This window comes from Cornus florida, unplaced genomic scaffold (genome assembly GCF_030987335.1).
Source record: "Cornus florida cultivar Cherokee Brave unplaced genomic scaffold, ASM3098733v1 CherokeeBrave_3.0.0_Hap2_Chr03, whole genome shotgun sequence".
Taxonomy (NCBI): Eukaryota; Viridiplantae; Streptophyta; class Magnoliopsida; order Cornales; family Cornaceae; genus Cornus; species Cornus florida.
This window is the reverse complement of record NW_026775573.1, coordinates 22,412,557-22,555,522: the sequence shown is the minus strand read 5'-3', so window position 1 is coordinate 22,555,522 and position 142,966 is coordinate 22,412,557. Positions and strand designations below refer to the sequence as shown.

The window sequence follows — 142,966 nt, the reverse complement described above, 5'->3', positions numbered from 1 at the left end:
TCTTCCCAACGAACTGGGTTGCATGGAATGTAAGAGGGTTGAACTCTCCCCTTAAATAAGTAGAGGTTAAGAATCTTATCAAGGATTTGAATTTGTGTCTTATTGCCTTACTTGAAACCAAAGTCAGTTCTGACAATGCTGAAGTAGTGCATATTTTATTGCTCCCAACTGGAGTTTTGCTTGTAACTATACCAACTCAGTCCTAGGTAGAGTTTGGCTGCTCTGGAATCCACAAAAACTGAAAGCCTCTATCTTAAGCATTACAAGCCAGGTCATTAATTGCTCTATATTTCTTATAGATTTGAAGGTTAGATGCTTAGCATCTTTTGTATATGCAGCAAACACAACTCTGGAAAGGAAAAGTTTGTGGAGATGTCTTAACCTTCATAGTCAAACTAATGTGCCTTGGGTCCTCTTGGGTGACTTCAATGTCTTATTATATGTAAATGATTCCTTTGGGGGTGCTCTCAGGTGGACTTCTAGTATGGAAGACTTTAAGTCTTGTTTGAATAAGAATGAGCTTGAAGACTTGAGATTCCAGGGTATTTTTCACTCTTGGACAAATAAAAACTTTGGATAAGCTACTTTCATGAAAGTTGGATAGAGTTCTTGCAAATCAAGCTTGGATGGCAAAGTTCCCTCAATCTGAATGTTGTTTTAAGCCATGGGGAGTCTTTAACCATGCCCCAATGATTTTGTGTATTGGTGAAGTTAATGTGAGAAAGAATTTTCCTTTTAGGTTTTTCAACTTCTGGACTCTTCACAGGGATTTTCTCACAATTGTATCACAAGGGTGGCAACTGGAAGTACAAGGCACTAAAATATTTAGAGTTGTGAAGAAACTTAGAACTCTGATGGGGCCACTTAAATAGCTAAATAAGAAGGAGTTTAGTAATATTTCTTCCAGAGTTCAGGCTTGTAGAGAGGACCTCTATGCATATCAATCTAACCTGGACCTTAATCCCTTCGATGACCAACTGAGAGGCAAAGGAAAAATTTTGGTTGACAAGTTCTCTAAGCTATGTTTGGCTAAGGAATTATTCTTTAAGTAGAAGGCATAGATCCATTGGTTAAAAGAAGGTGATCAAAACACTTATTACTTCATGAAAAATTTCTCTACAAAGTGCAACAGAAGGAAAGTGGATTATATTTCAAGCACTGATGGAGTTCAGCTTCATGGAAAAGACCTGCAATAGGAATTTCTTAATCATTTTCAGTGTTCAATTGGACAACCTTATCAGCAGTATACAGGTATGCCTTCCTTTTCTCACCTCATGACCAAAACTGTCCCAACCAATCTCATCCCCTCATTATCAACAATCCCCTCTAATAGTGAAATTAGACAATGCATGTTATCCTTTCACCCCTTTAAAAGTCCAGGTCCAAATGGCTATAACTCAAGCTTTTTCATCCACTCTTGGCCCATCATAGGACAAGAAGTCATTGCTGCCATTAGAGACTTCTTTATTTCTGGAAAATTACTCACTGAAATAATTAATTGCTCATACATTGCTTTAGTGCCCAAAACTCCTAATCCTACAACTGTTCAAAACTTTAGACCTATTTCCTATTGCAATTTGATTTATAAGGTTATTTCTGAACTAATTGCTTTGAAGATTAACTCAACCCTGCCGATCTTAATTAGCCCTTCTCATAATGCTTTTGTGAAAGGCAAACATATCTCTGAAAATGTGATCTTGGCTCATGAGTTTTTCAATGGTTATCATAAGTCCTCCCACCCCCTTAACTATGCTCTGAAGGTGGATTTTAAGAAAGCTTTTGAAATTATTCATTGGCAGTTCATTATTGATACCCTAAACCTTATGGGTTTCTCTACATGCCTTATCCAATGGATTTCTTAATGTATCACTATACCATCCTATTCCATATCCCTTAATGGTGAACTATTTGGGTTCTTTAAAGGTCAAAGAGGGATTAGGCAGAGAGACCTTATCCCTCATTTATTGTTTGTCATAGTAATGGATGTTCTCACCCTTTCCATGAATAATGCAATTCAGAACAATCCCAACTTTAAATACCACTGGAGGTGCAGCAAACTGGCTTTATCCTACTTATCATTTGCAGATGATATATTGTTGTTCTCCCATGGGAGTTTGGCCTCAGTTCAAACATTATTTCAGGCACTAAAACAATTTCTTAAATTATCTAGTTTAAGCATAAACCTATCTAAAAGTCTTGTCTTTTTCTCTAGGGTTGATTGTTAAAGTAAAACTGATATCTTAGGCCTTCTCCAGTTTTGTTCTGGCTCATTACCTGTTACTTACCTGGGATTACCATTCACATCGAAAGCCCTTAGCTCAACAGACTGCACTACCCTTGTGGAAAGAATTACAGCAATAGTGAAAAGATGGACTTCAAGATTCTTTTCCTCTGCTGGAAGAGCTGTCCTTGTCAAATCCATTGAGGAAACTTTTGTTTTGCCAAAGAAGGTTATTGAGGAAATTAACAAGATCTTAAAGAGATTTCTTTGGTCAGGTCTAGAACTGAAGGCGTCATGTGCTAAAGTTGCATGGGAAGTGGTGTGTAGGCCAAAGATCAATGGAGGTTTGGGCTTTCCAAACCTTGAACTAACAAACTCAATTGCAAATTTAAAGCACATTTGGAAATTGTTTGCTAAAAGGAAGGAAAGCCTCTGGGTTGCTTAGACACACAAATATTTGATTAAAAACAAGAGCTTCTGGTCTATTAAGCCTACAACTTTAAGCTCTGGATTTTGGAAAAGGTTACTAAAATTAAGGGATATGGCAGGGGGCTTGTTGAGGCACAAGGTAGGGAAGGGTACTGACACTATGATGTGGTTAGATTTTTGGTTGCCAAATAGGCCTATTCTGAACCAACTCAACCTTAATGATGGGGAATTTCTTCAACTGGACTTGAGAGTCAAAGTTGATAGCCTAATTTCCTTGAATCATTGGGTTGACCCTAACTCACTTGCTCAAATTCCTTTCTTTCAATCACAGAAATTAGATTTAGTTTTATGGTTACCCTCACCAATTTGTAATTTCTCCTTTGCTCATACAATCAACTACTTCCTCCTTCCACATTTATTTTTCCATGGCATAAGATTATTTGGTTTAAGCATCATATCCCTAAACACAGCTTTATAGCTTGGCTGGCTACAAAAGGTTGACTGTATACACTTGATAGGAAACCAATGAGGCACAAACATCACATCAATGTTTGTTACCTTTGCCTTGCTAACAATGAATCATTGGATCATTTATTCTTCTAGTGTGTGTTCTCAAAGGAGATTTAGTCATTCATTTAGCACACTACTGGGCTATACATTCAACCATTTTCTTGGAAAAATTTGATCTTGTGATGTTCTACACAATGGAACTCTAAGGGATACTTGGTTCATAAACTTTTGCTCTCTGCTGTTGTTTATTTCCTTTGGATAGAGAGAAATAATAGGCCTTCAAGAACTCATCCTCATCCCCATCCACAATCATTTGTCAGATCAAGAAATGTATCAGAGGGAGACTGGCATCAATCAAATTGAAGAGGGTATCAGATTTGAGAAATGTTAACAGGCTAGCTTAAAAACCTACAGAAACTTTTCATGGATGGTTGTAGTTTTGTCAATGCTCAGGCTCTTACTTCTACTTAAATTTGTATTGCCTTGAGTTGGAGTGTCTCCTGTTGCATCTTACTTTTGGTTTGCTGTGTATGGTGTAGTTTGTTACTAGATTGTTTGCGAGTTTGGCACCTTGCCTTTGTATTAGGCTTGGGTTTTGTTGTTGCTCTGTGCAGTTTTGTTCTTCCTATTTTAGGACTACCTTGTACATTCTTTGTTTCCATATTAATACAAGTTTACCTTTAACTATAAAAAAAATAAAAAAAAGTTCTACAAATGCTTCTAATGATAGAAAGTTGAACATATCCATCTACGTTAACTTAAGTGAGGATGATTGCTACATTAAAAAGTTGGACGTGACCGACTCTTGGTCTACTTATCATTTCTAATTGAAATTTAAAATTGAGCTCTAAGATTCAGAAATACCAAAATGTTAATAGAATTCAAATTCAAGAAAAAAAATCCCCCATACTTACCAAATTCTTCGAATATAAGATCAAAATGAATTATATTACACTAACACTTGATTAGAGTCAAACTTAATCTTGGGTTAAAATTTTAAAAACCACAGATGGTTTCATCCTACCCCTCATGTTCAATCGATTGATAGGATTGTTGAACATTTACTCTTGATTGAAGCTTAGTGTGAATGACATAGAATGATAAATGATCTGATGAAAATCTTTGTTCAAGTTGGATTTTTTGAACAAGTAGTCGATATCAGATTTCTTGAGACAAATACCATTAAACCAAGAACACAATAAATAAATAAATAACGACACACGTACTAATAAACTATTTATCGTATAATAGTCAAAGATTTACATAATTTGACATATATTCTACATCCACGGTGAGGAACAAAGTGATTTTACTATGCAAAGAAATAGAAGATTACAAGTTGTTTTGTTTTGTTTTGTGTTTCTAACTTCGATTACAAGTTATTAAGCCCGCAACTTTTTCTCTCTAACTTTCTATATCAATTTTTAGCTTTCTCTCGTACTTATGCCACAAACCCTATCACCCTTAGAGTTCAAAAGATACTTAAAACCTAGTTCACAGCCCGCAAGATAAAAAATATATATATCGTAGACCAAAACCAGCAAAATTCGGGCCACAACTTCACAAGAATCATGCAATCAATGGGCTTGTGAGTATATAAAAGGAGAGTTTGTGTCTCTTGTCATGAGAGGAATCTCATAATAACATTCCGTTACAGAAAAACATATAAATAAATAAAAAACACCAACATTTTCTCTGCACTAATGTCTGATCCATGATAAACAATAAGAAAAATGGTTATGAACTTGAAAGATGAGAAAAAAAATTCAACCACCTTCATGGAATTAAAATTTTTATTAGATCTTACACAGGAAAGGTCAAATGTTACAAATCCCCTAGTTTGATGCTGAAAATCATACAATGATGATACTCACCACCGACTGCAGTATATACAATTCCAGTGGAATATTAAAGAAGTAGAATATAATATAGAATTATATATATACACCATTTTATTTTATTATGATTACAGCTTAAATATGGTGACATGGAGTTGGCTCCATCATACAATAAATATAAAATTAAGGTGAAAAAAAATGATAGTCTCATAGTCATGGACTTGCTCAGTCATAAGGAACATTGAACCTTATATTAATATTATTGCACATTAAATTAACAAGTTTGAATTCAACTAGTGTCTCTCATCTGAGACTTTTAGGATCAAATTCACTTTCATCAAAATTAGACTAGTCTACGTCGATAAAAATAATTATTATCTTAATTTTTTCAACCAACCTTAACCTTTAATAAAAAATAACTAAAATTGTCGTTCTCATTATCATCGTTCTTACTTTAATTTCATAAAAATGTATTCTGCCGCATGAGGTTTTGTGATTCCTTCTCAAATGTATATTGAGTCTAAAATGTCTTTTTCTTATCATTTTCGTTGATCATATTATGAAAAGAGACTATAACTTTTGAGACTATAAGAATGGGACATTTTTTTGTTTTTTGAAAGTTCAGGCAATTAAATGCATGCACGCTTATTATATTTTGTCCTTATCGGATTCAAACACTAATCCTCTCCTTTAAAAGAGAGATCATATTATTAGAAGTAATGGTCGATGGAATAGAATTGAATCGGTCTTTAATGCTATGTTTGGTTAGAGAGAAGGATTGATCGAGGAGGGATGAATAAGAGAGGGGATAAACTAACTTTTTTGTGTTTAATTAGTTGGAGAGAGAGGAAAAGAGGGAGGAAGCAAGGAGGGATGCTTCATCCCTCATTTCTTTATATTTTTCTATCCGCTCAAAATTAGGATGAAAATGAGAGAGAGACAAATATAACTAACACAAATATGAAATTTTCATTTCTAACCTTCCTAAAAATTGGAATAGATATAGAAATTTTAAATTTTTAAATAATGAGGACATATTAGTAAAAAGAATATAAAAACCCTCTTTCCCTTCATTTCAACAAAACAAAAAAAATGTGTCATCAGATCCATCATTTCTAATATTCATTCCATTCAACCAAACAAAAAATGAGAGTGACACATTTTCTTCCCTAAGATGGGCCTCATCCATCCCTTCCATCTATTTTTCCATCCCTCTAATCGAACGGAGCATAAAATCGAAAATTATAATAATAGTGTGTGTGTGTATATTATCCCAATGTACAGTATTGTAATTATACCTCTTCAGCCAACTCATTCGGCCTTCCAAGTCAGATTCACAAAAAAAAAAAAAAAAAAAAAAGAGACAGCTTGTAAAACAACAACATGCACATGTTCTTGTTCCCCAATAACCAGCTTCAAGGATTCTATTCATTGCCTCCTTTTAGCAAATCAGACGAGATATAATTACATAAACATATTTTATTAAATATTCAATAATGATATATATGCATAGTGCGGAGAATCTGACGAAGGAAACAAAAAGTCAAATTCATTCATATACGGAGGGGATGAAAACTACAGATACAAGTTTAATACCACTAGAACATCGAGGGTGTAACCAAACAACCCCATTACAAAGTAAACAAGTGAAACATGAAAACAAGGTTTATCAACAATACACTTATTGCCTCTTTCGTAGTCCCTAACAGATTTGCATGTCTTTCTTTTTCTCATATATATAATATATATATATATATATCAAACCGCTATATGGTACACATCCAAACTTCTTGCTCAATTCAACTCAAGTTGGTCTTCTTGGTTGATCATAGACAAACAACTTGTGGATGACTTGATTAGCTTCTGTTCTTGCACTTTTCCACTGCTCTTGGTGCTGCATTCATCACATGAAACATGTTATAAGAGGAAAATCAAGACTTGATATATATAAATATATATATATATATATATATAATAATGTACGTTTATATATAAAAAAGACTAGTATAGTGCACGGGTTTTTCACTATTGCTGAATCATATGTAAATCTTTTTGTTATAATTCATAGAGAGAGTTGATCGATTCGAAATAAGGAAACAACCCCTAAAGCTGTGTACATCTAACCCTCTCAAGACCTTGCAATAATAAGAGCCTCATGTGCTGAGTTTGTCCCTTTTATATAGTTAATATATATGAGGTATACTAACCAAGTCCAATTGCTTCTGAGCCTTTCATGATCCGCAAGCGTTTGCATGAATCAACAAACATTCTGATTGAAATGAAAGAAAGAAGAATTAGCCATGGAAACACATAATGAATGAACCACATTATATATGTATGTGTGTGTGTGTGTGCGCGTGTGTATATAACATATGAAAACTTACTCCCATGGAACATCACCAACAAGCATCCAATCTCCATCCTTGTCTTCATAAGTGGTCACATAATCAGAACCAGTCAAAAGATCTATCAATTTGCTCTCGTTCATGAAGTCCTTCGTTCCTTGTGAGCCACAGTTATCTTAAATCAACAAGAACATAGACAATTGTTAATATCAAATACAATTTTATTTTTTTTCAAAGAAAACACAGTATGAAAAATGTGTTCTATGTGTGTGTGTGTGTGTGTGTATATATATATACACAAATCAAAATGGAAATGTTATATATATAATTACCTATAGTGAAGGAACTGAACATTTTGCCCAAGGCATCGGAAAGTTCTGGGTAACTCTTGTACATCTTTAAGTCCACCTTACGTAGGTATGGTGCACCATCCATGCTAACTTTTACATATGCTACACTGCTACCGGCCTTCTCACCATTGTCGGCGCCATTGCCGTTCTTTTGGACGGCCAAGATGTTCTTTCGGAATGATCGGACGGGTGGCCAACCTACAACTTGTGCCCTGAAATTCAAAAAATATATATATCTAGCTGTTAATATTCACTCATCAATTTTTAACCTTAAATACTATTTCTATTCACCCTCAAATGACACATTTAAACATCCCCTTAGGAGATTAAACAAGTAGGGTGTAATTCAAAACATACAAATAAAGTTATCAAAGCAATATTAATTATTATTATTATTATTTTTAAAACAACAGGATACTCTCTGTCATCAACCAATGAAAAATTGGATTTAAAAGTAAAATATAGATTTAATCCCTTTCTAGTAATTACTCAAAAAAATAAAAAAATTCAAAGCAATTAAAGATATATATGCTATAAACATGAGAAAGTCATTTTAAAAAATAATCAATATCAAAGATTTAGGTCTATATATCCCTTATGAAGGGCTAGTTCAGTGCTATTGCAAAGTATGAAGAGAATTAGATATACGCATCCCTATCTTCACATGCGGAGATACTCATTCTCGTTTTAAACCCGTAACCTTCATATTAAAACCAAGCAACCTTATCGTTTATAGTATGGTAGGAGTACTACTTTTTATTTTAATTTTTTTTTCTTCCTTTTGGTGTGTGGGGGGGAAAGAATCTTAGTGGTACCATTTTCACCAAACGGACCAGAAGTTCCATGTGATCTGTTACTAGCTAACACTATATATGATATAACATTTTTGTTTACATGTAGATTTTTTGAGACCATATGGTTGTTTTTTAAAAAGTAGAGATTCCAAATGTTTTGTTCTTTTCCTTATCTTCCCCGACAAAGAATCACAGCCAAGCAAATTATTATTGAATCAAAAATTTTATAGTGGCCAGGTTGTAATGTTGGCAAATCACTATGAGATGCTTTCATCAACACCACTAAAATTCCAAAAATTAAATTTGAAGATTGCAATTTAAAGGAAAATTTAATTTCAAGCATTAAAATTCTTTATTCCATTAATTTTCTTATTTTATTTCTCTATGGTTCTAAAGCTACCCAATTTCCATTTGAAGCTCTAGTGGAGTCCTCTTTTTTTTGTTCACTTCCCTTTTATCACCATGTTCAATAGTTGGTATTAATTTGAATTTTAAAGAAGATAATTGAAATAATTGATACTAACAAAGAGGTTTAAAACCATAAATAATGAAATAAATTATTGTAAGAGAAGGAAAGTAAAAAATAAAAAAGTACTGAACCTAGAATGCTATCCTTGAAATGATGAATTCAAAGCCAAACCCTTCTTTTCCATAGATCTCTCTAATTTTCTAAAGCTAAATCTTACAATCTAAACCCTCAAAACAATACATATATTCCTATTTAAAAATACAATTACTAACTTGAATTTTTTTTCATTTTATAATTATTATATAAGCATTTATCAGTTGACACACATAAACAAATAACATGCATAACTTCAAATAAAAACTTAAATTATATGCATAAAAATAAAAATAAAAAATTTAAACATATATGTGTACATAACCCTTTATAATTCTTCTCAATATAGTGTGTGTATATATATGTGTGTGCGTGTGTGTATATGTATACACACAAAGAACTTACTTGGCTGGAGGTTTTGTGGGATCATTAGGGCGAGGAGTGACATTCTTTTCCTTCATCTTCTCTTTTTGCTCCATCTCCGAATCCTTGGACGAAAGATTAAGCTTCAAATCGACAGTCTCCGAAAACCCTCTCTTCCCACCATTCTTTGCCGCCTCGCCGTCGTTCCCGCCTCCACCGGGCAACCCAAGTCTGAGCTCCGTCGCCTCAAAGTTGATCAGACGGTGCTCGTCCCTCTCTGCAGTACCCATCAACGTGGTCATTTCCACCACCACAGTATCAAAATCTCAGCTCAAGCCTATCTTAATTTTATCTCTCTACTTTCTCTCTCTAGTTTCTCTCTCTTGTTCTTGGTGTTTGGTTGCTTCTATTGGATGGGAGGGACAATGAGGACGTGAGGGTGAAGATTGTAAAAAGGAGGAGGAGAAGAAGGCGGGTTAGGCTTGAGTGTGTCGCAATATATGGGAGTGGGAATGTTGGGTGGGGATGGGTTGGACGGTGGAGATGGCGCCACGTGGGGAGGAGTGATTGGTCTATATTTCGCAGCTTGTCGGGAGGATGACTCAATGGATGACGTCATCGGGTTGCATTATTTAAAAAAAGAAGCTAGTGGACATACCAGTTGGTTTTGTTTGCCCTTTTCTTTAATAGATGGGTTCCACTAAAAGCCCAAGGTATTTCACCCAATTAATAATTGTACTTGGGTGAAAAAAAAAAAATTTGAAAGCTGTGTTTTTTTTTTTTTAAATAAAATTTTCTTGAATTAATTATTAAAAATGGTAATGGGTATTAGTTTAGAGGTATAATTTTTTGTTTCTTCAAAGAGAGTTTTAGTATTCAGATCCTACGAAAAATAATGTTGTATAATTTAAGTGTTCTCGTCTTATTAAGAATAATATTGAGTGTGCGTTCGTATCTGTTTAAAATTTTGAAAAAATAAAACAAACAAACAGTAGGAGATAGATATTATTCGAACCCGCTTTTTTTGGCATTTCAATTTTGAACTAGAATGACATTATTGTTTTTGATTCACGTAACTTAAAACCAGTTTGAGAGACATTTTTATCTTTTACTTCTACGAAAAAACACAAAAAGTGAAATGGATTTATAAAAATTTGGAGTACGAATATCTATCTCTTTTAACATTTCAATCCCTTGACTCACTTGCATCACATTTGGGGTTTAGTTGTCAATTTTTCACTTCGTTTGTTATGCTCAAACCTATTTTTTTTTTAAATTGTGAATTTGAATTTGAAAAACATATAATCTTCTTTCTTTTCTTTTTTTTTTTCCTTTTTTTTTTTCTTATTTGTTCATACGTAAGTTTATGTTTGAATTAGTGCTTTCATATCTTAACATTAAAGCACATTTTCAAAATAAAAATTAAGGGCTTTCTTAGTTTTCACTAAGAATTAGTTCTCAATAAATCAGAAAATATATATATATATATATATATATATATATATATATTAACAGAGTTTTCAGATATTATCAATCAAACAATTTTTTGTACAATTTTGTGATTTTAAGTTCCGACAAGCCCAAAAATGTACTAAGGTCTATGACTTAGTTATACCCTCTCGGATCAAGTTCGAATCTTTTCAAGAGTATGTGAGAACTCTTTGTCAGGAATATATATGTGTGCGCCCGCGTGTGTTAATTTTGATATCAATCACTTTGATGCAAATACTACCAAGTATTATTGTCTATACCTAATCCAATCCTAAAAGGCCCATTAACACTCCTAATTTGGATCAATCCATTGTATCTATCCAATAATGTAGTGCTTTGGATTTATTTATTTATTTATTATTTTTTAAAAAAAAATTAAATAAAGCCCTACTTTGGTGAAATTTCTATTTGTATGAAAAAGAATACTTAGAAACATGTCCAATGAGTCACTTACAAAAAGGTAATGTGAGTCATTAAAAAGTAATGATAAAATTCGAAATTTTGAGACCAAAAAGGACACAATTAAAAGTGGATTCCCATGGGACAATAATTGATGTAAGACTAAAAGGACACAATTGAAAGTGGATTCCTATAGGACAATTGATGATAGAATTGGGCACCTAAAGTTTGTTTCATGAATTAAGTGTACATCTAAACTCTGACATGACAATAACCATTATAAAGTTGTACCCACAGCTACAAATGTTTTGATACAATAAGCACTAAGAATAAAAACCTCATACCCCTCTCTCTCTCTCTCCACACACACACACACACACACACACACTCCTAAACATAAATTAATTTTGTTGGGTAATTCCTAATTTACATAAATTATTGCTGGAATGTTTGTACTACAACTTTTCTAATGCATCAATGGGCTCTAGCCTCCATTCTATAGTATAGAAGCTCTCCTCTAAAGGGCAGATTGACGGTTGGAATTGCTCCGGGGCACAATATAGGGTGTCCATAAGTTCGCTCAAACTTTTAAATAAAAGGTATAAAAATTTTATATGGGATAATTAAAAAAAAACATTCACAAAAATTAAGGGATTATTATATATAAATGGGCTAATGATCTATATTTATCATTTAATGGAGTCAAAATTTCATAATTTCGAAAAAAATGAAGACATGAAAAAATACTGTTTACCTTCGCTGAGGTACCATTTTTTATGCATGCAGGTATCACTTTTTATCATTAGGTACTATTTTTTGTATTGCACAAAAAAATGATACCTCTATGCCCAAAAATAAAAATGGTACCTCTATGCCCAAAATAAAAGTAGTACTTGATGCCAAAAAAAGTAATACCTTGTGCACAAAAGTGATATCTCAGTAACAGTAAATAGTATTTTTTTATGTCCACTTCAACATTTTGGTCCACTTCATTTTTTCGAAATTATAAAATTTTGACTCCATTAAATAGTAAATATGAATTATTAGTACCATTTATACATAATGATATCAAAATGTAATACTCTTTCCGTCCCATAATAGATGTTTCTTATGGAGAGTAGAACTTTTTAAGAATATGCATATAATTATTATATTGTCATATTTGAAAATTACAAAGTTACCCTTCCAAGTTTAAATATACAATATATATATATATATATATATATAATCAAATTTAAAATTTTTTAAAATTTTAAGAGTAATTTATGAAAATATGCTAAATATGTTTAAATTTGATAAGTGGATAAATATTTTGGAATAATTAAAAATAAATAAAAATAAAAATAACTATTATAAAAGGGAGAGAGTATATTCATGTCAGACATGATTACGATGGACCGTGATAGATCGAGATTACATGATCCATGTAATAATGTCTAATGGATTAAGATTAATGTTGCTGTTAAAGTGTCTAGTCTTGAACAAACATTGGTTTAGTTAAAAATCTTGGAAATCTACAAATCTGTGAAAGAAAAACCTTTTACCTAAAACGTGTCACATATTGATTGGTCACATAAAGCATGTAATGGCCCTAACTTGCCTGCAAATTCAGCTATTGCCACTTGCGTGTGTGTGTGTGTGTGTTTTTTTTTTTTTTTTGTAAGAAAGAGTGGAAGAGAGATGATAAGTGGTGGACACCACAAAAAAAAAAAATGCCTAGGAAAAGTCAACCGAGAGGAAAGCATGTGCTTAGCTTTATTGGTGCACAGAGTACGGCCAATTGGGCCCCACATGGCCCACCGCCACCAGTTTTATACTGCGACATGTTTGGGGCAGCCACCTTGAGTCCAGCCCACGCCCATGTGCACAGTTTCAATGCGATTCCCTTAATTAGTTATTGGAAGTGGAGAGAGAGAGGGAAAGGAAATACATCATCTTCCTCTCCTAGCCAAACCCCTAATTTATAGCATCCAAACAGAATGTTTTAATTTTAGGAACAATGTAAAATTAAAGGAAATTGGTGTGAATTTTTGCTAGTAAAAATTGGAAAAGACCTAAATCACACAAGTGGGAGCAGAGCACAAAACTTACAATCTTTAAATCTCATATAACATAAGTGAGAATAAAAACGTCCGTTGAGTGTGAGAATTGTTCAAAAAAAATTGCGCATGACTTTGGCATTATTTTTAAATTTTTGCTAGATTTATTGTTATGAACATGACAATTTGCATTAATAATGAAAATGGTATTTATGAATTAAGATAAATATATATATATATACTCTTGCGTACGAAGTAGTTTACGATTGTTGTTATTCGGTATATTCGGTAGTGATCGTAATGTCTCGTCAAATTAATGACATAATGATTACGATTGTTTAAAATTGTCAATGAGAAGAGACATGAGAATAAAAGCTGAATACAGTTGACACATTTAAGTGCATGATCTCTCTTGATTGACCATGTCTATTTATTTTCGGACCAACTTAATATTTTTTCATTTTGTACATGAAAGATTCCTGATTCATAAATCAGATTGTTATTAGCAATTTAATACTTTATTAGTAATTCAAAAAACGTAAATTTGAAAGTAATTTGGTGAAATCTTATTGTTTTGAAAGCTATCTTCCCTTTGTATTGACGGTCATTTTGCTACGGAGCAAATTAGGGCGTCAGATTTATCAATATATAATGAGATGTCTCATTTTATTTTTTACTCATTAGCTATTTTTATTATCTTACAATTCCTTTTAATTTATCAATATATTTTTTTATTTTATGTATTTAGATTTTATTAAGTAAAAATACTCATCATATCACTAGTACCATCACAAATGTCTAACATAAAACTTGAATTCTCTTCTTTTCTTTGGAGAAAGAGAAATTATATCACCTAAACTAATAGTCGGTTAGTCAACCTCTAATGTCAATTTTAATTAATGACTTTGATATATATTTATCTATATATGTGTGTTTGTGTGTATATATGAATATATTTTTCCCAGTTGAAGTCAAGGAATGAATCTTAAGTTTTCAACAAACATAACAGCTTAGCCGTCCTTTTGAATTTCGGGCAAAAAAACAAAAAAAAAAAAAAGTAGCTTTCTTTTTTAACATTAATCACTTTTGTTTATCCTTTGTATTTCGGGATTAATGCTCTCTTAAAAGCATATTATATTTTATATTTATGTCCCCCTTTATCCTACCTTCTCGAGCTACACAATATTAAAAGTAAAGTGAAGTGACTTTCAATTATTTAAAGGAAAAAATTATATCATTAGAATTCTTTCACGTGAACTCGCATTTTTCTGTCCCCTTAAAAGTGCTATTAACTCTTCATCTTTTGACTGATGAAGTTGATTTATAGTAAAATAATCTAATCAAAACAGTGTTATTAGCAGGCACGAACCTAGTTGACGACATTTGCTCCCACTAGATTTTTTTTTTTAATTTACATTATTACTTCTAATTTTAATTAAAAATTCAAAAACGCCCCCCTCAATTTTTTAAAATGCACCCCTTCACATTTTTACCTCACTGATTTCTCTACTGAATTTTTTCTAATTTATATTATTACCTAAAGTTTAGTTAAACTTTCAAAAATGCCCCCACTCAATTTTTAAAATGGCCCACTTCACAAAAAAAAAAAAAAAAAAAAAAAAAAAAAAGTTCAAATTTGTCTACATTTTTTTTTTATTATTCTTTGACAATGCCCCCTCCTCAAAAAAATTCCTGGGTTGTTACTGCTTATTTGTGTAGTGCTCTAAGAAGATCGACACTTTTTTATTTTTTATTTATTATATTTTTGTGTACGATGGTGGTGTGGGACCTCTTACAACATTCCTATAATTCACCGCCGGTCGCATGCTGTCTTTCTATTTCACATTTATGAATAATTACTGAAAAAAATTATTTGAAAGTGACCTTAAAATTACCAAAACTCTTAAACTCTAAGATATGAGATGAGAGTTTTATTATTAGCTTATCCTCCTGAGGTTCTTTAAAAATCCTCTCTAAGTTGGTAAAGAATTCTACAATTATATATATATATATATATATATATATATATATATATTTTGCTAAGTTCAATTTAAAATTAGCAGCATTTTTTTTCAAATTAGGTATTTTCCGGAAAACAGTTAAATTTAGATACCATTTGAAGGTTTTCTAAATTCCTTTTAATAAGTCAAAAGCAATTTCTACTCTCTTGTGCTGACTTTCTAGCTTTTTACCTAAAATCAAAAGTAAGAAAGAAACGTATGGTTGGTCCATGATAATTTTCAAAAAAGTTATTTCAATCTTAAATTTAGTTTTTATTACCTTATAAAATTATAAGGAATCCAAGATTAAAAAAAAAATAAACGAATGGATGTTTAGATGTATGTCGTCAATTATTATTTTTGGAAATTATATGTTTAGATATATATGGTCAATGATTATTTTCAAAAAAAAAAAATTATTTTTATAAAATTAATAAGAATCCAAGATTAAAAGAATAAAATTTGAATGGATGTTGATATATGTCATGTGTAGTATATGTTTAGATGAATTTGTGTTATATAGGTTAGGGACGGCTCAAACCTTAAGCGAGTTAGGTGGCTGCCTAAGGCCCAGCCAATAAAAAAGGCCTCAAAATATTATAGTTGCCTAGTATATGATATATTGTAATTGTTTTGTTATTGAACACTAATTCTAAATTATTTATCTCCAAGTTCATATATTTTTTTTTTTGTCATCATTCATGCCTTTCATTAAACTTTAACCAAGAGAGAAATTATTTATTACCTAAAATATCTCATTTTTTATTTTATTTATCTCCTAAAATGTCTTATTAATATTTTATTTCTTTGCCTATTTTATACATGTTTTTTTTTTTACACCAGCATTATATTATTTAATATTTTTTTGATAAATTGCATCACAATAAATATTTAGCCATTGTATGGAGAAGTAAAGAAACTTTTCATATTCTCTTTTTTTAGATTTTTATTTTATTTATTTAATAATTAATATACTACCTATTATGATATGAAAAGATCCTCAAAAAATAAGAAGGATGATTTTTAATTAATTATTATTTAATAATCAATATATTGTATATAATGATATGAAAACGTCACTTTTACTTTTCGCCCTAAGGGCCCGATTTACAACGAGCGGCCGCTGATATAGGTGAATGTATATAAATATACTACAAGAACATATAGCTATATGGGTCCACAAGGCCCACCACATGAGCATTGGGTCAGGAATGGTTTTGGACTTTGGACTCTGGTTAATATCGAAAGCCATCTCATTCTAAACCGAGTACGTAGTAAATACAAAATAGTAGTAACAAATTTACTATACTTAATGGTAACAAGTGTATTAATAGTTTTTCTTATTCTCAACTTTGAATTTTTTTCATTCTTTGAAATGATAATTTAAATTTTAATAATAAATTTTAAAATTTTGTGATTGTTAAGTTTTTTTGTTCTAAAAATAAAAAATCATCTTAACTTTGCTCAAAATTGATTTATTTATTCTTTTCTTTTTTTCCGCTAAGTATGATTTTTTTTTTTTAATTCATTTATTTTTGTTAAAAGATCATAAAAAGTAGGGCAAGAAGACCATGACATGACTTTAAGTACCACGGATGTGGGATATGAATGGCTTGTTCAAAATTCACTTCATTAGCATTCATATATATACTGTACAGTATATATATGTGTGCGTGTGTTTAAATATGTCTATGAAGGTGCATTTATCAGCAGGTAAAGGAGAAAATAAAGGTACAAAAATTAATTCCTAGACCATCTTCAATGATTTTTTTAATGGTTGCACGATACATGTGAAATGTGAAGACATTACATAATTTAATATAAAATTATGGTGTGTTTTAAGAGATCTAACATTATTACAGTCAATACATATATACATATATATATATATAAACATATAGATTTACTTGTACACACAGCACAAAGCATCCAAAAAGAGATAATATTCTAAAACAGTTGTAAGCTAATCAATTATGCACCTTTAAGCGTATCAATTATGTCAATATCATCATGATTTAAGGTTCTATAACATTTATAAAAATAGTGAGAATAATGATTAACAATAAAAAAAAAGAAAGAAAAAGATACCAACTACACAAATTATTGAATGAAGACAACTATTTGAATAGATAGTATCCAACAAAAACTCTTAAATTAAGTCTTTCAATTTCAATAATTGATCCCATCTAACGTCGGTAACGAAGACTGATCATTCTATCATTTTGATTCCTTGAAAGAAGATTCGTGACGTCAGTCAAATTCAATTTGTTAACTTATTCGATCGCAGTTATTGTTGACAAAAGATGCAAAAATGTGCATGCACGGTGGTCATGGCATGACCAACAAGAAGATTAAATGGAATATATTTCACAAATAATGTGACAAAACACTGAAAGCAAAGAAGGAAAGGGACACTGCATGCCCTCTATACAAACAAGGCATGGGCCAATGCCCTAAGCTCCAAAAACCCTAATCTGGTACGGCCTCCCACAGCTCACACTGTCACACTCCTTGACCCGCACGTGTGTGCATTAATGGTATGATACCTAGCTCATTTCCCTATCGTGTCTTTGACAACACACGTGTGCATTAAATACTATGATATTGATACCCTAGTCAAACTTTGTCAAGTCTTTATCTACCAATTATTTTATTTTATTTTAGAGTTATTCTAGTTCACACCGACACGTAAAATTGAGATTCAACAAAGTTATTTTGAACCTCAAAATGATATTTGTGAATAGAGTACCGGCAATTAAACCTAACAATCTAACCGAGAGACTAGTAAATTGATTTCTATACTTGGATGCAGAATAGCGTAAGATAGACGCAAACAATACCTTAGATCGAGATTCAACAAAAGTTATTTTGATCCTCAAAATAATATTATGGATATAGTATTGACAATTAGACCTAACAATCTAATTGAGAGACTAGTAAATTGATTTCTATACTTGTATGCATTAGATTACGTTATAGTTTTTCTTTCAGAATTGCATTGCCCCTCCAAATAGTGGTATTGGCAACACACAATTACTTTGAAGTTGAAGATAATTCTGGTTAACAGAGATGATATTCGGTTTGCCGTCTGGCTAATGAAAATACATCATTCTATAAAATTGGTACAAATGAACTGATATGCCTGACACACGGAATGTATACTCGTGTTTACAGTAAAAAAAAACATACAATATGGGATTTGAATCCTTTCTCTCTCGTGGTGGGTGAAATTTGGATGGATTGAGGGTTTAACGTGTGGTCATACAATTTCATGTCTAAATCAAAATCCAACTGTTCAATCAGATCTTTAAACTTGTGTTGTTATAATCTGTATAACTGTTGAATATGACATGTCCTTGTATGCTAGTTGTGTGAGTTGAATAATCAAACCATGTAATGTTCAGATCGTTTTGTGAAGTGGATTGACTGGAAAGAGGTAGGTGTTGTTAGGTTTGAATGTTGCACACATTTTACTTAGACTCAACTCGAGTTATAGCTGATTGAAAATTTTTCAATTTGACAAAAACAACCATAAGAAAATAATTGAAGAGACTTGAATTAGATTCAATTGAAAAGGTATTAATATGCTTGCGTGTAACAATTGCCGGATTGAAAATCTGAATTGGCGAGTTTGCGATTTGTCAATTCGCGCAAAAAACGGGAAAGCAACTACCCTTTTATCGAATTATGTAACTCGGTAATTGTACTTGCCTGTTTAAGTTTTCTCGTTTCACCAACAGGCCAGTGGCCTACCGGTACTAAGCCCCTACTTTTCAAAGAGAGGTCAAGAATTCGAGTCTCAGTGGAGGCATGTGTGTGTGAGTACCCAACTAGAAGAAAAAGAAAAAAAAAAAAAAAATAATAATAATAATAATAATAGTTTTCTCGTTTCGTTCCCGCCTTCAACTATTTAGCAAACAAAACCTCGCACTCTATCTCCCCCCTGTTTAAGTTTTTTCGTCACTCTTCCACTCGCCCTGATCCATTTAAATTTTCACTTAAGTTTTTTTTTCCTAATTTTTTCATTCAAATTTTAAAAACTTATCTTTAAGATTATAAACCAAATAAAAAAAATATTTCAAGTTTACTCAATTGTGCCAAATTAACCAAATAAACACTATAGTATTCTTACATTGTGAACAAGAAGAGGTGACCTTCCCCATCCCCGCTGCACACCCACATGAGTTTTTCAGTATAAAATTTGTTCTCGCCCAAAATTATTTAATCATGTCTTTATAACTTTTTAAAACGGGTGAGAATGAGAACACGAGAACTAGTATTCAACAAAGTAGTCTATTCTCCTATCCCTAAAACACAAATGACTTTATGAAATCAAGAAGGAAAAAAAAAAAAAACAATAGAACATAAACCTAATAAGATTAGACAATGTTTGACAGTTCATAAAACATTGTTTGCGTACACATTCTACTTATATACAATGAGAAATTATTGAGAATTAAATTTCATACAACATTGTCTAATTTAATTTCCTTGCCATCATCAAAACACCACACAGTCACACACACACACACCTGAATTGGCATTCAAAACTGAAATGTTTCTACATTAAGGTCATGTTTGGATGTCTCCTTCCAAACTTCCAATGCTTTAATTAGTCCACGACAACAACAAAATAGGTTAAATGAATCAGGACCTAGTATTTTAAGGATACACTGTCAGTCTATAGTTGAAATTTGGCTTCCTTCTTTTTCATGTATTTGTTTTCTGTGTTAAATACTGTTTTTTTTTTTTCTTTCTATATTCAAACTAACTTTGAATAAATTTATTGTTACAATATTAATGACAAGTGGAAAGAGGTATAAATGTGATGTGCAATAACAATGCTGGAATTGAATCATTTCAAATAAATTAATCATAAGAGTTGATTTTTAAAATTTAATTTCAACATCATACATTTTTGTTTATTATAATTATAAAGTAAATTACATTATTATCTTAAAAAGCAGCATGATGGGACTTATGAAAAAAACATGATGGGACTTAATGTTGCTCAAATTCAAAGTTAGGTATCAATTGTTATCTCTTCAATGTGTGGAAATGAAATCTTGTCAGAGCCATTTTAAGAGTCATTTTTCTTTTTAATTTTTAATTTTTAATTTTTTTTAATTTTTTAGGGAAGCTCAGTAGCTCGGTTGGTATATTCTATCCTTCTTCAAAATAGATATATATATATATATATATATATATATATAATTCGAGTATTTCATAACAGGTGTTTATGAGCATTTGCCTAATAAAAAATTAATTCATTGTAAGAGTGGTTTTTTTATTTTTATATATAGATGTTTCCCTTGTATATATATAAAAATTAATATATTTATTCATTAAATTTACATTGTCATTTGTTGATGACATATAATAAGCAATAACTATCTGTAAAAATATAATATTACCACTTTACTTTTTTAAAAAATTTCATAGAATTAGAAGCATAATCAAATATGAGAGCTTCACCTCCAATTTTCATTGTATTTTTCTTCTCAACATTTTATTCTCCAACATGTTTCACTTTAAATTCTTTCAAGGTGGTAACAGACTAAAAAAAGCACATATACTCGTATATAATAGTAAAGATATAATGATACATACATACATATATATACACACACACACACACAATTATATATGTATGTATGCATGATGTCATGCTAATATGCTAATGTCATGCATCACAAACAAGAGAGACCGACGATACTAAAAAGAATGAAAAAAAGAAAATTCAAGTGATAGGCAATCAAATGTTGGGCCGAGCCTGAGTCTTACTTTGTTGCATCAAACAACAATCAAAGGGTTCGGTCCAACAGTCCCATTATAAACTAAACATGTCTGCCAAAATCTAAACTGGATTAAGTGACAAGCTTTAAATTAGCCCAGGCCCTTCCAAGTCTGAAACCTTGGGTTAGGCCGGGCCCCAAATTGGGCTGGTCAGTGAACCTTGATGGGTGGTTGGCAACTTGGCTATGTAACCTCTTGGTCTGCCTAATTCCAGAAATTTTCTACTGAACCAAACAAGTTCAAATGATTATAGAATTGGGGTTTGCTTTGAATTTATTTATTTATTATTTTTTAAAATTGGGGTGTCTGAGATTTTGATTCGATTAATTCACCGGACCTAAGTAAGGCAATACTTCTATACAGATCGGAAAAGCTCAGTCTATGTCTAAATAATTTTGCATCCAATGAAAATCGAACTTGAAATTTAATAGACACAGAGGTCTCAAATTTTTTCCAAGTGAATTTGAAATTTAATATCTCGAGATTGTAACTACTTGTGAATTTCGGACAAAATGAATATTATTACAATCATCACTTTCTAGGTTAAGAAACTATTAAATAATGATTAGAGGAACAAAGTAAACGTCTTTGTCAGAAGCAACGCAGCAGACTTAAAAAAATTCTCATGCCAATGGGGAGTAAAGAAGATTTTGCAAATTAGTAGACTCAAATTACGAATTGAAATATAATTAAGAGCATTGATAGGTAAATAAATTGAGCTTATAAACACTATAATTAGAATTAATGGTTAACATGCTTGCTATAAGAAAGCAAAATATTTAGTGTGCAGTTTAAGTTACTCCTTAAAATTTATAAAAACCATCTATCATATTTTGCTCGTACACTTGTACACAAATAAACTCAAATCTCACTTAGAAAATGAAAAATTGTACCATCTAGACTATTGCTCATTAATTAAAACAACAAAACTTATTATGACATTAATGAAAGATTTACTTACGAAAAAGAGCATAGATCACAAGAAAATAACTATGTCATATCATCGTGTATACAAGCAACTATATCATATATATCATATCAATGTATGGATTCCTCTTTTGTTTTTACACTATACATAGGGTTAGCTTGATGCAGTTTGACAAAGTGAAATCGTTAAATGAAACCTTCTTATATTAATACAGCACTAACATTTTTTATTTAAAAATTATTCTGTAAGTAAAACTTTTCTGTTAAGGGAAACTTCTAATAGAAGATCAGTGGTATTTATTTGGTAATTAATTCAGTAAACAAAGCATAATTAATACATTAAGGTCTAGTTTAATATGGAATACAATGAAATGTAATGGACATTCAATTCCAATCATTCATTTGTTTGATATGACATTTAAAGTGAAAAAATTCATCCAAGATAAAAATTCATTTAAAGGATTGAAATTTTTGGCCACCACCTTCTACCACCAACACTACTTTTCGCCATCCCCTTTCATCACCACCACTTAGAATAATAATTATTATTTCATTTTTATATCACTCCATATTTGCAATCAAATAATAGAATGAGAATGACAGTTTCATTTTATTCTCATTTCATTCACATGCAGTCAAGGGCGGAGTCAGAATCTTGAGATTAGGGGGTCAAAATTATAAACAACATTACCTAGCTAAAACTTTTGAAAAAAAAAAAAAAATTACGTAGGCAAAAGTATTTTACTATTTATTATATTCATACAAAAATATATCTATCTAAACTTAAAAAAAAAAAAAAAACTAGTTATTTAAATAAATTTTTTATCAAACTTTCTGAACAAACACAAATAAGATTTGTGCCAAAATTATAAAAAAAATTCAATTAAATACCTCTCTTTATTTACTGAAAAAAAAAACAAAAATAATTTTTAAAAAAACAAAAAAAAAAATTGAAAATTTAACAAAACAATAACAATGATAAAAAAAAAAACGCAAACAAATTAATAAAATAATAATTTAGATTCTTAAATCATCAATTTTTGTTGATATTCAAAACTTCAAATGAAATTTTTGTTCTAGATTTTGTAAAAATTAATTTCTTATAGATCCAATAAAAAAAAAAAAAAAGAAAAAGTCATGGAACGAATCATGTATGAGATGAAATTTTAGGATAATAAAGTTATGGAAATAATTATGCTTGAGTTGGAAAGATTTTAAAATAGTCACATTATGGAAAGAATGATGTTTGAGTTGAAATTTTAAAATAGCTGCATTAGATTTTTATCGAGGTTTTATAGTCATCAATTAAATCACTTTATTTTAGATTATATATAAACTATCTTTTGTTAAATACTAATTAAAGAAAGAAATTTTTTTTTTTCCATAGCTGGGCCAAGTATAGATTTTATACCATATATGCTATATTATTTTATTTTTACCTATACTTAAAAAAAAATTTCAAAAAATTAGGGGGGCCATGACCCCCGCCAACCCCCCCTTCCTTCCGCCCCCTACATGTAGTTTTATTTTATTCTTATTTCATCCACAGTTTCATTCTATTCCCATTTCACATCGTTCATATAAATATCATGTTATCTACTATGTGTAACTATGTGTCCCTTTTATTTCATTAGGGCTTAGGGTTAAGGTGCCACCCTAGTTGCGTGATGATTGAGGTGGCCTAGCTCCACTAAACAAATGCTATTATTCTTAGCTTAATTTATATTTGTTTAAACAAATTGGTGCATAATTTTAATATATGGATTGTTCTCTTTCAAACGGGGTAGAGGTTAATAATATCATATATATTTCTCTTTCACCCACACATAACAAATGCTATCATCTTCTTTACTTTATTTTTACTATATTTTTTAAAACAAATTTATACATAATTATAAATAAGTATACAACTCACTCAAACGAGACAGATTGATAGGTTAATTCGAGCCTAAACCAACTCAAACTTAAATTGATCTTGAGTTAATACCAAATTGACTTTTTTTTGTATAACCAAATCAATTATTCAAAATATTTTTTAATTTTTTTAATTTAATTCAAAAGATTAATATACAAAAATTAAGCAATCAATTTGAATAAACATAAGAGTTGTCTGTATATGTTTTTTGCACGCGGTGAAATTAAGCCACAGACCTCCTTAGACTCGAGACTGCGACTATTGGTTCAATGCGTAGAAAGTTCTATCCCAACGTTAGAGACATATTATTAGGCTTCCAAGTCCCCCTCTTTCTCTCTCTAAACTTTTTTCTCTCTCTCTCTAAGGTGCAAGTTCTGCCTCTCTCTCCATGTCAGAACTTAAAGAAATTTTTTGAGAGAGATGAATTGTATTTGTCCTTCTCATTCTCATCGGACGCCCTTCAGAATCTGAGTCTTCTTGCCCCGACTTTCTCTCTCTAGGGTTTCTGCCTTCCGAGCCCTAGTTTTCATGTTCGTTGCGCCATAGATCGGACAGTGGAGGGGGCGTCAATGGCAGAATTAGGGCAACAGACGGTCGGCTTCTCGACTCTGGTGAGTCGAGCCGCCGAGGAGTCTTACCTCTCGTTGAAGGAATTGGTGGAGAAATCTAAGTCATCCGAGCAGTCTGATTCGGAGAAGAAGATTAGCCTCCTCAAGTACCTGGTCAAGACTCAGCAGCGAATGCTTCGCCTCAATGTACTCTCCAAGTGGTGTCAGCAGGTCAGTTTTAGCTAATGTCCGACAATATATGTATATATGTATGAGTTTGTAATTTTCTGTGTAAGTCTGTATGTATATGTGCCTAGATTTAGGGAAGAACGTAAACCTAGGTTGATAATGGATTTTTTTTTCTACTTATTGAGAATTAAAATCTTAATGTATTCGAAGTCGGGCTGAAGTTTCCAACTAAAGTTGCTATTAAAGTCGTTCTCTTTCTGCTTCTTGAGAAATGGTGGGAAGGATAGGAATAACGTAATGGAATCTCAAGTTCTTCTTCTTCTTTTTTGTTATCTTTTGTTATTTTATTTTATTTTTTGTTTTCCTTGCAAGTAACTCACACACCCATTTTATCCTATAGAGACTTGAATCTCAGGTTCTTTTTCACGAAGGCAGTAAAGGTTCTGAATTTACGAATTTATAAGTTTCAAAATTTGTTTCTCCTTTCGTATTTTTCCATATTTGCGTGGCACCAAGTGGAAATATATATAGTATTTTTTCTATTTTTTTTTTTAAAAGCTAAAAGTTGAAAATATGCTCTGGATTTGGCTTTTCAGTGGAAATTGAAATCTGCATCTTTTTTTTTTTGGATAAATAAAATGTATTAGAAAGCCTTCAAAAGGGGTACGCGTCCAAGATGTACAAAAAAACAGGACCTATGAACTCAAACAGCCCAAAAAGTCCACAATATCCTCAAAAGAAGAAAAATCTCTCCCCCAACCCCAATAAAAAAGGGTACAAATAATAGAAAATTTCAGTCCTCCAATGGGGGACTCCTTCCCATCAAAAGATCTTCTATTCCGCTCTTTCCAAAGGCTCCACCAAACGCAAAAAAAGGGTCACCCTCCAGAAGTCTCTACCCTGAGTCCCCACCCATTGGTCCCTCCAGATATCTAGCAACTCCCGAGAAGTTTGAGGCATGACCCAATGGATGCCAAACAAACCAAACATAAGACTCCAACAATCATAGGCAACAGGACAATGCAGCATAAAGTGATCAACGGACTCCCCATAACACTTGCAAAGACAACACCGATTAAAAATGATATGTCTTCTCTTCCTCAAATTGTCCAAAGTCAGAATCTTACTCCAAGCTGCAGTCCACATAAAAAAGGCCACCCTAAGAGGTGCCACTAGAAAGCCACACCGTCTTCCACGGGAAGGAAATACCATGAAAACCAGAGGCGCACAAAGAAGAACCGGACCTGGAACATCCCCTGTGTAGAAGGCACCCAAATAAGGGAATCCGCACCAGTGCCATCCAACTCCTGTTTATACAAGAGGGCCAGCAAACCAGTGACATCACACTCCCAATCCTGAAAAGATCGCCGGAATTGCACATCCTAATACAACCTCCCGCTATCAAGGCGATATCTGTCAGCAATCATAGCATGTTTGTCAACAACAATCCTGAACAATCTTGGGAACAAAAGAGCCAAAGGCCTATCCTCACACCAGGAATGCTCTCAAAACCGGACATTATTTCCATCCCGAACTCTGAATCTAATATGTTTGGAGAATTCATCCCACCTCTTCCCAATGGACCTCCACACCCCCACACCACTAGCAGACCTGACAGGCCTAGTTGACCACCCCCCTCTCCTCCCCAAAACGACAAGAAATGACCTTTCTCCATAATCTATGTCTTTCACTGCTGAACCTCCAAAGCCACTTGCCTAGGAGAGCACTGTTGAAAGGGGCCAGTCTCTTAATCCCAAGTCCTCCCAACTGAAAAGGCTTGCAAACCTGCTCCCATTTGACAAGATGATACTTGAACTCCTCCCCTCGACACCCCCCCCCTTCTCCCAACAACAACAACAAAGGAAGTTACATTGGAGCATCTCCAGTCTTCCAACAATAGAGGCTGGAATCCGAAAAAGCGAAAGACAGTACGTTAGGAGGCTTGACAAAATACTCTTCACTAACGTAACTTTACCACCCTTGGAGAGATATTGCTTTTTCCAACCAGCCAATCTTCTCTCAACCTGCTCAATCACCGGGTCCCAACTTCCCACCCTCCTGGCCGAGTCCCCCAGCGGCAAACCCAAGTATGAAATAGGGAAACGTCGCGTCTCCTAAAATAGTAGTCAGAGAATCCACTTCCTGAACCTCCCCCACAGGGACAAGTACACTCTTACCCATGTTGACTTTCAAACCAGAGACAGCCTGAAAGCAAACCAAAATATATCTCAAATATCGCAACTGGGACCCTTCTGCCTTGCAGAAAACATTAGTGTCATCCGCAAAAAGCAGATGAGAGATCTCCATCTGCTGAACCGAGTCAGGGCCGATCTTGAAGCCCCTAATGAACCCCAAATCCACAGCCCTTCTCATCAACCTACTAAGGGCCTCCATAACAATAATAAACAAGAACGGGGAAAGAGGGTCCCCCTACCTCAGGCCGCGAGAACTGCCCCCGTAGGAGACCTGTTAACCAACACCGAAAATCTGACAGTGGAAACACATGTAGCAATTCATTTCCTCCATCTCGCACCAAAACCCATCCTCTCTAACAAATAAAACAGGAAATTCAAGCAGACATGGTCATAGGCTTTCTCGATATCCAGCTTGCAAAGAACACCAGGAACACCATTGCAAAGTTTAGAATCCACGCATTCATTGGCAATAAGAGCGGAGTCCAGAATCTTTCTACCCCCAATGAAAGCATTCTGAGACTCAGAAATGACTCCATCAAGAACCTCCCTCAGCCTAAACGCAAGGACTTTCGCGATGAGCTTATAAATACACCCAATCAGACTGATTGGTCTAAAATCCTTGACGTTAGAAGCATCGCCCTTCTTAGGAATTCAACGATTTCTCAAACCTCCCTGTGGAATGAAACTCATGAAAAGTGCTCATAACCTCGTGCCTAACCACCTCCCAACTCTCTAACAAAAATCTCATAGTAAAGCCATCTGGGCCTGGAGACTTATCACCATTACAGCTTTTAAGAGCCTTCAGCACCTCCTCCTCCAAAAAAGGACTCTCCAACCCATTCCTTTCCAAAACAGAAATAGTATCAAAATGAAGGCCATCAAGCCTTGGCCTCCATCGAAGAGGCTCAGAATAAAGCCTTTGGTAGAAAGAGACAATACCACTTCGCACCTCCTCCTCCGTAGTCAAGACCGTACCATCCACACACAGCCGCCCAATATGATTACCCCTCCTACGAGCATTAGCAGTTCTATGGAAAAACTTGGTATTACGGTCTCCCTCTTTGAGTCACAAGGCCCGAGATTTCTTCCTCCAAAATAGCAATTTCCACACATTTTACCTGACAAGCTGCTCTCCTAATACGACGAGACTCAGGAAGAACACCCTCCCCTTCCATTCTATCAATCTCAGCAATATCAGCCAAAGCCCTATTCTTCCTCCACTCCAAATTCCCAAACACCTCCTTATTCCACCTTTTGAGTTTATTTTTCAGAAGTCGAAGCTTTCCTGCAAGAATAAAACTCGACGTACCCATCACCAGGTTCTTCTCCCACCAAGAGTGCATAGAACCCTGGAAATTATCCACTCGAAGCCACATGTTCTCAAATTTGAAAGGAGTGCAACGAGATCTCAAACCTCCACAGTCCAAGACCAAGGGAATATGGTCCGATGTCACCCTAGCCAGCACAGCTTGGACAACTTCCGGGAACTTCTCCTCTTAGTCACCGGAAATAAAAAATCTACCAAGACGAGAAAAAGTTGGCGCTCCCCTTCCACTGGACCATGTAAAAGAAGCTTCCTCAAGAGGAAGATCAATAAGCTGATGGCCATTAATAAAGTCAGAAAAGTGCATCATAGCTTGAGTCCAAGGACCACCTGTAGATCTCTCCGCCGGGGACCTAACCACATTGAAATCACCGGCCACACACCAAGGAAGAGACCACCTCCCCTTCACCCCGCTTAACTCCCCCCACAACCTATCCCTCACACCATCATCAACTGCCCATACACCCCAGAAAAAGCCCAAGAGAACCCATCCTTGTCCAACACAAAAGCACAAGACAGAGATAATCTCCCCCTACAAACCTCCATCTTAGCCATCCATCTTCTATCCCACATAATGAGAACACCACCAGATATCCCAACAGAATCCAACGCCTCCCACTCAACAAACCGATTGCCCCACAAACTCTTAACCACACGCTCAGTCATAGAGCCTATCTTTGTTTCTTGAAGACACACCAAATGCACCCCCCATTTTCTCACTGCCATCTTCACCACCTTACGCTTGCCCGGATCATTGAGACCACGGACATTCCAAGATAAAAATCGTAACTTCATGAGGAAACAATCACTCCCATCACCTCCTTACCACTCCCTCCCCCCTTATCACTCCCCCTCTCCTTCTCCCCCCCAACCATCTTGTCGTAGTTCACATCAGAACACACAGTAGTATTATGTACATTGCCCTATTTTTTTGTTTATGTAGCAGAAATCCCACGTTTGACTGGGTTGTCAAGTTGAAGATAAAGGAAGCTTGAGAAAGATAATGAAATGGAGCAATAAATTGGAACTAATAATTTAGATAGATGTTAGGTCACCTGGAAAACTGGGCTTACAGTTCACGAATTGTTTTGATCAAACAGAAAAATTCGTGAAAATATAGGGAAAATGTTTAAATATGTGTGCATGTTCTATAATTTCAGTTGTGTGCTTGTATTACTGGTTAGGGCTGCAAATGAACGGAGCCGAGCCGAGCCGAGCCGAGCTTTGGGTTGCTCGAACTCGGCTCGTTATCTTCCTAGAGGTGCTCGGGCTCGACCGAGTCTGGCCTAACTAGGCTCAGGCTCGGCTTGGTAGAAAATCAACGAGCTCGGGCTGGGCTCGGCTCGGGATCGGTTGCATACCCAACCATCCTTGATTCAAGAAATCATGACCTCTTCCATGAAATTCGATCCCCATCTCCGACCAGAAAGAAATCAAACGTTGAATCGATGAAATCTTATCTCCATCTCTAACAAGAAAGAAATCCATTCGCACTCCAAGAAAGAAAAAAAAAAAAAAAAAAACAGAAAAAATTTCAAAATGAAATCAAACCTTCTAAAGTTTTATCCCTGATCTACACCATTGTTCCACTACTCGACCAGTCGACCTTAAGATGCATTAGAGAGAGATGAGCTTTGTGTCGCATGATGGGGACTGCCGGCAAGATCATTCGGAAGTGAAGAGAACGTGCCGCTATAGACTTCTGCTTCTAGGGCATCCGTATCTCTTTTTAGCTTTTAGCAAATCAATGGCCGAGATGGATTATATATTAGTGGCTGATATTCAATCTTATTTGGATGATGGGCTAACTAATTACAAGACTCTGGGCCTTATCAATGAAATGGTGTGAATTGGACCAATGGACTGTAAACATTTTAAATACAGAATATGGGCTCAACATTTTAAATGTAGAATAATATTAAAAATTGGTCTTTAACTTAACGAGCTTGTTCACGAGCCTAATGAGCTGAGCTCAGGGTTGCTCAAGCTCGGCTCATTTACTAAACGAACGAACCCGAGCCGAGCCCGAGCTGTTCATGAACAACTCGGTTCATTTGCAGCCCTATTACTGGTGGAAGGAGGTGCCATGGAAGTGGTCAAAACAATTTTATGGAACTAGTGTACCATTGGGCTTACCCTTGTACTGGTTCTGGTTATGTTGAAGGGATGCTGACACAGGAAACAAACTTGACACAACCTCATTTAACGCAGGATTTTATATAGAAATTAAGAAACGGACATGACAAAGATACAATAATAGGCATTTACATGGGCATGAGTTCTTTCTGACCCCATTCATAAGGGATTAGGCCCATTAGGGTAATGATGATGATGATGATGTGTGTGTGTTCACACTTATGATAATCCTCTCATCCTCCCTGTTGCACTCTTGGACAGAAGAATGGTTCAGGTTAATAACTCCCTTTGTTTTAACAGGTCCATCTTACTTTTGATGGTTCTATAGTGGTTCCATATTTCTTTTGATGGAAGAATGGCTCAATGTTCATATATCTCATTTAATTTATTCTCTTCTAAATTTAGTTCAACCTCTCAATGATATATACGTAAGTCCATGGTTCAACATTTATTGCTTGGTTAATGTAAAACCTTGGGCGCACAAGCATGGGCATGTGGGTTTGAGTTTGAGAGCAATCACTGTATAAAATAATGTCAAAGGTTAGGTTGTCTACGGTCTTCTCATCCTAGGACCACATCCCCTGCAGATGGGACCAACACCAATTGATATGTGAAATTGGTGCATGTACAGTAAAAAATAATGTTATCAAGATGCCCAAAATTAGATTTATCAAAAAAGATACCCTAAATTAGATAGCAAAATAAACAAGGGGATGACAACTAGTTTGAACGGAAAGTCTAGGCCTTTTTACTTCTGTTATTTGGGTATGGTACTACTTTGTGTAAGAAACAAAAGATCTACCAAACTACATAGTACATGTACATCTGATTCCAATCCACCATTGATTCTCCCTATTTTTTGATCTGCGGAGGACATAATATCTGACCCATTATGCACTGAACCATTTACCACAGAGTCAGCATTACCTGAGATAGTCCAAATATGTTGAAAAAACTGGTCTATCATGTTATAAGAGAAAGGACAATGGATGAACAAGTGATTAAAGAGTGTGGCTTCTGACTAGTTAAGAGCAAATGGATTTGGGATTGAATTATTTTCTGTGACAAATTTATTTATTATTTAATCCGTTAGGTCGAAATGGTGATTGCTAGATAAGCTTTGCCAAGAAAAAAATGATGATTAACAATTAGGGATAATCAGAACATTAGGATGTATTCACTCAGGGACCATTAATACGTTTTGCAGATGCCAGCTAAAACTATAAACTGTAGTACCATACTGGCAAACTCTTTAAGACTACACCTTGTGGTCTTGAACATTGTACTTAAAAGAGGGAGGTTGCTTAACCATACTTTTCTTACTTGACAATTCCGTAAATTTTCCTAAAACAAAGCGAAGGGTAAAGACAGTTTCCTCAGGTCATTCATAATTACGAAATTTCATCTTGTTGAATTTTCCCATTTTTTTCCCAGTTAATCATTTCATATATTTCCCCTTTTGAAATTGACCTATTATGAGAATGCTTATGTAAAACACACAATCATATACTTCATCCACTTACAAAAATTGAAGATATTTAAATGTGGAAATACAAGTCAAGGTGGTTTTTCTATGGCTAGTTATGGTGAAGGGGGAAACAGTAATTAGCTGGAATATGAATATTCAGATAGGTAGCAGTAATTATGTTGACACTAGTTGAGTTTTCTAAATTTACCTTAGTTATTGTACTTCTAGAAAAAAAGGTTTCGATTTAGAACCAATTGCATTAGTAACCCTTGTGGTTGAAGCTGTTGCTTGCATGGGTCATGTTGTAGAAGGAGCATATTTATCAAAAAAAAAAAAGGTTGTGGAAGTTGCAAATTCACTATGTTTCTAGAGCATGAAGAAGCAGTGTTTGTATTTACCCTGCTGCTCTTTGGTATTTCATAGATACATGGGGAAATCAATGGCATTCCTAGCTGCTGGTTTTTGGACGAGGGAACTACCTGATGCCCAGACCAGAGAAAAAAAAAAAATGGTTCTGAAATTGTTATATAGATATGTTTTACTGGAACAATTATATCATGCATAGGATTTTTAAGATCATTTGGACAATAGAAAGATAACTTTTGTAGCAACGTTTTAAAGCGGAGAGGGCAATGGTATTTATACCAGTAGTACTCCGTGCAGTGTTTACAAAAATTAGAGGGAGCGATTATGATATGGATTGAAATAGTTATGGGAATTGGTCCTCGAGTGCAAAGGCAAAAGGGAGCTTGACTTCAAGAGCTACATGTCAAGCAGGTGGAGTCAATTCAATGGATAAAAGTTACTCTAGGGATAGCAAGCAATATCTGCCGAAGTACAGAAAGTATGCAGATGGAGTCAATTCACTCTTCTTTGGAAGTTACTCTGGGATGTTTTCCATATTTTCGATTCATTTTTGCCTTCTTTTACCATTAGAAATCATTATATTGAGATTTGTGATTATTGTCACGCATGCCATTTGGTAATGTGAACAGTACTTGTAGTTGTTACATATGTTTATTGTATGGAAGTAAGAATATCCCTTTGATTGTTGTGCTAATTTGTGTTAAGCCTTTTTCATATTAAGACATAAGCTATTATAATTGTTAACTACTGGTTCTCTTGTAAATCCTTTCTGTCTGATCTGCAGGTTCCTTTGATACAGTATTGTCAAGGACTTGCATCAACTTTATCAAGTCATGAAACATGTTTCACCCAAGCTGCAGATTCACTTTTTTTCATGCATGAGGGGCTACAGCAAGCTCGTGCTCCTATCTATGATGTTCCGTCCGCTATTGAAGTCCTCCTTACAGGAAATTACCAACGTTTACCAAAATGTATAGAAGATGTGGGTATTCAGAGCTCATTAACTGAGGATGAGCAGAAGCCAGCTTTAAAAAAGTTAGACATACTTGTACGGTCTAAATTACTTGAAGTTTCACTTCCAAAAGAAATTTCTGAAGTCAAAGTTTCTGAGGGTACTGCACTGCTTCGTGTGGATGGAGAATTTAAGGTTTTAGTTACTCTTGGGTATCGAGGACACCTATCAATGTGGAGGATATTGCATCTGGAGCTGCTTGTCGGTGAGAGAAGTGGGCTAGTGAAGCTGGAAGAATCGCGGCGGCATGTTCTTGGAGATGATTTAGAGCGGAGAATGGCTGCTGCAGAAAAAAATCCATTTGTAACATTGTACTCTGTTCTCCATGAGCTTTGTATTGCACTTATTATGGACACTGTCATAAGACAAGTACGATCGCTTCAGCAAGGCAGATGGAAAGATGCAATTCGGTTTGAGCTCATATCTGATGGTAGTGCGGGACAAGGAGGGAATGTTGGTTCTGTGCAAGCGACTCAAGAAGGAGAAACTGATTCAGCTGGTCTTCGAACTCCTGGAGTAAAAATTCTATACTGGTTAGATTTTGATAAAAACTATGGTAACTCTGATTCAGGGTCGTGTCCATTTATAAAAATTGAACCAGGGCCAGATCTGCAGATAAAGTGTCTTCACAGCACATTTGTCATAGATCCAGTAACTGGCAAGGAGGCAGAATTTTCCCTTCACCAAAGTTGCATCGATGTTGAGAATTTACTGCTAAGAGCTATCCGTTGTAATAGATATACTCGGCTGCTAGAAATCTACAAAGAGCTGGGGAAAAACGGTCAGATTTATCGAGGTGTAGGTGACGTGGTTCTTCAGAGCCACCCAGATGAACCTGAGGCTGACCATAAAAAGGTTGGTTTGAATAAATAATTTGATCATTTTCTTCTTTTTTGTTCTATTGTTTTGTTTTGCAACACACACTTGATCACTAACTTGTCTTTCATGAATTAGGTTTTAAATTGCAAAATGCTAATGGTGAATTGAAGCATTGTTTTTCCTCCTGGTTTTGGTTCTTCAAAGATGTTAGAAGATATTATACTCTAGATTTTCATACAATATCTCATTTGAAATATGTGTAGTGATAAATAAATTTAGTATAATTTTAGGTTTTAATGTGTTAAAATTCTTGCAACAAATTAAATTTACATGAGTAGGAGTGACCAACATTTACATCATCTGTTGTGCATTTTAATTTTCTCATCTTTATGTTCTTGATACATATATCTATATTTAATATGGGCGTTTCACCATGAGGCTTCATACATGGTTAAAATTCATGGTACGGGACACTGACTCGGGTACTAAGATGACTTGCTCTTGGCCTGTGGATTGAAATTGAGAAACATAGGTGATAAGGCGTTAGCCTGCCACACTATTTTGTAATTGCTGGATAAATACTCCAGACAACCTTAAACTGCAAATATAAATACAATAATTTTCCATTGATGTGCGCATATACTAAAGATGATATGTCTTTGTGTGGAAGCAAATTAATAAACCTAAAAGAAATGTACATGCTCTTTTCTCTTTTTCCCTTGGGTGGACCAAGTGTGAAGACTACTTCAACCTCCCCCGGTGTTCTTCTTCTAAAGTAACTTTTGGAATTAGATGGCTTTGAGGCTTGGATTTTGATGGCTTGAGGATCAAAGTAAACTGGATACCTAAGGAGCTAAGAAATCATATAAACTTGAAAAAAATTAAGGCTGGGAAAGAACAGAAGTGGATGGGATTTTTTTGTCTGACTCATGAGACGACTCGTTGAGCCACAAGATATATCATGAGACAGAAGCATATTGGCCAGTCTGGCCGAAAATATTATTCGTGTCACTTTCCTCATTTTTTTTGACAACCGAGGCATCCTGCTTAAAAGTAAACATTTAGAAAACTCTCCCTAATGGGTTTTACATGTAGAATGTGGGTTTAGTTCGACTCCTGATGCACCTATATGAGCCAAACTCGAAGCTGCTTACATTTGATCAGTAATGATACTAGAGATGCTTTCTTTTTTACTTGATAGCTTGTATAACAAATTTCCTGGTAATAATGGATATGTCAATGCCATTGATGGAATACCAGTCCAAAGAAACTGGCAGGCCAAACTATTGGTGTTAACTTTGTAGAGTTGAGTCTCTGCCGCACTTTGGCTTGTTTTATCAGTCTTGTATTATCAGTAGTCATGTTTGACTTCTTCATGAGTGAACGCAATAAAATTTGGTAGTGTTTCTCATAAGTGACATGTACAGCTCCTTTCCAATATAAATTTCTACGTTGTAACAGAAGATGACGATCAATGCTTAAACTCTATCACAATCTTGTTGCAGATTTTCTCACATTATTTATTTCTTCAGTTTATTTTTGAGTGTCGAGAGTCTATTTCTTGCATTTCACGAATTGATATTTTTTGAGCTCATAGTCTTGTGCTATTGACCAGAACTGAACAATATGTTGTTTTGCTTGACTGAATTTTGTTTGCAGAAGGATAACAAATCCAGTGTCAGGGAATATGAAGGGCAGGAAGTACTACGTGTGCGTGCCTATGGCTCGTCATTTTTCACCCTTGGAATTAATATAAGGTTTCCCTCTTCTATCTATTCAAATGAACTGTATATTTTCAACTAGTGTTTATGATGAACATTTGTATTATATTATAATTTAGAAGTTTAGGTTTTAAGCAATTGATTGTATATGCTACATGGCAGGATTGGAACTTAATAGAGAAAATTACATATTTTTGGCTTTTTCTTTGGTTCTTCCTATTTTTCTTTCCTTTTTTTTTTTTATTTTTTTATTATTTTTATTTGGCCAAATAAATAAATAAAGAAAGAAAAATAAAAGAATTTGTTATATTAATTTGTTGGTAGAATATTGACAACTTTATTTATTTTTTGGAAGGTCAAATTAAAACCAACCCCCACAATTATTAATATAATTGTAATAAATCCCATATATCGGGATGTTGGTTGGCTGACATAACACTGTAGCCACTCACTGCTCCAGCCCCACGTCCTAAAAAAGTAAGTAGTAGTCATTGACAACTTTATTTTGTTCGTAGCATACGAATAACTGAACCAATTAGACAGTAGTTTTGCAGAACGTATTAGTGTTGCAGAAATAAGACATAGTTGTCCAAGTGTCTGGATGAGCTCCCTCTCAGTAGTGTAACTGCCTCATTTTGTATACATAGTTGTACATAAAATGTCATGCATAACGTGTTATGTCACAATTGCTGTTTTTGTCGCTATGTGTACAATTTTAAGATATCTGTTGACCTGGGGGGTGAGTTGGTGAGGTAAGATTACCTAAAATTGATAAGAAAATAGAAGCATGTTAGCAATGAGGGAAAGTTGAAGAAGTAGAAAGGAGGAGTATTTTTGGAGTTTCTTATGCTTCACTTGCATGGGTTAAGCTACATCATGCAAATACAACCTTAAATTACTGTAGCTCAACTCCATAAAATATTAAGATGACCTAGCTGTTTATAGCCTATTGGGTTTCTTACTGTAACTGCAACTATGACTGTTGAGACTCTTCATGACCTACCAAATTTTATTTAAAGACCAGATAACATAACTTGACTCAAAATATGACCAATGAACTACTCCTACAACTTAGTTGCAGCAATCTAGAAATAATTGAATTATCCTTGGCCCTTAACAGTTGGTAAAGTACATAACAAATTCAACTAGCAACATAGTAACATGAAATGAAGAAAAAAGAAAAAAGCGTTAGTAACAAATTCAACTAGCAACATAGTAATGCGTTCAAAAGGGTCAAGGATAATTCAATAATTTCTAGATTGCTACAACATAGTAAAAATCTAGACATCACCATTGTGAAGATAAGTAATTGTAATAATTTCTGAGGATGAGAATATGATCCTTTAGCCCTGATACCAAACTGATCCAGTAAACTGGAATACCTAAAATAATGCTGCAAAATATATATATATATATATATATATATATTTGTATACGGGCTGAAGGTGGCTTAGAATGGGGACTGAAGCTGGCCCAGAGTCGTCAAATTCTAACTAGGAGCTGTATTTGTTCCAATAGGATTCTTATCTACCTTGTCTAACAATTAACAACTGCTGTAGCATCTAGAGTAGTCTTCATCTAGGTCAGAATTAAAAAATGACATCATCCTATCATCTTTGTGGTGCCTATATAATCTTTCAATATCACCATTGTGAAGATGTCATGTTTTCAAATAATTTCTGAGGAAGAAAATATGATTCTTTAGTCATGATAACAAATTGATTTAGGACAGAACTAGAATACCGAAAATAATACTGCCTAATAATGATTTTATGGTGGGCTAAGGACCTAAGGTTGTAGAGAAACTGCTGGATTCGGGGCTTTCAACTTTTTAATAAAAGTTTAAAGAGTTAGAGATTGAAAATGGGTGGAACTCAGCTTGAATTAATGGTGCATAAGTGAAGGAATTTGTGGAGAAGTGCACATTTTTTTTTCTTTTGGGTAAGTGGCGAGCATCTGGGGTTTTGATTTTAAATTAAAAACCAAAACATTCGGAAAAAGGTTAGGATTGATTAGAGCTTGGTAAGGTAGAGTTTTAGGGCTGAAATTAGGGGTGTTGTACTATTCTGGACAGTAACTCAGGATGATAATTAAATTAAAGCAGTAGATAAAAGGGAAGAAGAGAAGACGGTAGGAATTTGCATAAAATGTTTTATGCTTGATCTTTGTAGAGTTTAAGTTACATCACATGGACACAATCTCAAATTCTCATAATTTTGTCTCCATTTATTATAAAGATTTCCAGCTATTTATAAGCTGCTGGGATTTCCTAACTAGGATTATGACTTAAAAAACATGAAATTTTCACTTAAAAGCATGAAATTTTCAATCTAACTGTTGAGACTTGTTCGAGATTCACTAAAGCTTCCATAAGATTGTAAAATTCCACTAAAATAACCCATAATGCAACTCTTGGACCACTACTACACGGTTCATGTTCAGCAAATCTAAAATATTTTAGATAACCCTTACTGGAAATCTTGATAAAGGATATATATAGATTTGTCCTGCAACATATTTACTAACTTAAAATAAACACATATTTTGCTTGCATTCAACCCAAATCAATGCGCTTCTACAGTTTTTATCAAAAGCTATTCTTAACAGAGACATGCTGTTTTCTAAGAACCTATTATTATCTATAGGCTATCATTGATTTTAATAGGCTCTTGAGAACTCTCTTTGGTGTTTATTGACTCATTTTATGATCATCTTTAGAAATCTAAGTTTTATTTTTGATTTGCAGGAATGGGCGCTTTCTTCTGCACTCATCAAGGAATATTCTTACACCTTCAGCATTAGTGGATTGTGAAGCAGCCCTGAACCAGGGAAGTATGACTTCTGCTGAAGTTTTTATGAGCTTGAGAAGCAGAAGTATATTGCACTTATTTGCATGTATTGGCAGGTTCTTAGGCCTTGAGGTAAACATATCTTACCTTGTTTTTCTCTGTTGGTTTTTTGCTACCCCACCCCCACTGATGCAGAGTGAGAAGAGAGAATGAACAGAGAAGAGCGAGAAAGAAGGAAAGAGTGAAGAAATTAGGTGAAAAAGTATGTATCAGTTTTCTTATAACCTCAATGAATGTTCAAAACGTAAAACGCTAGCACCGCAATGCCTTATATATAGGCAAATAAGTAAACCCTAATCAAACTCTACTAAAACATAAGGATAAGGATACACAAAATGATTTAGTAACTTCATCCCTAACACCTTTGCTCAAAATAAGTACGCATAGCTTGTAGCGCATGAGAGTTATTACGATTTTCATCATGTCTGATTGGCATAAAAGAACTCGCTTTCAGAGAGTAAATATTGGTGCAACTTCGCCATAAGGTTGGCGTCAGTATGGTGAAACTCATCTATGTAATGCACGTAATACTAGTATCCGGTTGATCTCCTCAACAAACACGATATCGTTGATAACCACCTCGACATCTTAAAAAATGGTTGATTAATATATATGATATACTGGAATTATTGTTTTTTGATTAGTAATAATATGCTGGAATTATAAATTTACAAAATTCGGGTTTGGTTGCTGATGCTTCATACCCAACCAAAATTAAGCTCAGGTTGAGGGTTTTCAGTTCAAGGCCAACCCAATTGTAGAAATGGTTGCCCAAGCCTGTGAAAATAATCATTTGGAAATACTTCAAATATGCGTACCTTTACCAAGTCTGTTATGGTTATCAGAGTCAACAATGCTCCAAAGTGGCTCCACAAGGTGAATTAGATCAATCCTGAAATGGTTGCCCAAGCCTGTGAAAATAATCATTTGGAAATACTCCAAATACGCGTACCTTTACTAAGTCTGTTATGGTTATCCGAGTCAACAATGCTCCAAAGTGGCTCCACAAGGTGAATTAGATCAATCCTGCTTTTGATAGAAATCTCTGGTTTTTCACTCTGTTTTCTTCTTCTTTTATTTTTATTTTTATTTAATGAGAAAAAAGTCTATCAGTAATCAATAATCTCAATAAATCTTCGAAACTTCTAAACTCTATTACATTAAACCCTTATAAATAGGCAACTAAAGTAAATTTTTATCAAACACAACCAAAAAGAGGAGCCTAAAAGTAAGGAAAATTCCTAAAATAATGATATGTATAATAAGGCTCGTACCCCTGACCTCCCTTTGGGAAGTAGGGGCCTGGTACCGCTAGGCCACTAGCCTGTTGGTTAATAAGTCAAACCATGCATTTGCTTAAAATAAGTATTCATAGCATGTGGCTTGTGTATGTGACTTATCATGATCTCCATTATGCGCCAAACCAAAAGAATAAAAAAGGTAAAAATAAATATTAGAGGCTAAAAGTTGATGCGTTTTACCTTAGATTGTTGATTAAATATCTGTTTTAAATTCTTTTACTGGTCTGCAGCAGGTCTACACTTCACCAATGCTAATTTAATCATTTCTGTGCATGACTCGTGGAAGGCTTAAGAGAAAAACTTGTATTTGGGAAGATTTTTTTTGGATATGTTTACTCATCTTCACAGTTGTCGAAACTCAAAATGTGACTAATCCACATACCATTTGGCTCATAACTATTGTATGATCTTGATATAAGTTCTCATTGAACAGAACCTTACAAACTTACCAAGTAGAATTGGATTAATAATGAGAAGAGAAAGGAAATAATTCTAGAATCAACCAATGAAAATCCTACATGAGCATTCAAGCTTGTCAGAAGCAGGACTGCGATTTTAGAACCAAGTTTCTATTTCTCAATGAAAAAAAAAGGAAACAAATTGTAAAATTCATTTTGTTAGTCCTTATAATAATTTTTTGAATTGAAATTACATTATACGAACAAGGTGAGAGACTGATTGTTTTTTTCCTCATCCATTCTTGATCCTAGCAGTGTTTATATTATTGTATGATTTCTTTGTTTAATCTTGAATTTTCTTTGGTAGTCATCATCCAAATTATTTAACAAACACTGGATGGAGCTTATATGAAAGTCAGCGTGGTATGATTGGTATCTACCCAAAAGGAAACACCACAAGTGCAAGTTTATTGTGAATCAATGACTCAGGTCCATATGCCTAAGCATGCTCTGGTGCTTGCCTTCTGTCATGGAGCCATGTTAGCTCCAGTGGGGGCAATTTACCCCACTGGAATTTTCTATTATTTGTATTTTTTAATCACAAATTTTGATAATTCTGAAAATGCCCCCACTCAACTACTGAAAAATTCAGAAATGACTCGTGTCTTTTCTCCTCCAGTTGGTCCCACAAAAATTTTAAGAATCAAAATTAAGGGAAGACTCCTTTGCTATTATTATGTTGATTCAAATTTATTATCATATTATTGTAATGGCTGCCCCTTCTGAACTAAATTCCTGGCTCCGCCACTGCTTGCGTTGGTTAAAATGTAACCTTTCGGCATCTATGTTTTGTTGCAAAAAGAACATTCTTCTTGCTGTTGTTTAGCAAAGATACAAGGTGTTCAATACAGGAAAGAATGGAAAATCTAATAGGAGCATTCTATGACATAGCTTTTAGTGATTGGCTTCTGATACCTTTTTTCTTTAAGGTTTTTTCATACTCTGTGTTGCTTGAAATTGATAGAAAAATAGCTTGTATTATTTTTTCGATTGCTGTTCAGTGTTTTTACTAGCGTATAGGCTATAGAAAATTGATTTTAGTTGTTATCACAATCATCAATCTATCATATATTCATCTGATAAATGTTGAAGGTTTTTTTTTGATAAGTAAAATGTATTAAAGAGCGTTCAAAAGGGGAACGCGTCCCAAACTATACTGATATATTCATCTGATAAATGTTGAAGTTTGATTGGAAAGACGTTGGTGTTTGATCTTTAGGGTTACCTGATTTAGTTAAATTTCAGTTTTGGAGTTCCTATGGCTAGGTGTTACTAAATTGGGGAGCCTTGTTATGTGATATCTTTAGATTGTTACTGAAAATTTATTTTTATACTTGTATATGCACATATCACATAGGACCATTTGATTCTTGCAGGTGTATGAAAATGGTTTGGCTGCAGTGAAGGTGCCTAAAAACATTTTAAGTGGATCAAGTTTGTTGCTGATGGGATTTCCAGAATGTGGGAGTTCATATTTTTTGCTGATGCAACTTGATAAGGATTTTAAGCCTCTATTTAAATTGCTAGAGACTCAACCAGATCCATCAGGAAAAGCTCATTCTTTTGGTGAATTGAATCATGTCATCCGTACAAAAAATGTTGATATTGGTCTGATGCAGATGCTTGAAGATGAACTCAATTTGAGTCTCCTAGATTGTGGAAAACTACTTCCATTTTCCTCAGATGCTGTGGGTACTAATCAGACTTCTGAACATTGTCTTCTTTCTGAGTTCAGCCAAGATGGTTCTATGCTCAGTTCTGGAAGTCTACCTCCAAATTTTTCATCTATTGTTGATGAAGTGTTTGAGCTTGAGAGAGGGTCATCTGCTCCTTCTTTCCCTGCTCAGAATCTCTCTTCAACATTCACAATGTCTCCTGCTTCTCATTTTGGTTCTGTTCCAAAGAATTTTCAAAGTATAAAAGCTGGGACTTCCTCTCCTAAATGGGAGGGAGGAACACAGGTTCCACAGATTAGTAATGTTACGAAAGTTTTAAGTGTAGCCTCCCATTACAATGGTTCTATTTATTCGTCAAGCAGTTTGAAAGGCCTGATACAGTCCAGTTCTGTCAGTTCTCTGTCTTCTGGCCCAGGAAGGAGCACAACTATGAAGAAGTTACTTGCTTCAAAGTCGGATCAGGATTTGTCTTCTCTTAGATCTCCTTATTCCACCGAAGTTGGTCTTTGTTCCACAATGGACGAAGATCAGCTTAATGTTTCTGGAAATCGGTCATCTCGACTGCTATCTCCACCACGATCAAGTGGCCCTCGAACTTCTACGTCAAATGCAAAACCTAATGGGCCGAAAAACTCAGCTTCTGGGTCTCTGGCTGGATCTAGCTCTTTGTTTACAACTCCCGTATGTAAGATACCTTCTCTGAGTTCACTTGTTTCAACTCCAACTTGTACATTTCCATTGAAGAATATTCTTTGCAGGTAACTATAGTTTTGATAAATGCTCCCTTTTCAGCTCAAGCAACAGATCCTGGAATTTGTCATGGCTCAAGTCTTGATGCTATTACTAAACTTGATAAAACATCAAGAAAACGTACAGTTACAGATATGTTGAATTTGGTTCCGTCACTCCAAGGTATTGATGCCAATGCAGCAGTTGGTAAGAGAAGGAAAATCGCAGAATCTGGTCGCACTGAACACACTTCACCACAGGCACTTATTTCATCGGAAGTGACTGGTAAAATTGAAGGATACAGTTATGCAAGTCTTGTTGCTGAAGCAAATAAAGGCAATGCTCCCTCCAGCATATATGTTTCTGCTCTTCTTCACGTGGTCAGGCACTGCTCACTTTGTATAAAGCATGCCCGATTAACTAGCCAGATGGAGGAATTGGACATCCCATACGTTGAAGAAGTGGGTCAAAGGAATGCATCCTCAAACTTATGGTTCCGGCTCCCGTATGCTCGAAGCGATACGTGGCAACACATATGCTTGCGACTTGGTCGTCCTGGAAGCATGTATTGGGATGTTAAAATCAATGACCAGCACTTCAGGGACTTGTGGGAGCTTCAGAAGGGAAGTAGTAATACTCCATGGGGTTGTGGTGTTCGCATTGCCAATACATCTGATATAGATTCCCATATTCATTATGATCCAGAAGGCGTTGTTCTAAGCTATCACTCTGTCGAGACTGATAGCATTAAGAAGTTAGTTGCAGATATCCAACGGCTCTCTAATGCTAGAACATTTGCTCTTGGAATGCGGAAACTGCTTGGAGTAAGATCAGATGAGAAATTAGAAGAAGTTAGTGCAAATTCTGATGGTAAAGCATCAGTTGGAACAAAAGTTGCTGTTGAGGTAGTTGATAAGTTTTCAGAACAGATGAGAAAGGCTTTCCGAATTGAGGCAGTCGGACTTATGAGCTTGTGGTTTAGTTTTGGTTCAGGGGTCCTTGCTCGCTTTGTTGTTGAGTGGGAATCGGGTAAAGAGGGATGCACAATGCATGTTTCTCCTGACCAGCTTTGGCCTCATACCAAGGTTTGTCAGTTTTCTGCTTCGTAGATTCTTGTTTTGTTTTTTGTTCTTTTCCCTTTATGTTCTTTCATTAGTGATTATCAAACTATATTTGAGCAAATGAACTTGTTACAGTTATACTTAACATTAATATGTCACTTTGAATTATGAACTCATGTGGTTCCATTGTATTCACAATGAGCCAAGAGACTCGATAATTCTGGATTATCTTCTTGTCTAGCTTGTGTTTGGGATATCAAATTGTATTGGGGTGTGTCATCTCCGTTGGTCATGGATGGGAATGTATTGGAAAAGCAGTATAAATGCCATAAAATTGAGAATCGTGAGACAATTAAACTAGTGTTAATGGTGCTCCAGCTTGTGAAATATAAGGATACCATCATAGACATTTATGCCCATGGAGCAGTTGTAAATACAAAAGCAATTAAATGGTAAAAAGATAAATATCCACTTGAATGCCATAGTACAAAAACTTGTTTCTGCAATATTATTTTAAGCCATCTCTCTCCTTCTCTCTGTTCTTTTCTCCCTATATATGCATAATCACATTTCGATAATTTTAAAATGAGTTATTTTTTTCCTAGTTGATACTCTTGCACACCCACCCAAGGAATTGTTTGCACCCAAGAGGAGTTGAGACAAGTGAGTTATTTTGTAGAAAAATTATCTTGTATCATGCAAAGGATGTGTTAGATAATTGTATGAGAAATACTTTGCATGGATTTTAAGGAGAGAATTGACCTCCTATCTAGAGTTTGAATGGCTCAAGAGGGAAACTGATTTTTCCAGACAAAGTTTCCAAGAAGACCAACCAACTTTATTGGGTTTCTAATTTTGCATAAGTAGAAATAGTTGGTCAGTTGTTTGGATCGTTAATTTGTTGGCCAACTTACGTCAAATGGTGCGATCAAACAATTTTGTACATCACATAATTGCTGAAAATTCAGAAGAGATTTATCAGTTAATGTGGTCAAGGTTTTATGAAACAGAAAGTTGCTTTAATGTAGAACTCTGTTGCCACATGTATATCACAGACTCATATTTGAATATCCTACTACTTGATTTTTTTCATGTTATTGCTTTCATCCTAATTTAAAGCTTTCGTATTTGATTAGACTATTTATGATATTGTTTGTGATCTTTAATATGTTTTGAAAATCTCTCCTTTTTGATTTATTAATAACAAGTGCCAGTTAATACATCTTATTCATTTACTCAGATGACTCAGTTGGATGACCTATTTTGGACTGACCCAGTCACCTAACACACTTAATTGAAGTCGAAGCTAAAAGCACTGTGTCAGTGCAATAATCTTGAATTGTTTGACACTAAGAAGTGTTGTTTTACTGGGGCGCAATTAAAAACTAACTCCTGTTTCACTTATCAGGAAAAAAAAAAAAAAAAAAAAAAAAAACAAAAAAAAAAAAAACACTAGCTCCTGTTTCCTTTTTGGTTTATAAGTAATTCGCAGATAATATCTCAATGCTGTCTAATTTGTCGTTATTCGGTATTATTAGTTGCCAAAGATTTAGTTTGACTTCTGCAAATGTATTTGAGCTCACAATATGTTTTCAATAATAATTATGTGCTTTAAACTTTTTTTGTTCTCTACAGTTTCTAGAAGACTTCATAAATGGAGCTGAAGTTGCATCTCTTTTGGATTGCATTCGCCTCACTGCAGGACCCTTGCATGCTCTTGCAGCTGCAACACGACCTGCACGAGCTCTTCCTGCTCCTGGGGTCCCTGGTGTTTCAGCAGCTATCTCTTCTATTCCAAAACAGATTGGATACATGCAATCGCAGGGACACTTGCAAAGCAGTTCATCCCCAAATGCCAGCCAGGCTTCATCTGGGCCCGGAGGGAACCCAGTGGCATCTACCACTGCTGGTTCTCTTGGGACTCACAGTCTTCATGGGGCTGCAATGTTGGCTGCTGCTGGGCGAGGTGGCCCTGGCATTGTTCCTAGTTCACTTTTGCCCATTGACGTTTCAGTTGTACTTCGTGGGCCATACTGGATCCGGATCATATATCGCAAATACTTTGCAGTAGATATGCGCTGCTTTGCTGGGGATCAGGTCTGGTTGCAACCAGCAACACCCCCCAAGGGTGGCCCTGCGGTTGGAGGATCATTGCCATGTCCACAGTTCCGACCCTTCATCATGGAGCACGTGGCTCAGGAGTTGAATGGTTTAGAGCCTAGTTTCAATGGTGGTCAACAGACGGTTGGACTCGCAAATGTGAACAATCCAACTCCAAGTACGGCTTCACAGCTTTCAGCTGCCAATGGAAATAGAGTTAACCTCCCAAATTCTGCTGGAATGGCTAGGTCAGGAAACCAAGTTGCTGGTCTCAACCGCATGGGAAATGCTCTTTCGGCATCCTCAAATTTGGCTGTGGTAAGCTCAGGCTTGCCTTTACGTAGATCACCAGTTGCAGGTGTCCCTGCTCATGTGAGAGGGGAACTAAATACAGCCATTATTGGACTTGGGGATGATGGAGGTTATGGAGGTGGATGGGTTCCTCTTGTTGCTCTTAAAAAGGTTCTTAGAGGTATTCTCAAGTACCTTGGAGTGCTGTGGCTCTTTGCACAGTTACCTGATCTCTTGAAAGAGATCCTAGGATCAATTTTAAAGGACAATGAAGGTGCCCTGTTAAATTTGGACCAGGAACAGCCTGCGTTACGCTTCTTTGTGGGGTAAGACCAAAAGCTCGATTGTCATTTGTTAGCAATTTCTGTTCACATCTTTTCGAGAGTCCTTTTCTATTGTTGTTCTGCCTCTTCACATAATCCATAAACTGTGTGCATGGTGTTTAGATTGGAGTGATGTCTCCACTTTGGCATGCTCTGGAAGTCACTTATTATTGCTTTTTGTACCAAATTCTTACCAATGACTGCTGCATGTGAAGCATTAATGTAAAGAGAATTGAACTAGAGTGGCTTGTACACTGTTCGTTTTTTATATTTGGTGTGAAAGAACAGAAACGAGAGAGAGAGAGAGAGAGGGATTCTGAGCATGTGTAATAGAAGAAGTTACAGCCTTTGTGGGATAAATTTTACAAAATGCTGTTAATGTTTCAGCAACTAAACCTATAGGTAATTCTCCTTTTAGTTTGGTAAAGTCCTGTTGTCTAGTAGGTGGGTGCATTAATAGGAACAATAAAGGACACAACTTCCGTATTATTTATTTATTTACTTTTTATTTTTTGTTATTATAAGAGTCTCAAAATTTCCGTTTTCTCTTGTTTGAAAATTTTAGTCTGGTTAATTTTTTCTGGATTTTTTCACGTCATTGGAATGATGTGAAGTTAGGTGGCATGCCAGTTTACAGTTGGTAGGATTGTAGATGTGTTGTGTATCCTAATTTTAGTAAATGCTTTCCCTTATTTATAAATAATTGTTCTTAAAATTCCCTTATTTATCAATATTATTATATATATATATATATATATATATGTTCTTAACATTCCCTTGTAATTCCCATGTCATGGAACTAAGATTTTTATGTTCAATACGTCTTTTTCTCCCTAAACCATTTAGCATTTCGTAAAATCAATATATTCAATGAACACACTACATACCAATAGAAATCCTTCCCTAAAATGAAGTCCTAAGACAGGACACATTTCTCTCCCCTCTCTCTCTCTTCCTTTCAACTCATGTGCATGCAAAAGCACACCAACTCTCTCTCTCTCTCTCTTTTCCTGTGAACTCATGCGCATGCAAAAGCACACAACACTAACTGATAACAGCTTTCTTTCATAAATCTTTTCTTCTCATATGTAAACATTGCTATCCGTTCATTTTCTGGCTGAGTAAACTTATTAGTTGGAGTTTCTTCCATCACCATTTAATGGTTTCTGTAAGCTTATTTTGATTGTGAATTTTTAAATGTCGGGGTATATTTCTATTTGCAAGTATAGAGTAAGATAGTTTTCTAAGAGTAAGTTATCTTATTAAGAAGCGCATAATAATAATAATAATAATAATAATGGTGTGCAGTCCATCTATTTGTAGATTATATATCAAGACTTTACCTATGTGCAGAAAAGATACTTCTTTAAAAGAGCTATGCAATAAATTAAAGAAGATGCGAAAGCCTTTGATTTGCCAAAAATATGAAGTATAACACATTAAGCTTTTGAACTACTGAAAAGGGAGTTCTATTCCCCCAAAAGACCACTCTTCTACTTCCAATTACTTAACATGTGAAAAACTAGGCAGCCTGAAGGCTTATTTTCATAGAACACTCATTATTCTCTAGTAATTGTTTTCTGTTTTTGGATTTGTTGAAAACTGTTATGCAAACTGTACCAAATAAGCCCTTAATCTCTCTCCTCTCTCTCTCTCTCTCTCTCCCTCTCTCTCTTTTTTTTTCCCCCTTTTCTTTTGTCCTCCATTCTTTCTCCTAATACAAGGTGGAGCACAAGTAAAGAATTTCCTAGTTAAGAATACTAGGATAAGCTACTGCTCATTTTCGTTTTAAAAATCATGTTGCCGATCCATATCTTTTGTGAAACTTTATAAATTGTTTTTGATCTTTTTTATTTTTTATTTTGTTAGTATTGTTACATTAAAATCTTTAATGCTACTTGTTTATCTTTAACTGATGCATTGTTTTTTTCTATATGGACAATGCTTGACAAACTAATCCTTGGTTGTTGAGTCACTTGTATTCATGGTTTCGATCATAAATGTCTTTCTGCAGGGGCTATGTATTTGCTGTAAGTGTCCATAGAGTTCAACTTCTTCTCCAAGTCCTTAGTGTAAAACGCTTCCATCATTCACAGCAGCAACAGCAGCAGCAGAATCCGTCCATTTCTCAAGAGGAATTAACCCAATCTGAAATAGGCGAGATATGCGACTATTTCAGTCGTCGTGTTGCATCAGAGCCCTATGATGCTTCACGCGTTGCATCATTCATCACTCTTCTAACTTTACCCATTTCAGTTTTAAGAGAATTTTTGAAACTTATAGCGTGGAAAAAAGGATTAGCACAGGTGCAAGGTGGAGATATAGCCCCTGCACAGAAACCCCGTATTGAATTATGTCTCGAAAATCATGCAGGATTGAATATGGACTGGAACTATGATAATTCATCTGCATCAAAAAGCAACATCCATTATGACCGGCCTCATAATTCTGTTGATTTTGGGCTGACTGTGGTTCTTGATCCTGCTCACATACCTCACATAAATGCTGCCGGTGGTGCTGCTTGGTTGCCCTACTGCGTTTCAGTGCGGTTGAGATATTCATTCGGCGAAAATACTCATGTGTCTTTTCTTGGAATGGAAGGAAGCCATGGAGGCCGATCTTGCTGGTTGCGGCCCGATGACTGGGAGAAATGTAAACAAAAGGTGGCTAGAATTGTGGAAGTCAATGGAGGTTCAGCAGGGGATGCTAATCAGGGGCGACTGAGAATAATTGCAGACAGTGTGCAAAGAACGCTGGATATGTGCCTTCAGGGATTAAGGGATGGCGGTGGGGTTACTGCAAGCTCTGGAGCAACATGATTAGGTTGGTTCTTCGACTGGATCTTCTTATTTTTGTATGGTAATTTGGATTCGAGAGAAAGTTGTACTTGGTTATGCATCAGTTGTCACTGTTTTCCTTTTCACTCCTTTTTGCAGGATTTACTACCCGTAATTGGAAATGAAGGGAAACCTAGTGAAAACAGCTGCTGATCTGTGAGAAACATATAGAAGGAATACTAGCTAGGTTAGTGATGGAGGATGATGTTTCTGGGGTCTTTCTTTCTATCTTTTCAATGAATTCGCTAGCCTAGATTTTACTTAACAGGGTGTAAAATATTTTGAAAAAGTAAGGGTTTTTTTTCTTTCTTTTCTTTCTTTTGATTAATGTTTGTCTAGTTAGGCAGTGGTTTTTTCTTGCATAGGTTACCCTAATGAGTGTTTCTCATCATTGTACAAAATTTGTTTAGCTGGAGATGTTTGTTGTACTCCCCTTGGACATTGGCAAGATGCCCTAATTACAATTCCTTCTATAGAAAATTCATATGTAAATTCTTAAATCATGTCAAATGGAAAATTTTGTGGGCTTTTGTAGTTTGATCAACTGTATTGGATTATTGGCATTATTAGAGAACTATTAACTTCTGGGTGATATGCAAGGACCTTTTGTTTTTCTAACTATTCTGGTGGTGTTTGTGCTGCTGCTTAACTATCACAAACCTATTCCAAACGGAGTTGATTTTGGGAAACTTAGGAGCCATTGTTGTTCTGCAACTCGGGCTCAATCCGAATGTGTGAAATCTTCAATTTGATTCTTATTTGTTAAAAATTGGGCTGATTTTGGGTTGATATTTTGGATTAAAATTAAAGATATTTTTCACAACTAAGATAATTGAAGACACTGGCGTGACATAATATGACAATAACAAATGGATCAGAAGATGATATGTTCAATATGTCATATGTAGTACTTGAATAAACTCATTAAATAATTAATCATATGTTCACATGCGACCAAGACAAACAAATAGATATTGGGATATATATATTGGGTTCGGGTTAGTCGGGTCTTGTAATTTAGGATGGGTTTGGGTTAGCTTTCGGGTTTTCTGATTCTATAAACCTAGCCCTGTCAAGATCCTTACTTCCCTGGATCAAATTATAATTTACACCCAAATGCAAAAATTTTCTGGCTGAGCTTGAGTTGGTCCAGTATGGGCCCTCTTGAGTTGCAGCCCTAGTCATTGATTCTTTATTTTTCCTTGTTTAAGCAAACATTCAGACAAGAAGACCTGGACAGAGGTTTAGTGAAATAGACATGTTTGTGAAGCTTTGCCCTAGAATTGGCTTTGGGCCTTTCCTGCACAGCTTAGGTTGAGGGTGAAGAAAGCCTCCTTCGGAGGAGGGCCCGAACCATTAGTGAGATACTACTCTGGAAGAGCTAGAATTCTAACCTTGTGTGAGGACCTACGAGTTAAGTGTTACAAGGGATATTTGTCCTACAACGGATCTGGATGAAAAGTGAAAGGGGTATATATGGGTGGATATGCAACACTACTCAAGAGCTTAATTTTTTGGATAAATGGGCAAATACCCACCTGTTATATTTGGTATCAGAGTCAGACCCCGTCCTTGATCTGGTGCCACCCCAAGCGCTAGCCCTGGAAGGCATCCGGGTAGGTAGGGTGGCCCAATCACAAAGAGGGCATTGCGAGTTCGGGTAGGGGAGAATGTTACAAGAGATATTTGTCTTACATTATATCTGGATGGAAAGTAAAAATGGTCTAAATGAGTGGGCATGCAGCACTATTTAACAATTTAAGCTTTTGGGTAAATGGGCAACCGTCCATCCCTTACATCATGGGACAGTCTCATGTAGGCAGTTTTTATTAGGCCTCCCAAAAGGTAACAGAGGCATGCAAAGGGTTCCTTGGACCAGACGGAAATTGGCTCACGAGTACAAAAGCAAAAGGGAGCTCACATGTCCACATTTGTTTTTAATTATTTTTACAGAGCAAACATACAACACGAGCTACAAAACAAAAGAAACAGGGATCCCAACACATCAACGGAGCCTTTGAAACAGAAACAAGGATTGAATCCCAACACATCAACTTATCCCATGAAGTAGGAGCCATTTTGCGCACTGCATGTGCTGACCCATTGCCCGATCTTGGGGTCAATTTTAGAGAGATGTTGCACCCATCCAACAAAAACTTACAATCTTAAACAATCACATTCAGAGCTTCCTCCTTAGGACTTAGCTCCACATTCTGCAACTGAAGCTAATGGTGTGTGAGAGAAAGAAATAGAAGCAATTCTCAACAAAATACCTTCATGATTCTTGAAAACAAACGCCCCTCTACATTCGAATGATGCCCCATTAAGGCAGCATCAACATTCAGCTTATAAAATCTAGTTGGAGGAGGGGACTTCTAGATGGCTGTGATCGCAACAACTGGTGTTGTCTGCAAATCTCTTAGCCCTAAAATAAAATCCCAAATCGCATTGTCCGCTATATCTTTAGGCTCTATCTTTTTCAGATTAAACTACCAATTGTAGCGTTGCTTCCATATGTGCCAACATATATAAGAAGCCAAACCCGCACCGTAGGGAAAACAATTTATCTCCTTCCAATCATCAACAAGAAATACCCATCGTCTAGGCCAATGCATGGGGGTTGAATTAGCAAAATCCAGCCTTAAAGGACTCATCTTCCACACTGCTTGTGATTCAGGACACATACATAACATGTGGTCAACTGTCTCTTCTGCTAGGCCACATCTTTTGCAAAAGGAGTGATCAATGATATGCTTCAACTTCAAATTAACATTAATAGGGATCTTTTCATGCAAGCTTTGCCACAAGAAGAACTGAACCTTTCTAGAAGAATGAATGTTCCAAACATCTTTCCAGCACTTCTAGAGTTGTTGAAAGTTGCTGCATTCTGCGTCTTGATGAGTATCGAATGGTTGGGAGTGAAGATTGCCTTTAAGATAAGAAAGGGCTAAGAAGTAGGCACCTTTTACAGAACTTTCCATTCTTAGACCGACTCCAGAACTTCACATCTTTCCCCTTCGCAATACTCACTGGTAATTGTAGAATCTTCCCTCTTCTTTTTCTGCACTATTATCACTCTGCTTGTTGTCTATCGCTTAGCTTCTCACACATCCAATTGCATAACTAATTACGTAGAATAAATTGCAACCCATCATTCCCTCCACTCTCTAATGCAGATTCTTGGTGCAAATACTGTACTCCACATACAATCCAGTTACTAGCAATGCGTAGAAAAAAGCACAAGGGATAACTTTATCCATTCTAGTCTAACTTTACACATACATTAGATGGTTAAATGGATCAAAATTCATGCATGTATATGCTCAGTTCTCAGTTCGAATATCATTACGCGATGAAATATGATCAATCATCGTCAATGGGAAACTCAAGGTCCAGAAGTTGAGGATGGCAGCCGCGTCTTTGTCCCAAAATTATCGGGTTTTGTATATAATAAGCCCGTTGTGCAACAATTTAGAAGACCAAGGGGTGCGACTTTAATGGGACCGTCATTCTGCCTGTATGCTGCTTCTACACGAAGTACCAATCTCACCCGGCATGGACTAATATGATTTCCTTGTGTCTATGTCCGCGTTTTCAAGCATTGCAAAACAAGTGTGATACCCCCTAATTTTGGAACACGGATTGATCAAGTCCGCGCACAAAATCAAGGGATATCAAAACAATTTAAGTATTTAACAAGCACATAATACAAAGATGAATAATAAAGAATAAATAAACCGCTGAAGAAAACTAATAAATAAATATTACTTAATGATTCTCCAACAATTACAATTCGGAAATCCCATAACTCAAGGACCCCTTAAAATATTATCCAATAATCCAATACTATTTAAAAGTACACAAGATGAATAGACGAATGACAGTCTCCCAACTGCGGATCCTCAACCTCGAGACTGGAACCTCTAATAACCTGAAAAATAAATCGTGGGTTAAACCCTACGAGCAAGTTCACTCTACCAGGCCTCTGAAAACCAATAAGCAGATCATCTCTGATCAAAACCAAACCTAATAAAGTTTTAACTTTAATAAAGCACGATATACATGTCTATATATAATTATATATACTATACTAATCACATCCATTAATAGGTTTATTAAATTTCCATACCTATTAAATAATTATTAAAATAATATTCATACCTAGACCAATCTACCATTTCATTTTATAAAAACTCCTTTGACCTTAATCCCATCCTAGTCAGTTGTACAACAAATTATAATAAAAGAAATACTCTATTTAATCCCAACCCGATAATGATTTAAATTGTTTAAATCACATATCCAAAATCCAAGTTTTGACAAATCATCCACGTCTTCCCCAATATTATTTTATTAATGGAAAATAATACACTAACCAGTAAGTACTAAACTATTCTCATTTAAGAATATCTAACCCTAATCCAATCCATACATACAACAACCATAGATGATATTCTAATCATCTAACACATAACAACGTAATTATGCTTTGACAAATCAACCATGCCATTGTAAATATTTTTATTTATATATTGACAATTCAACCATGCCTCCATAAGTATATTTATTTATACATTGGCAATTCAACCATGCCTCCGTGTATGTATATTTATACATTGGCAATTCAACCATGCCTCCACAGGTATATTTATTCATACATTTAATTAGCAATTCATCCATACTTTCCATATATGTATTCTATTCATACAAATATTTAGGTAATATATTTAATCATTTGACAATTCATCCATGCCCACACTTTAACCATGAATTAACTTTAAAATTAACAATACGCTAAATCATACATAGCCATCACATGCATATTATACGCATATCATTAATTTAACAACCAACCTATTAAGATATGCCAAATAAGAATGATAATATTAATCATCTTAAATGATTTATATATATATATATACCTACACATATGTTATTTAATGTATATATGTGTTTAACACCTTCTTTAATAATCCTTGATTATTTAAAATCAATATACATACATACATACATACATATATATATATATATATATATATATATATATATATTCATCCTTCCATACAACTCATAGACAAATTAAACTATATATACACATATATAAATAATTATATATATATATACACTTCCTTCCATAACAAATTATTAATTTATTATATTTACCCACATTAGTGCAACTAAATATGTCAGAAATAGTTTCCTTTAAATACTCCATACCGGTTTAAATAGTTTTCCGACACCGTCTCACTAAAACGTAAATATCTCTTATTAGGATAAGAATCTGATAATGAAATTGGTACCATTGGAAAGAGGACGAAAAATCCTTGAATTTGAGCTCAAGAATGACCCAATTTCGATTTAAGATGACTAAGTTATGACCGTTTTAATTTTATGTCACAAACAGACAAAATAATTGGCTAAGCTCAAACACTACTGTGAGCGCGCCCACACTTAATTAGCTCACTTGAGCTCACACAAACGCACCCACACCAGATTAGCTCACTTGAGCTCACATGTATGCACCCACACCAGATAAATCTTCTGTTGACCAAACTTAATCCATGGTCCAGATTCACATGCGCACTCTTTTATGTACACCGTAATGCACCGAATCATTCCACTTATATTTAAACTATTCCAATGGCCTAGATCAGTGATGTAACCTTTTACTATGCATTCTACCACACTAGATCATACCTCGAATCACCCATCTCCTGATTTATGCGCCGATTCACACAGAGTGCATAGAATTAATTTAAAATTTAATAAAAATAATTCTAAAATAAATTCCAGAATATAAAAAAATTACAAAACAAATTCTAAAAATATTCTGAAAAGTACAGAAAAATTCCAGAAAATATAAAAACCAAAATTAATCCCCTTAGGTCACAGTTCCACCTATACATTGATTTTAATATATATATCCAACATCTACATATACAAATAAAATCCAATAATCCAAAATTAAAAATATATAATAATTCATACTTTTAAATAATCATATCTAAACACAATTTAATAAAATAAATTAACTTGATGCTTTTAATTAATCCAAATTAATAATTTAATTAGAGCCTTAATACTTAAGATGAAATCCTTATAGGTTCTAAGAGGAAAAATAGAGAAAACTCGCCTGAAGGTTTCGAAACGAAACCGACGCTTCAAGTTTTAATTATCTCTTCCAATTCCGACGTCCTCCTTTTCAGATCCGACCTCCTCCTTGTCAGCCATTCTTCTTCCTCTCTCTCTGTCTGTTTTATTTTTCTAACGTGTAAAACCTTTAACCCTAAAGTTTTATGTGTATTTTTATACACCTTAAATTCCAAATCCTATTCCAACTAGTATTATGAATTAAAATAATAACCTTTAAATAATTTATATCTATAAACATATATTATATATAAATATATATTCCTTCCATAATTAACTCATTAGTTAATTAAATCATATATACTTATAAATATCAATAAATATATATCTATATATATATCTTTCCATAACAATTATTAATTAATTATATTTATATATAATTATATATATATATATATATATATATAAATATAATTGATACAAAAGTGATCATTTAAATAATTAAATAACCACGGACCTTCATTAATTAACCCAATAAGGTTTCATACAAGCCCAAGACCACATCTTTTGGTCCAACTTTCCTTAAGCCCAATCCAATCAATTTAAATAAATAAGATAATTAATTAAATACAGAAATTAAAATAACTAATTACATGAAGCAAATAACAAACAAGAATTTACAACTAAGTCATATAATACCAATAAAATCAACACACTAATAATTCAATCAATAATCAACCACACAAACAATCAATCATCATACATAATCACGAAATATAACTTAATTAAAATAAGATAATTAATCTAGCACTCAATAAAATAAAATAAATCATTGAAAAATAAAATAAAATAATTAATCCTAATTAATAAATCTTTTAAAATTATCGGGGTATTACATTCTTCCCCCCTAACAAACGGAATTCCGTCCTCGGAATTCACAAATCCATGAAATAAAAACTTTGATTATTTAATTTCAAATTTCATTATTCCTTTTATCCGTGTGGAAATTAACCCATCCACACATATTCATTATTAGCAGATACATCACGTAATTAGCTAATTCCATATTTATATAATTGATAAATATAAGTACACACTAGAGACTCTCACTGGACTAAAGCAGTTTCAACCGGATAGTGGGTATCTCATGTAAAACGCACACAAAGGTGGTTATGAGTCCTCCTTCTACCAGAGCCCACACATCCTTAAACCCAGCTACCCATCTCAATCGGCAATATACGCGTCCATCCTAACCACCGATCCTGAGACTCAAGCTTATATCATGGCCCATATATGTGTGTGTGTATGTATATATATATATATATATATATATATATATATATATATAATCCATTATATCCACATAAAAGTAAACTATCCAACCATATTATTTCAATGGCATACCATCCAACTATTCCGTTGACCTGACACGAATAAGTAGGACTTAACGCTATGGTTAATCCGTTCCCTTATAAATATATAGGTAGGACTTAACTTCTTTGGTTAATCCGTCCCTGAAATACCACCGTCCCATACCGGTGTATTAAACCATACAATTCATAAATAAATAGGTAAGACTTAACTATTCCATTAATCCGTCCCTAAAATACCTCCATATTATTTTATTGGTGCATAAATCCATAAAACCCATACTTCAAAATCAGAGGAAGACTCAACGATTTATCAATACCTTCTAAATCGGTGTCTTACCATTTTCCTGATAAGACTCAATGATTTACCATTAGGACACACTAACGGACCGAATATAGAATACAATGAATCCTAAACTTAAGCTCTAAGTAAAAGAGTACACAACGCGGAAGTCACACAACGAAAGAAACCCTAAGGACACTTGAACCTGAAGTGCTCTGATACCAACTGTGATACCCCCTAATTTTGGAACACGAATTGATCAAGTCCGCGCACAAAATCAAGGGATATCAAAACAATTTAAGTATTTAACAAGCACAGAATACAAAGATGAATAATAAAGAATAAATAAACCGCTGAAGAAAACTAATAAATAAATATTACTTAATGATTCTCCAACAATTACAATTCGGAAATCCCATAACTCAAGGACCCCTTAAAACATTATCCAATAATCCAATACTATTTAAAAGTACACAAGATGAATAGACGAATGACAGTCTCCCAGCTGCGGATCCTCAACCTCGAGACTGGAACCTCTAATAACCTGAAAAATAAATCGTGGGTTAAACCCTACGAGCAAGTTCACTCTACCAGGCCTCTGAAAACCAATAAGCAGATCATCTCTGATCAAAACCAAACCTAATAAAGTTTTAACTTTAATAAAGCACGATATACATGTCTATATATAATTATATATACTATACTAATCACATCCATTAATAGGTTTATTAAATTTCCATACCTATTAAATAATTATTAAAATAATATTCATACCTAGACCAATCTACCATTTCATTTTATAAAAACTCCTTTGACCTTAATCCCATCCTAGTCAATTGTTTAATCATTTAAACAACAAATTATAATAAAAGAAATACTCTATTTAATCCTAACCCGATAATGATTTTAATTGTTTAAATCACATATCCAAAATCCAAGTTTTGACAAATCATCCACGTCTTCCCCAATATTATTTTATTAATGTAAAATAATACACTAACCAGTAAGTACTAAACTATTCTCATTTAAGAATATCTAACCCTAATCCAATCCATACATACAACAACCATAGATGATATTTTAATCATCTAACACATAACAACGTAATTATGCTTTGGCAAATCAACCATGCCATTGTAAATATTTTTATTTATATATTGGCAATTCAACCATGCCTCCATAAGTATATTTATTTATACATTGGCAATTCAACCATGCCTCCGTGTATGTATATTTATACATTGGCAATTCAACCATGCCTCCACAGGTATATTTATTCATACATTTAATTAGCAATTCATCCATGCTTTCCATATATGTATTCTATTCATACAAATATTTAGGTAATATATTTAATCATTTGACAATTCATCCATGCCCACACTTTAACCATGAATTAACTTTAAAATTAACAATACGCTAAATCATACATAGCCATCACATGCATATTATACGCATATCATTAATTTAACAACCAGCCTATTAAGATATGCCAAATAAGAATGATAATATTAATCATCTTAAATGATTTATATATATATCTACCTACACATATGTTATTTATATGTGTTTAACACCTTCTTTAATAATCCTTGATTATTTAAAATCAATATACATACATACATACATATATATATATATATATATTCATCCTTCCATACAACTCATAGACAAATTAAACTATATATACACATATATAAATAATTATATATATATATATATATATATATATATATATATATATATATACACTTCCTTCCATAACAAATTATTAATTTATTATATTTACCCAAATTAGTGCAACTAAATATGTCAGAAATAGTTTCCTTTAAATACTCCATACCGGTTTAAATAGTTTTCCGACACCGTCTCACTAAAACGTAAATATCTCTTATTAGGATAAGAATCTGATAATGAAATTGGTACCATTGGAAAGAGGACGAAAAATCCTTGAATTTGAGCTCAAGAATGACCCAATTTCGATTTAAAATGACTAAATTATGACCGTTTTAATTTCTAGTGTCGAATTAGGCCAACATAGTTTCCCACGCGCCCCCACGTGCTTACTATGCACTTGCACGCGCTGGATTCAAGCCTCCTTGTGTGCTGGTATTGGCTAAGCTCTTTCAGCTACCGTGAGTTCACCACACCGAATCCATCACTTCCTTTATGCCGCATCCAATGGTCATAAATGAGTGCGCAAATGAACACGCTCACACTAGATTATTTTCTATTAACTATAATAGATCTAAGGTCCAGATCAGCGAGTGCACCATCTTCTCATGGTCTGCAATACACCAAATAATCCCATAGTTGACCAGACCACTTCTATGGTCCAGATACACATGCGCACCAAAGTTTTATGCGCCGCGATGCACCATATCAATTCACATAAGTTTAATTAATCAAATGGCCCTAATTGGCGTATACACCCTATTATCCTACACCGCGCCGCACTGGATCAATTCTTTATTGTGCCGCTGCTCCACATGCGCCAGTTACCTAGTGTGTATATATATATATATATATATAATTATTTTCCTAACAAATAATAGGAAAATAAATCCTAATAAATTCCTAAAAATATCAGAAAAATTCCAAAAAATTACAGAACAATTCTAGAAAATAAAGAAACCATAATTAACTCTCTTGGGTCACAAATCCACCTATAGATTGATTTTAAAATATACATAACACCTATATATATCAATTAAAATCCAATAATCTAAAAATCAAATATAATAGTTTATACTTTTTAATTATTCCGATCTAACCATAATTTTTAAACAAATAAATTTAATTAAAACCTTGATACTCAAGGTGAAATCCTTATGAGTTCTAAGAGGAAAGTTAGAGAAAACTCGCCTGAAGGTTTCGAAACGAAACCGACGCTTTAACTTTAATTATCTCTTCCAATTCCGACGTCCTCCTTTTCAGATCCGACCTCCTCCTTGTCAGCCCTTCTTCTTCCTCTCTCTCTGTCTGTTTTATTTTTCTAACGTGTAAAACCTTTAACCCTAAAGTTTTATGTGTATTTTTATACACCTTAAATTCCAAATCCTATTCCAACTAGTATTATGAATTAAAATAATAACCTTTAAATAATTTATATCTATAAACATATATTATATATAAAAATATATTCCTTCCATAATTAACTCATTAGTTAATTAAATCATATATACTTATAAATCCTATTCCAACTAGTATTATGAATTAAAATAATAACCTTTAAATAATTTATATCTATAAACATATATTATATATAAATATATATTCCTTCCATAATTAACTCATTAGTTAATTAAATCATATATACTTATAAATATCAATAAATATATATCTATATATATATCTTTCCATAACAATTATTAATTAATTATATTTATATATAATTATATATATATATATATATATAAATATAATTGATACAAAAGTGATCATTTAAATAATTAAATAACCACGGACCTTCATTAATTAACCCAATAAGGTTTCATACAAGCCCAAGACCACATCTTTTGGTCCAACTTTCCTTAAGCCCAATCCAATTAATTTAAATAAATAAGATAATTAATTAAATACAGAAATTAAAATAACTAATTACATGAAGCACATAAACAAACAAGAATTTACAACTAAGTCATATAATACCAACAAAATCAACACACCAATAATTCAATCAATAATCAACCACACAAACAATCAATCATCATACATAATCACGAAATATAACTTAATTAAAATAAGATAATTAATCTAGCACTCAATAAAATAAAATAAATCATTGAAAAATAAAATAAAATAATTAATCCTAATTAATAAATCTTTTAAAATTATCGGGGTATTACAGTCATCAAGTTGCATGTGAGCATAAATAAGAGAGAATAGTAAGAAATTCTGAATTGTAACTACAATATTCCTGACACATGAAGACTGAAACCATGTATGCAACTCATTGTAAAAGACAAAAAAAAAAAAAAAAAAAAAAAAAAAGGTGCTATAAAATGAAGCAACAAATAATATCTGGATGGGTTGAACAATTTAGATTCACTGACACCACAAATATTCTTGCTAATATATGACTTCTAGGTTCTGTTATTTTCAGGAGTGACCTTAGCTCCCAAGGAGAAGAGCTAGCTCAGCTCAGCTTGCCAGTGACCTCAGTATCTCTCTCATCCACTTTGAGCTCAATAACAGCAGCTGGGCTGTAAGAGCGGGTTGCTAATATATGACTTCTAGGTTCTGTTATTTTCAGGAGTGACCTTAGCTCCCAAGGAGAAGAGCTAGCTCAGCTCAGCTTGCCAGTGACCTCAGTATCTCTCTCATCCACTTTGAGCTCAATAACAGCAGCTGGGCTGTAAGAGCGTGAGTCAGTGCGTCTTTCGGTTAAATCTCAAACCCGACTCTCCTGATGTGATTGCAGAAGCAGCATGATCAATATATATTCCTCAGTAATGAAACAGTTTTTTGGCGATCCCTCCAATAGAACTTCATCGCATAGTTGGAACATCTAAAGAAGTCTGCAAAAGTGATTCTTCCAATGGCAGGATAAACAGGGGTGATGACTTCTCAATTTTAGAATGTTGCTGATCCAATAGATAGGTCAGTTAGAGTAGTTTGCAGGGAAAATAAAATTTTAGAACTATTGGATCTCAAATGAAAATCCCACAAGAGTCATTGATATACAAGGTAGCCATACCTATAATATAAGCTTAAGGCTACTTTACCCAAGGTTGCGAGTACCATCACATTGTTTTGACAGCTGCATACTAAATCCTGGGAGGAAACTAACCAAGAACCTGTTGAATGTTTACGTATTCTCCAATGTGGGGTCTCCAATACTTTTCAGTTTTCACCAAACCAAAAAAGGGAATGGATGAAGAGGATAAATTCACCAAAGAGGGAAATCCTCAGTGCAATACTCCTTGGTACCGTTAAAGGTTGTGTCAATCTTGCCTATAATCCATGACTTCGGATTTTCTACACTTATTTATGAATCAAGACCCCTTGAAGGGTGGCTGGCAACCAAGAAGGAGCATGCTTTACATAATATGAGGAAGAAGTATGAAATCAGCCACAAATAGCAAATGCGAATAAGAAACTGAGATAAAAGAAAGCGCACCATATATGCACCATCTGTGAACAAAGGTTGCCAATGCAGTATAGGTTCAAGATCAAGCCTCAGTCCAGCAGTGGAGATTGCAGGGAGTCCAACAAAATTTCATGTCCCAACTTCATTTCTGTTTTCAGACAAAGCAAGATGGACTGGATCTCTACCCACCTCGCATTTCTCTTATCCGTAGCCACAAACACGTGTTTAATCCCACCAACAACTACACTGCTCCAACCAGCAGTCTTCTTCACCCCCCTGTCTTCCATGATTTCCCTGATCTTGTCTGAATATTTCCACCTCCCAACTGCAGCATATATATTAGACAATAGAACATATCCGCCCTCTTTCTCGGGCTCTAATTTTAGCAGCTCTCTCAAAGCTATCTCAGCTATTTCAACGTTTCCATGAGCTTTACATGCACTAAGCACCGCCCCCCAGATGGACCTGCTTGGTTGCATTGGCATCTTGTCAATCACAGATTTAGCCTCGGCCAGTCTCCCTGATCGTGCAAGAAGATCCACCAGGCACCCATAGTGCTCGACTCCTGGTTCAATACCATAGTTTTCTGTCATACTCTTGAATATTCTAAGCCCTTGATCCACAAGTCCTCTGTGGCTGCAGGCAGTGAGAACTGCAACAAATGTCACATGATTGGGTATTGCATACTTCTGCATCTCGGAGAACAAATCCAAAGCTTTGCTTCCATGACCATGGAATGCTAATCCAGTGATCATAGTTGTCCATAGGGTAACATCTTTCTCGGTTACTACCCTAAAAACCATGAGAGCTTTTTCAATATTTCCGCATTTGCAATACATGTCTATCAATGCAGAACCTAAAAAAGCATCTATTTTCATCTGCAATCTAACTACTAAGCCATGTAACTGTCTCCCTTGGTCCAGAGCTCCAATTTCTGCAGCACCAGAAACCAAGTTGACCATTGTGACACCGTTGGGCTGAACTTTCTCGGCCATCATGGAACTGAATAATTTTCTTACCATCATATAATCACCCTTCAGGGTATATCCAGCAATCAAAGAATTCCAAGAAAGAAGATCCCTACAAGGCATGGCATCAAAAATAGCATGGGCATGTTTCATTTCTGCTACTTTGGCATATCCAGAAATAATGGTGTTCCCCGAAACAACATCCCTCTCCACAAAAGCATCAAATAGCCTCCTTGCAAGGTCCATTTCTTTGCACTTCACATACATGTCTAAAAGAGCATTACCCAAGATCAAATTCCAAGACTTCATCAACTTTCTCCGCTCAAGCCACGCGTGAACCGACTTCCCCAATAGTGCATCACCCAGATTCCCACAAGACACAAGCAAACCAATCATTGTATACTCATCAGGCTCAAAGCCTGAACCCACCATTTCACAGAAATACTCTAGCGCTTCCAAGCTGTACCCTTTCTTTGCATATTCCACAATAACAATATTATACGAAACAGCATCTGGACTAGGCATTTTCCTAAACACCTGATGTGCAAGACCCAACTGTCCATTCTCCAAATACAATTTAATGAATGAATTCTGCAAATACCCAAAACTCAACAACCCAATAACAATGGCATGACAATGAATTTGCTTAACTTCTAGTAAACATTTTGAAGCTTGCAGCAAAGAAATGAGGGTATGCCCATCTGGGTAAACACAAGACTCGAGCATAGACTTGTACAGAGCAAATGATTGAATTGATGAGAAAGATGAAGCAGAGATCATGGTGTTGTATATATATAGATTGGGATGCGGAGTGAAGTGATTGAAGAGTGAAATGGCCATGTCTAGGTTCTCAGGGTGAGTTTTGGCTGAGAACAAGATGAGTCTGCTCATCGGAAAAGTTTGACCAGTGAGATTGTTCTTCATCATTTGAGCCAATATCTGTCTGAAATGGTCTCTTGAAGTGCAATTCTCGAGTGAAACAAGAGTTGGGTGATTGAGAGAGAGAGAAACTCTTGGATCCCAATTGGAGTTTTGGATGTTTGAAGCAGAAGTGAGAAAACGGACACCACGTCCATAGCGGTGCATGGATGGACATTCATGAGGTGCTTAGAAAGAGAGTGACTGTTTTGGTCTCCACATAACAAAATTGAAATTGTAGACCAACCATAGATTTTCTATGGCATTTTCAACAATAAAGTAAGTTTATAGATTACTAGAACAAGAACTCAATTTATTTATGTTGTTAATTTAACGTACCTGACCACGCTAAAATAGATATAAGATATAAGAATACTACTTGATCCACACTTATATCATCTATTCATTATATTATATATTTATATATATATCGAGGGGCGATATTCTCTACACTTGCCCTACAATTTTTTTTTTTTGTTTTTTAAAGTAAATGATGCGTAGTAAAAAAAGACCTCTAAACTAATTAATGCATCGTCTCTTGTTCTGTTGTTCTCTGACTACTCTTTGCACGGTAAACTTTTCCTTTTTACCTTCTTTATAAAATTGTACATCATCAAAATTTATTGTGGATATATATTAATTTAAATTTTATGTATTGAAATAAGCCTTATGTTATATTTGGGAGCATTGAATTGAGACCTTAGTAGATTTAGAATTTGAAGAAATTTATAGTTCAACATTATATTAAAATTTTTCCAACTTTAAATCCAACTATTTAATTCTCCCAAACGTTAGTGAACTAATTCATACATTTTGTTTTATTTGATTTTACAGTGAGATACCATTACATAAATGTAAACTTATACAACTATGGTAAAATTTCATAAATGTGGTGTAAGGAATTTGTCCAAATTAATGAACTTGGTCTTAAACCTTACCACACAAATAATAATAATAATAATCCATAAGCAATCAGTCGACAAAAAATTAAATTTTGACTAGTGCCATGGCATCTAAACCTTGTTGACTGTAGTGCTAACTCAAACAAATTGGACTCTCATAAATCTCCCATTAGCTGGAGTAAGTCTAGCCGTACCTCGGGTCTTCTCAACCCTAAGAGTAAAATTGAGTAATGCTATGGTGAGGACGCTCTTACTGTGCAAGTTCAAGATTAAAATAATACAAATACCATTAATCTCCTTGGAAAACCTGGTTATGGATTTTATAGGAAGCATATATATGACTTATAACCAGCTCCATCCAATGTGATGGAACAAACAACTTCCAGCACTCTTTTGAAGCAATTCAGTTCGAGAAATGTGCCAAAATGTGGTTCATATCCTTCCACTAAATAGGAAAAAAGAATAATAAATAATAGTATTTTTTGGCCAAGATTGAGCTGGCCTAATTGTTCCCAACTGATCACTCAAATTGAACAACCAAAACATGATTCAATTCATTTAAGCTACAATTCCCAACAGAAACAAATCTACATAGAACAAAATGGACTCTCTAACCGGTTAAGGCAACAAGACTAGCATAAGGAAATACATAAATTGTTTCAATATTTCTACACTCATGAGTTTTCTTTAGTGCTTGGAACCTTGATATCTAGTTTCTCCTCTTCACTGACTGCTGTAGATTTCTCGATGGAGGAATCTGAAGTAGAACCAGGTTCTTTTTTCAGCTCTGATTCGAACTCCTTTGCTGCCTGCACCAGTTAAAATATGTATTAATGCTCTGCAACTGTCATATGTTTAATCAATCAGGAGTTGTATTATTAAATAAAAACTTAGATAACTAGATTGATCACAATAAAGCTTTGGTATTGAAGCTGGTTAAAATCATCTATCAGAGAAAGATTGGCATCTGATCATAGTCTCTTGTCTCTTCTCTCTTCTTGGCAGTTGGTAATAATAAATGCATGAGGTTTTTTTAGTTATCGTTGAAATTTAATGTTCTCCTCCTAACAATTTGGACATAGTAATTAGAAACCACACCAATTTAATCAAACACATAAACAAACAAAAATGTAGTACTAAAATATTATGTAAAGGATGTCTATCAAATGATCGTGTTTTCTTTAATATACAAGTTGTCACGCATCCCGATAGGATCGAATTATATGTAGTTAATTGTTCTATTAGATAAACTTGGTAATTTTGGCGCAAGCATTAGCTTTAAAATGCTCTATAATTCCTTAAAGACTATCCTTGCATACAAAAGATATCATATACTGACTACTCTGGTATACAAAAGACCTACACGGTATACAAAAGACCTACATTATAGTTTAGTGAGCTAGGCAAGTGACCAAGAGAGTTTGTGAGAATTTAACACCTCAAGAGAAGATTACAACTCAAGTTATTTGGTGAGAGAAAATGAACCCCACCTCCTTATATAAACACTGGGATGGCTATTATCTGTACAAGTATCACTAATCCAATGGTAAAGAGAGTTCTAAAATTAGGTTCTAAAAGTGTCCACCAAACCATCTCTACAACTCTAGAAATATCTAGACAGTGTACAAGACAAGTCTAGAGAACTCTAGCTACTTTGTACAATTGTAGACAAGTTTAGACAACTCCATACTTCGGTAAAGAAATCCCGGAAGAATCCGCAACTGTGTAGAGAAGTCTAAAAAGTTCATGCTCCATGCAGGCTGCCATGACATGTCTGTTGTACACCTCCGTGATGTAACCTCTAGGGGCGGTGTTTTTTTACTTTTATTTTTTATTTTTATAGCGCATTGGTATATGAATTCAGACCTAAAACATGGTTCTTTAAAGGCCCAACCAAACACGATCATAAAAGAATCTACTTTTTCGAGCATTCAAAATTTATACAAAATTCTCCACAAGTAAAGTCCACATCCAATGTGTGTCGTTTTGTATCTATTATTTTTTTTTCTTTTCCCCTTTCATTCTTCAAATACCCATAGACAACCACAATCACATCTTCTTCTCTACCACTATTTTCAATTTTGTTACTGTTCAAAACAGAAAGCATGTTAAAATGTTAAATAAAGTGCACCCAAACAGGCTTACCAATAATACGAACAATAGAACTCACATACATATATTTATATGTATATATAGATCATGTATATCTATGTATGTATGTGTGTGTATATATATATATAACCTAAAATAAATCAGCAAAATAAGCTCCAAAAGTCCACAAATCAAAATCCCATAATTGAAAGATACATAATATATAAGAACAATAATTGAAATGTGAAGAGAGAGAACAGACCTCTTGGAAGCTCTTGACGGTCTTGCCGATGCTGCGGCCGACTTCGGGCAACTTCTTGGGGCCGAAAACAAGGGCGGCGACGCCGGCAATCACCACCAGCTCCGGCACCCCCAGACCGAACAAACAGTTGCAGGAGAGACCCCTTGATTTGGCTCTGGTTCGACCCAGAACCAGACTACGATTGACCCAGTTTTTGGTGGAGAGAGTATTGTTGAAAAAACAAGAATTCGAGGCAGAGAAGGAAAGAGACGGTGAAGCACTTCTTCGATTTGTTGTAGCACAAGGTAGAGAGAGAGGGAGAGTTGCAGATGAGATTGCTATCTCCATTTTTGCTTTGATTTCTTGGATTGATTTTGGTCAGCTTTGGTATAATTCTATCAAACTGCGTTGAGTAGGAAAATTTGAGAAAAGACCCAAAAATGTGGATAATATAGTCATTGGATGGTGGCTTATGAATGGACGACTTAAGATATGCTTTGGGTTTTCTTTGGGCCTGGGCTGCAAATTTTCAAACCCAAGTCCAATTCATCATTTATATTTTATTTTATTTATTTATTTTTCACGAATTAAGCCACTCCCTAGCCACATAACTATAGGATGATTTATAAATTTTGAATATTCGCAATCGCTCTCAAATCACATGCATTATTTAAGTTCAAACCTGATGAGTCTTGAACTAGAGAAGTAAGAGGAAAACCCCCACCACTCTTTTCCATTCAAACTCTAGAATGACGGACGCATACTTCACTTATTTTATTCAAAGAAAGAGAGTTGTACAACAAATCACTTTTATGATCAAAGATTTTCTACCGTTACGTGAAGAATGTGTAACGACAAAAATGACTATGATCACTCATTCATGTAAAGACTAAATATCCCAACTCCACTTTCAGACCTTTCGATTTATTTAAAAAACAAATGAAGTGCCAGAATATACTTAAAAGAATGAGAATGAGTTAGGTTCTTTAGTGCGCAATTTTGACTCCTAAGCAGTAGAATTGATTATAATTCAATTCCTGCCATCAGCAAGAGGGTAAGGATAGGTTACAATTCAAGCAAGATGGACTGTCAAAAAGGATTAGGGCCAAGTTTAGAACTATAAGGATCGATTAAAACAAGCAGAGCATTCCGATAACCGTGTTAAAATACAATTTAAAATATTGCAGAGCATCCGGACTCTTGGAAACTTTTTCCTCTAAATTTACGTAATTTAGATTTAATTTCAATAAATAGGGAGGGTTACAATAGACTTGGTGGTTCTAAAACCATGTTTGGAACATTATCAAAAAAAATTTTTTTTTTTTCCTTTTCTTTTAACAAACCTGGCACAATATTGCTCCAACAAGAAATGGGAGAAAATGAGAACATATGCCATCTAAACTAATGTCCATTAATTTGAAATATCATCATTGTGAACTGAAATTTATTTTATCTTTAACATGGCAAAACAACTAGTTTTATTCAACAGAATCAAAAACAATCCAACTCAACATCCCAAGCACGCAATGCGAACTGGTAGACCATCAAGCGCATGAAATCCAATCCTAAGTTGTCTACTAACAAATACTTCCCCCCAATGATATCTATGTCGTTAACTAATTATATCACGTTACAAAATCACTATGTGCTAATTTTTAATTAATTAATAATTCATGTCATTAATATAACAGAAGCAATAAAACATCTCTGGTTAACCGGTTGAGCATCACCTTCAAACCATTCTCAACTGCAGCCTTCCTTACATCTCATAACACCATGGTTACATAACTCATATACCCACTTAAAATGTATAAAAAAATTTAAAAAATTGGTCAACTAAATTAGTCTAAATGAATAATTAGTCTTTCTTTTTTTTTTTTTTTTTTGGTTTGAAATTTTTTATGGAAATGACACTTTTCTCTGGTGAGATCAAAAAATATAGAGGTAACTACCTAATACATTTTTAGGAGAAATTATTTGATAGCCTTAGAACCATTCTCAAAACACTCTAGCTAACCAAAAAAATTGAAGTAAAAGAGTTTAGTAACAACACTAAGCACGTTACAAACAGGGGCAGAGGGAGAGGGGGGCCAGGGGTGGCCATGGCCCCCCCAAATTTTTGGCAAAATTTTAGTACTAGTACTAAATTATATATATTCATAGTAATTTTTCTATATAAAAATTAAATTAGCCCCCCCAAATTTTTTGTAAAATCTATTTAAGGTACTAAATTATACGTTTTGATGGTAATTTTTCTAAAAATTAAAGTTGGTTCTTCAAAATTTTTGTAAAACCTTATTTATGGTACTAAATTATAATTACTAATGGTGATTTTTATATAAAAATTATAGCTTGTCTTTTCCAAATTCTAAAAAAATTTCTATTTATGGTTTATCTTATGATTATTGAATGTTTTTTTTTTTTTTTTTTGATAGATATGGTTTGTGAATGAAATTACTTATAACCCTTCAAATTTGAATAAACCTATTGCTTTAATAAATTCAAAATATAGTAAATAATAATAATAATAATAATAACCATTATTATGATAATCCTTATTCTAACATACTTTATTTATAAGCATATATATATTATTTGTTTTGAATTAGAGAAAAGAAAAAAAAAATACTATTGACACTTGAAAATCTCAACTGTTCTTAATTTGCTCTATTTTTTTTTTCATATCATCTATAAACACATGCTCTTAATGTTAAAAATGAACTAAAAAAATTACAAGTATTTTAAATTTTTTTTTTAAATATGAACCCATCCACTTGGGGTTATACATAGCATGCCTTCAGACTTTCTCGGTAACCAAACACGAATTGGTTGCAGTTCCCCATCACATTTACGCATTGTAAATCCATATCATACTCCCCCAAGTGTTAGTTCCAAAAAGAAAATTCCCACCATGACCTTTGGATGACTCCAAGTAATAAATGCCAACCATTCAAACTCTTTGTTCTCCAAGTAATAAACGCATTGTAAATCCATATCATACATACATTACTTGTGAAGATTGTTTCATCGGCTTTAAAATGACAACAAAACAGTGGGTTCATTTCTCTGGAGCTTTCATTGAAGCCACAGTCATAGACAAGGCCTGTGTGGTTGATGGTTGGGTCAGTGAATTGTATTGAAATATATATTATATATATATATATATGTGTGTGTGTATTATATTCGGTTCCCTTCTCCCTTCTTTCCTTAATATATTATACACATATATTATATTATGTTTCTTTTCTTTTCATTTCTTTTGTCAACTTTATTTCATATATATTGTATATCAATACAATATACATATCAAGAAATACAATTAAGAAATGTAGTTTCAGTGGCTCTTGACCCATGGATGTGAGCCTTAGTACTGAACCATATATATGCTGTATTATCTCTCTCTACACTTTTTTAGGGTTCTTACTTCCTCTTCTTCTTATATTCTCCGTCTTTGTGATACCTCCTAATTTTGGAACACGGGTTGATCAAATCCGCACACAAAATTAAGGAATATCAAAACAATTAAAGTATTTAAACAAGCACAGATAACAAAATGGAATAAAGAATAATTAAAACGCTGAAGAAAATTAATAAACAATAAATCCATTAATAATTCTCCAACATTTACAATTCGGGAATCCTGTAACCCAAAGACCCCTTGACCAAAATCCATTAACCAAAAGTTCACTATTAATTACTAATATCAAATGAAACGATAATAATATCCTACTTTTAAATAAAGCGAAAGAGTGGATAAGTCCTCCAACTGCGGATCCTCAACCTTGAGATTTGAACTTCTAATAATCTGAAAAATAAATCGCGGGTTAAACTTGACGAGCAAGTTCTCTTTACCAGATCTCTGAAAACCAATAAATAGATCATCTCTGATCAAAAACAACCCTAATAAAGTTTTAACCTTGATATACCATGATATATATATATATATATATATATATATATATATATATATATATAATTAATTATATACAGTATAACAATAACATCTATAGCCAGGTGCATTAACTCCAAAACCATTATCAATGATTAAATAATAATTTTATCTAGTCCAATCCATAATTTCTTTTTAAAGAAACTCCCCTAACCTTAATTCCATCCTACACGGCAATTTAATAATTTAAATAACAAAATATAATTTATAGAATATTACATTTAATTCCAAAACCAATAATGATTTTAAGTATTTAAATCTCACATATCTAGACTTTGACAAATTATCCATGTCACCTCAGTATTATTTTATTAATATGTATAAAATAATACACTAACCTATAAGTACTAGACTATTCTAATTTAAGAATATTTAATCCTAATCCACCTTATACATATAATAATCATAGATGATATATTTTAATCATCAAACATATAGCCGTATAATTATACCTTGGCAAATCAACTATGCCATTATAAATATATCTATTTATATATTGGCAATTCAACCATGCCTCCTGAAAGTATATTTATTTATACCTTGACAATTCAACCATGCCTCCTTAAGTATATATTTTATACATTGGCAAATCAATCATGCCTCCACAAGTATATTTATTTACAAATTGGCAATTCAACCACGCCTCCATAAGTATATATATTTATACTTGTAAACTAGCAACTCATCCATGTTTCCTATGTATGTATTTTATTCATACAAATACTTAGGCAATATATTTACTCCTATGACAACTCATCCATGCCTACAACTCAACTATGTATCAACTTTAAACTTAACAATAAGCTAATTAATACATAAACATCTCCTGTGGATGATAGACATATCACAAATTTATTAACCAGCCTCTCCAGATATATCAAATAAAAAAAATAAGGATAATCATCTTAATTGATATATATACCTATACACATATATCATTTAATATGTATATATGTGTATAACTCATTCTTTAATAATCTTTGATTATTTAAAAAAAAACCATATATACATATTTATATATATATGTAAATATATACCTCATTCTATATGAAAATTAAATCAACCATGTATATTTATACATATATAACTCTATATACATATATACACCTCCTTGTATGGCAAAATATTTAATTAATTATATTTACGCCAATTAAATGTTACTAAATATCATAGCAACACTCTAAAGCTCTCAGAACACTAAGAACACACCCTCTAATGGTTTATTTTAATCCTAACAAGCTTAAAATAAATTTTGCTAATTCACCGAACTGCACAGGACCCTAAGCAGTGCCTCACGCTCCCCCACGCGCCACTACACGCGCCTAAAGCCTCTGAACGCGCCTCCACGCGCCACCTAGCACTGGCAGCTGACCTCACGCACGCTCACGTGCTCCTACGCGCCAGATCCTCCCCCTTGCTGATGTGGCATGCTACCATTTGCTAGATGCAACCTTGTCCTTATGCGGCGTCACACAGGATCATCTCACCGCATCTCCATACGTCTCCATGCACCAGTGCCACATCAAATCAACTCTCCCTTCAATCAGCCACATCTAAGGCTCAAATTTGTGGCACACTAATCCTCCATACACCCGTATCACACCGAATTAATCCATTATTGTTTTCAAAGCACAATGGCTCTAATTCACAAGCACACAAGGTTATATTGTGCTGCACCACACCGAATCAGACCCCCTATTGATGCGCCGATTAACCTAGAGCCTCCACTGTATAAACAGTAAAAATTATACTAAAATAATTATACAAAATTAAAAAATACATATAAAACAAATCCAGAAAAATATATAGAAAATTCCAAAAATTATAGAAAAATTCCAGAAACTCTAAAAACCCTAATTAATCATATTGGGTCCAAGATCAACCTATAGATTAATTTTTAAAATATATGCAACACACATATATATCAATTAAAATCCAAAATTCCAAAAGAAAAAATATATATATATAATAATTTAGACTTTTTAATAATCCGATCTACACATGATTTAATCAAATAAATTTAATTTAATGCTTTGGTTAATTCGTTCTATCCATAACTTAAATTAATTAATTTAATTTAAAACCTTGATACTCAAGGTGAAATATTTATGAGTTCTAAGAGGAAAGATAGAGAAGAACTCGCCTGAAGGTTTTGAAACAAAACCGATCCGTCAAGACTCTTCGAATCCCGACATCCTCTTTCTCCGATTCGGTCTCCTCCTTGTCGACCTCCTCTTCTTCTCTTTCTCTCTACTTCTCTTATTTTTCTAATGTATAAACTTTTTAACCATAAACCTAATGTGTATATTTATACACATTAAAACCTAACTCATATTCCAGCTAGGACTACTAATAAGATAATAATCTTTAAATAATATAATATATATATACGTATATTATATTACACACATATATATATTTATCTTCCATAATTAACCGTTAGTTAATTAAATCATATAAACCTATATATATCCATAAATATATATCTCTATATATATCTTTCCCTAACAATTATTAATTAATTATATTTATATATAATTTTATATATTTATAATTAATACTAAAAATGATCATTTAAATAATTAAATAACCATGAGCCTTTATTAATTAACCCAATAAGGCCTCATTCAAGCCTAAGACCAAATCATTTGGTCTAACTTCCCTTAAGCCCAAATTCAATTAATTTAAATAAATCAAATAATTAAATAAACACGTAAATTAAAATAATCTAATTACATGAAGCACATAAACAAAATAAGAAATTACAACTAAGATCGCAACATACCAATAAAATCAATACATCAATAATTCAATTAATAATCAAGCACATACACAAACGATTACCATATATAATCACGAAATATAATTAAAATAAAACAATTACTCTAAGCACTCAATAAAATAAATCAATTAAAAATTGAAATAAACTCAATTAATTCAAATTAATCATTTAAAATAAAATAAAAGTAATTAATTTCAATTAATAAATCCTTTAAAATATCGGGGTATTACAGTCTTTCTCTGCACCAGTTCGTGCTTTTACATTTATCACTTTCCTATTATTCTCTTAATATACACACACAAACACATTGATTTAGTCTTAAGTACTGTCAATGGCGGATTTCATTACTTAATTTAACATTCCTCCGATCATGTCTTCGTCTTCGTCTTCTGGAGTTGCCAACGACAACTACGAAGACGCTTGCAGTATGTGTCTCGAGCCTTTCAACACCGATGATCCTGCCTCTATTACCAACTGCAAACATGAGTATCATCTGCAGTGCATTCTTGAATGGTCACAAAGAAGCAAAGAGTGCCCAATATGTTGGCAGCTGCTTGTCTTGGAAGACCCTGCCAGCCAAGAACTTCTAGCTGCAGTGGAGAATAAAAGGAGTTTGAGGTCAAGGCACAAAATTCGTCACACCCATGGGGGCTATGAAATTGATCGTAAAGCTTTTGCAGATGATTCTGATTTTGATGAGCGTATTATGCGACATTTTGCTGCTACAACTAGTAGAGCTTGTTATGTTAATAAAAGGGAGAAGGAAACATAATATAATACATATATATAATATATATTTCAATAAAGTGAGGTCTAAATACAATGGTCAACCAATCATGACAGGACTTGACTGGGAACGGTATCCTCCTATGTCCATGGGAGAGACCAACAAAACAGGCACAATATTAATGCAACTGTGTGTTGACACTAAGTGCCTCATAATCCAACTCTTCTACATTGACTATATTCCTCAGTCCATCAAGTGTTTCCTCACTGACCCCAACATCACTTTTGTTGGGGTTGAAGTTGGAGATGATGTTGTGAAGCTCAGGGTTGGGAACTCCAGCACTCGCTCCGCGAACATTTAGGCTCTGGCAATGGCGCATTGACCATGGAGGTTCTATCGAAGCCTGGCCTGAAAGAGAATGGATATTTGGGGCTTAGGATGAAGGTCTCAGGGCCAGGACTTGATGAAAGAGGTGTTTGTGGAGAAGACCGCTTGGAGCTAGTAGCATTAGGTGGTTAAAAAGGACATTTTTATCAGACACTATTTTAAAAGTTGGCACATGACACGCACGTGCTATTCATAATCGTTAATATTAAATCATAGAGCTCAATTTTGACATTTTACATGTTAGTTAACAACTCCGCCACGAAATGGGATAAAACAATTACTTTTGTTAGTTGTAGGGTATCACAGAGGCCTAATTTTGTTAGTTTTATTTTTATTTTTATTATTTATTATTTTTATTTTTTTTATCATGAATAAAACAGATGTTTCGATATCCCAGTGGATTAATGCCTCCGGTAGATTTTAGAGTGCCATGTTTCGACTCTTTGCATTTATTAATCTAACTTCTAACACTTCTTGCCTTCTAAAAAAAAAAGAAAATCATGAATAAATTTTTTTGTATAGATGCTGTATAGATGCCATAAATAATAAGCTGAATTGGTTGGATTAACGACTTAATCACGATTCATCTATATGGTTTTGAGTTAAGCACGGTAAATAAAGTGTAAATATAAAGACTATATTTTGTTCATCTGTGAAAGTTTTATAAACAAATAAGTGTATGGGTTTCTTAAATATATATATACACATATATATTAGGATTTACACTTTGATTTTTTATTTTTTAAAAAAGAAATTTAGAACATTATAAAGCAAAAAGGTACAAGTAAATATGTTACATTAAATAATAATTGTTCTTAAATTTGTTTATGTAATGAATGGCCTTATGGCTCAGTGTTATCTCATTTATCTTCTAAAATGAATGATGAGGATTCAAGTGTATAGAGAAACAAAATAAATATGTGAGTAGCGTGTAAGTTTCTTGCGGTGAAAAAAAAAAAAATGAATCTTATGTGTCATATAGGGCTGTGGTATAGTTTAGGATTATAGTAGTGGGAAAAAAAAAATTTAGATGAGGATTCAAGTGTATAAAGAAACAAAATAAATATGAGTAGTGTGTAAGCTTCTTGCGGTGAAAAAAATATATATATATGTATCTTACGTATCATATAGGGGTGTGATTTAGTTTAGGATTATAGTAGTGGAAAATACAAAATTTAGATGAAAAAGAGAAAAGTAAATAAAAATAGAAAAAATATGTTAGCTACTCCGTTATAAGCTTTTGCTTCAGCCAAAATGCTCTCTCATCAGCATCATCACATTCATGAGCAAGGGCGAATGTAGGGGTGAGCTTGAGCTCACCAAAAACAAAAAAAAAAATTATTTACTATACTAATTTTAGCCCAGTAAAAAATATATATATTAATAATATTAACCCACTCCAAAATTGGTCACCCAATCAAGCCCAAGTCAACTCAGCCACCATACTAAAATAGAGGCCCAAGTCAAATAAGCCCAGGGCCGGCCCTGACCCAATCATTTCCTCCCCAATCGCCTCCATCTCTATTCTCGCTCTCAGCTCTCAACTCTCGACTTCTGAACTCTGAACTCTCAACTCTCAACTCTCAACTTGCCCCCTCTCTATCTCTGCAACTGCAAACTACAAAATCTACAAGAATCAGAAGTTCAAAACCCATAGGTTCGCCGTTCGCAAGCTTCAGCCGCTGGCCCGCTGTCTCTCAACTCTCAAGCTTGCCCCCCTCTCTCTCTGCAACTGCTAACTTGTATGTATGGGTTTTGTTTTAATTTTTTTTTTAAATCAACTAATCAAGGTCTGTAATTCTTGTTTTGCAAACTAAATCCTATTTGGTGAAATTTTTTATGATCTTTTATATATATATATATTAATTTTATGAATTTTAGTTATAAATATTTGTGAAGATAATGACTGAAACAGGATCTCCCTTTGCAGGATTTGAAAGACTAATTGGTAAATTTGGGTTGAACTTGAGTCTTGAACAAGCTGAAGGCCCTTATCGTGGATTATAATTTTTACAATTACAGCATCCTACGGTCCTACCATCTTTTAGAGTGCTTTCATCAGTATAAAGCACAACAAATTGGATCAATTGATATTCAAGGTAAGTCATTTCTTCAATTATTCAATCAATATATATAATTTTTATTCCAGATTTTTTCATGCTAATAATAAATTGGATGTTAACCACATAAGGCATAAATCTGTCAATTAATATGGGCACCCAATTGTATATGAAACAGAGTACAATATAAAGTAACAAAATTTGTTAATATATAAACAACAAAATTACTTAATATAGGGTAAAGCTCTAAAGCTACTTCTTGAAAATTAAAATACTTATAAAAAGCATGCTTTTGAGTGAATTCCATACTGTTGGAAGGGGCTTGCCGTGAACTACCTCACACTCTGCTTCCACTCGTAGATTCTCAAATAGGATTAGTAAATTGGTCAAAAGAAGAGAGAGGATATTGAGTGGTGAATTGGTCAGAAATAAATTGGTAATTTTTTTTATTAATTACCCAAATAGGATTTTCTATGCCTTAATCAGTCAATTGTCTAAAGAAACATTGTTAATTAACTAAAATTGAATTAAACAACAGTTGGCTTTGGTGGATATATTTTGATTTAGGTATTTTTAATCTAACTCATTCTTTAATTTTATTAGGTTAAAAATAATAATGGTTCAACATCAACCTTCAAACAAGAATGTGAAAAGTATGTCTATTCTCTCATTCTATCAAAAGAGAGGCCAAATGAGTGACGATGGTCAATCAAAAAAGGATATACCTCGTGGTAGTGCATCTAACATTGACGATGATCAATCTAAAAAGGATATACCTAGTGATCTTGATTTGCAACCTCCTGCCTCAAGTTGTTGAACCCAATCAACTTCACTCCACTTCTATTGAAAGAGATCCTGGGTTATGTATTCAAATACATGAATACCTGGTTAATTAAATGGATGAGGTTAGAAGAGCTTTTTTTTTTTTTTTTTTTTTTTTTTTTTTTTTTTTTTTTTTGCTTAAAAAATTTTGTTATTAAATTGATGTTTAATATTAACCCACCCCATTGAGAAATCCTGGATCCACCCTTGCTCGTGAGCGCCTAACATTAACAACAATCAGGTGAGTTCTTCTCAACAGTGTCTATCATCTTTCATTACCAATGATTTATATATACAGTAAAACCGTAGTTCGTTTTAATTGCTCGTGTTCTAGATTCAACAATCCATAAACTGTTTCAATCTCTCAAATCCATCTCAACTTCCACGAATCAACACTCATTTACAGTCAATTACCTTGTAAATTCATGTGGGTTGAGTCCAGAAACTGCTATTTCAGCCTCCAAAAAAATCAATCTCAAAACCCTAGACAAACCAGATTCAGTTCTCAACTTGTTCAAGAAGCATCCATTCAGCAAAACCCAGATCTCAACTGTCGTCAGAAAATGCCCAAATTTTCTCTTATTTGATACCAAGAAAATCTTTTTGCCCAAATTCGAATTCTTTTACTCCAATGGCATTTCCGGCACCGAGCTCATGAAATTGGTATCCTCTGATCCAACTATATTGACATATAGCTTGAAGAACCAAATCATCCCATCTTTCAATTGGTTGAAGAATTTAATTCATTCAGATGACAAGTTTATGGCGGCCTTTAAACGATCCCCGGCAATTTTAGGGCGTGACCGCAGAGCTTTTACATTTCCGAATATTGAAATTGAGAGAACATGGCGTGCCAAAGTCGAATATTGTGTACTTAATTACTAATCAGCCTAGGGCATTCATGAGAAATCCTGATAGATTCAATGAGGTAGTGGAGGATGTTACGAAAATGGGGTTCAACCCTTCGAAATTCCAGTTTGTTGTGGCTGTTGGTGCATTGTTTGCGATGAGCAAATCGACATGGAAAAGGAAGATGGAGGCTTATGAGAGGTGGGGTTGGTCTGAGGAAGAAACAATATCGGCTTTTATAAGAAGTCCACTTTGTATGGCAATATCCGAGGAGAATATAATGGCAAAGCTGATTTTTTATGTCAACACAATGGGTTGGGAGTCTTCCTGAATCGCCCATGATCCAGAATTGGTGTTACTGAGCTTGGATAAGAAGATTTTTCCTAGGTGTTCGGTATTTCAGGTTTTGTTGTTGAAAGGTTTGATTAAGAAACCCGTTAGTGTAGTGAAATTGTTGAGGTCCAAAGAGAGTTTGTTCCTCATGAAGTTTGTGACCTGTTATGAGGAGGAAGCTCCTCAGTTGTTGGAACTATATCAAGAAAAATAGGGCCTTTGAAAATTACAGGGTCGTGATCAGCTGTAGAATATCTACTTCCTTTTCCACCATCCGTTCTCACACCACCAGTTTTTCAAATTAGGTTGTTATGAACAATTTTTTGTCCCTTGGATGTTAATGATCTTAACTCAAATTTTTTTGGTTAGTATTTGTTTGATTTGTTATAAAATGCTTAGATATTTTGTGCTGCACTAATATATTTTCCGTCAATCATGTATGTGATTAGCTGAATGATTCATTATTTTTTGTGCAATTCTTGACTTTGCGAGATCTTCTTAATCTTTAATTTGAAGCAGATAAACTCACTAACAGTCATGTTACTGGAATATCCTCAATTTAATTCAGTTCTGCTTAAAGTGGTGTACACAAATAGCAACTATTTTCAGAGTAGCTTCTTTAGTTTGATGGACATTGTTCATTTTTGTAAACAAAGTGCCCAGCTTCCAGTGCAGAATGGCTAATTGCAGGCCTTATAGCTTAGTAAAAGAGTCTGTGCGCTCGCGCTCACACAGATATATATCACTGACCTTGACATTAGCTTAAGGAGTTTGCCAGAAGAAGTATTTGAAGAAATATAAAAATTAAGAAAATAGCAACTGTTTTCAGAGTATAGCTTATTTAGTTTGATGGACATTGTTCATTTTTGTAAACCAAGTGACCAGTGGTCATCTTCCAGTGCACAGTGGCTAATTGCAGGTCTTATAGTTTGGTAAGCACATATGTATCACTGCTACCCTTGACATTAAAGGCTCCATTTGTTTCGACCTAAAAAAATATATTTTTTTTCAGGAATTTTTATTATTTTTTATTTTTTATTTTTACTTTTTTTGGCGAAGTTTTAGGTCTAGGTGGAGATTGAGGTTCAGTAAATAATTTGCCAAAAATTAATGGGTAAGTTATTTTTGTTTGGTTTTATTTTTTTTTTTTCTTCGTAAATATTTTACGAAAACCAAGCACCAGAAATTTTTTTTAAAAAAAAAAAATTTGAAAAAAATTTTATATCCAAACAAATGTCTGCCAGAAGTAGTACCTGAAGATAATTTATGAATTTAACATCAGGGAAGTCAAGTTAGAAGGTACGGGTCCCAAGGGGCATTGCGGCGTTGGCAGGGATCCGGGAGGTAAGTCCTTGAGGTCTCGCTTTCGAACTGCACTTCTGATTTGGATGGTGTGTGTGTTGTGGGGCTAAAACATGTGCTCTAAGTAGTAAAAAGAATAAAAAAATAAAAAAGGGTAGAAGGTACAGAAAATTTTGACGGCCATCTCCCGCTAGTTGATAGTAATTCGCAAGATGACCTTGCAAAATTTGCACACTAATATATTGCTGGTGTAGACGAACAGTAATATATGACCTATTTTAGATCAGCTAACTTTTGGTGGATATTCTAAATTGAGCTCTTAGAATTCATGGGGACCTGACAAAGGTGAAAGATAATGGGATATTTGGGGAAGAGGTGCTTGCGGAGAAGACGACTTGGAGCTGGCATTAAGTGGTTCAAAAGGAAATTTTTGTCATATGATATTTTAAAAGTTGGCATATTATAAGCATGTGTTATTATTATTATGATGTTACTTTTTGACAGCAAACAAACAAATTGGAGTGATAGGATGGATTTTTAAAAAGTTATGAAGTTGTAAGAAGGTTTTTTTTTTTAGTATAGGGGTTATATGAACATTATGAATAGTATAGGTAGACTTTCTGATTTTAACCACACCGTTAAACATAGAAGTCAATTTTGTCATTTTATACGTCAGTTAATAGTTCTGTCATAATTTTTATTTATTTTTTATGGCAAGAATATTTGGAATTAGCGGTAGGAGTGACAATAATACGACTCGAACACAGACAAGAGATAAGTGAGTTTGGCTTAATCGTGTTCGTGTTGTAATCGTGTCGATCCGAATTGACACGGTAAATTAAACGTGTCGTATTTGTGTTTAACCTGCCAACCCGTTTATAACCCAATTAACCTGTTTAACTAAACGTGCCAGATAAACGTTTCATGACTCATGTTCGTGTTAAAAATGACCCAATTAGCTAAACTTGTTGAATAAACATATTGTGTTAATGTCAAAAATGTGTATAGACGTCGTTTCTTGTCGTGTCAAGTCTTTGGGTTACGCTTGTTGTGTTGTGTTACGTGTGTAATAATCACGTCAGGGTTTCTTGACACGAATAATAATTGTGTCATGTTTTTGTCCACTTATATAATAGAATACACATACTCTGACGCGACACGAACACGATCCGCTGGTTAGAGGGGAGGGTGCAAGGTTTTAACCCAACCACGCAAGCAACATGACTCTTGCGTTCTGTCACGATGACTATTGTTAGCTTTGGGTTTCTTTGTTAGTTGAGGGAGTTATGTGATGATTTTTTATAATATAAGGAGTTTTATGATTTAACCCTTAAAATTTAATTCTATTTTCTTATATAGAGAATTATAAATTAGCCAAGCATTTTGAGCCTAAGTCATGACTCGTTGTTTATGATGAGATAAAAGAAAAAAACTGATCACATTTATTTATTTTAGAAAAAAATTAACTAAACTCACTTATTAGAAAAACTTTAAATACCGTTTTTTTATCATGGAAATAATATTGAGATAAAATCTTTTGTATAGAGGCCATAATAAGTCGAGTTGCTTGGACTAAAGACTTAAACCATGATTCATTTAGACGATTTTGATTATTGATGATAAGCTCAGTAAATAGAGTGTAAATATTACGATCGCATTTTGTAATCTTTGCATGCTATGAAAATAGAAAAGGTACAAGTGTTGCAATTTAACAGATTTTTCATTATCTTTCAAATTAAGAGGTGAACATTCAAGTCCTCCTAAAAGCAAATTAGTTTCTTGTTAATGAAAAAAATTATATATATATATACACACACACAGAGAGAGAGAGAGAGAGAGAGAGAGAGAGATTAGAATCCACACTTTTATATATATATTTTTTCTTTTTTATAATTTTTTGAACCATGTACAGTAAAAAAGTGCATATACATAAGCTGACACTCCATCTAACTTTTGAAGTTATGTTACATAAAATAATTATTATCAAATTTGAACTTGCAATTTAACAGATTTTTCATTATCTTTCAAATTAAGAGGTGAACATTCAAGTCCTCCTAAAAGCAAATTAGTTTCTTGTTAATGAAAAAAATTATATATATATATATACACAGAGAGAGAGAAAGAGAGAGAGAGAGAGAGAGAGATTAGAATCCACACTTTTATATATATTTTTTTTCTTTTTTATAATTTTTTCAACCATGTACAGTAAAAAAGTGCATATACATAAGCTGACACTCCATCTAACTTTTGAAGTTATGTTACATAAAATAATTATTGTCAAATTTGAACTTGTATTTTCAAACTTATTATTAATCTGATTTTTTATGTAATGAGCCCTAAATATAGATATTAAACACCCCCTCCAAAAAAAATAATAATAAAAATTGAAAGAAGAACACCATATGTACAGATATATATGTGTGTATAAATTTCTATATCTAGGGGGGTGGTTTAGTTCAGGATTATAGTAGTGGAAAATACAAAATTTAAATGAAAAAAAAGAAAGAGAAGTAAATAAGTTGTAGAGATATGTGAAATGTCGCCGTTCATTGTCAGTTATCTACTCCATATACCTTTTGCTTTAGCCAAAATGAACTCTCATCATCATCGTCACGAGTCACGAACCCTAGAGAAGGAGATTGGCTGTGGTGGCTCATCAGCACCTAAAGTTAACAACGATCAGGTGAGTTCTTCTCAACATTGTCTACCATCTTCCATTACCAATGATTTATATGCAGAGTAAAACCCTAGTTCGTTTTAATTGCTCCTCTGTTTTAGATTCAACAATCTATAGACTGTTTTCATCTCTCGAATCCATCTCAACTTCCACGAATCAACACTCATTTAAAGTGAATTACCTCATAAATTCATGTGGGTCGAGTCCAGAAACTGCTATTTCAGCTTCCAAAAAAATCGATTTCAAAACCCTAGAAAAACCAGATTCAGTTCTCAATTTGTTCGAGAACCATGGATTCAGCAAAACCCAGATCTCAAATGTCATCAGAAAACGCCCAAATTTTCTCTTATTGGATACCAAGAAAATCTTTTTGCCTAAATTCGAGTTCTTTTACTCCAATGGCATTTCACCCGAGCTCGCGAAAATGCAATCCGCTGATCCAACTATATTGACATATAGCTTGAAGAACCAAATCATCCCATCTTTCAATTTGTTGAAGAATTTTATTCCTTCAGATGACAAGTTTATCGCTGCTTTTAAACGATACCTACAGATTGTTGGGCGTGATCACAGTGCTATTACATTTCCAAACATTGAAATTTTTAGAGAACATTGTGGAATCGAATATTGTGTACTTAATTACTTATCACCTTAGGGCATTCATGAGAAAGCCTGATAGATTCAATGAGGTAGTGGAGGATGTAAAGAAAATGGGTTTCAACCCTTCGAAATTCCAGTTTGTTGTGGCTGTCGAAGCGTTGATTTCATTGAGCAAATTGACATGGAAAAGGAAGATGGAGGTTTATGAGAGGTGGGGTTGGTCCGAGGAAGAAACAGTGTCAGCTTTTGTAAGATGTCCGGCTTGTATGAAGAAATCCGAGGAGAATATAATGGCAAAGCTGAATTTTTATGTCAACACAATGGGTTGGGAGTCTTCCCCAATCGCCCATGTTCCAGAATTGATGTTACTGAGCTTGGATAAGAGGATTATTCCTAGGTGTTTGGTATTTCAAATTTTGTTGTCGAAAGGTTTGATTAAGAAACTCGTTAGTGCAGGGAAATTGTTGAGGTCCAAAGAGAGTTTGTTCTTGGAGAAGATTGTGAACTGTTACGAGGAAGCTCCTCAGTTGAAATTATATCAAGAAAAATTGGACCTTTCAAAATGACATGGTCGTGATTACCAAGATAAGAGTGGAACATATCAGTTGTAGAATATCTACTTCCTTTTCCCCCATATGCTCTCACACCACCCGTGTTTCGATTTAGGTCATTATGAACAATTTCTTGTTTTTGTATTTGTTTTTCCCTTGGATTTTAATGATCCTAATTCAATTTTTTTGGCAAGTATTTATTCGATTTTGTTACAAAATGCTTAGATATTTTATGCTGCACTAATTTATCTTTCGTTAATCATGTATGCACTTAGCTGAATGATTCATTATTTTTTGTGCAATTCTGACTTTGTGAGATCTTCTTAATCTTTAATTTGAAGCAGATAAACTCAAAAACAGTCATGTTACCGGAAGATTGCTAATTTAATTCAGTTCTGCTTAAATATAATGCTTTTTTTTTTCTTTTTTTTTTTTTTCCCAATTCTCTAAGCAGCTGTTGTGGAATTTAATTTTCATGTTCATATTAATGGGCCTCTAGACATGCATGATAATATAGTTTGATTTTAGAGTGAAGTGTAAAGTGGTGTAAACAAATAGCAACTATTTTTTTTGGCAAGTGTTTATTGGATTTTATTACAAAATGCTTAGATATTTTGTGCTGTGCCGCACTAATATATCTTTCATTAATCATGTCTGCGTTTAGCTGAATGATTCATCATTTTTTTTTTGGGCAATTCTGACTTTGCTAGATCTTCTTAATCTTTAATTTGAAGCAGATAAACTCAATAACAGTCATTTTATTGGAAGATTGCTAGTTTAATTCAGTTATACTTGTTGTGGTGTAAACAAATAGCAACTATTTTCACAGTAGCTTCTTTAGTTTGATGGACATTGTTCATTTTTGTAAACAAAATGCCCAGCTTCCAGTGCAGAATGGCTAATTGCAGGCCTTATAGTTATAGCATAGTAAAAGCCCCGCGCGCACACACACACACACACATATATATATCACTGTCCTTTGACATTAAACTAAGGAGTTTGCAAGAAGTAGTATCTGAAGATACATAAAAATTAAGAAAATTGTTCCATGTCTAGCTGTTCAGATAGGAAGGATACATACCCCCTATTCTTAACTGTTTAAAACGATCATAGTTGTTAAAGGCGCTCCTCTCTTCAAGGCGCTGCCTCAACTTACTGCATGCCAGGAGGCTCACTTAAAGCCCTCAGGCTCGCCCTTTTTAGTAGGCTCGTCACTTAAAAGCCCTCAGACCCGTCATTTTTAGTAGGCTCCTGACTCAAAAAGGCGTGCGATGTATTTTTTTAATACATTAACCATATTCCATTTGCCCTTTATGATGAAATTATGGTTTGAAATTTAAACAGTTCATGATTTACTTGCAACCATTGTGGTGCACAATGTAATTATTCCACTAACATGACGGCATAAAGAGAGAGAACCTGTGTGCATAATTTTCACTTACTGAACAATAATCAACTAGATATGGAGAGTCAAAAAAATGTATTTGAACATCTTTATCTGAAATCATTTAAAAAACATAGTCATTGTCAAAATATGACAAATTTTTATTGACACATTCTGGATCATGATATACTAATTAGTACCACTAGGTAATGAATCAGAAACAGATATTGCAAATCCAAACTAGTTTTGCCTTTTTCATACTTCACAGCTCCTATAGGGAGGGATTATTAGACCCTTGAGATAGTCAGCTTCACTCTCAACGAGTCCACAAAGTTTGCATGCAGTACTTTCCAGACGCATAGTTCGCTGCTACGGTACCATCTGATCATGATTTAAAAAAACCTCTCTTGAATCTTATTATCTACTGCACTTATCCATCATATTATCCCTTTTTTTTTTTTTTTTTGCAAACAAAGAAACTGTTAGTTAACTTTTGCTCTTACTTGATCATGTACAGGCTCAACAATAATATGAACGAGGAGGCAGTTGTGTGCTCTGGTCCTTGGCAAAATATTCTGTCAAATATTTTGGTTTGTATACAAACAGTATGTATACAGTATCTTTTGCTGCTTCAGTTTCAGGAACTGGTCCTTGTGTTCATGCTGGTGAAAAATGATGCTTTTATTGGCACAGGTGTGCTCAACTTACTCTAATCGGAAGTTCTTGAGAGTGAAAAATGAAAAATGGCCCATTGAAAATGTTGACGTTTTTTCGTTCACCGAGATGTCTCTCCTTCTTACTCGAAAAACAAACCGCCATAAACCATCTCAAAGAGATTCATGCTCAACTGATCATCGACGGCCTCAAATCACCTCGCATTTTCGCCAAATTGATCGAACGTTACTGTGCTGTATCATCTCCTCAAGGCACCAACTATGCACATTTAATCCCAACCCAATTTCATGATCAAAATGTATATCTCTTGAATGTTCTGATCAGATGTACTCCTCCCAGAAGCGCCATTCTTGTTTTTGCCAATTGGGTTTCTAGGGCTGAGCTCAATTTCGATGATTCAACTTACATTTTTGTTCTTGGAGCCTGCGCTCGATCTTCTCCAGTTTCAGCATTGTGGGAAGGGAAGCAGATACATGCTCGGATTGTAAAACATGGTTTTTTGTCGAATGTATTTATTCAAACCACTACGATTCATTTCTATGCGCGCAATAAGGATGTTGGATCTGCACGGAAGGTGTTCGATGAAATGGATATGAGAAATATTGTTGCTTGTAATGCAATGATGTCGGGTTATTGTTCACAAAAAGAGAGAGTCAAAGAGTATGCTTATGATGCTCTTTTGTTGTTCCGGGACGTGTTGGTTGATGTTTATGGAGTGGAGGCAACAGATACTACCGTCCTTTGTGTTCTCTCAGCAGCTTCTCAATTGGGTGTTTTGGAAACTGGTGTTTGTGTTCATGGGTTTGTAGAGAAGACAATCTGTCTCCCCGAAAATGATGTATTTCTTGGGACTGGCTTGGTTGACATGTATTCAAAATGTGGGTGTCTAGACAGTGCCTTTTGTGTATTCAATAGAATGAAAGTAAAAAATGTCTTGACTTGGACAGCTATGACAACTGGGCTAGCCATTCATGGGAAAGGTAAAGAAGCTTTGGAGCTTTTGGATGCTATGAAGGCTAATGGTGTTAAACCAAATGCAGTGACCTTCACTAGCTTGTTTTCTGCTTGCTGCCATGCGGGGCTTGTAGAAGAAGGCCTCCATTTGTTCCATAGCATGGAGAGCAAGTTCGGAGTCATTCCGATGATACAACATTATGGATGCATTGTTGATCTTTTGGGCCGTGCTGGGCACTTAAAAGAGGCCTATGAGTTCATAGTTGGCATTAAGTTTAAACGTGATTTGGTTTTGTGGAGGAGTTTGCTAAATGCATGCAAAGTTCATGAGGATGTTGTCATGGGAGAGAAGGTGGGAAAGCTACTTCTCCAGGCACAACACATGCAGGATATAGCTGGTTTAGCAGGTTCGGGTGAAGACTACATAGCTTTGTCCAATGTTTATGCCTCTGCAGAAAGGTGGGAAGACGTGGAGATGGTAAGAGAGGTGATGAAGATTAAGGGAATAGAATTTAACCCTGGAGGCAGCTCAGTTTATTCTCTCAGCAGCCACCTTTAAATGGATTACAGGTCGATAACTCATTAACATTTTTCGGAAAGATAACTCATTAACATTTTTCGGAAAGATTTCGTTAACATTTAGGCAAATGAAAACATTAGAAAACAAGAAAAAAAAAAATCCAAATTGATGTTTTCTAGATATTGTCATAAAATTTCAAAACATTTATTGAATCATGGTGAAGTATAGAAAATTTCAACTTTCTGATTTGTCCTTTTGCTGACTGCAATTTCTGTTCTGACTTCTATTTTTATTCTTCTTGTTTTTTGGTTAGAAATTAATACTGGTAATCTAATACATTCACCATATTCCATTTACCCTTTATGATGAAATTATGGTTTGAAATTTAAACAGTTCATGACTTACCAAAAAAAAAATTTAAACAGTTCATGATTTAACATGACGACTTAAAGAGAGAGAACCTGTGTGCATAATTTTCACTTACTGAAAGTGCCAATAATCAACTAGATATGGAGAGTAAAAATGTATTTGAACATCTGTATCTGAAATCATTTTAAAAACAGTCATTGTCAAAATATGACAACTTTTTATTGACACATTCTGGATCATGATATACTAATTGGTACTACTAGGTAGTGAATCAGAAACAGATATTGCAAATCCAAACTTGTTTTGCCTTTTTCATACTTCACAGCTCCTATAGGGAGGGATTATTAGACCCTGGAGATAGTCAGCTTCACTCTCAACGAGTCCACAAAGTTTGCATGCAGTACTTTCCAGATGCAGTTCACTGCCAGTCTGCCATGGTGCCACCTGATCATGATTGAAAAAAACCTCTCTTGAATCTTATTGTCTACTGCACTTATCCATTATATTATCCTCTCTTTTTTTCTTTCTTTTTTTTCTTTTTTTTTTGACATAGAAACTGTTACTTAACCTTTGCTCTTGCTTGATCATCTACAACCTCAACAATAATATGAACGAGGAGCCAGTTGTGTGCTCTGGTCCTTGGCATAAGATTCTGTCAAATATTTTGGTTTGTATACAAACAGTATGTATACAGTATGTTTTGCTGCTTCAGTTTCAGGAACTGGTCCTTGTGTTCATGCCGGTGAAAAATGATACTTTTATTGGTACAGATGTGCTCACCTCGTACTCTAATCAGAATGGGTTGGGAGTCTTCCCAAATCACCCATGATCCAGAATTGATGTTACAGAGCTTGGGTAAGAGGATTATTCCTAGGTGTTTGGTACTTCAAGTTTTGTTGTCGAAAGGTTTGATTAAGAAACCTGTTAGTCTAGTGACATTGGTTTTTTTTTTTATTCCTAGTTGGTATTCACACGCACATGCCTCCACCGAGGTTCGAACCCCTTACCTCCCTTTGGAAAGTAGGAACCTATCCAAAGAGAGTTTGTTCCTCAAGAAGTTTGTGACCTGTTATGAGGAGGAAGCCCCTCAGTTGTTGAAACTATATCAAGAAAAATTGGGCCTTTGAAAATTACATGGTCATGATTACGAAGGCAAGAGTGGAACATACCAGTTGTAGAATATCTACTTCCTTTTTCACCATCTGCTCTCACACCACCCGCGTTTCGATTTAGGTCATTATGAACAATTTCTTGTTTTTGTTTTTCCCTTGGATTTTAATGATCCTAATTCAATTTTTTTGGCAAAGTATTTTTTCGATTTTGCTACAAAATGCTTAGATATTTTGTGCTGCGCTAATTTATCTTTCGTTAATCATGTATGCACTTAGCTGAATGATTCATTATTTTTGCGCAATTCTGACTTTGTGAGATCTTCTTAATCTTTAATTTGAAGCAGATAAACTCAAAAGCAGTCATGTTACCTGAAGATTGCTAAATTAATTCAGTTCTGCTTAAATATAACCTTGTTTTTTCTTCTTTCAATTCTCTAAGCAGCTGTTGTGGAATTTAGTGTTCGTGTTCATGTTAATGGGCCTCTAGACATGCATGATAATATAGTTTGATTTTAGAGTGAAGTGTAAAGTGGTGTAAACAAATAGCAACTATTTTCAGAGTAGCTACTTTAGTGTGATGGACATTGGTTCGTTTTTTTTAAACAAAGTGCCCCAGCTTCCAGTGCAGAATGGCTCACACACACACACACACACACAAAACTTAAGGAGTATGGAATGATACGTCCTCATTCATAACTGTTTTAAACAATCAGGACTACCTATAATTTGTGTATTCTTGACATTTGAGGATTCAGGTTAAGTATACAACATGAGAAGTTTGTGAACTGTTGATGATGAAGCTCCTCAGTTGTTGAAACTATATCAAGAAAAATTGAACGTTTCAAAATTACATGGTTGTGGTTATGAAGGTAAGAGTGGAACGTATCAGTTGTAGAATATCTACTTCCTCTTCCACCATCTGCTCTCACACTAGCAGCTTTCCGAATATTGGGTCATACGAATTTTTTTTTTTTTTACCCCCCTTGGATTTTGGTGATGTTAGTTCAATGTTTTTGGCAAGTATTTATTGGATTTTATTACAAAATCTTTAGATATTTTGTGATGTGCCGCATTAATATATCTTTCATTAATCATGTATGCGTTTAGCTGAATTTTTTTTTTTTTTTTTTTTTTTTTGCGCAATTCTGACTTTGCTAGATCTTCTTAATCTTTAATTTGAAGCAGAGAAACTCAATAACAGTCATTTTACTGGAAGATTGCTAGTTTAATTCTGTTGTGCTTAAAGTGGTGTAAACAAATAGCAACTATTTTCAGAGTAGCTTCTTTAGTTTGATGGACCTTGTTCATTTTTGTAAACAAAGTGCCCAGCTTCCAGTGCAGATTGGCTAATTGCAGGCCTTATAGTTATAGCATAGTAAAAGCACATGCGCCACACGCACGCACGCACATATATATCAGTGTCCTTTGACATTAACCTAAGGAGTTTGCAAGAAGTATCTGAAGATACATAAAAATTAAGAAAATTGTTCCATGTCAAGCTGTTCAGAAAGGAAGGATACATGTCCCCATTTATAACTGTTTAAAACGACCATAGTTGTTAAAGGTGCGCCTCTCTTCATGGCACTGTCTCAACTTAGTGCATGCCAGGTTCCTTCAATGAAGCTCGCTTAAAGCCCTCGGGTCCTCACCCTTTTTAGTAGGCTCCTCACTTAAAAAAGGCCCTTTCAAAGAGACTCACTTAAAAGCCCGGTGTATTTTAAAAATCATTTTTTTTATTTAATTAGTACTTAGTTAAGAAAAGGTATATCATATATCATATTGATTAACCTAATAAAAAATTTAACAAAATTCTCTTATGCTCCATTTTGTTAGATGGAAGTAACAAGAAAAGAAAGAAAATGAAAATTTACTGAACACTCTTGAAGTTAGAGGGAAAATTACTTTTCATAAGCACCTAATTTTTACATAAAATTTCTTACAAAAAAACACAGTAAAATTTTGATTTCTAGAGAGAGAGTGAACTTATAACAATGTCTTCATGCTAGTCAAACCTTACAATGGTAATTTCTCTTAATATTTATTAAAAAAAAAAAAAAAAAAAAAAAAAAAAAAAAAAAAAAAAAAAAAAAATTGCACGATGAAAATCATTTACTCCACTTTCTTTTCTTTTTTTTTTTAACTTTCAAGTATTAATTTTCATCTAACCAAACAGAGCTGGGAACAAACAGGTCATATTGGCAACTCTGGTGATTCTGCCCTGTTTTATCTCTTAATCCTGAAAACAGCTTCATTTGCAGATGATGAGCAGTTAAAACCAAAATTGTTGTGCTATCTGCTGAAAGATGAAGATAAAAGTATTGGCTAATCCAACATTGATGGTACAGAAGAAAATCAAATAACACAATTTAAAGCGCAACATACAAGGAGAACTGCAATTGGAAAGTTGCCATTATAGATGGAGCTGTTCTAGCCAGCAATAATATAATCAATTAAAGGTGACTAATTGGGTCAATATCCCAATGAACTGAAGCATAAAGAATATGAATTCTACCAATATAAACCCACAAGAGAGATCAAAATAGAAACATTTGCCAAGACAGTTCTTCTTTGAAACCTCCATTGCAGTGGGGTCTTCTGTTTGTTCCTACTGCTCTCCGCTGCACTGGGTTCCACAAGGGCTTACGCCCCCACAAATTCGCTTCTGCAGATGCTCCAAGCTAGCCACTCGCTGCATTGAAGCTGTTCTGCCCATCTTGTTTCCCCCAACTGCTGCCGTCGCAGGATTTTGCTGCACATTATCTACTCTTGGAATGTTTACTAAACCATTGTGAATGCTGGGGTCATGGTTGGGTATATGATTATTAGTAGCAGGTTGACAGAAGCGCTGTTGTGGGTCGTCTTGGACAGGAACGGCAGCATCTGTCGATGTGTCAGAAGGGCTACCCGCAAATGATGGCATACCCATTGTCGATATCTCAGACATGGCTTGAAACACAGAGTTTGAACCCGTAATTCTTTTTACTGTCTCTTCAGCCATCTTTACCTGTAAATAATAACATAAGCAATTTCAATATCTTGTTACACACCAATTAGATCTCTACATTATTACTACTACTTCATCCCACACCCTCCTAGAAGAACCATAATTTGTCAGGTTTTAACCCCAGAATTCCAAGTCAACTCAAAAGAGGCAAGCTTTTCACCAGGATTAAGTAGGCACCCAAAAATGGGTTTTCAAAAATGACCACCTCTCAACTTTAATAGCAACTGTAATGGACCTGTTACCTTTGCTCTCAATGTTTCAACGTCGGCTTTTAGAACTCTATTGTCAACAGCTGCTTCAGTGTACTTCTGGTTTACATCAGATAGACGCTTCAACAGAGAAGAATTTTCAACTCTTAATTGAGAAACCTAGGAGGAACCGTGAAGATTTCATTAGAAAATCAGCCAACGATAATATAAGTAGAGGCAATGTCCAAGACAAGAGACCAAACCTGTGTCTCCAGCTCAGTCAAATGGGCCTGTTTTCGTCTTCTTGATCGTCTAGCTGATTCTCGGTTTGATAGCATTCTGACAAACAAAAATAGATAAATTGAAAGGTATTGAATTCAACAACAAAATGTGTCTGTAGAATGCAATTGCCCAATTAATGGAAAGGACACAAAGGTTCATTAATGGATTTCAATATTCTAGGGTGTTAAATGCATTAAAATCTAAGTAATTCTACGTCTGTTAAGCAAAAGCAGTGTGTCAAACATAAGAGATCAGCATCAAACACGCACATATTGATACAAAATTTGAGCAAGCAAATAGTGCTGATTGAGCCTCCAACCTCATTTGTTGAGAACAAATACAACTTCCGAATTAATTATCTGGAAAGCATTGCTTTTAATAAAACTCTTTTTGAGTTTTCAACCTTCAAAAGGAATCAAAAGGGAGATTCTTCTCGCCATTACCTAGATCCACCTATAGTAAGAAATACTTTACCCCTATTTGGCCAGCAAAAAAGGTTATGTATTTGGCTTCTACAAGCCTTGTGATCCGTTTAAAGGCATGATCTCCAGCTGTGTTGCATGCACTCTTCAAGGGTATAGGTGAAGTACCCATGTTGAACACACAACACTTGGACACACATCCGACACATGGATACATATATCCGCACCCGATACATGTTCTCGAGTCCATGTAACATAAATCTCCAGTGTGTCCTGTCATGTCCTAGTGCCCCTCAGATAAATACTGAGGCCCGCATCTGTGAGGACTTATTATGATCGACACCCAGCTCACCTCGTAATAGCTGCCAACAACATGAACCAAAATACATGACAAATTGCATATATCAGATGACTTGCTGTTGGAACAGCAAGTTTCCGTGTCTTTTTGTAGATATTTTATTGAGCAGAATTTTCTTTTTTAGAAAATCTGACTGGCAATTTTTATGACTTTGCTGTCTAGAATTCCAAAACAGATTTAAATGGAAGTAGATAGAGCCCTAGAAAATAATTATTCCCACAATTATGTGATACACATTGAAGAAAACAACTGGAACATATTGTTTTTAAAACCATTTGACCAACCACCAAATGATAGCTGCACCTACTCATCACATAATATAAATTATAGCACACTCCAGCATCTACTAGCATCAAATTGCTAATCAAGTAAGCTTATTAGCAACAAAATTTTTTGAAACCATGATTACCTCCTTACACGTTTTGCATCAGCAGGATCCATATTCTCAGTTGATTCTGTTTCTCCTTCGAGCTCATCATCATCTGACAGGTCTCTTGATGATCCACTTGTTGTTGACTTCACCTGAACTCCAGATTTCTTTTGCATGGCAGGCAAGGAAGGAATTCCAAGTGGTCCACTAGCTTCTTTATCTTGTCCCTTCACTGAATCACAACCAGATCCTACACACACACACACACACAGATAGATAGAGAGAGAGAGAGAGAGAGAAGAGATAAGAAAAGAAAAGAAAAGATGAATAGATTCTGTAATATAACTCTCATGCTTTCATGCTACATTCAACAATATATATGCTGATAGGAAAGACTAAACCAGAGAGGGGTTCAGGACGAAATATTTATAACAAATAACAAGTGGCTAATAGGTGCAGAAACTTTTACCAACAGATTCAGAACTTCCAATTTGCACATCATCTCATCGGAACTCTTGTCAATGCCACCAATTGTTTGTAATTTCTTCATCCTAACTGCCTCATATGAATTTTTTAATTATGAATATTTTTAACTCACTCCACCCATGTACTTTTTGGCTCTCTATTACTCCTCTTTTTGTTTTTTTGGATAAGTAACTCTCTATTACTCTTCTGATTCACACTCCTCACCACCTCTATGTTATTTTGTTCTTTTCTCATTTTGTTTTCCTATTCATATACGTCCAAATATTTTTCAATAATATTCCCTCATTTATTTTAGTAATTTGGTAGCGTATAATGCCTTTTAGTGATAAGTGTAACGTATAGAGTAATAAGTATGAATGTTTACCAATTACACAACTGTTCTCAAAAAAAATTTGTAGCTCAGTCTTCAGTTTACTACATAAAGAAGGAGATAAATAAATAAGAAAGAACAAAACATGATGAACAACGCTTTGCAGTTCATCATCTTTCAACACTTCTCACACTAAGCAAGCTATGAAGACCAAAAGTGGATTTTATACAGAAAAACCTTGGCATCAACAAAATAATCATTCAAAAAGCATAATAGTTCTTAAAATTGGTTGTAGGAGAAATAATAGTGTACAATACTTTGCTGAAAAAGTACACCAATTCTACTCAGAACTCACAGCTTATGAGACAGAAAAGGTAAATGCAAAGAAATAGTTCCAGGTTAAGTTAGGAAATTTTCAATTCACTCTTGAGTAACTTATCTTTACTGTCGCCTAATGCAACAGCTATGATGTAATTGGTAGATGTAATATTTGTGTATATATGTACGCATGCATGCATATTATCTATAACTTAATATTAAGGCAATATTGTCATGAAGTGTATCACTAATTCTGCTCCTGTGGGATAAATCTGACCCATTCTATTCCTACCTACGTGGAGGGATATTCAAAGAGGTGGACATCTTTCTTGACGAATATGGAAGTGAGTTCACAATGTTTCTGACCAGAAAGTGTGTGTTGTGTGTCTGTGTGTTTGAATGCAGGCTGCATATCATACATGCACTCCCAAATCATGGGAAACAATAAAAAAAATCTAAAGATTCAGAGATTCTAACCTTTACAAGGAGCTTGAGGTCCCAACTGGGAAGTATTGGAAGCCTGTGAACCATTGTCAATTACAGTAGCAGAATCTTGAGGTTTTACATATGATGCCTATCGACATGATTTGAACAAAAATAAGTTAAGCAAGGCTTGCGAATTTTTTGAAACAAGGATAAAAGTAAAGGACAACATTATGTTTTATAATGTACTGAATCAAGAGCTAGCGTTGCAATTCTGTTTATCCCCTTGAGAAGTTTATATTGCTAGAGGTCCAAAAGGAAATGTAAGCAAGTCATTCACCAGCCAGCTTCCAAGTAGTATATTGGAATGTGAATTACAAGTTTTGATAAAATCTTATAGCTTATTTTATCTTTTTCCTTCTAAATTTGAAATTTATCAAAAAAAATTCTTATTACTGTCCGCACCAAAAATATATATAAAAAAAAATAATAATAATAATAATAAAAGGGTAATGTGCAAACGTTGCTGAAGAACTTCACAACCTTGGCTTGATCAAAAAAAAAAAATTCCATGTTTTTTGTGTTATTTTTATCTTCCATAGATCTTTAATATTTAAGAAGGTTAAGAATAAAACTACGTTTTTTTGGATGCATTCAACAGACGGGAAAACAAAAGATATAGCTTCAACTTAAAGCAAAGAGAACCATAAACAGATGAAATAGAAGACTACACAAACAGACTGCATAAGTTTGGAATGGGTGTTTCTCCTAGTCATGGTTTTTTCTCTTTTACAGATTGTTATCTATCAAGACCCTGAACCAAGTTTTTAAAGGGTTGATAGTACAAAAAGATACCCAAAACTGTCAGACAAGATTGGTGAAGAACTTCAATCAGAGTGATTTGGAGCTAAGAAGTACACTAGGAGGGTACTGGAGAGCTACATGCCTCACATGTCCAAGTTGAGTTAAATTGCTTCTTATGATCCTATTCAATTCTATAATATATCCTAGCTATTCCAGTTTCTAATTGCTACACCTCTCACTCGCTAACACCTACCAAAACTCCACAGTAAAAAGGGAAAGGATATTTGAAATTTTAATTCCATGAAAGGTTTACATAAGAAATTTTTGCCTTTCAATATACAAATTTCACACAATTCAAGGACTAGAGACTAGAGATAGACATAACCAGAGCCCACATCTAAAATTTACATCAATCCAAATAGAACGAACGTTCCAAAACATCAAAACCATAAGTCCACTGTATAAAATGAATGCAGGAACAAATGCATCTTCGGTTTTATTAAATCCACTTTTTGGAGTGAAAGAACTGATGTCTATCTATATAGAATGTGGCCCTTGTAGTAGAAACAATGCTCAAACACAGTGCAAAAGAGATTTTCTACAGGCAAAACCAAGTAAAAAATAAATTCACTTGCATGCAAGTGACAAATAGATTAGAGAAAGTAAACTGTCAGATCAGAAACTAAAATTAGTAACAGGCAATTTCAAATAAGACATTCGATCTAAATGCAGCAATAATTTCCAATCAATTTAATAACACAAAAAACTTGCATAATGAGAGAAAATCCAGATGATTGAAACAATGGTAAAATCTGGTTGAGCATATGAAATATTTAATTCCCATAACTGGGGGAAAATGAAATGAAAAAAGGATTATGGACACAAACAACCAATCATAAAAATGCTGATGCTCTGTTTGGTAGCTGAGAAAACTGGGGAAAAGAAAACAAATTGAAAAAAGTATATACATATTGAATCTCAGATTTGGTGTTGCGGAGATGAGTTTATTAGAGGCTCGAAACCAAATTAGAGTCCAACATAAAAAAAACATCAAATTCATCCTATTTCTTTCCTTTCCTTCAATTTCTCGGCAACCAAACACCCCCAAAAAAATTACACAATCGAAAACAATTTTTCCATAACTGGGGAAATAAGAGAAGAAAAAAGGACCATGAACACGCACCAACCAAACATAAAAATGATGATGCTTTGTTAGGTAGCTGAGAAAATTGTGAAAAGGAAAAAAAAAAAATAAATTGACACTCAGATTTGGTGTTGCGGATCAAAGTTTATTAATGGGTTGGAAACCAAATTAGCGTCAACCCTAAAATCACGAAATTCATCATCCCGATTTCTTTCCTTTCCTTCAATTTCTCGGCAACCAAATACCCCAAAAAAAGTAAAAAAGGGGAAACAAAACAAAATTTACCCGAGACATGGCCACAGCAGCACAAGCCAAATTGAGTCGACTCTTGAGGAACGCCTGGTACTCCTCTGAATCGATGGGAATGTTGGGAGGAGCCGAATCAGACGACGTCGTGGAACCCGCAGTCATCGTCGCTTGATGACGACGACGATGATCCTGGTCATCCCTGATCTCGACGACGTCGCTCTTGGGCATCGCTGACGAAGCCCCACCATCACCAACGGAAGAAGAAGCCGGAACGGAGGGGGGAGGTGGGGAATTATCCGATGCGGACGCCTCCTGGAGGAATTTCTGGAACGCCCACTCTGATGAGCTCCGATTCATCATCTTTGACTCTTCCTCAGCTGATGCTTGCTCCAAGCATATCGGCGGCGGTGACCAGAATTGGCCGGCAATGTCGTCCACTGAAAACACCCTATCCATCTCTCTCGCACACACTGTAGTTTCTCTCTCTCTATCTATCTCTCTCCAAGTGACTTTTTGTATTGGGTTACGTTAGTCTACAGCTATGTCTACAGTGTGTGTGTATATATATATATATCTAAATGTCCCTCTAAAGACTTTTACTAATTAGTACTGCTATTTAAAAATAAAATAATTAAAAATAAATATTGTACTACTCTTTTTTCCTCATATCACATGGTTTTTTAAATCAATGCCTTACATTATTATCTTTAATTATGCAATGTATTTGGTAAGTAATGTGGACCTATATATATAAAGTTATATGTTTATAGAAAATTATTATTGCCTCTATTTTAACATAGTTGTCCACTTCATAAACAATGATTTACAATTATATTGGGGCTAAGGTAGTAAGAGTTTAAGATGATGATTATTTAACTTATATATTAATAAGGAAAATGGTAAAAGTGTTTAACCATTTTAAATGAATTCCAAGTGTCAAATATTGATTGAAATGGTATAAAAAGGGAGAGTTTATCTTATTGGTTGTTCAATAAAAGTTCTTACACAGTTTATTGAAAAACAAAAAAAAGAGCAGTAATTTAATGACCAAATTCTAATACTTACCTAATTGAATTTATTTGAGAGGGATGATGGGTAAAAATGTGTAAATACTCTGATCACTTTTTGGTGAAAGCTAAATTAAAAAATATAGTGTTTTAGTGTGTAAAAATTGAATCTTGGCTCATTCAAAAGCTAACATTTTCATCTCTCAAGATAAGTACGTTCTTGATTTCGAAGGCCACTCCTAAATTATTCATATGAGTATATATGGTCCAAAAACTAAATCTAAAACCTCACAGATAATGAAATATGGCATAAACATGGTGAATTCTATATATGTAAGACGTCATGATGACATCATATAATAGAACTCAACACCACACTCACATAAATTAAATTAAATAACTACCTAATTCAATCCTTAAATTATTATTTTAAAAAAAGAATCTATTGAAGTATGATAGATTATTCAGCATATTCTTTCTAATAGTACTCACATCACATGGTTTCTAGAACCAATGTCTTTCATTGTTATCTTTAATTATGCAATATATTTGGCAACTAAGTATTATTAGGAGCTATATCTAAGAAGTTACGTGTTTATAGAAACTATAAGGAGTTTAGGATTGTGATGAGTTGATCTATTTTCATGTTCTTACACCATCTTAGTCTATGAATGGTAAAATGTGTAATTTTACTTGTATATTTTGTTTTTATTTTAATTTTTTATTAATCGGTACTTGCACACAAATATCTTTATTGAGATTCGAACCCTTAATCTCTCTTTAGAAAATAAGGATATGATACCGTTAAACATTGACCTGTTGATGCTTTCTCCGTTGGTATTCTTTCCGGTCTTTACACATTTCACTGCTCCAGCAAAAATTCCATCGGCCCCTATCGTATCCAATGCCTTTCCAGGGTTGAGTCCCGAGATACATTCATAGCATACTCTCTCTTTTCTTTTTTTTTCTTTTTTTTTTTGCCAATAACTCTCTCAATGCTCTTGTGAAAAGTCGAATTGTATACTTTTGACTTTATATATATATATATATATATATATATATATATATATATATATCTCACAAACGTAACATTATGAATGTTCACAACGTAGGTAATGTAATGTTGTAGAGTACTGAGAATTTCAATTTCAATGCCTAATTATATCCATGACTTGTTGTTTTAGCTTTGTATGTATTATATTGTAAAATTAAATTTTAATACTATCATTACTTTACAAAATTACTTTTCGATTTTGAAATTTTAGATAGTGTCAATTTATGCACGCTTCAATTTTTACAATTAAATAAAATAAAAAATTCCAATGTCATTTTAATGTTTTATGTTAATATTATTAAAAAGCTAAAATTTGTTTTTGATATTTTACATGTATAAGAAAAATGACAAAAATATATATATATATATTATTAATGACAAATTTTCTTGACAAAATTGACATATTTAAGTGTTGGTAACAGTAACCTGACGTGGCAAATAAGGGGCCGTTAGAATGGTCCCAATTCCCAAATCCCAACCTTTTGGGTATTGTGTGCTTGATAGCCACTTTAGATTATAGAGGGCCCACACCCATCAATTTTGAATGATACGCCGTTGGATTTGTCCGAAACTAAAGTCAGCTAATAAGTAAGACAATCTAAAGGTCAATATGATTTTGGTAATTTACACCTGAAAGCGGAGTAGTATTTCTTTGGTGGCTTTTGTCTTTCTTAGTGATAAGAAGAGATGACTTTTTGTCCAATTGGATGGTATCCTTCAGATGCGGCGGCCCACTGTAGATAAACGTTGTATAGTGGGGCCCAATTTATTTTGCACTTCAAAGCCTCAAATTTCTGTGTTTTTTGTGTGCTTTTCTTAATTCATATTTTATTACTATTTTTAATCCTTTATTTTTAATTTTTATTATTATTGTGTTATCAAGCCCAGAGGGTAGCGTTTGGCAATTTTGTTTGAGTGACAGACACCGCGTTTGGAAGGAAATAAGTGGGTGGAAGAATAGAAAGGAAAAGGACAAATGTAACTCAAAGCGAGTTGGTGTGAATGTAAGGAAAAGAAAGAAAGAAAAGAGACAAAAATAACGGGATAATTTAATTCTCTAATACTTTTTCATTGGAGGAAATAGTGGAAAATAATTATAAAATTGGAAGAAATTTAAAATGGGTAGAAATTTAGTTTATAATTTGTACTGGATTTTTTTTAATCCTAAATTCATAACACCAATTTCATGCCGCCAAACATATCATAAATATTTTACCTAAATTTTTTATGAAGCCTAAAAATACATGCAAGTTACAAACAATATAAAATAATTATTATTTTGTCATTGTATGCCAATAGAAAGTTGTTGCATTCTATTGTGAAATTTAATCGAAAACACAAGAAAGAGATCAAACATACACAATAAGAATACACACATTTTACTTGATTCACCCAAAATTTAAAATTACATCCAAGGGCTGCGGGAATTTCAGTATGATGATAAAAACAACGAATACAGAGTTCAGAATGAATATATATACTTTCACTAAGATAATATAATAAATACAAAAATTATCTAAATAATCTCAAAAAATTTGAAAAATTAGACCTAATTTACCGTAGCTACCAAACTTCATACTACCCATCACCTTCTCTCTCCACTAAGAGAGTTGGTCCTTTAAATTAAATGTTAAGATGGCCCAATTAGATGGCCCTCTAATGATTCTTACACACACTAAACTAATTTGCTTTGCTTTAGACTTAATTAATCAGTATAAATTAAACATCACTCCCTTTGTTCTAAAGTAATAGTATTTCTTGATGAGTGTAAGACAATCAAATCAAACATCATCTTATATTATACCTTGTCTACCTCTCTTAAATAAAAAGTTGTCCCAATTGTGACATACATATTTTTTATACGTATAATTAACAAACCAAGTATTTGTATTTATAAAAGTATAAAATTTCAAAAATAAACTTCTATTCATATATGTTAATACGAATGCATCCAATTGGATCATTGGATGGTGTATGGAAAATTTTATCACACATTTTATCTAGACTAAATGATCACTAAGTACTAATTTTTTTTATAAAAAAAAAAAAAAAAAATGAACATGCATCATTAAAAATAATGTGAAAATTACATTTGTTTGGGATAAAAAAAATAGTATAAAGTCCTATGCCTGCAAGCTTCCTCTAAAAAACCTTCCATTGTTCTGTAATTTACATAAACACACGAGCTATATATATATAAACACACACAGAAAGAGGGAGCTATATATACATGAGGGTTAGGGTTTGTGGACGTGTTAAAGCATATAAGCCATCGTCAAAATCTACGCACAATAACGAGTATTTCACCCTGAATGATTCTATACTTGCACCACAATGTAGTGATAAAATTCGATTGACCCATCTCACAAACCTATGCTTGTCCTGCTGTTCAGAGCTGGCCTCTCAATTTTTCAGTTGGTGCATTCGACCGTCATTTCCAATCATGTTTGTAACATCAAAAACAAGGTTTAATTTTGTTCCCCACAAGAATCTCCATCTTCTTGAAAGAATGCTGGTTCTGACGGCCTCTCTCATAGTCAGCCGTGATATGATAGAACAAATAATTTCCTCTGGCAACTTAGTAATTCGATCATCCACTGTGATACTGTCATTCTTTATTCATTTCAAAGAAAATGGTCATGAATATATGAATGAAGATAAATTTTGCTTCGTATTATTGCAAATTAGCATAAATTAACATTTTGTAGGGACTAAAAAAATCTAATCACGAGAGAACATTAAAGTTTATATTACTTGTGATGACCCTGTGGGCGGGTGTGCCGTGGGCGGGTGCGAGAGACACTGTCAGGCTACCACACTGGCGAGCTACGGGTACACAATCTCACATCGCCTGGGTAGAGGGAAGGTGAAGTGCTTATATGTAAGTGTGTCATCTCCAATTGGTATGAGGCCTTTTGGGGTGAAGTCCAAGAGTAAAACCGTGCGGGCTCAGTCCCAAAGCGGACAATATCATATCATGTGGTGGAGTAGGTCGTTACATTACTCACTTCAACATCAATAATATTTGACGTGGATTTCCTCTTTCTACTGCAAATCACATTCCTTGACAAACAATCCTCCATAATCTTGTCAATCTATAAATTCCAAATGAAGCTCTATTAAGTATGCAATCACATAAATCAAGTTAACCGATCTGAAAGAATTTATTTTTATGTTTGTACTTTGTAATCTTTATTATCTCTTTGAAAAACAAAAACCAATAGCAGATACTCAACTTTGGATAGAGTAGGCATCTTAGAAGTTATCTTCTTTAATGAAGTCTAGCCTGAATTACCTCTGGTGTGGAAAATATTCAGACAAATGTTGCTAGATCCTTCATCAGACGCTCTTGACCACTCTTTTTTGGTCAGCTATTGTAATGATGACCAGCATTACTTATAACTAAATGAAGAAAAATAAAACGCAAATATAATACTCCCAATGTCCCAATATAAGTGTCACTTATGGGAAGTAGTAATTTTTAAGGGAACATATAGGACCATGTATTGTCTGGCTGGAAAATTACTAAGTTACCCTTTTAAGTTTTGAATATTGAAGTTTGAAATTTAATCTCAAAGATATTTTTGGAATGATGTGAAATATATTATTTGAAAAAGGAAAGTGGACACTTATTTTGAGACAGACAAAAAAGGAAAACATGACACTTATTTTGGGACGAATGGAGTATCATTTTAATATAAAGCTCATATATGTGGTGTCAAGGCAACAAGAATAAACAAATTATGGTTCGACGTATGACACTCAAAGCTGCAGTTGTTGGCCTTTCTTAAGTAGTTCGATATACAAACAAAGAGTGGCATTGATGCAGACAGGAAGGGAGAAGACAAGTGTAGTGGTGATAGCAGGTAGTGATGGTACTGATAATGCTGGATCCCAATAATAGTTAGGAATGAGAGTACTTGTATGATTGTGCAATATCGAAATGGTGGTGCTGAAAGTGGAAAGAGGGTTTGCAGAGGCACCAACAGCGCCCTTCGTTGCAGCTCAGATTAAGCAGATTGATTCTTTAATCCCCTGCCTTAATGGATAGGTGAATTCGGCGTGAATGTTCATTAACAGGACCCGAGAAGTAAACAATTTTTTTTGTCTCTCACTTTTTGAGCATTGAAATCAGAAAAAAGTAGATATTAAAATAGTTTTAAGCACCTTTCTGCATCTAATATCTACATCGAACAGATTATTCAATAAAGTGAAAAAAGAAAAAAAGAAGAAGAGATGATATGGGCGTTAACTTATGGGTTAGTATGTTGCAACATACATTGTTCAAAATTGATATCAAAGCAAACTAAAAAGAGCCAAAAATTCAATGATCATCTGTATGAACCAAGAATGTAGCATATCGAATGAATTTTGCTGCATTTCTCATCAAATGGAATTAAAAAATGTTCCATTATTTTCAGGAAGACATATCACCAGTGCTCTAAATTTGTCCTCTTATGCTTCACTTATTCGTCTTACAGAAGACAAATCATAAAATTGCACTTCCTCTTGTCAGTGACCCTTATAAAATATATATATATATATATAACTTCTTTCTTTTTAATACCCACCATATCAAATCTCTGATAAGTGATAACCTATCATAGGTTTATCCAAATCTATAAAAGAAAATATGCTCTCTAAATTTTTCTGCTAGTCATTGTAGTAAGTAAATAGCTTCTAATGTCGACCTCATTGGCATATGATAGATGGAATGGGTAGCTTGTGTTCTGGTTTCGACTCCATTATTTTTTGATGAATCAATATGGGAAAATGGTGAATGGTCCCAAAAGGAAGCCCTAATTTTCCTTATCAGTCCCTCGCAAGGCCTGGGGAATAAAAGGTTGAGTGTTCGAGACCTGTTTGTTTGAACTTTCAAAAAAAAAATCACAAAAGAAACAAAAAATCGAAGTAAAATTCTACAAAATTGGAACTTTTACAATGAATGTGGGTTTGTTTCAACTCTCAAAAAAAAAAATCACAACCCAAAAAAATACGAAGGAAAAATCTAAAAAAATAGAACATTTACCTCACACAATTTCAAACTCTATCCAGCAAGCAATAAGAGTGTTTCAACTTCCGCTCTCAAATTGTTTGATCACTATACACACCCAATTTTCATATTTACATGATAATACCTGTAAATATAAATATGTATATATATATATATTGATCCACATACCTTTCGCGGTGTAGAAGATGTTTTTCTGATGCAGGTTATATTAGTATCTCCAACCTCCCCGTCTTCATAAAACCTCGAACCTCACTGAGAAGGAAGCCACAGGGTTTCAAATCCACGGGCTAAATTTGACTGAATAACACTTGCACATGGGCTTTTCAGATTCTTACTGTTGGGTAAGTAATGAACCTTATATATATATATATATATATGTTACTCTAATTGGAAACGTCTATTTAATGGGCCATGGTTTTGATTTTTCTAAAATTAATAATGAGCTGAGTTAATATTAAGTAGAGGAATAATCTCTTACCCACATATTGTGATCTTGCACACCATGGGTAAAACATCCGGGACAATAGTCACAATACTCGGGTCCTCCCGAAAAAGTTCATCCTTCAATTTAGTTAAAGGGCATAAAATCCCCAGCAACTATCAGCAAATTTCAAAAAATAGGAAAAAAACCAACCTAACAACTCTAGATTACCATATTGTCCTTTAGTGGAACATACTATTGTATCATTTTAGTATATTAACGGAGACGGAGTGAAGCTCTAGATTTTGTTATTGTCGTTGTTGCTTGTCCTTTCCCAACAGCCATGGCTATTTTTTTTTTGTATGAATCTTTAGAATCTGCTACCTGCTATGATTGAGATGTCCACCGTTTTTGGGTTTGAAAATTTAGGCAAAAAAAACCTTTGTTTGGAGAATTGTTGGTGATGACGGGTTGGCGTGGTCTATATTTTACTTTCTTTGCATGTTGATGATGACTTTGCATATTTGTTGGTTCGGGATATTCAATCCGTCAGAGTTGTTCATTGATTTAAAGACAGTTTTTAGGTTTTGGTTTGCTTTATTTTGTGTAAGATTATGCTCTTGGTAGCCTAATATTGTTGGATTTTTTTTTCTTCAATAATTAGTGATTCCGCCATTCTCGTCTTCTGAAAAATGAGTAAAAGAACAATTGAAAGAAATTTATTGCTTGTTAATATATATCCATCAGCTTCAGTTTTTTAAAGAAATTGTATTGTTTGTTTATATATATATCCAGCTTTAGCAAGATTGTTTGTTATTGAGCAACAAATTTGAGAGTTTTTTTTTTTTACATTATGCCCAACATATACATACATATATATATTGTTCGTTGATTTACTCACAGATTGGGTTTTCAATTGGGGTTTTATTTGGTATGGGTAACAAGGCAAATTTGTCATTTTGAAAGTGTAGCATTGGTCACGTCTGGTGTTGTTTTTTTGCAGAAAAATGGAATAGTTTAGGGGGAATTCTATAAAAGTAGGAAGTTTTCTTGGAAGAGAGTAAAGTTCGGAGAGGTTTTATGCACTTGATAGTCTGGATTAGAATCGCTCTCAAATCTCAATGAAACAACAATGGAGCACAGGATTGAAATGCACAAAACAGCCATAAACTTGGTGCATAAACAAATAAATATCACCATAATAAAACAACAGATTTTTTTTTTTTTTTTTCCTTAGTTGGTACTCACACAGACACAGTTTCATTCAGTACAATCACAAAACTCGTAGCCTAGTAGTAGAGGGCACCTTTCCTCGAAACATTTTATATACTCTCTTTTTTTTTATTCTACCACGACCAAACTTAGGATTCGACCATACACCATCGCCATCATAAATCCGTAAATCACATCCAATTGTTATATTCTCAATAGCAGTAGCACACTTCAGCAGATATACTATAAGCTCAACTTCGTCTCGGATACCCCGAAAATTGTGTATCTCCACTTCCTTGAGATGCTTGAGACGACATAATATCATCTTTTTCTTCAGAGTTTCATTTTTCACCGAGGGCATTATCGGAAGCTAAAAACAAACATAGAAAAAGAAAAAACGATATACATTACACAATGCACCAACAAAGAAACATGCACTTTTGTCACTAAAAGTGCATCTCATTATATATAGAATAAGCAGACTTCTCTTCGTAGAACAAGACTAATTATATTCCCATCAAGTCTTTACTTTTTCTTTTTTCTTAACATTTAAACAAGGTCAACAACGAAAGTGCATATTTTCCTATTTGGATAACAAGAACCGAGATTTCCTTGAATTTAATTTTTATAGGACCTATCTACACTAAGTCGAAGCCTCTATAAGATATTGCTTATATTTCCTTGAATTTAAAATTTATTAAAGCTGTTTGTCTATGTTCTAAGGTTCACTCTTTTAATGTCAAATCAATGTTGTATATGCATCATATCATCTAGTGTGCATCATATATTTGTTTGAGTATTTAAGAATACTAATTCGCGCGCATAATTATAATTTTGCATTGCTATTCAAGAGTCCATAACAGGTGTTATGTATACACTATTCTTGTTATTCAATAGTGCTTAATACTCTAACTCTTAACAGTTCTATCTAGAGTCCTTCTTCAGTGCTCATATGCGGTCCACGTGCTAGTGAGAAGGCTGCATGGTTATCTCTGTTATAGATATGCAGTTCATATACTTATCATAAAAAAAATATATGCAGTTCATGTACTAGTGAGAAGGCTGCATGGTTATAACTCTGTTATATTGCTGGCATAAGGGTTTGTTTTGCAGGTCTGGTTTTGAAATGGGCAAAAGTCAAGGTGTTATCAATTTGTTCCATCCGACGGCTGATATTAGAGCTTGAAGATATAAAGGCTAACAGGTGAAGAAAGGTTGTGGGTCATCTTAGAGTAGCAACGGGCAGATTATAAAAAGCTATCAATTTGACCATCTCCCATTAACTACTCTTGGGTCCACACATATTTGAAACCAATTAGCTGAAATATAGAGTAGTTAATGGGAGATGGTCAGTCTATAGAGTAGTTAATGGGAGATGGTCAGTCTTCAGAACGAATTGACCAAAAGAATAGTAAACATGGGTGCATATAAGCACATTACAGATAGTCAGCATAAGAAGACTATTTTGTGCACAGAATTCAAGTAACACAACTCCATTCATTCACCTTCCAACCAGTTAACCATAATGTGCTCAATGCATAGAAAAAGACTTACATGAAGCTCAAGTTTTTCCAGAAGAGGAGATGCCTTCACCAGTGAAGAGATCAGTTCCAAGGGGCTTTCTCGATGTGGTCCAATGAACACTAAAACCAAATGTTTGAGTTTAGCGAATGTTGGTAAATTCTTAGGTACCGTATCTTCCTGAAGAACAATGAGAGATTCATTAATAAACATAAATATTATCAATGTAGGACGACGACAAGATATGTCGAAAAATAATAAATAAATAAATAATAATGCTTTGAAATACCTCTATATCTCTTAAGGTCAATAGCAAATATTCAAGCTGAGGAAATTCACTTGGAAGGCTTACATCCCGAAAATAAAAATCTCTTAAATGGTTGTCAGGGCCAGTAATGGGACAAGGGAATGCAAGCACACCAAATAAAGGAATTAGACTACTGACAGACAGCCTTGCAAGTTCTGCTTTATTCTTGTACAATAACTGGCTTAAATGTGTTCCACAATATTCAAATGATGCAAGATTTATGCCATCACAAATCTCAATCTCCATTAGATTTGGAAAAGCATTTACACTTAAGTGTCTTAACTTAAGAGAACGACATCCACCTGCAGCAAACTTCAAACGTGCTGGACCGAGGCAACCTGTCAGACTAAACCACTCAAGACATAAACAATTGGATAAGATGTTCTGAACATCTTCTTCAGTCAGACTAGTATTCGCCATAGTCAAGGATGTGAGGGAGCCGAAACTAGTAAAACTTTGAGGAAGACTCAACTTAAAAAGGCTCAAAGACAGGCATTTTAAGGTTGATCCACTATCCTGCATAAATACCCAATAAGGAAATATATGGAGCTCTTGTTCATCTTTTAAAGACCATTTGTTTTTGTACAACCTTATATCAAGATTCTGAACTTTCTTATCCATGGCAAATTGAATCCATTTATCAATGTCAGAACTGTACTCTACACCCAAAGAGTACATCACCCTGAATGATTCTATACTTGCACCACAATGTAGTGATAAAATTTGATTGATCCATCTCACAAAGCTATGCTTTTCCCGCTGTCTTGAGGTGGCATCTCGATTTTTCAGTTGGTGCAATCGACCATCATTACCGTTCATGGTTGTAACATCAAAAACAAGGTTTAAATATGTTCCCCACAAGTATCTCCATCTTCTTGAAAGAATGCTGGTTCTGACGGCCTCTCTCATAGTCAGCGGTGATATGATACAACAAAGAATTTCCTCTGGCAACTTACTAATTCGATCATCCACTGTGATACTGTCATTCTTTATTCATTACAAAGAAAATGGTCATGAATATATGAAGGAAGATAAATTTTGCTTCCTATTATTGCAAAGTAGCATAAATGAAAATATTGTACGGCTAAATAAATCTAATCACAGAGAACCTAAAAGGTTATATTACTCACTTCAACAGTAATAATATTTGACGTGGATTTCCTCCTCTTTCTACTGCAAATCACATTCCTTGACATACGATCCTCCATAATCTTGTCGTCAATCTATAAATTCCAAATGAAGCCCTATTAAAGATGAATCAGATAAATCAAGTTAACCAATCGCAAATAATTTAATTTTACGTTTGTACTATCTCTTGGAAAAACCAATAGAAGAAACTTAACTTCGGATAGGATAGGCAACTTAAAGGTTATCATCTTTAATGAAGTCTAAGAGACCGTATGGGATTTGCTTCTCCACCACTAAAAAGTGCTTTCATTTTAAAAAAAAAATGAAATGAGATAAAGTAGCTTTTAACATAGTTTTATGCAGCTTTCTACATGTACTATCTACATAGAACAGATTATTCAATAAAGTGAAAGAAAAAAAAAAGTGATAATATGGGTGTCAGCTTATGGACTAGTAGATTACAACATATCTAGCTCAAAATTGACATCGAACCAAACTAAAAAGAGCCAAAAATTCAAGAATCATCTGTATACTCCAAGAATGTTGCATATAGAACGAATTTTTGCTGTATTTCTCATCAAATGGCAATTTAAAAAATATGTTCCATTATTTTCAGGGGGAGATATCACCAGCGCTCTAAGTTTGTCCTCACGAGCTTCATTTATTAATTTTATAGAAGGCAAATGACAAAATTGCCCTTCTTCTTGTCAGTGACACATAAGTTGGCCGCGGTGAAATTGGAGCAAGACGATTGAGCTGATGATCAGAGTCAATCAGACCCATAAATTTATTTTCAAAACCATGAGAATTGGGAGAAAAATAGAGAGAGAGAGAGAGAGAGAGAGAGGGAGGAGCGTGCCTGACATTCACCCACGATAATTCTTAACGTGGTCATAATTTCATCATATATGTCCTTTAACATGTCAATATATATACTTATAAATTCTTTCCTTTTAACACCCACCATATCATACCTCTGATTAGTGATAACCGTAAATAGTTTCAAATGTTGACCTCATTGGCATAAACCTAATTTTAGTTTCACATTTTAGTCATTGCAGTAAGTTAATAGCTGCAAACGTTGACGTCATTGGCATATAATGGATGGAATGGAATGCAAGTGTTCTGGTTTCAACTACTTTACTTTTTGATGAAACAATATTGTAAAAAAGTTAATGGGCCCAAAATGAATCCCTACATTTCCTTTTCAGTCCCTCACGAGGCCTTGGGAATAAAAATCCGATCATTCTTCGTCCGCGGACATAGGCAATTTGTTGAACCACGTAAATCTTGTTATTTATGTGTGTTTACTTCCATCTTGTTTTTCCTTGTTGCCATTGATATTTGTTGTTTGAGATTTTGGGGGAATTTATTCCCAGCATGAACATGGCTACAAAACCAAAGCGCAACCACCACACTAGCCACAAGCCCACAAAACCCACACAGTGTAGAAAGCCCGAACACCGATACAATACGAGAAGGACACACCGATACAATAACATATGCATTCTAGGGGATGTCTCCACTTTTTCTTCTATTTTTTTATTTCTCCTCTTTTTGTTCTTCTTCTTCTCGCCTTCTACCTCATTGATTTTGCCTACTGTCTGATAGGAGAAGTGATTACAAAGCTTTAGGCAAAAACATATAAATATGCTTATGTTGTCGTTAGGTTTTTTAGCCTGATTTTTATTTTTACACTGTTATATTTTTAAATTTGAGCTGAGTCCTATGGTTTTAAATATATATATATATATATATTCACAAATTGAGGCAAACGTGTCATGACCGTGTCTTTGTGTAACCAGCCCTATATGTTACTTTTTTTTAAAAGGTAGACACTTGTAGTCGTGTCGGACATGTGTCGGACCGTGTTCCCGACTAGTTTGTGTCCAACACCGTCATTGTTTGATATTCATCTGATTGTCTGTGCTTCATATGCAGGTACCCTTTCCGCCCTTTTTAACATTTAAACAAAACCTTACATATTCATCCGGATACTAACATCCATGATCAAAGTTTCATAAAACAAACAACAACACAGAAATCCCCATAGCTACCTAATCATCCTAGGTTGAATCACATCCAGACCCATATTATGTCTATATAAACAAGCATATATGTGAACAATCACAGAAAACCGAAAAAACAATAAACAATCACCAATGGGCTCTAACCTAGATGATATAAGCTAGGGAGATTTTGAGATCCAGTGGGGACAAAATTATACAATTAGTATGTTTGCTTGAACTTTCAAAACAATAAAAATAATAAGCTGACAATAGTTCGAAGTAAAAACATAAAAAATTGGAACTTTTACAGTGAATGTGTTTTTACTTGAACTTACAAATTCACAAACCAAAAAAATTTGAAGGAAAAATATAAAAAATCCGAACTTTTACCTGGAGTGCTCGAGACACAATGGGAACAAAATTATACGCGTATGTTTACTTCAACTTTCCCAAAAAAAAAAAAAAAAATCACAAGCCACAAAAATTCAAAGTAAAAATCTCAAAAATCGGAATTTTTACAGTGAATGTGCTTGAGCTTTCAAAATATAAATTAAAAATCACAACCCAAAAATAAATAAATAAATCGAAGGAAAAATATCAAAAATCAGAACTTTTACAAACAAAAATAATAATAATAATACAACCCAAAAAATTTCGAAGGAAAGATCTAAAAAAATCCGAACTTTTACCTCACACAGTTTAACACTCTATCCAGCAAGCAATAGAGTCTGATCACATCGTCAAAGAATTATCTTTTCGAACTACATATACTCCAATTTTCATCTATCTATCTATGTATGTGTGTGTATAGATCTACATACCTTTCGCCGTGGAGAGAGATTTTTCTGATGCAGATTATTAGGATCTCCAACCATCAGTGAAGCGCCATGAGAGAGAGATTGGTGTATGACGAAAAGACAAGGGTCCTCTCTTGCGCTGAAGAGGTGCTGCACTAAATTTAACCACTCATCACTGATGGCCTCACACAAAATTTCAAAGTTAATAGTTGAATTTGGTGCAGGACTTTTTCAGGGCAGGAAAGGATCCTTGTCCATGACGAATTTGGAAGCGGATACCGGAGAGGAGTGTCCTATTAGACTCCACAAGGTAATGGGCTAAATTTAACAGAATTTATACTTCCTTTTCTTTTATAATGTTTTGGGATTAGAATTATAATTCCTTTTCTTTTCTTTTATTTAGTAACTGTAACTAATGTTATATTTTTCCTTCAAATTCACCTAGCACTTAATAACACTTGCACATGGCCCGGCGTTACAGATTATTGTTATTGGGTTTGTAATGGGCCTTACTTGTCGCTTTAAAACGAAATGTCTATCTAATGGGCAATGGATCTGATTTTTCTAAAATGCTATAATGAGCAAAAGTTAATGTTAATAATAGTAAACTAACTTATGTTAATGATGTTACTTCTATTAATTTTGATAGTAATTTCTCACATAAAATTAATTGAATTTGTGCGTATAAGACTTCCAATAATAATCTTTATTTTTATACATTTTTTACTTTTGAAATAGTAATCGTATCTAAAGGTCAGTATGTTGAATGAATACGTTTTGTGCACATTTGAAGGAGCAATTTTTTTAAACAACCAAAGTGCTTGAATTTAGCTAATGCTGGAGAGGGAAGGGGGCTGGGTGGCCATGGCCCCCCTAATTTTTTGAATTTTTTTTATATAGTTAAAAATATAGTATAGCATGTATGGTATAATTTGGCCGGTTGGCTCCCCTAAAAAAAAATAAAAACTTATTTCTTTAATTAGTATTTAACAAAAGATAGTTTTTATATATATAATTTAAAGGAAAGTGATTTAATTGACTACTATAGAATCCCGATAAAAATTGATTCACATAAAAATTTAATGTGGCTATCTTAAAATTTTAACTCAAACAAAGTTGTTTCCATAACGTGACTATCTTAAAATCGTTCCAACTCAAGTACGATTCTTTCCATAACCTTATTATCCTAAAATTCCATCTCATACATGATTCTTTCCATCATTTTTGTTTTTTTTCTTTTTATTTATTTTTATTGAAATGCTTTTATAAGAATTCTATAAGAAAATAATTTTTACAAAATGTAGAACAAAAATTTCATTTGAAGTTTTGAATATCAACAAAAATTGATGAGGGAAGAATCTAAATTCTTATTTTATTAATTTGTTTGTATTTTTTTGTCATAGTTATAGTTTTGTTAAATTTTCAATTGTTACTTTTTTTTTGTTTTTTTTGTTTTTTTTTTCAGTAAATAAAGAGAGTTATTTTTGTTAACTTATTTTTGGAGAGTTTTTGTTTTGAAAGACATTTTATATTTTGGTTTTAAAATACCTATTTTTACACTGCCATTTAATGCTTTTCATTCACACTTTTGACCCTTTTTTTTTCTTGTTCCCTACTTGAATTTGTTTGCCCTTTTTTCTCTTGAGAGAAAGATAGTGTAGAGAGACAAGTTTTACACAAAAAGAAAGATTATATCCTTGCAATATCTTATTTCATTGCACACATGTATTGATTTGACCTAAGGAATCAATTATTTCTCATCCATGTAGATGATTTTATGCCCACAACAATCCAGGTTAATCTCTTTTTTTTTTTTTTTTTTTTGTTGTTCATCTCTCTATGTAAAATTTGTATGTATATATGTATTTTTGTGTGGGTGTGTTTCTTGGCTTTTTTTTTTTTTTTTTTTCAGTTTTCTTAAATTTGGATTGGATTAGACTAATTATTTATGATTTTCTTAATATCTAGAAAAGTTAAATTTCTCAAATACTTGGTATATTGTTGTATTGATTTTTAGTTTATAATAATACATAACATTCTTTCCAGATCCAAAATATGCATTTTTCAATATTAATACTGTAGTATAGTTTTGTTTTGAATCTCAAATTAGTTTTCTAAAAATGTAACAATGTTACCTTTTTTTTTTCTTTTTTTTTTTTCTCTTTTTACTTGCCAATATTCTTTGATTTAAGTTAGTCAAAATTGATTTATTGTTGTTTGTTTTTTTATTAATATATTGTGTAATGATTATTAATTTGTGCAAGTATTACATGAATTTCTTATTTTTTTATAATTTAAAATCTAATTATTTAATTGAATTTTTTTATAATTTTGGCATAAATCTTATTTGTGTTTGTTCAAAAGTTTCTTTAAATAACTATTTTTTTATTTATTTAAATAAATTGGCAAAATTTTAGATATATATATTTTTGTATGAATATAATAAATAGTAAAATATTTTTGGCGTAAGTAGTTTTTTTTTTTGTTTTTTCAAAAGCTCTAGTTAGGTAATGTTGCTTATAATTTTGGTCCTCCAACCTTAAGATCCTAACGCCACCCCTGCCACCATTGTTAAGGAGCTTAAAATGTTAATTCTTGTAGAAGACTCAACGGACAGGAGTTCAAGGACAAGTGTCTTCAAGATGAGCCACTGTCTTGACTAAATAGCGGTAGCCAATGAGAAAATATAATATAATTCTGCCTCGAGTGGCTTGGTAGGGTTAGTAAGGTAATGATCTAGACGCCCTAATGTCTCAGGTTCGAACCGTCCATCTCCATTATTATCCTTGACTTAAAACATTATTTGTATTGTGGGGCCGGGGTGAATAACCGGGAGTTTACCTGATAGTTACAAGTCTAAAGGACGGATAGTTGCGAGAGTTCCCACGTCATCAAAACAATATATATATATATATATAAGCTACAAATGTTAGAAATTATATATATATATATATATATATATATATATATATAATTTCTAACATTTGTAGCTTCGCTCAAACTTGTAAGAAGCTTCTGAATTTTCAAATTGAATCCATTGATCAAAATTGATTGACCACTGACATTGTGGCCTAAATTTTATTTTGGCTCGTTCATGTGCCTCATTTTTTCTTCTTCGAAATTGTGGTTTTTTTTATATAAAAAAAAAAAGAAAAAAAAAAGCCCCGTTTTTCAACATGACATTCACATTAATTATAATTCGTTGAATAAGCTACGCGTAAGGAATTGGATGTAAGTTGTAACTTGTGAATTGGTTAATGAAGTTTAGTAGAGTGGATACAACACTAACAACGGTAAGAGTGTCCTTAATGCAGCGGGCTGGCAGTAATTGGGCGGGCCCATATGGGCTTGCAATCTGACTCGTGGAAATCTACCATATTATTATTATTTTTTTTTTTTTTGCAGAATTTGGAATCCTATGTATATGGAAATGGGATTTTCAATGTAATTACAATATAGAAAAGTTACCAATTCTAGAAAGGACTTTCTTCTATAGATGGTGGTCTGGGATGACTCAAAACCCAAGAACTTTCGTCTATTATTAGACAAAAAATTTTGGCATACCACGATGCCATTTAGGGCTATAACTTGGGTGGGTTAACCCAGCCCAGCCCAACCCCAACCCATAAATTTTGAAATTTGGACATACAATTCACAAATCGGATTCATGTTCGGGTTGGGTTTTGTCAAAACCCAGACAAATTTGAGTTGGGCTCGGACTCAACCCGAACCCAACTCGAAACCCAAAATTAATTTTTTTTTTTTTTTCTCCTTTCTCTCTCCTCTCTCTTCTTTCTCTCTCAGCCGCCGTCGCTTTCCCTCAGCCGCCACCAATCCAGATCTCGGAGAAGAGAAAAACTGAATCAAATATGCAACCGACCATCATTTGAAACTGAATTACTATAGTCTGATAGTCCATTAGACTTACAAAAAACGGAATCAACCATGCAACCGACCATCATTTGAAATACAAAAATCTCAACATTAACATTGAATTGAGACAAATTTTCTTTCTTAAAGCAAATATTAATTTCCAACACAGATCTCAAACAAGATTCAGTGTAGGATCTACATATTCACTAAATTCTCCACAAAGAAAAAGGATATCTGAAAGCAGAAATAGAAGGAAAAAAAAAAACAAACTGTAATAGAAGTTATAGAAATAAAAAATATATATTTGCAAAACAAGAATTACGGATTAGTTGATTTAGAAAAAAAAAAATTAAAGCAGAACCCATTCATACAAGTTAGCAGTTGCAGAGAGGGGGGGGGGGGGGGGGGGGAAGCTTGATAGTTGAGAGACAGCGGGCCAGCGGCTAAAGCTTGCGAATGGCGAACCCGAGTTGGAACAGTGGGCGATGGAAGCTGAAAGATATGGGTTTTGATTTTTTGAACAATCTGAAATGATATGCCGATATGGGTTTTGATATAGGTAATAGGTTTTGAACTTTTGATTCTTGCAGACAGATAGATAAACTGAAATATATGGGTTTTGAACTTCTGATTCTTGTTGATTTTGTAGTTTGCATTTGCACAGAGAGAGATAGAGGGGGCTTTCAGAGATGAGAACGAGAATAGAGATGGAGGGATTGGGGAGGCTGAAATGATTTGCCCTAAAACTATGCTACATATTTTTAATAATAATATAATTAAATATTTATAATATACATATATATATATATATATAATATAATATATATAAATTTCTGGGAAAAAATTATATATAAAATAATAAATAAAAAAAACTCAACCCACCAACCCGACCCATTCCGTTCGAAAACATTTGGTTCAGGTTATGATCAGAACCCATATTAAATATAATTCGGGTTGACCCAACCCAACCCGATTCGGGTTGAGGTTGGGTTGGGTTGGATTGGGCCAATCCAACTTGCAGCCCTAATGCCATTCCAAAATTCACATTGGCTAATTTTCCAGCAGCCCCTAATACTTTTAACCATTTTGAATTGGTTAAAGATATGATCAAGAAATAAAATCCACTAATCACCGAAACAGATTTAATGGTAAAATGTATGGATTTCATGAAGAACAAATTTGTCAATTCATTTGGTTCTTCATCATCTCAAATTAAAGATGATTCTTCAATAGCATCTACTACCAGTTAAGAAGGAAATCAATTCAACTGTTTGGCTGGAGAAGCTCAAGATTCTAATTAGGATTTAGATCAAGAGGTGTAGCCCAGCACGGAAGATTATTGGGATTCCGTGACAGTCCTAATGGCAAATAGGATGAAACCTCCTAAAAAATAAGATTCTCAACGATCTTACTGACAAAAGAATACAAAGAACTATTTAAAAAAGTTTTGATTCCATGTGAAGAAGAAAAAGAACTTTTTAGAAGTTTTTAAATCATTATGAATTTTCTCTTGTTAGAAGAATAACTATGCTAGATGACAAGAAGACAGAAACTAGTGGTAGACCATTTGACTGCAAAGAATTCAGCAAACGCCAAGACTTCAAAGTTTATTTTTCAAGTTCGATGTTTTATGTATAAAAAAGGAACATTGTATTCCCTCAACGTATCTTTTAGTTTTCTATTCTCTCTTGTATTATATTTCTAAGTGTGTACTTTTGTTCTGAAGTGGAATAAAGAAAATCTTTCAAAGTTATTTTCCAAAGTTAAAGTAGTCCTTTTAGATTTATAATTTTATATCTACCTACAGTCAGGGACGGAGGGAGTTAAGGCCCAGAGGGGGCAAGTGACCCCCCCACCCCCCCTGAATTTTCTCCCCTTCTTATATTTTATATATAGTTTTACTATAATATATATATTTTTCATAAAAATATAGAAAGTGCCCCTCCTGAAATTTCTCTTTCCCTTATAATATTCTATATATGTTTTTTTTTTTTTCCTCTTAAATAGTTTTCTTAATCCTTATATTCTATTTCTATAATTAGTTTAATTCCAAAAATATCAATATATATATATTAATAAACATTAAGTTATATGCATGGATATTATATTATATTATATATATATATATTATGATGTCCAATATTACAAAATGTGTCCCTCCTGCACAAATTTTCTGCCTCCGTCACTGTCTACAGTGGAATATATAGTAATATGATATCTAGTGGAAAATATAGTGGTATGTAACTTTTTATCTTTAGTGTTTTATTGTTATATGTAATATAATTATACTATATTCATATCATACATATATATAAATAATATAATTGTAATTTTGTAAAGTATTTAGGGTATTTTATTCTTTTATTTAATTATTCAAGGTTAGGGAGTTTTTTTTTTGACAAAGTCAAAGGTTATTTAAGTCATTTTAAGAGCTTTGACACATGTGCAAGTGATGAACACCGTTTGCATTGTTAGTGATAGTAATTTTTAAAAGTTGTTTCAATGTGATATTTGACCAAATCTGAGAGGGTACTGGTGGAATTAACCCTAAATAAAACTAGAGCTTGTTCATTTAACAAACGAGCTAAGTTTGAACATATTTTTTTTTGGCTCGTGTAGTAAAGCTTGGCTTGCTAGGCTCGTTTAGTAAAATATTTATTTTTTAAAAATTTTCTATACAATTTTTTTAGCCCATACTGTATGTTCATAAGCCCAACTTGATTCTTCATTAAGCCCAAATTCTTTCAAGTTCAAGTTAAGCCCAACTCCACTTAACCTGTCTACCCCCATCATCACATATATATTATGTATATGCAACGATTGACTAGATTTGAGATAACATCTAAAAGTTCCTCCTAGCCTCATCCAGCAACAACAGATCTCGCGGTGCAACTTTCAGTTTCAACAAGGCATCCTTCTTCCTCTCTTACTGGTCGGCTCTCTAATCCCTTTCAATCCAACACATCTTTCTCTCGTTAATCAGTCACGGTATCCACATATTTCTGTCTCTCAAATCTCTTTCTTGGGTTTATTTTCTCTGATGAGGTCTCAATTTCATTTTAGTCTTGATGGGATCAGAGGAAGATGCGTAGAATGGCATCATGGATTCACGGATTCTAAAGCCTTTTTATTTTATTTTTTATTTTTTTAAGGCGAGCAAGGCCGAGGTCGAGGTCGCCGAATTTTGGCGAGCCGAGCGAGCCCGAACATGGCTCGGCTCGGCTCGGCTCATTTGCAGCCAAAATAAAACCAATCACACGATGGTGCCAATTTCAATTTAGTTCTGGAGGGAGAGAGAGACTGGGGTTAGAGAGAGGGTTCTTGGGGTTTTTTTTTTTGAGAGAGGGAGAAATGGCGACTCTACGGCGCCAATTGTTGACCTTCCGGCGACACACCGCCGCTGCCGGCAGCGGATACTTTAGGATTTTAAGGACTTTGCGCTGGATCGATCTCAGGAGGAGAAAGATCACCGCTAATAGGGTGTGCAGACTCTCAACTTTCCGCCTTTGTCGCCCCTATTCGCACCCTAGATTTTTGGAGGAAGCGCTTGGTAGTTGGGTTCGACGACGTACTTTGGCGGATGTCTATGACCACGAATTCATAGTTAGCAATTCAAGGGAGATTGATTACCTATCGGTATCCTATCCATCTCGCGTTCTGATTTCTTGCCCCCTCCATCTTCGCTGGAGACCGTTCAAGAGGATCCGATTGGCTGCACACGCAAGAGAGTTCGATTTCACTGTATGTTGGACTCTCCATGTTTGATTTTCTGATTGTGTAAACTTCCCTGATTTCCCGACTTCACTGTGTCACATATATATATATATATATATATATATATATATATATATATATCGTCCTTTTGTTTGTCTACTCCATATTGGTAACATGCAGCATATTGCTTGAGGTCAAAATTGTTGATTAGGCGCCCCTTTTTTATTCTTTTCTTTTTTCTTTGTTTTTTTTTGGCTCTATGTATCCTTATAGTTTAATAATGAATTCCTATTAAAGTTAAATTAATTGAATTTAATAACATTTATTTTTATTTATTTCTATACGATTTTACTTAATTTAATCCAAAAAGTAATGTTATTTTCTACTGTTACAAGTTCAATCTCTCACTAAATAAAATATAGTTCATTAAAATCAATATAGTTCTTTTCAATATTCTTCAATTTTTTTTGTGTCTGGAACTTTTATTTTTTTAATTTGATGTATTTATAATTTATATGAAAAATTTAATCAATAATTATAAAAGGAATCATACCATCCTAATTACATTTTATATGTAGGAATCAAAGTTCACAAAGTCACAAATTCAATTATATTTGTGATTTTTTCAAAATATTTGTCTCATACTTCATTTTTTCAGCTAATCACGATTCAACATTTATTAAATAGTGGGTTTAAATTATCACCTCTAATATCGCTCCATTGTTAATAAAAAGTCCGCTAAAGCTACCTTGTCCAAGCAAAAAAATAAAAAATCTATTAAAGCTTTACACTTAAAAGTCAAAAAAGTAGTTAGAACTATTGCATACACTTAGTTACTTAGTAAGTTTTACTTTTTATCTTTTACTATTTTATGTTGTTAACCTATTATAATTCACAAGTATGACTAATGTTTTAAAATTATGAATTTTAATATTTATCTAAAATTAGTATTTATATCATAATTAATAATTATTTAAGTAAAATTTTGTAACTCCTTGAGTTTTAATCTTTACTCTTAGAATACTATTTGTTCATGATTTACGAATATGTAAAAAAAACAATACATTTGATTTCATTAATATTTAGAATTGTAATTACTCAAACAAGTTGCTAATTAATTATTTAAAAATAAAATTTATTTTGATAATTCCCTATAATTTTAATTAAAATTATAAAATAACTTTTGATGCACCTGGAAATCATTTTCTTTTCAGTAATTCAAATTTACTTGCATGTTTTCATTTGCAATTATTTACTGGCCCTTTTGTGGTGGACTGGTGGTTAAATAATATGATCAAATGTCGAGGGATTAAAATGTGTGGGATACATTACTAGTATTGTCATTATTCTTATATTATTTAGCAACTTTTAAGAACACTCTGTATACCTCGATGAAGAGTGAAGAAGTTTCATTTATGAGTACTGTCTTTTCCCCCTTTCTTGTGAATTTGTGATGGAACATGTTAACACTAAGAAGGGAAATGTTGTGTACTTTGCAACATTAGCCTTACAGTCGTAGATTTCATTACATAAATATTGCTTTATGCCCCAATGAGAGTTTGTATGGATTTTTACACATAGGTGGAGTGTAATACATTCTATTGGATACCATTGATTTTTTAGAACTTGTAAGAGAGATCAAAATTGTTTTGCTGCGTGCTTCTTATTCTTTCCGTAATAACTCTAATTTCTTGTTCATCTTGTAACCACCTTGCATCAAAATGGAAGCACCCTTTTCTTTTTTGTACAACATGATCAAGATCCCAGTATTTTTTTCATTACGGCATACCCTCTTGCTGCGTTGCACTGATACTTTGCAGATACCAAAGTATCTCCTCATCGCTTTCGCTCAGAAGGAACACCCTTGTTATGAGAGCCTTTTGGTCTTCCTGTCTTCTGATTTCTACTCCATATGGTTCCATGGCTCCCTTTCTTCGTCGGTAGGCTACCCTTACCCTTACCTTCAATTTGTGAATTTGGTTCAGCAATATTAGATTTCAACTTGTTCACTTTTGTAAAAAGCGAATTTTGATACTGAACTTCCACCCCATGTGACCCATCACCAACTATAATAGATGACTGAGCATTGGGCTGTAATATTGCATTAGTTTGGGCTTTATCAAAAAGCCCACTTGTGCTTCCCACCTCGAATATCGGCCCAATTTTTTTGAATTCCATCTCCAACTGTTTGTCAGTTGTTTCTCCTAAAATTACTTTGCTGTGACTCCTATTCCCACGTTGTCGTTCTTCCATGACATTCTCCGAAGATTTGTAATTCTCCACCAAATTTGGGATAACAGCAACCCTCCCCTGATATTCCGCATAATTTGATCGGAAGGATTTGCTGTCGGCGTTGTACTAGTATCAGTTTGATTACCACACCCAAGGTGTTGCCATAGACGTCCCACTGCACCCTCCGTTGAAGAGAAGGGCCAAATTGACACTCAGATCGTGACTAGGGGCCTCTAATACCAGACCTTGATGGGCAAGTCCGTACTTCGTGATCCACCTCCTTTCCACATCTAAAACAAATTGAAAGTAATATTTCATATTTGAACGTAGCCCATACCTCCTTTTGATTTAGATACATCCACAGAGACTCTTGTACGAATGTATATCTTCCCCCGAATTTACCATGATCACGAATTTCCACTTTGTCATACTTATTAAAACTTCCTGCTATCGCCTACCAACTGCATCAGTGAGAAGTTCCAATGGCAGATTGTGCACACCCATCCGCATCGTGAAATAAAGAATCTTATAAGTTATAACTGCATATCTTCATTCCATTTTCCTAAGACAATGAGATACCAATCAAAGTTCCAAGACCCATTCTTAAGAACACGATTCTTGTACTTTAAATACCTGAAGTAAAGCACATTTCCCACCTTCCATGAACGCCTTTCGCAGCCCATTAATATTATCGCGCTTCTCTCTGTAAATCTTACCAATCAGACTATGTGATCATATTCGTAAACCCTCTTGAACATTGTCATCCTTTAATATCAAGTCTTGCTCTTCATCTTCCGTCAATTCAAAATTCTTCAACTGATGATTTAATTCTTCCTCCATAAGACGACGCGCTATGGAAATCTCTCTAATCTTAAAATATATTAAGAAGAAATAAGAAAGAAATGAACAAATCAGAAGAGAAATAGAGTGGAAACCGCTAAGGCAAAAAAACACCGTCAAATTGTGTGTGCATATGATTTGGCTGGTGGAGACTTGAAGTTGAAAGGAGTTATTGAAGGGGAGTGTATTGGAGGGTAATTAATGGTAATTTGGTGAATGTTTGGGAAGATCGATGAACATCAGACTCAGAAAATTCTAAATTGTTTTCTCAAATTCCTAATGATTCTCATAATTTTAGAGTAATTGATCTTATCGATTGGGATACAAACTGATAGAATGGAGATTTGGTAAATTCTGTAATGAAAGAGGGGGATTGGTCTAGAAAGTATCAGCTTGACTGATTCACTAATGAAGCTCTTCCAAATATTTATGTGTCTATGTTCTAAAAAGAAGTCCAACTAGCCCTCAGTGGCTTTTGCAAGACATATTTCCTCTTCACAACTATTACTGAAAATGATTGATGTAAAAGTTATGATAATGCTTTCATTGGAAATTAACTAAAGCACCCCTTCCAACCAGGATGTCCGCAAGAGTACAAAAGTCTAACATTTAGCTCGAGTCATTTGATAATTTCCTTACAATAGTTGCTGATATCTGTCATATTACATCCAATCACAGATGGATAAGCGTATTCAAGTTCATATCTACATCTACTTTGAACAATTCTAATTTATTTCCTTTTTTTTTTTTTTTTTCATTTGCAGTTTTTAGGGTTGATTATTGGAATGCGGCGGCGATGATAGGGTTCTGATTTCAGTGTATGTATATTCTGTTTTGATAAAGGACTACTTGAAATGTCAATTCTATCTTCCACAAATTGCCAAACCTGTTAAGTGCTAATGATGTAATATGAATTATATGAGAGAATAACTTTCTCAAACTTTACAAATGACATGTGCGAAAAAACTTTAAAAAAATTAAATTCAAAATACTATAGATGCTAAATGTCTATTGTAAAACATATTATCTGATTTGATGGTACGAAGATAAACCATTGAAAAAAATGAAAAACTATGATTTAAAACACATCATGAGATTGACTTGGTGTCTAGAAAAACCAACATGTATGACCTTTTACTTTCAAACAAAATTTGATCTTTGTTATATGGCATTCACCAAAGTACAAGTTATGTCAACCTTGCTAAAAAAATTAGGAGGGTAACAACCAGAGAAGAATTCACCTGAGTTTCCTGAGATGCGCAGCATATGATGTGTAGTCCTGTTCCTTAGTTGTGTCTCTCTGTTTTCCTTGTAAAAAAAAAAAAAGTATGAGATGTTGCATCAAGTATGTGTGGCCCGATTAAATAATGAATAGAAAAGGGTTATGCACTGCTCCATCAAAATTATTTCTTCATTTTGTTTTCCTTGAGTGCCCCATGCAATGATATGCACATCTTGATTCATTTAATACATGCTCACGACCAGGAAACTTGAGTAATTGGATATTAAGGCCAAAATGCAGCTTAGGGAAGCATGGTAGTCAAATATCCAAGGCAAGCACAGGGTATGGTTCTAATAAAAGCCCATATGCTAGCCAAGCTGCCTAGGTGGTCATCCAGTATGGCCGCATGTCACCTGCCTGCATGTCAAGCATATTATACCCAATAATAGTACTATACATTTCATTTACTCTAATACTATAAGCAATTTTAGTGTAATAAAATTGTTATAGATACAATATAGAAGCTATATGTTATAAGATCATAAAAATCCTTTTACTAACACAATGCAAATGATATAATAAATAAAATAGAAGCATAAAAAAGAAAGAAAAAAATCAAGTGCATCAAAACCAATAGTTAATTGGTGAAAATGCAACGGGAATACTAAGGCTACCCAATGTATATACTAGTGCGGTGCTAGCACTTCAAGGTGTAGCAACGTAGTGTTTATGATTGTTGTTATTATGTCATACCGTTATATGACTACTCTATGAAGTAACTGAAGCGCGATATTTGAGCAGTGGAAGCTGCTAATTTAAAAGAAGCATACTAACCTAAAATCAACTAAATCCTCATATGCCCAGTGTTAAAAAATAATGCCCAGACACGATTCTGCACTACTAAACATGATGTAGTAGTGGTACTCTCAAATTTTTTGTAATTTAGTAATACGAACATGTAAAATGTTTTGAATACTTTAAGTTGCAGGTTTGTAGTCACTTAAATTTTGCACTTTATGCATCATCACTTTACCTTCAGCTATCAGCTTAACTGATTCACTAATGCAAGCCCTTCCTAATGTTTATGTGCACCTATGTTCTAATAAGAAGTCCAACTAGTCCTAAGTGGATTATGCAAGTAATATTTCCTCTTCAAAAATTTTGCTTAGCAAAATCACTTCTTCCAACCAGGACGTCCACAAGAGTATAAAAGTCTTAAAATTCTGCTTGATGATATCTGTCACATTAAATACATTCACAAACGGATAAGTGTTTGCAGGTTCATATCTACTGTGAACAATGCTAATTTATTTCCTTTTTCCCTTTTTCTGTTTGTAATTTTGCAGGGGTACTTGGTCTGATTGGCTGCTGGACAACAAGAGGTCTTAAACTGTATTTCTTTTTTCTACAAAAACACTGTACATGATTGAGCAACGGGTTTACATCATAGTTGTTTTTGGATTTGCACTGCAATTTTCCCCCTAAAACTCTGTACATGGCATGGCTGAGCAACAGGGTATGTAGATACAATAGTTAATTCAATTCTGGATATGTGCTGGTATGGCCTTGTGGGCATTTGTAGGAAATTGGTGTTGATATGGTAATTGTTAGGGCATGTTACATAATTTCTGCTGGAGTAGGGGTAAATAAAAGCTATGGATTGTGATCTGTTAGATCTGGTTCCATGTTGCTAATGCTAATTTCTCATGCGAATCTATAATTAGAATATTACTTAGTTTCTTCTCTGTTCAAAGTTGTAAATAAAGTTTGTGCAGACAACTTTGTATAGTTATAAGTGGAGTACTAGTTGAATTAGGACTTTCAAGTCAAAAACTGTACCTAAGTATGAATTTTGGCTTTTTTTGGCACTATTACATTATTTCTTTATTTTTGGTGATTCCATGTTTTTATGGATTGTGATCTGTTGGATTTGGTTCCATGTTGCCTATGCTAATCATCATAGGAATCTGTCATTAGAGTATATACGATATAAGTTATGAGGGGAGTATTAGTAGAATTAGGACTTGCATTACTTGCTGCGTAATTGATTAATTTAAATCTCAATAATATATATGTATATATATTTTTTATAAAAAAAAAAAAGATTAATGTGAAAGATTCTCAACTCACTTCCTCCAGGTTAGGAGATCGAATTTTCTTGGAGCCACCTAGAATAATTTATTATGCCAGTAATTGCACGTGCTCAGTGGTGAAATATGCAAGTTCCTTTTTTAATTGAATGCTTAAGGCCGGTTAAATTATGAATGCATAGCATCTCACATAGCATGAAGAATCAAGGTGTGTGAGTGATGCATGATCCTATTTTAAGCTTCAAATGGTTTATCTGATTCTTTATACTTTAATTCCTAGGACTCTCACCAACCTATCTACCCCATTGGTACAACACATTGATGATCATTATGGCTTCCGAGACTTCCTTGCATCAATTCTGAGTTGCTTTGATGAAATTATTCAGAATGAGGTTCATTGCAACTTCAATGTCCTTGATGTGATCATTGTAGTGTGGACTTGATCTTTCTCTCTTAATGTTTTCCTTTTGATCTATCATGAAACTCAATGTAGATATTAGTACATTGAATACTATAAATGGTTTTTTATCATCAAAAGTGCTAGATTACCCTTAGGAGAAAGCCGTAGGGTCAACAAAGCATATTATACCTATTCACTAATGCAAGCCCTTCCAAATGTTTATGTGTATCTATGTTCTAATAAGAAGTCCAACTAGTCCTCAGTTGCTTATGCAAGTAATATTTCCTCTTCAAAAATTTTGCTTAACAAAATCACTTCTTCCAACCAGGACGTCCACAGGAGTATAAAAGTCTTAAAATTTTGCTTGATGATATCTGTCACATTACATACAATCACAAACGGATTAGCGTTTGCAGGTTCATATCTACTGTGAAACAACGCTAATTTATTTCCTTTTTCCCTTTTTCTGTTTGCAATTTTGCAGGGGTACTTGGTCTGATTGGCTGCTGGACAACAAGAGGTCTTAAACTGCATTATTTTTTCTACAAAAACACTGTACATGATTGAGCAACAGGGGTTAACATCGTAGTTGTTTTTGGATTTCGACTGCATTTTTTCCCCTAAAACTCTGTACATGGCATGGCTGAGCAACAGGGTATGTTGATACAATAGTTAATTCAATTCTGGATATATGCTGGTATGGCCCTGTGGGCATTTGTAGGAAATTGGTGTTGATATGGTAATTGTTAGGGCATGTTACATAAGTTCTGCTGGAGTAGGGGGTAAATAAAAGCTATGGATTGTGATCTGTTAATTGTGATCTGTTAGATCTGGTTCCATGTTGCTAATGCTAATTTCTCATGCGAATCTATAATTAGAATATTACTTAGTTTCTTCTCTGTTCAAAGTTGTAAATAAAGTATATGCAGACAAACTTTGTATAGTTATAAGTGGAGTACTAGTTGAATTAGGACTTTCAAGTCAAAAACTGTACCTAAGTATGACTTTTGGCTTTTTTTGGCACTATTACATTATTTCTCTATTTTTAGTGATTCCATGTTTTTATGGATTGTGATCTGTTTGATCTGGTAGCATGTTGCCTATGCTAGTCATCATAGTAATTTGTCATTAGAGTATATACGATATAAGTTATGAGGGGAGTGTTAGTTGAATTAGATGTTATATTTTTGCACCTGAATTGACATGCTAATGGTTCTTACCTGGAACAGAGATGTATATTACTTTCGTATGGATTGTTAACTATAATTTTTTTACAGATTCGTAGATTAGTTTAGTCCAACATGATGCCATGATTTGGGCTATAAATGAGCAATTCATGAACAGTTTGGGCTCTTCATATTCAAACTTATATAAATGTATGAGGAACATTTATACTCCTTTGGTAGGAAGGAAGTAAGAGGGTGGAGGGAAGATAGGAAGAAAGAGACTAGCTTTCTTTGTTTGGCAGAAAGGAGATATGGAGAAAAGATGATGAATGAGTCATCTTTCTTCTTAAATTTTCATTCCTCCAAATATGAACTGAAGACAAGACTATTCTAAACGTTTTTAAATTAAAAACTTTTCTTATAATTAACACTCTCTCTTGTCTTCTCTTTTAACAAACAAAATAAGGTATTTATCTTATTTTCTTTTCTTTCATCCAACAAAATAAAAAGAAGAAATAGTATAATCTCTTTTCTAAAAATGTATCATTTATCTTTTCTTCTGACCCTTCCATCCAATTTTCTTTCTTTCTACTAAACCGGAGTGTTAGTGTGAATATCATGGTTGGAGCTAATTTGTATAAATTTTTCATTTGCATTCAACCGTTATATTTTTGAAGTGCCTATAGCTTGCACTCTCTAATTTAGGAAAATATATAGGAAATGAGATTTCTATATATGAAAGGGTAGTTTTGATATTTAAAAAATAATAATCATTTATTTGGATACCCTTCTTAGATTCAAAAGGTGCAAAAAAACCCCCTATTGTTTTGTTTGGTGCACAAAACTCCCTATTGTTTGCTTTGGGGCAAATTGGCCTCTAATAATCCATTTTGACCAGCTTTTTCTTTAAAAATTCCAAAATTGCCCTTTTCACCATTGACCATCAAAGAACCACCTCGTTGCCGATCACCAATCACTTCACCGATAGTCAGAGTCGGCGATTTGCCATATGATAGATGGAACGGGCAGCTTGTGTTTTGGTTTTGACTCCTTTACTTTTTAATGAATCAATATGGAAAACGATGAATGGTCCCAAAAGGAATCCCTACCTTTCCTTATCAATCCCTTGCATCTACGCTGTAAACGAACCGAGCTGTTCGCAAACCTCTTGGACTCGGTTTGCTAAAAGTTCGGCTCGAGCTCGAGCTCGAACAAAATTTGAATGCTTGATTAATAAACGAGCCAATCCCGAACGCTCTTCAACTCGGCTTGATAGTTCGCGAACACGTTCGGGAACTTGCTCCTTATTGGGCTCGTGAATATATAAACATATGTGTGTATAAATATGGTAGTTCAGGTCCTTTCTTTTTTCCTTTTAAGTACAAAGTAGAGCCCATTTCGATTCAACCCAATTGTGTTCATAATATCAACCCACTTTAAAAGAAAACTCCAGCCCACTCAAGCCCATTGATATAAATCTTATACAACTCCCTCACCCCCATATCTTCCCCAACCCTAAGTGCCGCATCGCTTCAAGAAACCACCGTCAAATCTGGAACAGCACCACCGGCATTGAAGAAACCAGCGGCAACTCTGTAACATGGCTGAAAATCCAAGACGTATTTCGCTCTCTCTCTCTGTATTCTCTCTAGGTCGTATATCTCCCTAATCTCGCACCTCTTTTGTATTTCTCATACTGGATGGAAGAATCGGAGTGAATGTTGAAACCTGCAACTGGAGATTTGTCGCTATTTCTGGTACCGGGTATATATATTATCGCTCATATATATATATATATATATATACATGCAACTGTTGTTCTACGCTTTGGTCTAATCGAGTTATTGAATCGAGAGCCTGTTTATTGTGTTTTCCAAGAGGAGCAAATTGACGGTTTCTCAGTAAAACCCAGAGTGAAATGGGCTCTGAAGGCTCATTGTAGATTAGGGGTGGCCAAGTTTGATACCATATGCGAACACGACTCGAACACGACACGAATTAAATGGAATTAAATGGATTTGGGTTGACCATAAAGGAATTTGGGTCATAAACGGATCGATACGGTTAACCCGTTTAGTTAATCGTTTCGTGTTTGAATTAAGGAGTTCAACTCGTATAACCCATTTATACCCGCTTAACTATACTTGTCATAAGTAAATTTTTAACTAAATTCTAAAATAACTATTTAAACTTGTATTTTATAATTTTTTTTTTTTTTTTTATAGGTTAGAGATTATTTAGTAATTTGGTTGGATTGAAATTTATATATTTTTTAGTATTTAATGTTTGATGGAGTATTATCAATAATTTAAATAATAAAATATTTGATTTTATTAAACGGGTTATACGTGTAACCCGTATAACTCGTTTAACAAATGGGTTTGAGAGTTCCTGACACGATTATTAAATAGGTTATGTTCGGGTTGAGCTATTTAGTAGAATACCTTAGATCAACCTGACACGATTACGACCCGTGAACACGAATTGCCACCTGATTGTTTTGCTTGCTTGCTTTCAGGTTAAGTGTTTTGGAGTGAGACGACCAAATCCCTTGTCTGGGACGGGAAAATCAACTGTTTTATAAAATATCATCTCTAGGGTTTCAAAGAAGATACATCATTTACATTCTTCTGCGAGTAGTTGGTCGCAACTCAATTCTTTGTTGTGATACTGTCTTTTCATGTGTTCGGAGACGATGTTGAAGGCTGGGTTATTGCCTGGGCATTCACGGAGAACAAAATGAAATAAATTACTCGGATATAGCATACTACCTGATATTTTGTAATATTCATTGTGTTTGAAGTAAACAATTTTGCATTTTTTTTTCCCATTAATGTGAGGTGAACTATTTGTGGGGAAGGGCTTTAGGTTGATCAGAGAGAGACTGCCATTTCTGACTTTTCAGTTTTTGTGTAAAAGCAAAAGAATGAGAACTTAAGGTCATGTTTGGCTGCATAGATTTGGAGCCTTTGAATTAGAAATTAAAATTTTCTCTAATTCCACCAATTTCATTTTTAAAGCTTCAATTCCATGCAATTAGTTTAAAATTCGTTCATTTATTCCGAAGGCACATCATTTGTCTTGCTTGTACATCATTTTCGCCTTCTCTAGGTTGTGTGGCTACCTTGTGGCATTCAAAAACAAACTCACTAATTACATTCTTTTGTTTTGAGATGATTTTAGGAGTCCATGGACAATTTCTATATGTTAATATTAGCAATGGATGGTTATAAAGCTAGCAATACTTTCGAAATCTGTTTACATAAAAGATGGATGAGTGCGCTAAGGTTGTAACCTATATATGTATATATATAGAGAGAGATTCTATAAGTTAAGAGACAAATAAAAAAGATTACTCAAAATAATATGTCAATCAATGATTAATTTAAGAAAGATAAATAGTTAACAAATAATTTAAAAAGGAAAGAAAAATGAGAGAATTTTGAAAGGGAAAAAATTGGAGTTTGATTCAAAAAGGAAAGTTTGATTTTTTTTTTAAAAAGTAAAGTAAAATAATTTAAAGAGTAAAAAATAAAAGAAATACAAAATGTAATAGATAATTTTAGAAAATAAAAATTTATGCCTCAGACATACACTGGCTCTGCCCAAGAGGTATTTAAGTTTCAATAGAGGCAAAAGAGAGTGAAAATCCAAGCAAATGAGTCTTAAGAATAGTAAGATGCAAAATTTTAATTAGCTCAAATTTAAATAATATATACCTTTTGTGACTAGTAAAACTAGAAAAAATAATAAAAATAGAGTGAAAATTAGAGGGCTTCCTAGCACATAATTCACCAAACGAAGAAACTACCAATTAGGAATTGAGTTTGACGCACTTCTTTTTGTTTTTGAAATAGTTAGCACTCAATATTTATTTATTTATTTTTTGCGTTGAGATGATTAATAAAAAGTAGCTCTAATGAAATTATTCACAATTAAGAAATTTCTAAGTATATAGAGGTACAAAAAGCACAATGGTGAATGTAATTAATTCATGTCACCCTCTATTCAACATTTAAAATGAGACTGCCTTTTGTTTTAAACTTGTTTATATAAAACTTTGAGGAAGACTCAACTTAGAAAAGCTCAAAGACAGGCATTTTAAGGTTGATCCACTATCCTACATAAATAGCCAATAAGGAAATATATAGGGCTCTTGGTCGTCTTTTAAAGACCAATTTTTTTCGAACAACCTTATATCAAGATTCTGAACTTTCTTGTCCGCGGCAAATTGAATCCATTTATCAGTGTCAGAACTGTACTCTACACCCAAGGAGTATTTCACCCTGAATGCTTCTATACTTGCACCACAATGTAGTGATAAAATTCGATTGACCCATCTCACAAACCTATGCTTTTCCTGCTGTTCAGAGCTGGCATCTCGATTTTTCAGTTGGTGCATTCGACCATCATTTCCAATCATGTTTGTAACATCAAAAATGTAATACTCCTGATTTTAAAAGGATAGTCTCGGTATTTTTTAAAAAAATTATTTTAATTGCATTTAATTATTTAGTTGATTTCTTGGCTAATTGTTTACTTGTTTAATTGAAATTGTGTGTGATGATGTGTATTTATTTAGGAATTTAATTGTTTTATTTTATTTTTATTTTAATATTTTTAGGGAATTGGATATAGATAGTAGTAATGGACCAACTAATTGGGCTTTATGGACTACTTGGATAAGGGGTTTAATGGGTACGGATAATTACCCATGTATATGTATATTTAATAAATAAATATATATATATATATATATATAAAGAAAGTCATATATATTTATATATTACATATAAAAAGGATTACACATAGATTATACGTACCATATATTTTAGTTACCTTTTTAGTATTTAGATTTTATTTTATTTTTATTATTAGTTTGGCTTGGATTGGGAAAAGGATTAGTGTTATTTTATTTGACTATAAATATATAATTATAGGGTTGTGAAAGAGGTTAGAAAATATATTACGTACTATATTTTAGAGAGAGAAAGAAGGAAGAGGAAGGAAGAGAAAAGGAAGAAGGAGGTTAGGGTTTTTTATCTAATCCCTAAAGGCAAGTTCTAATTCTTCTATTCTCCTTTGATTCGTACCCTATGCATGCTAGATTAATTCTAGGTTCTTTAAATAAATTAATTGAATCCAATTACAGGAATTTATTTGGAAATTGTATTTCATGTTTTAATAATGGGTTTTAATTAATCTGTTATGCCGAACTGGCACTATTGGTGGCCTTGATTTTTAATTTAATTTAATTTAATTTATTTTATTTTACTTGAATTAATACTCGCATGTGTCAGTATTGTGTATATATATATGAAATCAAAATTTGTTCATGCTTAAAGAATGCACACGAAACGAGGGAAAATTAATGAACCAGTTTATATATTAATCGGTGTATGCATATATATAGGTAAAGTCATAAGGTGTTTTTTCATAATTTGTGCGCGCCGAACGAGAAAACCATTGATAAGGGATTTAAATAAAAATCAGACTATGATATAAAGGATAATGAGACTTTGTGTTTTGTCATGCACGCCGAACGAGGAAGAACAGCACAGGAATGTTTCAGTTTATCTCATTGTATTTGCAATTGAAATTTCACTTCCTTTCTAATACATACACGCGGCACGAGGATGGAAAGGTCAGCTTAGAACAATTTGATATTGTGAGAAATGGTTAGAAAGGAATCTGGTATATTACAAAAATTAGTGATGCATTAAATATTTTAAAAGTTAGACTAATTAATGTTGGATATTAAACTGAGGCTATTGTTTTGTTATTAAGGAATTTTGTATTAAATATTTATTTATTTAATAGATTCATTAAGAACTGAAGTGCATAATTTAAGTTTACATGTTAAGTATGGGTTTAATTGTAAAAGGATAAATTAATTAAACATGGTTGGGTTAAATTATTTTAATCAATTGTTTAGATTTAAATTAATTTAAACAAGGCATGGAAATGTACAATTTAGTGGAGTTGCATGTTAATTTCTTGTGATGTAAATTAAATGCATGCCACTTAGAGTTGATATTTTGCTCAAGTAAATGCAAAGGATGTGTATATGATTTTTATCATATTTATTTGGATTGTTATATGTAAACATTATTGACATTATCCTTGGATTTGAAATTTTTATTTGATTATGATATGGATTAATGCACCATTATGGGATGGGGGCATATTAGGGACAAATTAATTTAAGAGTTAAGTCCTACCTATTTTAAATAAGGGAACGGATTAACCATAGTGTTAAGTCCTACTTATTCGTGTCAGGTCAACGGAATAGTTGGATGACATATTATTAAAATAATAATTGGATAGTTTATTTTGATGATTGGATAGGACGGATTTTATATATATAATTATACGCCATGATATGAGCTTAAGTCTCAGGATCAGTGGTTAGGGTGCGTATATTGCCAGGGATGTGTAGCTAGATATAGCGTAGTTGTGTACCCTGGTAGGTCTAGGTACTCATGCCCACTATATGTGCGTTTTGCATGTTACCTACTATTCAGGTTGAGACAACCCTATAGTCTAGTGAGGTTCCTTTAGTGTGTATATATCTATTTATGGACTATTTAGTTATTGTTGAATTAATTAGGATGTGTACGTGTATCGGGTTTCTGTTTGGGATGTAGTAGATTAGAACTTGTATGTGGGCCTGACCCACCATTATTTTTCAGGTGTTCGTCAGTTCCAGTCTTAGAGATTGGTCGTGCCAAGCAGAGACAGTCATTCACTCTTCCGACTCTACGTAGGACTCTTCTTCATGGTTTAATTATTAGTTTTATTTCAGTTCAGTATTTCAGTTAGGATATTGTTAGGGGTCCACAATATGGATTTCCGAGTTGTAGTTTAATTAATTACAAGTATCCGAGAATTGGAGGATTTTATTATTGGATTTTTAATTATTATTTATTTGAGAATTTTAAAATAGAGATTTATTATTTAGTTTCCTTCAGCTTATTATTTATTTAATTTTAATTTATCTTGTATTCCAATGCTTGTTTAAATATTAATTGTTTGATATCCCTCGGATCTGTACTCGAACTTGATCACCCGTAACTCTAGAATCGAGGGGTATCACAAAAAACAAGGTTTAATTTTGTTCCCCACACGTATCTCCATCTTCTTGAAAGAATGCTGGTTCTGACGGCCTCTCTCATAGTCAGCAGTGATATGATAGAACAAATAATTTCCTCTGGCAACTTAGTAATTCGATCATCCACTGTGATACTGTCATTCTTTATTCATTTCAAAGAAAATGGTCATGAATATATGAATGAAGATAAATTTTGCTTCGTATTATTGCAAATTAGCATAAATTAACATTTTGTAGAGACTCAAAAAATCTAATCACGAGAGAACATTAAAGTTTATATTACTTGTGATGAACCTGTGGGTGGGTGTGCCGTGGGTGGGTGCGAGAGACACTGTCAGACTACCACACTGGCAAGATACGGGTGCACAATCCCATATCGCCTGGATAGAGGGAAGGTGAAGTGCTTATATGTAAGTGTGTCATTTCTAATTGGTATGAGGCTTTTTAGGGTGAAGCCCAAAAGAACATTAAAGTTTATGGGTTAGTACGTTGCAACATACATAGTTCAAAATTGATATCAAAGCAAACTAAAAAGAGCCAAAAATTCAATGATCATCTGTATGAACCAAGAATGTAGCATATCGAATGAATTTTGCTCCATTTCTCATCAAATGGAATTAAAAAGTGTTCCATTATTCTCAGGAAGATATATCACCAGTACTCTAAATTTGTCCTCTTGTGCTTCACTTATTCGTCTTACTGAAGACAAATGACAAAATTGCACTTCCTCTTGTCAGTGACCCTTAAGTTGCCGACGGTGAAAGTGGAGCAAGAGAATTGAACTGATAATCAGTGACCATCAAAACCGTCAATTTATTTTCAAGACCATGAGAATTGGAGTGAGAGAGAGAGAGGAACATGAATGACATTCACCCAGATTAGTTCTTATTGTGGTCATAATTTCATTATACATGTCCTTTAACTTGTCAATATATATATATATATATATATATAACTTATTTCTTTTTCATACCCACCATATCAAATCTCTGAGAAGTGATAACCTATCATAGGTTTCTCCAAATCTATAAAAGAAAATATGCTCGCTAAAATTTTCTGCTAGTCATTGTAGTAAGTAAATAGCTTCTAATGTTGACCTGATTGGCATATGATAGATGGAATGGGTAGCTTGTGTTCTGGTTTCGACTCCATTATTTTTTTGGTGAATCAATATGGGAAAATGGTGAATGGTTCCAAAAGGAAGCCCTAATTTTCCTTATCAGTCCCTCGCAAGGCCTTGGGAACAAAAGGTTGAGTGTTGGAGACCTGTTTGTTTGAACTTTCAAAAAAAAAATCACAAACGAAACAAAAAATCGAAGTAAAATTCTAAAAAATAGGAACTTTTACAATGAATGCGTGTTTGTTTCAACTCTCAAAAAAAAAAAAAAAAAAAATCACAACCCAAAAAAATTCGAAGGAAAAATCTCAAAAATTAGAGCATTTACCTCACACAATTTCAAACTCTATCCTGCAAGCAATAAGAGTGTTTCAACTTCCGCTCTCAAATTGTTTGATCACATCGACAAAGAAGGATTATCTTAAAGTGCATACACACCCAATTTTCATATTTACATGATAAATACCCTTACAGAATAGTCTCTCAATTCGCAACAGAACAGAAGGGAAAACAGAAAATGGGATTTGTACACAACGGTGATGGATTCAATCACGGAGTACAGTGGGCTATCGCCGACGGGGTTCTTCACCATCGCAATGTTCGTAGCCGCCGGGAATGTTCGTAGACATTACGGAGGACCAATTGAGGGCCTATGACGGTTCTGATTCCATCAACCCCTTGTTGATGGCCATTAAAGGGCAAATTTACAGTTCTGATTCCAACAACCCCGCAATCAACACCCCAATTCACAAAATCGGACCATGTAATCGACAATCCAGAACTGTAAATTCGCACTATTGCTGCAAACAACTATCCACCATCATCACAAATAGTCACAAACATACTTGCAACAACACCACAGCCCTGCAAATCAAACCCAAACTCGGCAACGAGACCCACAAACCCGCAAGACCCAACAAATCTCGCCGGAGACGAATCCCAATCGGAATCGGACTCAAACCATGGCGCCGGAATTCGACGGCGACCCACAAACCCGCCGGATTTTGACACCCACTTCACCCGACAGACCCAATCAACCGTGGCTCGAGAAGAATCCCGAACCTGGTATTGCACCCCGTCGCCGGAATTGGACACCCACTGTACCGTGGAAGAGAAGAACAGAAAGGTGAGGGACGCTGATGAAGAGATTGAGAGTGGAGGTTGGGTTTAGGGGCTGATCGTGGATGACCCTTAATCAGGGATGAGAAAGATGAAGAGGAATGGAAAAAGGAAAGATCGGCAACGTTGCGGAGAACAGGAAAGATCAGTGAGTAGATTTTTTTGGTGACCAAAATTAAACATAACCTCAGAGGTGAATAGTGATCAACTTAATTAATATTAAGGAATTATTTGATGGTTTATTACTTAAATAACTTTCTTATAATATATTATTATGTAAGTAGCAAATTTACCCTCTACATTAATCTAAATAAATATTTACTTAAATTGATTAACAAAAAGATAAAAAATTATTAGAGTGAGTCTCTGAAGAGAAGATCAAGATGGGAAAGAACTGATGATAGATATTATACATTATTTTCTTCAAGATTCTAAAAGACATGACGAGAAAATTGTAAATTTTCTTCTTATTCATTATTTTCAAGGTATAGTTATTATACTTTACGAGTTCATTTGTCTGAGAGATCTTCCTTAAGATATAAGATTGTAATTTTTAGGAATTTTTAATACTACTTAGTTATAGTTCAAGAAATAATAACTATTGTTGATTAATTTCATAATTTTACTAACTGTTAAAGGATGTTTCAAAAGTATGATTTGGCACTGTAAATGTTATGAGCGCTCATGTTGGAGAACCTTGAAAAATAAATAAATGGTGGACAAGAGAAAATGTTGATAAAAAAATTTTAATTTTTTAAATTGGTAAATTGTAAACTAAAAAGGAAAATATTAGATGGTTGAGAGCCTTGAAAAATAAATAAAGGGTGAAAAAAAGATAATGTTGGTAAAAAAATCTTAATTTTTTAAATTGGTAAATTATAAACTAAAAAGGAAAAAAAGAAAACGTTGGATGAGAGAGAGAGAGTAGGAGGAGGATGAATTTAATGACTTATTATTTATATTGTATGGCAATTTTGTCATCTAAAATTTATTTTTAAAATGTTTATTAAACTTTTAAGTGTTTTTGACCAAATTATCCTTAAATGGTCACTTAATATCAATTAAGTTTCAAGATTGGTCACTATTCACCTTTTCTTAACTTTAAGGTCACTATATAGCAATTATATTTAATTTTGATCACCAAAATATAATTTGTCCTTTTTTTTTTTTTTTGTTCATTAAGGCGATGTTGGGAAGAACAGGAAAGATCAGTGAGTCAATTTAATTAAATTTTTTTTTTTTTTTTTTTTTCATCCAGGCAACGTTGGGAAGAATAGGAAAGATCAGTGAGTCGATTTTTTTTTTTTTTTCAGGCAACATTAGAAAGAATATCAACTGTATAAGTAAGTATAAGGGTGTGTTTGGGGTTTATAAAAAGGGTATGAATTTAATTGTTAAAATAAGGGGCATTAGTGTCTTTTTATAGTTATGAGGGCATTATGGTCATTAAAAATATAGTATGTGTCATGTGACCATCACGTGATCACTTTAACGGCAAGATCCGACCGGAACAGTGACAGATGGGGTGATTTGTAATTTTTTTGCATAGTTCAGAGGTTTTTTTTGTATGTTTGAGAGTTCAGGGTTAGTTGCAAGTTTTCTCATAATTCAGGAATTTTTTGCACTTAACCCTATATTATATATATATATATATATATATTACTCTAATTGGAAACGTCTATTTAATGGGCCATGGATCTGATTTTTCTAAAATTAATAATGAGCTGAGTTAATATTAAATCGAGTAATAATCTCGTGCCCACATATTGTGATCTTGCACACCATGTGTACAACATTTAGGACAATACCCGGGTCCTCTTCGAGGAAGTTCATCCTTCAATTTAGGTTAAAGGGCATAAAATTCCCCCGAACTGTCAGCCAAATTTCAAAAAAAAAAAAAAAAAAAAAAAAAACCCCAAACTATCTACTGTCCTATGAACTTTTTAAAAAGACAATTTCGAGGACAAAACCAAAAGTGGCCGGCACCGGAAGTCTCCAGAGTTATAAGATTACCATACTGTCCTTTAGTGGAACAACACTGTTGTATCATTTTAGTACATTAATGGAGACCGAGTGAAGCTCTGGATTTTGTTGTTGTCGTTGTTGCTTGTCCTTTCCCGGCAGCCATGGCTATTTTGTTTGTATGAATCTTCAGAATCTGGCGCCCGCCATGATTGAGATGTCCACCGTTTTTGGGTTTGAAAATTTAGGCAAAAAAAACTTTGTTTGGAGAATTGTTGGTGACGATGGGTTAGTGTGGTCTACATGCTACTTTTCTTTGCATGTTGATGATGACTTTGCATATTTGTTGGTTCAGGATATTCCATCCGTCACAGTTGTTCATTGATTTGAAGACAGTTTTCAGGTTTTGGTTTGCTTTATTTTGTGTAAGATTATGCTCTTGGTAGCCTAATATTGTTAGATTTTTTTCTCTCCAATAATTAGTGATTCCGCCATTCTCATCTTCTGAAAAATGAGTAAAAGAACAATTGAAAGAAATTTTTTTGCTTGTTAATATATATCCATCGGCTTCAGTTTTTTTAAAGAAATTGTATTGTTTGTTTATATATATATCCAGCTTTAGCAAGATGGTTTGTTATTTTTTTTTACATTATGCCCAACATATACATACATATATATATGGTTCGTTGATTACTCACAGATTGGGTTTTCAATTGGGGTTTTATTTGGTATGGGTAACAAGGGCAAATTTGTCATTTTGAAAGTGTAGCATAGGTCACGTCTGGTGTTTTTTTGCAATAAAATGGAATAGTTTAGGGAGAACTCTATAAAAATAGAGAGTTTTCTGGGAAGAGAGAGTAAAGTTTGGAGGGGTTTTATGCACTATACCTTATAATGACTGATAGTTTGGATTAGAATCACTCTCAAATCTCAATCTAATTCACTCATTTAACTTGTTATTTAACCATAAAAATATTTCAAATAATCTAGAACCTACATTCAATGGAGCACAGCATTGAAATACAATTTTTCTTAAATAAACAAATCAAGGATAGTTCCCCATAAAACAACACTCTCTCAAAACCTCATAAACTTGGTGCAAAAACAAATAGATATCACCGTAATAAATAGATATCACCGTAATAAAACAACAGATTTTTTTTTTTTTTTTTTATTTTATTTTTCTTTCTTAATTGGTATTCACACAGACATGGCTTCATACAGTGCAATCACGAAACTGTAGCCTAGTAGTTGAGGGCACCTTTCCTCGAAACATTTTATATACTCTCTTTTCTTTTATTCTACCACGACCAAACTTAGGAATCGACCATACACCATCGCCTTCATAAATCCGCAAATCACATCCAATTGTTATATTCTTAATAGCAATAGCACACTTCAGCAGATATACTATAAGCTTAGCTTCGTTTCGGATACCCCGAAAATTGTGTATCTCCACTTCCTTGAGATGCTTCAGACGACATAATTTCATCTTTTTCTTCAGAGTTTCAATTTTCACCAAGGGCGGAAGCTAAAAACAAACATAGAAAAAGAAAAAAAAAAAGATATTCATTACAATGCACCAACAAAGAAAACATGCACTTTTATCATTAAAAGTGCGTCTCATTATAGAATAAGCAGACTTCTCTTCATAGAACAAGACTAGTTATATTCCCATCAAGTCTTTACTTTTTCGTTTTTCTTAACATTTAAACAAGCATAAAATCTCTCACTCCAAGATAGACCCCATTTTCGCTTCCTCATATCATTTGCATTTTCAAGAAATTATGGAAAGAAACATCCAAAAATATTGTCTTCGTGGTCAACAAAGAAAGTGCATATTTTCTTATTTGGATAACAAGAAACCGAGATTTCCTTGAATTTAATTTTTACAGGGCCTATCCATACTGAGTCGAAGCCCCGATAAGATATTGCTTATAGTTCCTTGAATTTAAAATTTATTAAAGCTGTTTGTCTATGTTCTGAGGTTCACTCTTTTATGCTTCGTTTGGTTGGAGGGATGGAAAAATAGATAGAAGGATAGGGAAATACAAAGGAAGGAGGGATGAAGCATCCCTCCTTGCTTCCTCCCGCTTTTCCCTTCCCTCCAACTAAACACGAAAAAGTTAATTCATCCCCCCTTTCATCCATCCCTCCTCAATCCTTCCCTCCAACCAAACATAGCATTAATGTCAAATCAATGTTGTATATGCATCATATCATCTAGTGTGCATCATATATTTGTTTGAGTATTTAAGAATATTAATTCGCGTGCATAATTATAATTTTGCATTGCTATTCAAGAGTCCATAACAGGTGTTATGTATACACAATTCTTGTTATTCAATGGTGCTTAATACTCTTAACAGTTCTATCTAGAGTCCTTCTCCAGTGCTCATATGCGGTTCACGTGCTAGTGAGAAGGCTGCATGGTTATCTCTGTTATAGATATGCAGTTCATATACTTATCATAAAAAAAAGATATGCAGTTCATATGCTAGTGAGAAGGCTGCATGGTTATCTCTGTTATATTGCTGGCATAAGGGTCTGTTTTGCAGGTCTGGTTTTGAAATGGGCAAAAGTCAAAGTGTTATCAATTTGTTCCATCCGACGGCTGATATTAGAGCTTGAAGATATAAAGGCTAACAGGTGAAGAAAGGTTGTGGGTCATCTTAGAAGAGCAACGGGCAGATTATAAAAAGCTATCAATTTGCCTTCAGATTGAAGGGACCTAAATTTGGTGTTGCATTTGAAGTTTGAAAAAGTTGCTGGGATATAATTCTTATCTTGAAGCTAAGACTCTTGGGTCCACACATATTTGAAACCAATTAGCTGAAATATAGAGTAGTTAATGGGAGATGGTCAGTCTTCAGAATGAATTGACCAAAAGAATAGTAAACATGGGTTCATATAAGCACATTACAGATAGTTAGCATAAGAAGACTATTTTGTGTTCAGAATTCAAGTAACACAACTCCATTCATTCACCTTCCAACCATTTAACCTTAATGTGCTCAATGCATAGAAAAAGACTTACATGAAGCTCAAGTTTTTCCAGAAGAGGAGATGCCTTCAACAGTGAAGAGATCAGTTCCAAGGGGCTTTCTCGATGTGGTCCAATGAACACTAAAACCAAATGTTTGAGTTTAGCGAATGTTGGTAAATTCTTAGGTACCGTATCTTCCTGAAGAACAATGAGAGATTCATTAATAAACATAAATATTATCAATGTAGGACGACGACAAGATATGTCGAAAAATAATAAATAAATAAATAATAATGCTTTGAAATACCTCTATATCTCTTAAGGACAATAGCAAATATTCAAGCTGAGGAAATTCACTTGGAAGGCTTACATCCCGAAAATAAAAATCACTTAAAAGGTTGTCAGGGTCAGTAATGGGACGAAGGAATGCAACACCAAATAAAGGAATTTGAGTATAAACAGACAGCCTTGCAAGTTCTGCTTTATTCTTGTACAATAACCGGCTTAAATGAGTTCCACTATATTCAAACGATGCAAGATTTATGCCATCACAAATCTCAATCTCCATTAGATTTGGAAAAGCAGATACACTTAAGTGTCTTAACTTAAGAGAACGACATCCACCCGCAGAAAACTTAAAACGTGCTGGACCGAGGCAACCTGTCACACTAAACCACTCAAGGCATAAGCAATTGGATAAGATGTTCTGAACATCTTCTTCAGTCAGACTAGTATTCTCCATAGTCAAGGATGTGAGGGAGCCGAAACAAGTAAAATTTTGAGGAAGACTCAACTTAAAAAGGCTCAAAGACAGGCATTTTAAGGTTGATCCATTATCCTGCATAAATACCCAATAAGGAAATGTATAGAGCTCTTGTTCATTTTTTAAAGACCAATTGTTTTTGGACAACCTTAT

General features: G+C 33.9%; 11 protein-coding genes and 1 long non-coding RNA gene across 25 annotated transcripts in view; 6 read left to right on the top strand and 6 right to left on the bottom strand.

Moving 5' to 3' along the window:
* Positions 1 to 6,530: 6,530 nt before the first annotated feature.
* LOC132299914 (auxin-responsive protein IAA16) lies at positions 6,531 to 9,885 on the bottom strand. Its single transcript, XM_059796804.1, has 5 exons — positions 9,455 to 9,885; positions 7,676 to 7,905; positions 7,383 to 7,518; positions 7,206 to 7,267; positions 6,531 to 6,892 (listed from the first exon to the last, which is right to left on the bottom strand). Exons 1-5 carry the CDS (start codon positions 9,712 to 9,714, stop codon positions 6,855 to 6,857), a joined length of 726 nt encoding a protein of 241 aa, XP_059652787.1. The 5' UTR covers positions 9,715 to 9,885; the 3' UTR covers positions 6,531 to 6,854.
* Positions 9,886 to 24,277: 14,392 nt separating this feature from the next.
* On the top strand, positions 24,278 to 49,919 carry LOC132299913 (mediator of RNA polymerase II transcription subunit 14). Of its 2 annotated transcripts, none has more exons than XM_059796801.1 (9): positions 24,278 to 24,758; positions 32,990 to 34,072; positions 35,696 to 35,793; positions 38,504 to 38,678; positions 41,742 to 42,722; positions 42,800 to 43,855; positions 45,467 to 46,548; positions 48,560 to 49,368; positions 49,482 to 49,919. In XM_059796801.1, exons 1-8 carry the CDS (start codon positions 24,549 to 24,551, stop codon positions 49,362 to 49,364), a joined length of 5,490 nt encoding a protein of 1,829 aa, XP_059652784.1. In that variant the 5' UTR covers positions 24,278 to 24,548; the 3' UTR covers positions 49,365 to 49,368; positions 49,482 to 49,919. The 2 variants fall into 2 exon arrangements, with proteins under 2 accessions (XP_059652784.1, XP_059652785.1); XM_059796802.1 differs by having other exon boundaries at positions 41,742 to 42,726; positions 42,834 to 43,855.
* A 7,554-nt stretch (positions 49,920 to 57,473) lies between these two features.
* Positions 57,474 to 65,318, bottom strand: LOC132299910 (pentatricopeptide repeat-containing protein At3g04750, mitochondrial). 3 transcript variants are annotated; one of them, XM_059796798.1, is made up of 2 exons: positions 62,248 to 65,318; positions 57,474 to 57,669 (listed from the first exon to the last, which is right to left on the bottom strand). In XM_059796798.1, the coding sequence occupies exon 1, from the start codon at positions 64,269 to 64,271 to the stop codon at positions 62,307 to 62,309; it is 1,965 nt and encodes a 654-aa protein (XP_059652781.1). In that variant the 5' UTR covers positions 64,272 to 65,318; the 3' UTR covers positions 57,474 to 57,669; positions 62,248 to 62,306. The 3 variants fall into 3 exon arrangements, with proteins under 3 accessions (XP_059652781.1, XP_059652780.1, XP_059652782.1); XM_059796797.1 differs by lacking the exon at positions 57,474 to 57,669 and adding an exon at positions 60,496 to 61,711 and having other exon boundaries at positions 61,825 to 65,318; XM_059796799.1 differs by lacking the exon at positions 57,474 to 57,669 and adding an exon at positions 60,497 to 61,711.
* Positions 65,319 to 65,421: 103 nt separating this feature from the next.
* On the bottom strand, positions 65,422 to 67,793 carry LOC132299912 (sec-independent protein translocase protein TATA, chloroplastic). The gene is made up of 2 exons (XM_059796800.1): positions 67,359 to 67,793; positions 65,422 to 65,814 (listed from the first exon to the last, which is right to left on the bottom strand). Exons 1-2 carry the CDS (start codon positions 67,683 to 67,685, stop codon positions 65,680 to 65,682), a joined length of 462 nt encoding a protein of 153 aa, XP_059652783.1. The 5' UTR covers positions 67,686 to 67,793; the 3' UTR covers positions 65,422 to 65,679.
* A 6,645-nt stretch (positions 67,794 to 74,438) lies between these two features.
* LOC132301265 (E3 ubiquitin-protein ligase RHF1A-like) lies at positions 74,439 to 74,840 on the top strand. Its single transcript, XM_059798534.1, has one exon. The coding sequence runs from the start codon at positions 74,439 to 74,441 to the stop codon at positions 74,838 to 74,840; it is 402 nt and encodes a 133-aa protein (XP_059654517.1).
* Positions 74,841 to 76,664: 1,824 nt separating this feature from the next.
* On the top strand, positions 76,665 to 89,584 carry LOC132299909 (pentatricopeptide repeat-containing protein At3g18970). 7 transcript variants are annotated; one of them, XM_059796795.1, is made up of 5 exons: positions 76,665 to 76,924; positions 77,113 to 77,281; positions 86,278 to 87,959; positions 88,997 to 89,133; positions 89,240 to 89,584. In XM_059796795.1, exon 3 carries the CDS (start codon positions 86,497 to 86,499, stop codon positions 87,946 to 87,948), a length of 1,452 nt encoding a protein of 483 aa, XP_059652778.1. In that variant the 5' UTR covers positions 76,665 to 76,924; positions 77,113 to 77,281; positions 86,278 to 86,496; the 3' UTR covers positions 87,949 to 87,959; positions 88,997 to 89,133; positions 89,240 to 89,584. The 7 variants fall into 7 exon arrangements, with proteins under 7 accessions (XP_059652778.1, XP_059652777.1, XP_059652774.1 ...); XM_059796794.1 differs by having other exon boundaries at positions 76,667 to 76,924; positions 86,278 to 86,350; positions 86,454 to 89,133; XM_059796791.1 differs by having other exon boundaries at positions 76,667 to 76,924; positions 86,278 to 86,365; positions 86,454 to 89,133.
* LOC132301264 (uncharacterized) lies at positions 83,085 to 83,880 on the top strand. The gene is made up of 2 exons (XM_059798532.1): positions 83,085 to 83,231; positions 83,287 to 83,880. Exons 1-2 carry the CDS (start codon positions 83,085 to 83,087, stop codon positions 83,878 to 83,880), a joined length of 741 nt encoding a protein of 246 aa, XP_059654515.1.
* LOC132301263 (uncharacterized) lies at positions 83,888 to 84,391 on the top strand. Its single transcript, XM_059798531.1, has one exon. The coding sequence runs from the start codon at positions 83,888 to 83,890 to the stop codon at positions 84,389 to 84,391; it is 504 nt and encodes a 167-aa protein (XP_059654514.1).
* Positions 89,585 to 91,427: 1,843 nt separating the features above from the next.
* LOC132299905 (light-inducible protein CPRF2) lies at positions 91,428 to 98,286 on the bottom strand. The gene is made up of 6 exons (XM_059796785.1): positions 97,785 to 98,286; positions 95,606 to 95,702; positions 94,054 to 94,264; positions 92,846 to 92,921; positions 92,637 to 92,762; positions 91,428 to 92,394 (listed from the first exon to the last, which is right to left on the bottom strand). The coding sequence occupies exons 1-6, from the start codon at positions 98,202 to 98,204 to the stop codon at positions 91,996 to 91,998; spliced, it is 1,329 nt and encodes a 442-aa protein (XP_059652768.1). The 5' UTR covers positions 98,205 to 98,286; the 3' UTR covers positions 91,428 to 91,995.
* Positions 98,287 to 106,399: 8,113 nt separating this feature from the next.
* LOC132299908 (F-box/FBD/LRR-repeat protein At1g13570-like) lies at positions 106,400 to 112,538 on the bottom strand. 2 transcript variants are annotated; one of them, XM_059796788.1, is made up of 5 exons: positions 112,243 to 112,538; positions 109,415 to 109,507; positions 108,267 to 109,271; positions 108,011 to 108,157; positions 106,400 to 106,826 (listed from the first exon to the last, which is right to left on the bottom strand). In XM_059796788.1, exons 1-5 carry the CDS (start codon positions 112,294 to 112,296, stop codon positions 106,518 to 106,520), a joined length of 1,608 nt encoding a protein of 535 aa, XP_059652771.1. In that variant the 5' UTR covers positions 112,297 to 112,538; the 3' UTR covers positions 106,400 to 106,517. The 2 variants fall into 2 exon arrangements, with proteins under 2 accessions (XP_059652771.1, XP_059652772.1); XM_059796789.1 differs by having other exon boundaries at positions 109,415 to 109,528; positions 112,243 to 112,354.
* A 6,376-nt stretch (positions 112,539 to 118,914) lies between these two features.
* Positions 118,915 to 127,131, top strand: LOC132299904 (uncharacterized). 3 transcript variants are annotated; one of them, XR_009480223.1, is made up of 5 exons: positions 118,915 to 119,079; positions 119,244 to 119,832; positions 123,642 to 123,695; positions 125,446 to 125,615; positions 127,074 to 127,131. It is a non-coding gene; the product is annotated as an uncharacterized LOC132299904 (long non-coding RNA). The 3 variants fall into 3 exon arrangements; XR_009480222.1 differs by lacking the exon at positions 119,244 to 119,832; XR_009480221.1 differs by having other exon boundaries at positions 118,915 to 119,832.
* A 12,852-nt stretch (positions 127,132 to 139,983) lies between these two features.
* LOC132299907 (F-box/FBD/LRR-repeat protein At1g13570-like) overlaps positions 139,984 to 142,966 on the bottom strand; it is a 6,471-nt gene continuing 3,488 nt past the window's right edge. For both annotated transcript variants that reach the window (XM_059796786.1, XM_059796787.1), the window contains exons 3-5: positions 142,358 to 142,966; positions 142,102 to 142,248; positions 139,984 to 140,595 (exon numbers count right to left, since the gene is read on the bottom strand). The exon at positions 142,358 to 142,966 is cut by the window's right edge and continues 393 nt beyond it. In XM_059796786.1, coding sequence (XP_059652769.1) covers positions 140,281 to 140,595; positions 142,102 to 142,248; positions 142,358 to 142,966 — 1,071 coding nt within the window. In that variant the 3' untranslated portion in view covers positions 139,984 to 140,280. The remainder of the gene's footprint in view (positions 140,596 to 142,101; positions 142,249 to 142,357) is intronic.

Bases quoted from the DNA above. Each gene is read 5' to 3' on its own strand.
- LOC132299914 (XM_059796804.1), bottom strand. From the start codon at position 9,714: ATGACCACGTTGATGGGTACTGCAGAGAGGGACGAGCACCGTCTGATC. The intron at 7,906-9,454 runs GTAAGTTCTTTG...TTTGAATTTCAG, and splicing joins CCCACAAAACCTCCAGCCAA to GGCACAAGTTGTAGGTTGGC. The intron at 7,268-7,382 runs GTAAGTTTTCAT...CATTTCAATCAG, and splicing joins GTTGGTGATGTTCCATGGGA to AATGTTTGTTGATTCATGCA.
- LOC132299913 (XM_059796801.1), top strand. From the start codon at position 24,549: ATGGCAGAATTAGGGCAACAGACGGTCGGCTTCTCGACTCTGGTGAGT. The intron at 34,073-35,695 runs GTTGGTTTGAAT...TTTTGTTTGCAG, and splicing joins CTGAGGCTGACCATAAAAAG to AAGGATAACAAATCCAGTGT. The intron at 42,723-42,799 runs GTATGTAAGATA...TATTCTTTGCAG, and splicing joins GCTCTTTGTTTACAACTCCC to GTAACTATAGTTTTGATAAA.
- LOC132299910 (XM_059796798.1), bottom strand. From the start codon at position 64,271: ATGCACCGCTATGGACGTGGTGTCCGTTTTCTCACTTCTGCTTCAAAC.
- LOC132299912 (XM_059796800.1), bottom strand. From the start codon at position 67,685: ATGGAGATAGCAATCTCATCTGCAACTCTCCCTCTCTCTCTACCTTGT. The intron at 65,815-67,358 runs GTCTGTTCTCTC...TAACTGGTGCAG, and splicing joins CCGTCAAGAGCTTCCAAGAG to GCAGCAAAGGAGTTCGAATC.
- LOC132301265 (XM_059798534.1), top strand. From the start codon at position 74,439: ATGTCTTCGTCTTCGTCTTCTGGAGTTGCCAACGACAACTACGAAGAC.
- LOC132301264 (XM_059798532.1), top strand. From the start codon at position 83,085: ATGTCGCCGTTCATTGTCAGTTATCTACTCCATATACCTTTTGCTTTA. The intron at 83,232-83,286 runs GTGAGTTCTTCT...ATTTATATGCAG, and splicing joins CTAAAGTTAACAACGATCAG to AGTAAAACCCTAGTTCGTTT.
- LOC132301263 (XM_059798531.1), top strand. From the start codon at position 83,888: ATGAGAAAGCCTGATAGATTCAATGAGGTAGTGGAGGATGTAAAGAAA.
- LOC132299909 (XM_059796795.1), top strand. From the start codon at position 86,497: ATGAAAAATGGCCCATTGAAAATGTTGACGTTTTTTCGTTCACCGAGA.
- LOC132299905 (XM_059796785.1), bottom strand. From the start codon at position 98,204: ATGGATAGGGTGTTTTCAGTGGACGACATTGCCGGCCAATTCTGGTCA. The intron at 95,703-97,784 runs GTAAATTTTGTT...TCATGTCGATAG, and splicing joins CTGCTGTGGCCATGTCTCGG to GCATCATATGTAAAACCTCA. The intron at 92,763-92,845 runs GTTTGGTCTCTT...GGTTCCTCCTAG, and splicing joins TGACTGAGCTGGAGACACAG to GTTTCTCAATTAAGAGTTGA.
- LOC132299908 (XM_059796788.1), bottom strand. From the start codon at position 112,296: ATGGTTGGAGATCCTAATAATCTGCATCAGAAAAATCTCTCTCCACGG. The intron at 109,508-112,242 runs GTATGTAGATCT...TGGAATTTATAG, and splicing joins ATCTCTCTCCACGGCGAAAG to ATTGACGACAAGATTATGGA. The intron at 106,827-108,010 runs GTAAGTCTTTTT...GTTTGTTTTTAG, and splicing joins TGGAAAAACTTGAGCTTCAT to CTTCCGATAATGCCCTCGGT.